The sequence below is a fragment of the Plecotus auritus genome, assembly GCF_963455305.1.
Source record: "Plecotus auritus genome assembly, chromosome: X".
NCBI lineage: Eukaryota > Metazoa > Chordata > Mammalia > Chiroptera > Vespertilionidae > Plecotus > Plecotus auritus.
In genome coordinates this window covers 6,102,373-6,246,551 of record NC_137784.1, presented here as the reverse complement: position 1 = coordinate 6,246,551, position 144,179 = coordinate 6,102,373, and the positions used below count along the sequence as shown (strand labels likewise).

Sequence of the window (144,179 nt, the reverse complement as noted above, 5' to 3'; positions counted from 1 at the left end):
CTCAGGACCCTTCCGTCTACAGGCCGACGCTCAATCCACTGAGCCAAACCAATCAGGGTGAAAGCCTCTTTAAGTGACATTTAACCTCTCCCTATAGCATGAACAGGAGTTAGCTAAGTGACATTTAACCTCTCCCTATAGCATGAACAGGAGTTAGCTAAGTGACATTTAACCTCTCCCTATAGCATGAACAGGAATTAGCTAAGTGACATTTAACCTCTCCCTATAGCATGAACAGGAATTAGCTAAGTGACATTTAACCTCTCCCTATAGCATGAACAGGAGTTAGCTAAGTGACATTTAACCTCTCCCTATAGCATGAACAGGAATTAGCTAAGTGACATTTAACCTCTCCCTATAGCATGAACAGGAATTAGCTAAGTGACATTTAACCTCTCCCTATAGCATGAACAGGAGTTAGCTAAGTGACATTTAACCTCTCCCTATAGCATGAACAGGAACTAGCTAAGTGACATTTAACCTCTCCCTATAGCATGAACAGGAATTAGTGGAGTCTGGAGGAAGAGATGCCCAGGGCAGTACCATGTGTGTAGGCACTGAGGCAAGAGTTTGGTGTGTTCTCAGCATGAACTAAAGGCTACTCATGGAGGCTGGAGGACAGGCAAATGGGAGGTCACAGAGGGCCTTGTGAGCCGAGGTCAAGGGTTTAAACTTAATTCAGAAGTCACATCTGAACTCAGAAGTCACTAAGATTTTAAACTTCATTCAGAAGTCACATCTTTTATAAGAATCACTCCAGCTGCTAGAAATGAATTGGAGGGACCAGAATGGATACCAGGAAGCCAATGAGAGATGCTAGTAGTTTGGACAAGGGAGTTTGATCATGGAAATGGAGAATGGATGTGAGGGAGATTTAGGAGGTCAAGTCAAGAGTGCTTGCTGAACGTTTGGGAAGGAGATGGAAAATCAACAGTAAGTCTAAGGATTCTGGCTCTTCTTGCAAACCCGGGCATTGTTCTCTGTCACCTCTGAGCTTCTGGTGCCATCGTTGCTGAGATAACTGTGGCGTTATCCCTAAAATAGTCCACGTGTAATGTCAGATGGGAGCAAGGCGGGGAAGGTAAGACAGAGGGCTCTTTTCTCTTTACCACTAGAAATGCATAAGGCTCTGATAATAAACAGCTTCCCAACGCCAACATTCTGCTCTCATAAATGGGGGTTTTGTGTTTGTTTTTGTTAATATCTTGTGAACTTTATTATGTTTTAATCCTCACCCAAGGATACTTTTCCGTTGATTTTTAGAGAGAGTGGAGGAGAGAGGGAAAGACAGAGAAACATTGATGTGAGAGAAACACATCGATTGGTTGCCTCCTGCACGCACCCTGACCAGGGCCCAGGCCAGGGAGGACTCTGCAACCGAGGTACGTGCCCTTGACAGGAATCGAACCCGGGACCCTTCGGTCCACAGCCCAATGCTCTATCCACTGAGCCACACCGGCTAGGGCGATGTCTTATGAACTTGAAATCTAGTGCCCTCCCTTTGCACACTGGAGGCACATTTATAAAGATCATTTTCCATGTTGCGTCATTGGCACAGCTATCCCCCGCCTTGTTCCTCCAAGATGCCAACGTGATTGCTGATGAAGACATGGGGCTTTGCCAACGTCCCCATTCCCTGGAAATGCTCAAGGGCAGAAAGGAAGAGAACACAACTGTGTGACCTTTTGTACTCACTGGAAAGAATGGGCACTGTTATGGCTTTAAGCTCAAGGATAATGACAGTGGAACCCTGGCCGTATCACCATAACAGCTTTATTAATAGCTGAGAGGGAAACTGCCTTTATTTGTACAACAATCATAAATGACTTTCCCATTCACAAGGACATTTTCAACTTTCATGGGATTCTGAGTAATTTCTAACGAAGAAAAGCTATGGTTGTTGTTATGGGTTGAACTGCATGCCAGCTCCCCAAATTTTATGTTCAAGTTCTAACCCCCAGTACCTTAGAATGTGATCTCATTTGGAAATAGAGCTGTTGCAGGTGTAATCCTATATAATAAAAGGGTAGTATGGAAATTGTCCCCTCGATAGGGAGTTCATCCGGGAGTTTGACCAGGGGGCGGGGCCAGCCGGGAGAAGGGAGGGAGTACCCGGCCAGCAGCCAACAGCCACTAGGGACCCTACCTGTGCACGAATTTCGTGCACTGGGCCTCTAGTTAGTTAATAGGAAGTCATACTGTAGTAGTAGGATGGACCCTTCATCCAATATGACTGGTGTCCTTATAGGAAGAGAGAGAGAGCCTTAACTGGTTTGGCTCAGTGGATAGAGTATCAGCCTGCAGACTGAAGGGTCCCAGGTTTGATTCCAGTCAAGGGCATGTACCATGGTTGTGGGCTCAATCCCCAGTAGGAGGCATGCAGGAGGCAGCTGATCGATGATTCTCTCTCATGGATGTTTCTAACTCTATCCCTCTCCCTTCCTCTCTCTAAAAAAAATCAATAAAAATACTTTTAAAAAGAGAGAGACATAGAAGGAAGACAACCAGGTGGCAATGGAGGCATAGGTTGGCGTGACACCAAGGGTTGCCAGCAGCCATCAGCAGCTAGAAGAGGTTTTAGAGGGCTCGTAGCCATGTGGACACTGTGATTCCAGACTTCCCCGTCTCCAGAACTGAGACAATGAACTGCTGTTTTTAGCCACCCAGTTTGTGGTACTGTGTTATGGCAGCCCTCGGAAGCTAATACAGTTGCAATATTTGAAAGTACCTTGCAGATCATGTAGTCCATTTTACAATGAGGGATTCTGCTCGGAAAGGTGGAGTGATTGGCCCAGAGCCACCCAGTTCCTTTGCCATGATCAGAACTGGGCATTCTAATACCTGTAGTTCAGGATGTTTTTGTCGTTTGGTTGTTTTTCTACTTGTTTTTACAGAGGCCAACAGACAGAGATCAATGCCAAACAGGGATTTGGCAAATCTTGAGCAGCTCCAAGAAGAAAGCAGAGGACCAGAGCGAGCTGATAGAGAGGACTTCGAGAGTGTAGGCTGAAGCCCTAGCCAGTTTGGGATAGAGCGTGGATAGAGCGTCGGCCTGTGGACCAAAGGGTCCCGGGTTTGATTCCGGTCAAGGACATGTTACTTGGTTGCAGGCTCTTCCCTGGCCTGGGTCCTGGTCAGGGCACATGCAGGAGGCAACCCATTGATGTGTCTCTCTCACATCAATGTTTCTCTCTGTCTTTCCCTCTCTCTTCCACTCTCTCTCTAAAAATCAATGGAAAAATATGCTCAGGTGAGGATGAACAACAACAACAACAAAGTGTAGGGTGGAAATGCCAGGAGCTTCACACATGGAGGAGGGCCCGCTACGAAAGCCACCAACAAGGGGGGCAATGAAGAGAAATAAGGCTGTCAGTAGGTTCAGAGTTGTGTAACGTCCCAACAATCAATTTCAGAACATTTGCAGCATTCCAGTAATAAATCTTATGCCCAGTAGCAGTCACTTCCCATCTTCTTCCAACCCCCAGCCCCGGGCAACCACTCATCCACTCTCTGTCTCTATGGAATCGCCTATTCTGGACATTTCACATAAACGGAATCAGACCACCTGCGGTGTTGGTGTATGGCTTCTTTCACTGATCATATTTTCAAGGTTCATCATGTTGTAGCATGTGTTAGTACTTGATTCATTTTTATGGCTGGGTAATGTTGCATTGTATGAATAGACCACGTTTTATTTACCTTTTGATTAGTTTTGATTTTGGCCATTGTTGAACTCACCTTAGGACTCAGACCTATTAGTTGTGCAACAAGCATTTGTCTATTAAGTATAAATTTTGAATTAAAGTGGAAGATGGATGAGATGATAGATGAAATATCCCAAGCCTAATGGTTTTATATCCTCACCAAAGCTAGTAATAGGGGAGAATGGAGCCTTGAAAAAAAAAAAAAAAGAAGAAGTTTGGAATGTGTGAGACCTATTCTTTCTCAATAGACGGGGTCTGAGGATCTAATTATGGTAAGTGTTCATGACTTAACTCTCGACTCCTTCAGCACATAGAAATGAATGATGCGGATGGTTCCTAGTACTGCGGCAGGACCAGCTGGAGCTCGGAGGCCTGGGAGACCTTCCAGAGAGTCCTTCACACACAGATGCTGACTGCTGTAACACAGACCCCCTCTCCCACAGCCCTCTCTTCCTTCCCCCCTTTCACCCCAAGGAAACATGCTCACCTGCCCCCGCAAGGCCTGGTCTTGGAGAGGGAAGGAAAGATGGGTCATCATTGGTCCAAAGACTCCCCACACATGCACTTTGACACAGTGACAACTAGTGCACATAGTAGGTGCTCAATTAGTTTCTATTGCATGAACAGTGAAGAATATGCGCGGGAGCAAGCTCCATCCAAACAGTGGAGAATTCCTCTGAGAGAGTCTCCACTTGGCAGCAAAAGGTTCTGAGAGGCCCTGACCGGTTTGGTTCAGTGGATAGAGCCTCGGCCTGCGGACTGAAGGGTCCCAGGTTCGATTCCGGCCAAGGGCATGTACCTTGGTTGCGGGCACATCCCCAGTAGGGGGTGTGCAGAAGGCAGCTGATCCATGTTTCTCTCTCATCGATGTTTCTAACTCTCTATCCCTCTCCCTTCCTCTCTGTAAAAATCAATAAAAAATATATATATTTTTTAAAAAGTTCTGAGAGTGCGGAGGAGGATCTGCTGGGCCTGACTCCCCAGGTCTCTGGAAAAACTCCATCCTGGCAGATTCTTCTCCCATGAAAAGACGCGACCTTTCTCCTAACGTCTATGTCCTTTGCTGAGGACAGTGGGAAGCTCTTGGTTCAGCTCAGTGGTCGGCAAACTTATTAGTCAACAGAGCCAAATATCAGCAGTACAACGATTGAAATTTCTTTTGAGAGCCACATTTTTTAAACTTAAACTTCTTCTAATGCCAGTTCTTCAAAATAGACTCGCCCAGGCCGTGGTATTTTGTGGAAGAGCCACACTCAAGAGGCCAAAGAGCCGCATGTGGCTCGCGAGCCGCCGTTTGCCGACCACGGGTTCAGCTGGTTGTTCCAATATCAAGGTTGATTTCAAGGCAAAGAAAACCTAGCATTGCCCTGAAAAGATGTCAGACAGATTCCTAACCGCGTGAGAGAGGCCTGTTTCTCAAGCTGTATGGAACCTGCACCTATTGTTTGCCGGGGCCAGAGGTCACAAGGTAAAAAGTGAATGCACGAAGAAGCTGTGATGTGAACATCAGTCAGGGCCACGAGCCCGCTCTTTGCTGTCGTCTCAGGCTTCTCCCCGCCTGCCTCCATGGAACCATCCCCGTTTCCGTCATCACTCAGCTGAGTAATCACATCAAGCTCAGTAACGCTTATCTCAGTGATTCTCAACCCGTCCTCCCATGGGGCTTCTCCCTCTTCACGCCATGATCACCATCAGTCAATAACATTGTATGGAAATTTGCCTTGTGTAGTTTTTAAAATTTTTTTTATTGATTTGCGAGGGGGCGGGGGAAGGGGAGAGACAGACAGACAAACACATTAATTTCTTGTTCCACTTCTTTATGCATTCATTAGTTGATTCTTGCATGTGCCCTGACTGGGGATAGAACCTGAAACCTTGGTGTATGGACACACTCCAACCAAATGAGCTAAAGCAATACATATGCTAAATATGCTTTTCTAAACCCCTCTCCCCCTTCCCAACAGACCCCACACTGCCAGGAGTGCTCTAGACTTTTATACCACAGCTATGCTAATAGTGTGTTTTGACTGGCTGCCCAAATCCATACCAAATTGATGACTTTTACTGGTTCTTCAACAAGGAATGCTAAGATGGACTCTGAGCACATTCTGTCTTATTTTGGGAAATGACAACCATCAATTCTTTTTGTTTTGTGAATCCTCACCTGAGGATCATTTTCCATTGATTTGTAGGGAGAGTAGAAGAGGGAGGGGAAAGATGACAGAAACATCGATGTGAGAGAAACACATCGATTGGTTACCTCCTGCACTATCCCTGACCAGGGCATGGGCCAGGGAGGGGCCTGCAACCCAGTTACATGCCCTTGACCAGAATCGAACCCAGGACCCTTTGGTCCACAGGCCGATACTCTATCCACTGAGCCAAACTGGCTAGGGCACCATCAACTCTTTTTTGACTCTGTAATTTTTTATATCTTTTTCTTGGTGGAAGTGTACATTTGAGAACCACTCTGCAGGGCAAATTGGGTAGTGTCTATAAACCTTTAAACTTCATAAGCCTCTTGACCCAATAATTCCACTTCTAGACCTGTACTTCTCAAGCCATCTGGGGCAAAAGATCAGATTTGTATTTATCTCATCACAGACCAGTAGCATCCAGTCGCAGATCAGCATCAGTCTGCAGAACACTTTCAGTATTGCTGTACCAAACTTATTTTATTCTCTAGAGATATGCATAGGTGAACACAAAGACAGAGTATTATAGAATTTGATGTAATACCAAAAGATTAGAAGCAATCAAAATGTTCATCAATGAAGGACTGGGAAAATACCTATGGTTCATTCAGATAAGGCAGTTCTATGCAGTCATTAAAAAAAATTAAGTGAAAAAAGCCCCAATGTAGAACACTAGTATAAAGTCTGCTCCTTTATAGTAAACTAGAGGCCCAGTGCATGAAATTCGTGCAAGAGTAGGCCTTCCTTCCCCTGGCTGCCAGCACCGGCTTCCCTCTGGCACCCAGACCCAGGTTTCCCTCCGACCGCTGGCAGGCACCTGGACCCAGGCTTCCCTTGCAGCCCTGGCTTCATTAGGAAGGTTGTCTGGTCTAATTAGCATATTACCCTTTTATTATTATAGATGAGCAATGGAAGGCTCAGATGTACAAACCAAACACTTCCAGAAGTTGTAGCAGAGACTTCTAGCTGTCTACCAAACCTCCTCTCCCTTTCTTCCACAGTTACAGACTTCTCACTGGGCATCTTTGCCAGCATACCTTGCAGTTTTGTGGGGTCAAATAGGTCTTCACTAATGGAAGGTGAGCAGATGTGTGCCACTATTGAGTCTACACCTTAAGACACTGGTCTGAGTACTCTTCCTCCTTTTTCCCCAGCCATAGGGGCGACTCTACCCAGACCATGCAGGTGATGCTAATTCCCCAGAGCACAGCAGAGCAATAAGAGAAAAGAACAGGGGATCTTGAATGGCTGTGGAGAGCAGAGCTGCCCTGCCAACCTAAACGATTCTCCTTGAACTGTTATGGGTGTCTTAGCCCATTCAGGTTGCTATCACAAATACCAGAGACTGCCCGGCCAGCATCGCTCAGTGGCTGAGTGTCAACCTATGAACCAGGAGGTCACGGTTTGATTCCCAGTCAGGGCACATGTCCGGGTTGTGGGCTCGGTCCCCAGTGTGAGGCATGCAGGAGGCAGCTGATCAGTGATTCTCTCTCATCACTGATATTCTATATCTCTCTCTTCTTCTCCCTTCCTCTCTGAAATCAATAAAAATATGTATTTTAAAAATCACACAAAATACCAGAGTGGGTAGCTTATAAACAACAAACATTCCTCTCACAGTTCTGGAGGCTGGAAGTCCAAGATGATGGTGCTGGCAGATTTGGTGTTTGGTGACAGCCCACATCCTGTACTGCCACAAGGCAGAAGAGCAAGGGAAAGTTCTTGGGTCAATTTCATAACTTCCCACCTCCTAACACCACCACCTTCGGGGTTCAACATGTGAACTTGGGGAGGACACAAACACGCAGGCCATAGCATTAGGTAGAGAAATAAACTTCTGTGTTGTTGGGTCTCTTTGTTAAGGCAACTGAGCCTTACACTATCATAGAAAAGAACACACAAGAATCTTCACTAGTGATTGTCTTTAGGAAGCGAACTTGTATTGGGAGGGAGATTAAATTTCACTGTACATTTTGTAAAATTGGACTTTAAAAGACTTAAATGCAGGTCTTTTCAATATACACTGAAAAATAACAGAAAAACAGAACGATGCTGACTTTCTCTTTAACAAATTATAGGTCTGAGAGAACTCATCCTGCAAGATTAATAAGAGACTGCATGTACTTAAGGAAGGATGGTGCATTAGAGATTTTTCTTGTTTTCATTCTAAAGAGACTTTTCTTTCTTTCTTTCTTTCTTTCTCTCTCTCTCTCTCTCTCTCTCTCTCTCTCTCTCTCTCTCTCTCTCTCTCTCATTAATCCTCACCCAAGAATATTTTCCTATTGATTTTAAGGGAGAATGGAAGAGAGAGGGAAAGACAGAGAGAAACATCGATGTGAGAGGAACACATTGATTGGTTGCCTCCTGCACACACCCCGACCAGGGCCTGGGCCAGGGAGGAGACTGCAACCAAGGTACATGTCCTTGACCGGAATTGAACCTGGGACCCTTTGGTCTGCGGGCCAATGCTCTATCCACTGAGCCAAACCGGTTAGGGCTCTACCAACCATTTTTAAAAAGCATTCTCAAAAAACCCAGTGTAGATGCCTATCTCTTTGATATTATAGATCAATTTCCCTATTGTATATTTATCATATGCTCATTATGTGAAATGAAGCATTTTTAATTATTCAAGATTTTCAGCAATGACAATTGACAGGTACTCCAAATGCTTCTAATTTAGCTGAATACTCTAAAAAATGGTTAAGAAGTAGAAAAGTAAACCACTTAAAAACTATATAAGCCTTTAAATGGCATCTACACCTTAGAAGGCAAATATTATAGCCAATTTTTATAAGAGTAATTCTAAGAGAAAGACTAGTGCAAACACAGCATAATATAATCATACAGCCACGGATGTATGATAAATCTAAACAGCCACTTTCCATCAGAACCATTAGTTACAGTTCCCTAAGTTCTTAGATATTGAAAAGAAGGTGGAGCAGGCCACTGCTCGGATGGCTCACAGTGATCCCCCGCCTCCTGATATTCACAATCTCTGATGGAGGCCATTACAGTCACCCATCTTCATCATAGACTAGTTTCCCCGGACTGAGATGACCATTCCCACTGAGCTGGTGGGGCCTGTGATTTCCTTCTAACAAATGGGATATGGCCAAAGAAATGGGATATCACCTCCCTGATTAGATTATAAGAAATGGTGACTTCTGTCTTGCCAGCAAGCTCTCTCTCTTGGCCTGGCCAGTGTGGCTCAGTGGTTGAGTGTCGACCTATGACCCAGGAGGTCACAGTTTGATTCCCGGTCAGGGCACATGCCCAGGTTACGGGCTTGATCCCCTGTGTGGAGCTTGCAGGAGGCAGCCGATCAATGATTCTCTCTCATCACTGATGTTTCTCTCTCTCCCTCTTCCTCTCCCTTCCTCTCTGAAATCAATAAAATATATTTAAAAAAACAAAAATCAAAACAGAAAAACCTCTTTCTCTTGCTGGCTTTGATGAAGCAAACTGCCATGTGAGAGAGGTCCATGAGGCTGTGAACTGAGAGCAGCCTTTGGCCAACAGCCCAGAAGGAAGCGAATCCTGAAAGCAACCACATGAGTGTGAGCTTGGGGTCTCTCAAAGACTGCAGTCTTAACCCCAGGAGATGCCCATGGCCCTGGTAACACATAGATTGCAGCCTTTGAGACACCCCAAGCAGAGGACGTGGCTAAGCCATACTGGACTCTTGACCCACAGAGACTACAAAATAACAAATTCTAAGCCAGTACGTTTTGGGGTAATTTGTTACACAGCAATAGCTGGCTAAGGCAGAAGAGTCATTGCTGTGCCTTTGTCTTATGTTGATAAACCAGGATTTAACATCAGTTAGTATTGCTTAATGGAATCAACATACAAATTGTTATACCGTGAATTGTTTTCCGTTAAGACCACATTTTTCAGACTTTGCCAGAACAAGACTTCCGCCTTGGGGTTGTCAGGCCATTGGAGGATGGAACTCTTGCAAATTCTCTGCCGCAGCCTCAGATACTGAGAGTGTTGCAACACTGGCTCCAGCAGAATAAATACAATCACATCCATATTTTCATCCATCAGCCTCTGCAAGGCCAAGTAGAATGCCGTTTTAAAGCTCCAGCTTCTGGCATACTTTCTGGTTAAAACAAATATTGTTTTCTTGCTTTGGTTGATGCTCTGCATGAGGTTATCAATAATGGCCAATCCTGGGTCCCAATCCCTCTCCTCCAAACACAGGAGCACATTTTTTTCTTCACTCTCTTCCAAGTGGAAGCGCAGCTCATTGATCACCCAGTCCGTAACAGAGGCATCTTTGGTGTCGTAAGAAACATAAGCATCATAGAAAGTTTGGGATGTGGAAAGAGACCTATAGCCTTTGACCTTTGCTAAACACACATGATAAATAAACCAAAAATCCCAGTAAAACCAGTGGTGAGCCAGAGCAGCCAGCATAACCGTGAGAGTGATGAAGGATGTGAAGAAACACAGTATGGCCGCAATGGTGTCTGAAACACACGTGGTTAGTTCTAGAGTCACAATACTCTTCCCTTTTTGATCCCCAGGACTGCTACACATGACATCTGTCAGCCTAGGAATTGTGACATTCGAATTTTCATCCATCCATCTTAGAAAATCTCCCATGTCACAGGTGCAATCAAAGGGGTTTCCATCTAGTCTCAAAAGGGCCAAGTTGCTGTTCTCGTTCGTCTGAAATGTAGATCTATTGATCATCTTTAGCTGGTTGGAACTTAAATCGAGGGTTACCAGACTGCTGTTTTCTGAAACGAAGCCAGAGGGCAGCTGGACAATCTTGTTTTCACTCAGAAGCAGTGTCTTAAGAGAGTGTGTGATTTTAGATAGGCTATATGTTAAATAATACAGCTGGTTTCTACTTAAGTCAAGCAACTGGAGGCAAGGAAAGTACTGGAGTAATGTCCAGTTAAAGAAACTTAACTTATTATCATTTAGATAGAGCTTGGTGAGAGACCTGGGCAGGTTAACGAAGGCTTGATTGGGGATACGCTCAAGGTTATTAAAGGATATATCAAGCTCTTGCAGTACATTGAGATTCCTGAAGATGCACATGTATCTCTTATCTGCAGCCTTCCACAAAATGTCCAGGCGGTTCCCACTGAAAACTAATTGTTTCAGGGACCTGCTGCTCAGGTTGTACTCCGTTAGGGTATAAATGTTGTTGCGACTCACATTTAAAATTTGGAGGTTTGTTAAATTTGTAATAAAGCCTAGCCGGTGTGTGACGCCTGCTATTTGGAAATAGTGTGCATTGTCGCTGAGATCTAGAACTTCTAACTCAGGCAACTCATTAAAAGCACTATTAGCATCAAAGTCCAGTTTATTGTGTGTAAAATCCAAATATTTGAGATGGGGCAGAGCTGAAAACTCACTCCCATTTAATGCTTGACCATTGCCATTGGAAGACAGATTTAAGCAAGAGATGTTAGGGAAAGCTTCAAATTGCTTTTGCCCAATGAAGAAAATATTGTTCAGGCTTAAATCTATGGCTTTGCCATACTTGACACATTCTGGATTTATTAAAGGTTTGGTGCTGTGATAAAAATTCGAATGTGGGTCAAACTCGCTATCGGCTGAGCGTGGTTTGAGGACATGACTGTGGACAGTGGAGAGACGCGTGCCACTTTGCCTGATATCATTGACCACGGGCGATATTCTGTTTGCTGACAAGTAGATGACGCTCAGGTTGGGGAAGTGCTGGAAAATGGTAAAATCAATTTGATTAATAAAGTTAACGCCCAAGTTGATAGTCGTTAAGTTCAAGAGGCCCATCAGGGGTTGGAAATTGTTATAGAAAAGTTTCTGGAACACATAACCTCTTAAATGCAAAGCGCGGAGAGAGGTAAGCTTAGAGAAGTTTTGGGAAAGATTAACATACGCTAAATATTGTGTCTTTATATAGTTATAAGACAAGTCAAGTATTTCTAAGCAGGGCAGTTTTGTTAAAAATTCCCCAGAGGCGATTTCTTGCACCAAGTAGTTGAATTCAAGATGCAGCTCCTTCAGATGAGGCATCTTGTCAAACCAGCTTGAATTAATCTTCCGGAGGGAAGTGCTAGAGAGGTTGAGATATTCAAGTTTGGTCAAGCTATCGAAAGCGTTACCATCTATGGAAATCGAAGCGTCTCCTGCGCACGGTGTACAGGGGAACGGGGCGTTGAAGCACCTTGGACAGTTCCCGCTCAAATCCAGGACTATTAAATTTCCCAGGTCCTGGAAGTCTGCTTTACGGATGGTGTTGATGTTGGTGTTGCTAAGATACAGTTTCGTTAAGGATCTTGGCAGGTTGAGGGGTACCCTGGAAAGGTTATTAAAGGACAACGTGAGCACCTTCAAATTTGTAATCTCTTCGAAGGCCCCATCATCGGTAAAAGTTTTATTACAAATGTTGCCAAAATAGCAGTTCCAGCCCAGATTGAGATGTTCCAAGTTCTTCAGTCCAGAAGTGCTGTTTTTAGTTACAGAAATTATGTTGTTTTGAATTAGACTAAGGTGCCTCAAGGACCCCGGCAAATCAGAGGGTATTTTGTCTAACTGGTTGTTCTCAAGTAGTAACACCCTTAGCTTTTGCACGTTGAGGAATGCCCCATCTGTAATGTTCATGCCTTTTTTGTTTTTGCAGTAATTCTCACAGTAGGGGGGCAGCACCGCGTTGCGGTTCAGGTTGATGGTGGTGAGATTGTGCAGCCTTTCAAAAGATCCGTTCGTGATGTGTGTGATGAAGTTGTCAGACAGGTCGAGCTCCGTGACATCTGGGCCCACGGTTTGGGGGACTTCTTGTAGCCGCCGGTTGTTGCATTCCGCAATAACAGATTTGTCTTGTAGTTTCTCGTCGCAGGGAAAGCTTCTTCTCAAATAACTGGTTTCCGTGGAGAACCCACAGGAAGCCGAGATTAGCAGGACAAGGCAGGTCAGAAGCAAAGACGGAAGGGTCATGTTTTCCTAAGGAAAATCAAACGTCGAGGCATAGCATTAGAGTAGTTACAGCGGCCGGGTGTCTCCTGAGGAAATCAACAGGGGGTCACCATACTTTGCATGGCTTTTGAAGTGGGAGTTCTCTTAACCACAAAAGAAATTGCATTAAATTAGGTTCAGAACAAACATGTTCTCACCCGTATCAATGCTCACAGCAACACGGCGAGACAGGCTCTATTACCGTCCATATTTTGTAAGTGAAGGAACCAGGTCTGAGGCTTAAGCAACTCTCAGAAGGGGGATATATTTCAGAGCTGGGACTCGGGTCAGGAAGATTTCAAAATGAGCCATCACGTGACACAAGCTCATTTTGAAATCTTCCTGCCACAGCAATGCCTCAAACGCACACCAGCCATTTTCAACCGTTTGCATCTCGTGGCCCACAGAAACTAGCTACTAAAGTGCTGTGGTACACCAAAAATTACATCATGGTTTTTTTTTTTTTTTCAGATCTGACAAAAAATAGGTATAACTTTCATTGATTTACATAAAAATTAAATAAATAAGAGTAGTTACCCATCCTTTTTGTTCCAAAGTGACTTTTTAAAAAATGGGTTTTTTTAATTGATTTTTAGAGAGAGAGGAAGGGAGAGGAGTAGGGAGATAGAAAGATTGATGAGAAACATCATCAATCAGCTGCCTCCTGCACACCCGCGCTCCCCCCCACACACACACACACACTGGAGATGGAGCCCAAAACCTGGGCATGTGCCCTGACTGGGAATGGAACAAGTGACCTCTTGGTTCCTGGTTTGGCGCTCAACCACTGAGCCACACCGGCCGGGCCCAAAGTGACTTTTAAAAAAATCAGGTGCCTATACTTGTATATAAGAATTTCTGGTACCAAGAATTTGCCAATCAGACACAACCTTGTATGCGACCTGACCAAGAAGATGCAACTTTATTATATTACCAATATATTTATGGTTCAAGACAGGGCATTCACGCTGGTTTCTCAAAGTCCTCTTTACGTAACGTTTAATGCTTAACTTTTACTAAGAGAAATCCCTGCTTTAGCTGGTGTGGTAGACAGGATTTTAAGATGGCCCCTATGACTTTTGCTCCCTGATGTTTCTCTTGTAATTATGTTACATTGTGTGGCAAAATGGAGAAGATCGAGTTGGACTTACTAGTAACCTAATCATATGCACCTTTAAAAGCAGAGTTTTCTCTGGCTAGTAGCAGAAGGAAGAGTCAGAAAGATTGGAAGCAGGAGAAAAATGGGATGCACTCTTGCTGACTTGAAGATGGACAGGGCCATTGACAAGGAATGCAGGCAGCCTTGAGTGGCTCCCTGCAGACAGCCAACAGGAAATGCCCTCCCAGCCCACCCCATTTTACAGCCACAAAGAACTAAAACTGCCCTAGCTGGTTTGGCTCAGTGGACAGAGGTCGGCCTGCGGACTGAAGGGTCCCTGGTTCGATCCCGGTCAAGGGCACATGCCTGGGTTGTGGGCTCAATACCCAGTAGGGGGCGTGCAGGAGGCAGCTGATCAATGATTCTCTCTGATCATTGATGTTTCTCTCTCTCTCTCTCTCTCTCCCTTCCTCTCTGAAATCAATATATATATATATATATATATATATATATATATATATATATATATTAAAGATGAGAGTAGATTTTGATCTTTATCTGAAGAGCCATACAAGCCGTTGAAGGGTTTAAGCAGGATGGTACCATGCCCATTGATCCTACAGAGGTCCCTGGCAAAGGGCACAGAACTTTGGGAGTGAGGTGATGACAGCTTGAACTAAGCTTGTGGCAATAGAGATAGAGAGAAGTGGATTCAGGAGATACTTAGAAGGTAAAATTGAGGGCCATAGCAACAGATGTATAATGGGGGGATCGTGAGGGAGACTGAAGAATTCCAAGTGACTTCCAGGTCCCTGGTCTGTGCAACTGGATGGATGAGAGTGTCATTCACTGAGAAAGAAGCTAGCTTGGGGCAGGGGGCGGGGGGGGGGGAGTGAATGTTATTCAGTAAATTTGACATGTTCAGTTTCTGCTCTTCCTGTGGAGATGGCCAGGAGGCAGTTGCCTATGTGCGTGGTAGGCTCAGAGGAGAGTTCTGATAAAGGGATGAACTTGGGAGCCCCGGCAAGTACAGCGTTGGGCTGAATGAGATCATCCAGGGCAGTGTGCGCCCCAGAGGAAGAAGTTGGTGGGAGGCGCAGCTCTTGCCGGGCCCTGGGCTCTGCGCGCTCTCTCCTCAGCTGCGGCTGGGTGGGGTGAGGTAGGTTCACTCTGCGCATGAGAAGCCTTTGCGGTCCATTGCCCCTTTGCGAGGCCCTGACATGGATGGAGAGGCTTGCACAGTCAGGGTTATCTCCTCAGCTTCTCCCATAGCTGCCTATTCCTTGGCCCATGCACTTGTTAACTCAAGTTCTTACCTCAGAACTCTTTCCAGAGGCTAGAGTTAGGGACCTCAAGCTCCTCACCCCCAAGTCCCCTCCGGAATGTTGTGATCATTCCCATGGGTCACCATTTACTTTAAATTGCTGCAGACTCTGGGGGGCTGGGGGGAGGGCGGGCATTTTCATCCTGAAAATACAGCCAATTTCTAAAGGCGCCCCTCCGGTCTCCAGCGCCCCTAGAGGCTATTCTCAATTGCTCAGCGTTGACTGAATGAGAGTTGCATTTGAAATTAGATGTTGAGGCCCCACAGCGTGGCTCAGTGCTTGAGCATCGAACTATGAACCTGGAGGTCGCCATTAACCAGGTTCGATTCCTGGTCAGGGCACATCCCCAGTAGGGGGCATGCAGGAGGCAGCCCATCAATGATTTTCATTATTGATGTTTCTCTCTCTCTCTCTCTCTCTCTCTCTCTCTCTCTCTCTCTCTCTCTCTCTCTCTCTCCCCCTCTTGGCCACACCCAGGCCTCTGGCTACCAAGAGCTGTGGCTCCAAAATGACTTCAGAGGAAACCAGGTCCCAGACAGAATGAGAAGGAACCCAGGGAGAATTTGCTCTCATTAAGAGGGAACCATCCAGCCTGGCAGGAGACAAATGGCAAGTCTGCAAATAAATGAGAGAAATAACAACAATGCAAAAAAAGAAAAAAGAGAGAGAGAACTAGCAACTCTACAAATAAAATAGAGGGGAAAGGGCAATTATGCAAATAAAATGGAAAGTGGAACTATGCAAATAAAACAGAAGCTGAGAGGGAGAGAGGAAGGCAGGGAGAACAGGAGGGAGGAAGGGGAGGGGAAAGGAAGAGGGGGAGCGATAGAGAGAGAGGGAGAGGGGGTGGGGGAGAGAGAGAGAGAGAGTTCAGCTGTTGGAGCCTGACAGCTGAAGGTTCCCATTAAAGTGACAGTAAAGGCTAGGACCCTCCAAGATCAGAGAAGGCACAGGAGGAGACCACAGCAGACAAGGGATGCGGAGGAAGGTGAGGAAGATGCCCAGCGCAGGTGGTTGGGCCATAGGTGACGGAGCAGAGAGCCTCAAGGTCAGCCAGAGGGAAGCCCATTCACATCACGGCGGCCTGACTCTGGAGGGCTCTGGACGGGGGCAGCAGCTAGGGCAGGGGACTGGCTAGGGGTCTTCATTAGAGGTTAGACCCCTCCCGGTCCCCTCCCTGAGACTTACTATCTCGAAAGGTCGAATCCAGAGCCGTGGGTTCAGGCCTCCAGGCATGATTGAGGGCCCGGACAACTGCCAAGAAGAAAACACAAGGGTGAAAGAACAGTCAGTGTCTGAAGTGTGGAACCCCGACCTCCTCGCTCCCCGGGTTCTGGGAACTCTGGCCACGGGCTTCTGAGCATCCCACTCCAGCGCCCCAGGCAGCAGACTGGAGGATCTCACTGGGAAGACAGACAGGCAGAGTAGCAGGGTCACAAGTCCACAATTTAAAGGGACACCCAAGCCCTAGCTGGTATGGCTCAGTGGATAGAGTGTGGGCCTGCGGACTGAAAGGTCTCAGGTTCGATTCCGGTCAAGGGCATGTACCTTGGTTGCAGGCACATCCCCAGAAGGAGGTGTGCAGGAGGCAGCTGATCAATATTTCTCTCTCATCCATGTTTCTAACTCTCTATCCCTCTCCCTTCCTCTCTATAAAAAATCAATAAAATATATTTTAAAAAGAATAAAGGGACACCCAAAAACTTAGTCATTGGGATGAACACTATTTAAAAAAAAAATTAAAGAAAAAAAAAAAAAAACCCAAGATGGCGGCATAGGTAAACACCTAAACTGCTGCCTCGCACAACAATTTCAAAACTACAACTAAAAGACAGAATGGACACCATCCAGAACCACAGGAAAGCTGGCTGAGTGAAAATTCTACAACTAGAAGGAAAGAGAAAAGCTCACAGAGAATTGGAGGTACGGCAAAGGGTCTTTGTGCGCGCAGAGAGGAAGGGCGGCTGAGAGCCTGGCTGACTTTCTCTGGCGGAAGGGGGAAGGAAGCCCCCGACCGCACTGAACCCCAGTTCTGACTGCACGGAACCCCAGTTCCGGGCGAGCCCCTGGGGACCCACGCTCTTGTGGGGGGAGTCTGGACTCTCGGGCGGAGACTCGGGAGCCGGGGAAGGCAGAGGACTGAAAGCGCGCGCGTGCCAGTGCGCACAAAGGCTGTGGAGGTTGCCACAGGCTTTCCCTAGTGGAAGTGAGTCAGAGGCTCCTGACTGCATTGAGCCCCAGTTCTGACTGCAGTGAACCCCAGTTCCAGGCGAGCCCCTGGGGACCCACACTCTTGTGGGGGGAATCTGGACTCTCAGGCGGAGACTCGGAGCCAGGGAAGGCAGAGGACTGAAAGCGCGCGCGCACCAGGGCGCACAAAGGCTGCGGAGGTTGCCACAGGCTTTCCCTAGTGGAAGGGAGTCAGAGGCTCCCTGAACCCCAGTTCTGACTGCAGTGAACCCCAGTTCCAGGCGAGCCCCTGGGGACCCACGCTCTTGTGGGGGGAGTCTGGACTCTCGGGCGGAGACTCGGGAGCCGGGAAGGCAGAGGTCTGAAGGCACGCAAGTGCGCGCAAGGGCAAGGCTGACGGGAAGCCAAGACTGAGACTCCACCCCATCCAAGCTGAGCACAGAGGCTATTGCAATTTGGCAAGTCTAATCCTATAAGGCTGTCTCCAGCACCGAACTTCTCCCAGCATAGACACAGCTGATCCTTACAGCCAACTGGCCTGGAGGTCAATTCTTCCCAGTGATACCAACAACAATCAAGACTTAATTACAACAAGGCTGTACACACAGTCCACAAAGGGGTGCACCAAGAGTGTCCACCTCAGGTTAACTGGGGAGGCAGACCCACTGGGCCATATTGGAAACCTAGCACACAAATCTACCTTACCAACTCAGGGAAGCAATGAAAATGCGGCATCAAAGAATCAGATCACAAACGAAAGAAATGGAGGAAAACAAACGACTGGATATAGAATTCAAAACCACGGTTATAAGGCTTTTTAAGAATATCCTAGAAAAGGCCAATAAATATAACGAGACCCTCGAAGATATGAAAAAGGACCAACTAGAAATTAAACATACACTGACTGAAATAAAAAATATTATACAGAGACCCAAAAACAGACAAGAGGAACACAAAAATCAAGTCAAAGAATTGAAATACAAAGAAGCAAAAAACACTCAACTGAAAAAGCAAAAAGCAAAAAAAAAAAAATCCAAAAAGTTGAAGATAATGTAAGAAGACTCTGGGACAACTTCAAGCGTACCAACATCAGAATTATGGGGGTGCCAGAAGAAGAGAGAGAGCAAGATACTGAAAACCTATTTGAAGAAATAATGACCGAAAACTTCCCCCACCTGGTGAAAGAAATAGACTTACAAGTCCAGGAAGCCCACAGAACCCCAAACAAAAGGAATCCAAAGAGGACTACACCAAGACACATCATAATTAAAATGCCAAGAGCAAAAGACAAAGAGAGAATATTAAAAGCAGCAAGAGAAAAACAGTTAGTTACCTGCAAGGGAGCACCCATACGACTGTCAGCTGACTTCTCAACAGAAACTATGCAGGCCAGACGGGAGTGGCAAGAAATTTTCAATGTGATGAATAGCAAGAACCTACAACCAAGATTACTCTACCCAGCAAAGCTACCATTCAGAATTGAAGGGCAGATAAAGAGTTTCACAGACAAGAAAAAGCTAAAGGAGTTCATCACCACCAAACCAGTATTATATGAAATGCTGAAAGGTATTCTTAAAGAAGAGGAAGAAGAAAAAAGTAAAGATAAAAATTATGAACAACAAATACATATCTCTCAACAAGTGAACCTAAAAATCAAGTGAATTAAAAACCTGAGGGACAGAATAATCTGGTGAATATAATAGAATCAGGGGCATAGAAAGGGAGTGGACTGATAATTCTCAGGGGGAAAGGGGTATGGGGGCTTCATGAAGAGACTGGACAAAAATCATACACCTATGGATGAGGACAGTGGGGGGGGGGAGGTAAGGGCAGAAGGTGGGGTGGGAAATGGGTGGAGGGGAGCTATGGGGGGAAAAAGGAGAAATAATTGTAATAATCTGAATAAAGATTTATTTTAAAAAAATAATAAAAATAATAAAAAAATTAAAACCATTGATGGACAAGATAGCAACATTTAATTTAATTTAATTTAATTTAATTTAATTTAATTTAATTTATTGATTGATTGTTAATCTTCACCTGAGGCAATTTTCCCATTGATTCTTTTTAGGGAAAGTGGAAGAGAGAGGGAAAGACAAAGAGAAACATCGACATGAGAGGAAAACATCGATTGGTTGCCTCCTGCACGTGTCCCAACCAGGGCCAGTGATCAAGCCTGCAACCGAGGTACGTGCTCTTGAGTGCAAATTGAACTTGCAAACCCTTGCGTGCAATGGCCAATACTAAGCACTGCTCGGGGCTGGTGCATGGCTTCTTTCATTCACGCAGGTCCGGTCTGGCACAGCTTCTCAATCCCCTTTTTCATTCTAAAATTCCCAAAGGTCTGAGCACCAGAAGATTTTGTAAATGTATTTGGCAGCAAACCCTGATCTGGACAGACTCAAGGCCACGGTCATCTTGATTTAGCCACTTAGCATGAGCACTGGTTTCACAGTGGAAACAGCCGTGGTGTGACCCAGAGCCGCTGGGGGTGACCTGTCATGTAGCATGCAGGTACATGGTATCTTCCTAAAATAAGAATTCTCAAGGTTCACACCACTCTGGCCCACAGGTTTCTGATAAGGGATTGTGGGTCAATACTTAAATCTCTTTTGTCGTGGACACGCAGCAAGTCCTGAATTTTCCTTGGTATATGTCAGTGGTCGGCAAACTCATTAGTCAACAGAGCCAAATATCAACAGTACAATGATTGAAATTTCTTTTGAGAGCCAAATTCTTTAAACTTAAACTTGTTCTAACGCCACTTCTTCAAAATAGACTCCCCCAGGCCGTGGTATTTTGTGGAAGAGCCACACTCAAGGGGCCAAAGAGCCGCATGTGGCTCGCGAGCCGCAGCTTGCCGACCACGGGTATATGTTAAATCAGGAAATAGAATGTGGCTGTCGGTGGGGCTAAGCTATGGCGCTCATGGGCCTGAGGCCCTTTGGCCTCCATGGCCCCCTTCTTCCATTAAAAAAACAGTAACTATTATATTTTATGATCCCTTTGGTAAAAAAAAGATGAATATAGCCCTAGGTGGTTTGGCCCAGTGGATAGACTGTCAGCCTGCGAACTGAAGGGTCCTGGGTTCGATTCCGGTCAAGGGCACATACCTCGGTTGCAGGCTCCTCCCTAGCCTATGCCTTGGTCAGGGCTCGTGTAGGACGTAACCAATCGATGTGTTTCTTTCACATCGATGTTTCTCTCTGTCTCTCCCTCTCCCTTCCACTCTCCCTAAAAATTAATGGAAAAATATCCTCTGGGGAGGAAAATAAAAATGAATATAATTCAGGTTAGGTTATATTCATTATTTTGCTGATTTCTAAAGCAATTATAATCTTTCCTTAAATTACCATGAACCTGCCCTGGTCGGTGTGGTCAGTGGTTAGAGCATCAGTTTGCACACCGAAGAGTCTCGGGTTTGATTCCTGGTCGAGGGCACGTACCTGGGTTGCAGGTTTGATCCTGGCCCCGGTCGGGGCGCATGCGGGAGGCAAGCAATCGATGTGTCTCTCTCACACCAATGTGTTACTTTCTCTCTCCCCCCATCTCTCCCTTCTACTCTCTCTATAAATCAATGGAAAAAATATCCTCAGATGAGGATTAACAACAACAGTAAAAACGTGTCATAAGCCCCAGGCCCTGTGCCTTCTGTGCCTAAGGAGAAGTTGGCCTTGGTTGTCAATGACCGCATAGGGGGCTCAGATCAGACCCCCGAAACAAGCAGGAGATACTTTCTGCAAAGTAGATTCAGTATTAGACTGGGAGCTGGGGACATAAAGGACCAGCATTGCACGGAAGTGGCAGAACAGAGGGTCAGAACAGGGAAGTTTTGCGGGTTGAACTGTGTCCCCCTAAAAAGGCATGTTGAAGTAGTCTGCACCTCTGGACATGTGAATGCGACCTTATGTGGAAGTAGGGTCTTTACAGATGGAATCCAGGTCATATTGGGTTAGTGTGCGCCCCAATCCAATGACTGATATCCTTCTAAGAAAAGGGATATTTGGTCCTAGCCAGTTTGGCTCAGTGGATAGAGTGTGGGCCTGTGAACTGAATGGTCATGGGTTCGATTCTGGTCAAGGGCACATGCCAGGTTGCAGGCTCGATCCCCAGTAGGGGACGTGCACGAGGCAGCCGATCCATGATTCTCTGTCATCATTGATGTTTCTCTCTCTTCCTCTCCCTTCCTCTCTGAAATCAATACAAATCTATTAGAAGAAGAAGAGGGACATTGGACGCAGGCAAACACAGGAAAGAAGGCCACGTGAGGATGGACGCAGAGATCAGAGTGAGGCGGCTACAAGCCAAGAACACCGAGGACTGCCCTCCTCCGCCGGGAGCCAGGAGAAAGGCCTGGGACAGTTTCCCTCTGAGCCCACAAGAAGGAACCGACCCTGTGGACAACACCTAGATGGTGGGCTTCTGGCCTCTGGAATTGGGAGAGGAGACATGTCTATTGTTTCCAGCCACAAAGTTTGGGCGACTCTGTTATGGCAGCCGCGGGATAGAGAGTGAGAGCAGACAGCAGGTGAGTGAGTGTTCAACGGAACCCACTGTCAAGAGAAGTTCAAGCTGCTGGAACAAGGCCCTTGGGCTGGACATGGCCTTGGTGAGCTCACTGTGCAGAACACCCTGTGGGTGACCAAGTCTGTGTGGTCTGGACCTTTCACCGAGTGTGGCCTTGGAACACCCACAAGAAATCCAGACTTGCTTCTTTACACAAAGCCTGTGAATCACACACACCAAGAAATTTGCCTAACTTCCCTCCCTGCCGAAGCCAGCTGTTGCTAGCTACGGAGGAAGCGATTTCACAACTGTTTTCCTATTTTCCGTGCAGAGTCAGGTCTACGGTTGGGTCCATGGCACATGAAAAGCCAAAACTCCCCGGGTTCGGAAGGAGCCAAATAGTATGATAAAAAGGACCTGTCTCACCCGGCCAGTGGGGCTCAGTGGTTGAGCGCCACCCTATGAACCAGGAGGTCGAGGTTCAATTCTAGGTCAGGGCACATGCCAAAGTTGTGGGCTCAATCCCCAGTAGGAGGCGTGCAAGAGGCAGCTGATCAATGATCCTCTCTCATCATTGATGTTTCTCTCTCTCTCTCTCTCCCTCCCCCTTCCTCCCTGAAATCAATAAAAAAATATATATATATTTTCCAAAACAAAAAACAACCTGTCTCAGTCCTTGTCTAAATCTTCCTTCTCAACTTAGACTCCAAAAACACAATTTTAAAAGATCAGCGCGGGTGGAAGAACAGCTCGGAAAAGTCTGCCTTAGCTGAGGAACTCTGGGACTCAGAGTGGGCCAAGGGGCCACCCCCAGGACCCAGCCCAGGAGGGGGGTGAGAGCCGTAGGCAAGGCAGAGACTGGGTTCAAAAAGACTGACCCCACCCGGCGATGTCAAAATAAATCCCGCAGGTTTCCCCACACAATCTAAGGTGAAGGGGGTCTACCAGATGTCTCAGGCTGCCCTTCTGGGCTAAAGTGCTTTTTATCTGTTCACACCCATGTCCTAGGTTGCAAGCAGAGATGTCGAAACGAGGCGTCCTTCCTTCTCTCTTTTAAAGGCTTCCTTTACCAAGATGTGATTTGCCCATCTCCCCAGCTCTACCCCTTTCTCAGCATGAGTCCTGTTGATGCCCCCTAACACTATAGTGTCAAGAGGATCTATTGATTATAAGATGTGATTAATCCCCCAACTGGATTATTTAGCTGCTTGGGCATGATGTGGGATTCAACCAGAATGGAAGTTTTGCCAAGCAAGAAATATATATTTTTTTAATCCTTACCCAAGGATTTTTTTTTAATTGATTTTGAGAGAGAGAGAGAGAGAGAGAGAGAGAGAGAGAGAGAGAGAGAGAGAGGAGAGAGAGAGAGATGGAAGAGAGACACCTCGATTGGCTGCCTCCCACATGTGCCCCAACCGGGACAGGGATGGAACATGCAACCCAGGTATGTGCCCTTGACTGGGCATCAAACCCATGACCCTTTGGTGTGCAGGCTGATGCTCTACCACTGAGCAACACCACCCAGGGCTATTTCTAATTTTTAATGGGTGCTGATTAATTTGTAGTTGCCTATGTTGACCATTGATGATATATTGTGAAAGTAAATTAATAAAGAAATGGTTGTGCAGATAGGATTTGTCACCTCATCTGAAATGTACAATTAATAATAGATACTTTCTTTTATCCCAAAATACCATATTTTGTCCAAATTCGATAGACTCATGAACAGCTTTGGAAGATGAAAAAAACCTCTATTACATTAAATGGACACATCAATGAACAGATGGATCCTGATTTTACATAAATAAAAAATATGAAAGCCCGGCCAGCGTGGCTCAGTGGTTGAGCATTGACCTATGAACCAGGAGGTCGGGGTTCGATTCCCCGTCAGGGCACATGCCTGGGTTGCAGACTTGATCCCCAGTGTGGGGCGTGCAGGAGGCAGCTGATCAGTGACTCTCTCTCATCATTGATGTTTCTTTCTCTTTCTCCCTCTCCCTTCCTCTCTGACATCAATGAAAATATACATATTTTTAAAAAGGATTCTTTCTTTAAAAATATGAAAAACTACGCTATTTGAAATCTGGGAAATATGGCAGGGAACACTGGGTGAGTGCTTTAACATGAGACAAACACTGGGTTGAGTGCGAGTCATGCATTTTCTTGTTTAATTCTCCTACAAATCGGTGAGGTGGGTGCTCTCAGAAGCCCCCATTTCCCAGACTTGGAACGTGAGGCTCAGAGAGTCAACTTTGCCCAACGTCACTTGGACGTAGGTGGCAGAGCTGGAACTGAGCCTACATGTAATTAACGAATTGGTGGGGCTGCAGCCAGGAAGCCAGTTAGCAATGATCTGGCTTCGATGATCAGCAAAGTCCTCATAGCCATCCCTGGAACCTTCAGGATTCAAGTGCCGGCGAACTACCCACAATGCCTTTCTGCACCCATCAGTCTATCAGGGAGCGTGCTGTAGTCCCGTAGAACGACTGGAAATGCACTGATTTTAGACGTCTGCACCCACCAGCAGCTCTCAGTAGCCACCGGAAAAGGCCACACAGCCTGTGCTTGCTAATGCAGACCCAGAACCGTGGGTTGTGCATCTACACTTACTGTGTCCTTATGGCCCGGAATAGTCATAAACTGGGGACAATAGTTCAAAGATAACAAATGCAGCATCTCCATTTATTTATTTACTATTATTTTTAAAATATATTTCCATTGATTTCAGAGAGGAAGGGAGAAGGGAGAGAGAGAGAAACATCAGTGATGAGAGAAGAATGACTGATCCGCTGCCTCTTGCACACCCCACACTGGGGATGGAGCCCACAACCTGGGCATGTGCCCTGACCGGGAATTGAACCCTGACCTCCTGGTTCATAGGTTGATGCTCAACCACTGAGCCATGCCGGGTGGGCATTTTAAAATTTTTATCTATTTATTTATCTCTGAGAGAGAGAAAAAGAAAGAGAGTTGTTGTTCCGCTTATTTATGCATTCATTGGTTAATTTTGGTGCGTGCCCTGCCTGGGGATCGAACCCGAAACCTTGCGTATGGGGATGCTGCTCTAACCAACTGAGCTACCCGGCCAGGGCTCCGGAACTTTTCCTTTGCTTTCTGAAATCAAGCCAAGGGGCTAACGAAGAAGCTTCCGGTCTTCCCGCAGCCTCGTCACCCCTGAAAAACACTGTGTTCTTGAGTGCAAGGACCACAGGGCTGTCACGTGCTGCCCCAGGCAGCGCTTCTCAGCTGGGGCCGCACACTAACATCCTTGCGAAGCCGGGAAGCTACAATGCCCAGCCCCCACCCCAAGATGCTGACTTCATTGGGCCGGGGCTCAGCCTGGTAGCACAGCTTCCTAAAAGCCCCTCTGCGATTCGGATACATCGTCAGGGCACTTGACAAACATCAAGTTGACATTGACTTCAATTGCCATTCCATACACGTCATCAGCCCCGATGGCCCAGTTCTTGGTGGGCCATGGAGGTCATTCTGCAGAGCATTACAACATTTTAGCGCAGGATATTCATTTACATTCAAGCTCCATAATGGCACCAAATGGATGCACAAATGAACTCCAACTTCAGTATACATTAAATGTTGATGAAATGACTCCAAGTTCTTTAATAAGCACTAAATGGGTGTGGGGAAAATAGGGTAAGTTTCCAAAGAGCTTCTCTTACAATCAGACTTTTCCCATTGTTCTTAGGTCTTATTGAGTTTTCCAGAAAAAATATTTTTTAAAATTATAGAGTTTGGCCCTGGCCGATATGCTCAGTGGTTAGAACGTTGGCGCGCGCACCGAAGGGTTGGGGATTGGCTTCCTGGTCAAGGGCACGTACCTGGGTGGCAGGCTCGATCCCCGGGCTTGGTCAAGGTGTGTGCGGGAGGCAACTAATGGATGTGTCTCCCTCATATTGATGTTTCTCTCTCTCTCTCTCTCTCTCTCTCTCTCTCTCTCTCTCTCTCTCTCTCCCCCTCTCACTCTTTCTCCCTCTCTCTCTCCCATTCCCTCCCTTCCACTCTCTAAAACTCAATGGAAAAATATCCTAGGGTGAGGATTAACCAAAAGAAATTATAAAGTTTAATTTTCAATCTGGCAGTTCCTGACAATAACAAAACTGACCACCTGCTACGCCTAAACACTAGAGAATATGATTATAGACCCAGTAACATGTTCCTTAAACCACCCGAACAATAAAAGTAGCAATTCATACTGAAGATTAAGCCCCTCTTACTGCACGGATTTCCGGCTGTGCCTGGACGCCAGCAGGTGGCCCGTGCCTGTGAGGGGACAGCGGGCCTTTCTGTAGAAGCAGCAGGAGAGATACGTCCTACCTGCTTCACTCCAACCCTTCGGTCCTAGAAGAGAGTACTGTTTCTGGCAGGACCAGGAAGGAATGTTCCCGTTCCGTTCCGTTCAAGTTGGCATTTGCTTCTTCTCCTGTCCAAAATAATGAGGCCAGCGCATCTGCCTTTTAAAACCTGCATCCCAGGCCACTGTGCCCACTTTTCAAGCTGTTTCAGCACAAAACCTTCCCACGCTTGTTCGCCCATTCACCGCTGTCCTTGTTCACACCATTGGCCACCAAACCATATTTCAGGGGGGGAACAATCACCTATTTTGTTGGAAAGCTTTGTGAAAGGAATAGAAACAGCTTACCGCTTTTCTGCTGTCGACCCTCCTAATGTCTCATGGCATGGCCCGCATGCAGCGCCGCAGTGGTACCCGCTGGCAGCAGGTGCGCGTGCAGAAGAGAAACTGATAAACTTCCTGAAAGTGGCCGCTTTGCCACCAGTGGCACGGAGCATGCGGTTTGCAGAAGTTTATATGGAAAGAGGGGAACTTGTGATTTCTTAACTATTGCCAAATCATTTATTGACTGTGCTTTACAATTTCAAAACTGAGCTGGGTGGAGGAAAGTTATTTATAAAATGATCTAAATATTCCCCGAGCCAGACATAGGCAGTGTATTTTTGTGAGTTGGTGTGTATGTGTAGGTGGGGGCAGGGCGTCTACAAGGATTCTCACCAAAATGTTAGCAGTAGTTAGCTTCGGAGAGCGGAATTAGGGGGAAGTGAGGGACAGAAATGGGGAAATTTGTCCTTTTACTTAGAAAACTCTAGGGCAGCCGTGGGCAAACTACGGCCCGTGGGTCAGATCCAGCTGTTCTATCCGGCCCGCGGAGCCGAAAGAGCGGAGGGTTCTCTTGCTCTCCCCTCCGCTCCTTTACTTTGAATTTATATTAGTTCACACAAACACTCCATCCATGCTTTTGTTCCGGCCCTCTGGTCCAGTTTAAGAACCCATTGTGGCCCTCGAGTCAAAAAGTTTGCCCACCCCTGCACTAGGGTATTTTTAGTTTGTTTGTTTTTAATCCTTACCCGAGGATATTTTTTCTATTGATTTTTTTTTTTTTTGAGAGAGTGGAGGAGAAGAAAGAGGGGGAAAGAGAGAGAGAAATATCGATGTGAGAGAGGCACATTGATCGGCCGCCTCCCGCATTCGCCCTGACTAGGGCTGGGGATCGAGCCTGCAAATGAGGTCCTTGATAGGGAATCAAACTCGAGACCCTTCAGTCCAGAGGCCAATGCTCCAACCACTGAGCCAAACCGGCCAGGGCTAGGGTGTGGTGTTTTTTTTTTAAGTTTGCAATAAATTTGTACACAATTTAGGATTACCCAAACTCATCTTTTGTTACATAATTTTTAGGCGTAAATAATATTTGTATTGCTTCATCTTTGTTCCACACATTTCTCTTTTTTCATTAAATATATTGTTATTGATTTCAGAGAGGAAGGGAGAGGGAGAGGGAGAGAGAAACATCAATGATGAGAGAGAATCATGGATCAGCTGCCTCCTGCACGCCCCTTAGTGGGGATCGAGCCCAGAACCGGGACATGTGCCCTGACTAGGAATCGAATCATGACCTCGTTCTTAGGTCGATGCTCAACCACTGAGCCACGCCGGCTGGGCTGTTCCACACATTTCCAAGACAGCACATTTCCAAGGTGGGTGTGGGCCCTCCACCAGGCACCTGACACATAGTATAAGCTCCAGAACAGTGCACGGAATGAATGAGGGAGGGAGTGAATGGATGAGCGTGAGCATTCATTCATGAGGCAAGAACATGCAATTTCCGGATTTGGCCTGATAAGTGAATTGGATTGTAAGCTCTCAGGGAGAGGGCCAGCAAACTTTTTCTACCAATCTGATGATGAAGAATACTAACTTTAGCCCTAACCGGTTTGGCTCAGTGGATAGAGTGTCGGCCTGTGGACTGAAGGGTCCCAGGTTCGATTCCGGTCAAGGGCATGTACCTTGGTTGTGGGCACATCCCCAGTAGGGGGTGTGCAGGAGGCAGCTGATCGATGTTTCTTTCCCATCGATGTTTCGAACTCTCTCTCCCTCTTCCTTCCTTTCTGTAAAAAATCAATAAAATATATATAAAAAAAAGCATACTAACTTTAAACTCCAGCTAGGCAAACTATTATCAAAGAATTCCATTCTTGCCCTAGCTGGTTCAGCTCAGTGGATAGAGCATTGGCTCAGTAGATAGAGGGTCCTGCGTTTGGTTCTGGTCAAGGGCATGTACCTAGGTTGCAGGCTCGATCCCCAGCCCTGAGGTGAGGGTGCGTGAAGGAGGCAACCAATTGATGTGTCTCTCTCACATCGATGTTTCTCTCTCTCTGTCTCTCCATTTCCCTTCCACTCTCTCTAGAAATCAATGGAAAAATATGCTCGGGTGAGGAGTAACAACAACAAAAAGAATTCCAGCCCTGGCTGGTTTGGCTCAGTGGATAGAGCGTCAGCCTGCGGACTCAGGGGTCCCGGGTTCGATTCCGGTCAAGGGCATGTACCTTGGTTGCGGGCACATCCCCCGTGGGGGGTGTGCAGGAGGCAGCTGATTGATGTTTCTCTCACATCAATGTTTCTGGCTCTCTATCCCTTTCCCTTCCTCTCTGTAAAAAACCAATAAAATATATTTAAAAAAAAGAATTCCATTCTTCTCCTTATTATTCCTATATTAACCAAAGCTGCACTTGATTATTATATTTTGAATTTTATCATAAAATAATTGTGCAATTTCAATTTGCCTTTTGACCTGCAAAGCCTAAACTATTTCCTTTACAGAAAACGTTTGCTGACCCCTGGCCAAAGGAATCATTTGGAATGGAACAGAATGTGCTTCGTCTTGCCTTACACGCCATTTGGAGGAAACCACATACATTGGGGACAGTGTGGGTAGGGCTGACATTCACACACACACACACACACACACACACACACACACACACACTGTTATCATTACTTTCTTTTTAAAAAAATATATTTTATTGATTTTTTTAACAGAGAGGAAGGGAGAGGGCTAGAGAGTTAGAAACATAGATGAGAGAGAAACATCAATCAGCTGCCTCCCGCACGCCCCCTACTGGGGATGTGCCCGCAACCAAGGTACATGCCCCTGACCAGAATCGAACCTGGGACCCCTCAGTCCGCAGGCTGATGCTCTATCCACTGAGCCAAACTGGTTAGGGCTATCATTACTTTCCCCCAGGCCTTTGGTTCCCCTCCCTGGCATAACCTCTCTCTGTGACAACATACAGATTTGGAAACCCTTGCTATGAAGGCATGCCTTTCAGGAGTCATCGATGCCATGGCGATTTGGCTCAGTGGACAGAGTGTCGGCCTGTGGACCGAAGGGTCCCAGGTTTGATTCCAGTCAAGGGCACGTACCTTGATTGCAGGCTCCTCCCCAGCCTGGGCCCTGGTTGGGGCTCGTGCAGGAGGCAACCAATCGATGTGTTTCTCTCACACTGATGTTTCTCTCTGTCTTTCCCTCTCCCTAAAAATCAATGGAAAAATATCCTCGGGTGAGGATTAATAACAACAAAATGCCAGCAATAGCTTGGGTGGCCATTCCTAAATTGACCCGCAATGACTGGTCCCTCAGGCAATTCAGGGCCTGGTGCATAGTTTGGGAAGGGGTTGCCATGACATCAGGAAACACAGCTTGTGGCTTCATGCTCACCAATACCCTTGGCGACTGTGAGATCGAAGACCTCATCTGGCTGTCACCCAGGCCCTTGGTTTCCCTTGAAACCTTTGCTCAGAAATAAGGTTAATAAGGTAAGTCAAAATGACTGCCAGTCTGGCCCGGCTGGCGTGGCTCAGTGATTGAGCATTGACCCATGAACCAGGAGGTCACGGTTCGATTCCTGGTCAGGGCACATGCCCAGGTTGCAGGCTTGATCCCCGGTGTGGGGCGTGCAGGAGGCAGCCGATCCATGATTCTCTCTCATCATTGATGTTCCTCTCCCTCTCCCTCTCCCTCTCCCTTACTCTTGGAAATCAATAAAAACATATTTTTTAAAATGGCTGCCATCTGTACTGAGGAAGAACTTTTGAGGCTAGAGCATTGGTCCGCCTTTCTAGAAAAGTCAGATGTACATGCTCTGGCTTCCGGGACACAATGTGTCATCCAATTATAGACCAGTTAATTAGGATCTCACAAAGCATGGCACACGCTAGGGGTATACTTACAAACAGTCTAGCACCTGAGGAGCTACTGAGTTAAGGCAGATGAGCCTTCTTAGGTTTTTCCACACAACCAGTACCCATAAAAGAGAAAAATGAAAATGGAATCAAGAGCAGGGCAGGATAGTCACTGCAAACCAGAAGTTTAGTCCCCTAAGGAAAGTGGCCAGAGGACCCAGCCCTCGGAGCCCAGAAACTGACATCTCCTTCCTGGTTCTTCCCCCTTGCCGTCCACGCTGACACAGATCTTTATTTCAAAATGAAGATGATCTGTCGTTAAGCGCCCCTGCCAGGCACCCTGGATGTCCCAGACACACAATCAGCAGCTGGAGCAGATGAGCCTCAGTTTTCCCATCTCTCAAATGGGAGAAGAGTCACACAACCATAATCCCATTTGAGGATTACATGTGTTCATGCGTGTGGAAGCCTTAGAACAGCCCCTGGCACAGAGTGAACACTCAACAAGTAGAGCTAGTGCAACTGCTACTCCTGTTGTGGAATCCATTCATCTACTGGCTGAGCAACAAGTAGAGTTAGTGCTACTGCTCCTCCTGTTGTGGGATCCATTCATCTACTGGCTGATCAACAAGTAGAGCTAGTGCTACTGCTACTCCTGTTGTGGAATCCATTCATCTACTGGCTGATCAACAAGTAGAGTTAGTGCTACTGCTACTCCTCTTGTGGAATCCATTCATCTACTGGCTGATCAACAAGTAGAGTTAGTGCTACTGCTCCTCCTGTTGTGGAATCCATTCATCTACTGGCTGATCAACAAGTAGAGTTAGTGCTACTGTTACTCCTGTTGTGGGATCCATTCATCTACTGGCTGATCAACAAGTAGAGTTAGTGCTACTGCTCCTCCTGTTGTGGAATCCATTCATCTACTGGCTGATCAACAAGTAGAGCTAGTGCTACTGCTCCTCCTGTTGTGGAATCCATTCATCTACTGGCTGATCAACAAGTAGAGTTAGTGCTACTGCTCCTCCTGTTGTGGAATCCATTCATCTACTGGCTGATCAACAAGTAGAGTTAGTGCTACTGTTACTCCTGTTGTGGGAACCATTCATCTACTGGCTGATCAACAAGTAGAGTTAGTGCTACTGCTCCTCCTGTTGTGGGATCCATTCATCTACTGGCTGATCAACAAGTAGAGCTAGTGCTACTGCTACTCCTGTTGTGGAATCCATTCATCTACTGGCTGATCAACAAGTAGAGTTAGTGCTACTGCTACTCCTCTTGTGGAATCCATTCATCTACTGGCTGATCAACAAGTAGAGTTAGTGCTACTGTTACTCCTGTTGTGGAATCCATTCATCTACTGGCTGATCAACAAGTAGAGTTAGTGCTACTGCTCCTCCTGTTGTGGGATCCATTCATCTACTGGCTGATCAACAAGTAGAGTTAGTGCTACTGTTACTCCTGTTGTGGGATCCATTCATCTACTGGCTGATCAACAAGTAGAGTTAGTGCTACTGCTCCTCCTGTTGTGGGATCCATTCATCTACTGGCTGATCAACAAGTAGAGCTAGTGCTACTGCTACTCCTGTTGTGGAATCCATTCATCTACTGGCTGATCAACAAGTAGAGTTAGTGCTACTGCTACTCCTCTTGTGGAATCCATTCATCTACTGGCTGATCAACAAGTAGAGTTAGTGCTACTGCTACTCCTCTTGTGGAATCCATTCATCTACTGGCTGATCAACAAGTAGAGTTAGTGCTACTGTTACTCCTGTTGTGGGAACCATTCATCTACTGGCTGATCAACAAGTAGAGTTAGTGCTACTGCTACTCCTCTTGTGGAATCCATTCATCTACTGGCTGATCAACAAGTAGAGTTAGTGCTACTGCTCCTCCTGTTGTGGAATCCATTCATCTACTGGCTGATCAACAAGTAGAGTTAGTGCTACTGTTACTCCTGTTGTGGGAACCATTCATCTACTGGCTGAGCAACAAGTAGAGTTAGTGCTACTGCTCCTCCTGTTGTGGGATCCATTCATCTACTGGCTGATCAACAAGTAGAGCTAGTGCTACTGCTACTCCTGTTGTGGAATCCATTCATCTACTGGCTGATCAACAAGTAGAGTTAGTGCTACTGCTACTCCTCTTGTGGAATCCATTCATCTACTGGCTGATCAACAAGTAGAGTTAGTGCTACTGCTCCTCCTGTTGTGGAATCCATTCATCTACTGGCTGATCAACAAGTAGAGTTAGTGCTACTGCTCCTCCTGTTGTGGGAACCATTCATCTACTGGCTGATCAACAAGTAGAGTTAGTGGTACTGCTACTCCTCTTGTGGAATCCATTCATCTACTGGCTGATCAACAAGTAGAGCTAGTGCTACTGCTACTCCTGTTGTGGAATCCATTCATCTACTGGCTGATCAACAAGTAGAGTTAGTGCTACTGCTACTCCTCTTGTGGGATCCATTCATCTACTGGCTGATCAACAAGTAGAGCTAGTGCTACTGCTACTCCTGTTGTGGAATCCATTCATCTACTGGCTGATCAACAAGTAGAGTTAGTGCTACTGCTACTCCTCTTGTGGAATCCATTCATCTACTGGCTGATCAACAAGTAGAGTTAGTGCTACTGCTCCTCCTGTTGTGGAATCCATTCATCTACTGGCTGATCAACAAGTAGAGTTAGTGCTACTGTTACTCCTGTTGTGGGAACCATTCATCTACTGGCTGATCAACAAGTAGAGTTAGTGCTACTGCTCCTCCTGTTGTGGGATCCATTCATCTACTGGCTGATCAACAAGTAGAGCTAGTGCTACTGCTACTCCTGTTGTGGAATCCATTCATCTACTGGCTGATCAACAAGTAGAGTTAGTGCTACTGCTACTCCTCTTGTGGAATCCATTCATCTACTGGCTGATCAACAAGTAGAGTTAGTGCTACTGCTCCTCCTGTTGTGGAATCCATTCATCTACTGGCTGATCAACAAGTAGAGTTAGTGCTACTGTTACTCCTGTTGTGGGAACCATTCATCTACTGGCTGATCAACAAGTAGAGCTAGTGCTACTGCTCCTCCTGTTGTGGAATCCATTCATCTACTGGCTGATCAACAAGTAGAGTTAGTGCTACTGTTACTCCTGTTGTGGGATCCATTCATCTACTGGCTGATCAACAAGTAGAGTTAGTGCTACTGTTACTCCTGTTGTGGGATCCATTCATCTACTGGCTGATCAACAAGTAGAGTTAGTGCTACTGCTCCTCCTGTTGTGGGATCCATTCATCTACTGGCTGATCAACAAGTAGAGCTAGTGCTACTGCTACTCCTGTTGTGGAATCCATTCATCTACTGGCTGATCAACAAGTAGAGTTAGTGCTACTGCTACTCCTCTTGTGGAATCCATTCATCTACTGGCTGATCAACAAGTAGAGTTAGTGCTACTGCTCCTCCTGTTGTGGAATCCATTCATCTACTGGCTGATCAACAAGTAGAGTTAGTGCTACTGTTACTCCTGTTGTGGGATCCATTCATCTACTGGCTGATCAACAAGTAGAGTTAGTGCTACTGCTCCTCCTGTTGTGGGATCCATTCATCTACTGGCTGATCAACAAGTAGAGTTAGTGCTACTGCTCCTCCTGTTGTGGGATCCATTCATCTACTGGCTGATCAACAAGTAGAGTTAGTGCTACTGCTCCTCCTGTTGTGGGATCCATTCATCTACTGGCTGATCAACAAGTAGAGCTAGTGCTACTGCTACTCCTGTTGTGGAATCCATTCATCTACTGGCTGATCAACAAGTAGAGTTAGTGCTACTGTTACTCCTGTTGTGGGATCCATTCATCTACTGGCTGATCAACAAGTAGAGCTAGTGCTACTGTTACTCCTGTTGTGGGAACCATTCATCTACTGGCTGAGCAACAAGTAGAGCTAGTGCTACTGTTACTCCTGTTGTGGGAACCATTCATCTACTGGCTGAGCAACAAGTAGAGCTAGTGCTACTGTTACTCCTGTTGTGGGATCCATTCATCTACTGGCTGATCAACAAGTAGAGTTAGTGCTACTGTTACTCCTGTTGTGGGATCCATTCATCTACTGGCTGATCAACAAGTAGAGTTAGTGCTACTGTTACTCCTGTTGTGGGATCCATTCATCTACTGGCTGATCAACAAGTAGAGTTAGTGCTACTGTTACTCCTGTTGTGGGATCCATTCATCTACTGGCTGATCAACAAGTAGAGTTAGTGCTACTGCTCCTCCTGTTGTGGGATCCATTCATCTACTGGCTGAGCAACAAGTAGAGTTAGTGCTACTGTTACTCCTGTTGTGGGAACCATTCATCTACTGGCTGCTGCCCACAGAAGGCCAGGAGAACCACTCTCGGGGCACTGGCCACACCCTCTCTTTTGGTGTTGCTGAGCACCAGAGCGCTCATAGGGCAGCAGATGGATTCTCCACATCCAGGCTGCGGCAAAGTCCTCGGATGGAAATACCATGGAGCCCTGGAGCTGCCTCAAGACCTAGGACAATACCAGGTTCTGGGAATCGGTTAATTAAAAAAACAACATTAAATAAGAAAAGGCTGGCCTAGCTGGTGTGGCTCAGTGGATAGAGCCTCAGCCCACAGACTGAAGGGTCCCCGGTTCGACTCCAGCCAAGGGCACATACCTCAGTTTCAGACTCGATCGCCAGCCCTGGTTGGGGCACATGCAGGAGGCAACCAATTGATGTGTCTCTCTTACATCGATGTTTTCCTCTCTCTGTTTCTCCCCTTCCCTTCCACTCTCTCTAAAAATCAATGGAAAAATATCCTCAGGTGAGGGTTAATGAGAGAGAGAGAGAGAGAGAGAGAGAGAGAGAGAGAGAGAGAGAAATGGCTCAACTGGAAAGAGTCATGTAAAAGAAACACTTTTTAAGCAAAGGATTTCGACGGAGATCGGATGCAGAAATACACAAGAGGATTTTGTTGCACAGGCAGATCTGATATGAGCGCATCTTGGTCTTAAATTGAGGTACAGAGCTCTTGAAGGGACAGCAAGCTGCCCTTGCCCTGTCAGCACAGACCCAGTGAGATGGGCTGTGGGACTCAGCCACGGTAGCAGGCGTTGTCGACCTCATGGTCCTCCTTCCTTCCTCCCTCCCTCCCTCCCTCCCTCCCGCATGCTGTAACCCAGTCTTCCTGAACCCTCTCTGTCTCAGCACGCACCCTGTCTCACACCTACCCCGTTGTGCTCATTCCCCGCACCAGCCGGTTCTTCTCCATTTGTACTATTATTTCTCATTTCAAACCAAAGCTTAAAGTGCTCGTCTATACAACGCCTCGGTGCCCATTGGAAAAATGGGGGCTCGCTGGGTGAACAAGTCAGCCAAAGGCACTCCTCCTAGGGGGCCGAGTAGCCCCAAATCAGAGCACAGAGCTAGGGAAGAGGAGGGAGGGAGGGATTACAGCAGGGGTCCTCAAACTACGGCCCGCAGGCCACATGCGGCCCGCCGAGGGCATTTATCTGGCCCGCCCGGTGCCGCTGCCTGTCCTGCTTAGCAGCCGACTCGTCCTGGGCCCGCAGTGCGCATAGGAATTTGTTCATAGTTTTTTTTAAAAAACTATAGTCCGGCCCTCCCACGGTCTGAGGGACAGGGACCTGGCCCCCTGTTTAAAAAGTTTGAGGACGCCTGGATTACAGCCTCACTTGGCCACGTGGCCAGCTAACCTTCAGCTGTGGCCAACCCGTGCAACTGGCCACCATGGCCCAGCTAACCAAACGGAAGCTCGTTTCACCATGAGGAATGGGACCATTGCCTCCCGACGGCCTGTCTGCATGCATCCCCTGCATTTCCCTTTGTGAGTCCGTTCCAGGTTGCAGAGCAGTTATCGGGGTCTGTCCATCACTTGCAACCCATCCCTGTGTTTCCTGAAGTCAGCGGCTCCCTAATAATTGGCCAAGATACAACACCCTCCCCACCCCCTCCAAAAAAACCCCACAGAACTTAGAGCTGGAAGTACCCCTTATTTCCTGCATGCGGGAACTGAAGCCAAAGGTCAAGGGGGTGAGAGGGGCAGAAAGGAGTACCGGAACTCTCACTGCTGCGCTTCCGCTCTCACGTTCTCTCAACTTCCCCCTTCACAACTGGCCCAAGGGAAGAGGCAGCAGCGCGGAGCATTCAGTCAGCATTTTGAGAAGAGGATGAGGGTGGGCTTTCTGGCTCCCATCAACCCTTTGATCTTACCCGTCCCCCCCCCCACACCTCTGTTTTATTTTATTTTATTTCAGAGATGAAGGGAGAGGGGGAGAGAGATAGAAACATCCATGATGAGAGAGAATCATGGATCCGCTGCCTCCTGCATGCCCCCTACTGGGGATGGAGCCCGCAACCTGGGCCTGGGCCCTGACTGAGAATTGAACCGTGACCTCCTGGTTCATAGGTCGATGCTCAACCACTGAGCCACACCAGGAACCTACATGTTTGTCATGGCTATGGAAAATGACTGGTATGGGAAAACAGAGAGTAGAAAAGATGTTGGGATTAACTTTAACCTTTACAGGGTATATTATGTGGTCTGTTTTCCCTTTATGGGATGGGTAACGAGAAGGTATGGCCAAGGAGCTATTCATCAATCTTTGCAGGACTTTTCTCTGTCCCGAGGCTCCTTGAGGTCTGCTGGCTTCTCCTGGCAGGCGAGTTCCGTGTTGGGCAGGACGGAGCAGGCCCCTGACTTAACTTGGTTGGACCGTAATTTATCTAGTTCCCACGGCCCTCTCCTCTATGAGAACACTGGCAAAGCGGGCCCAAGACAGGGCTTCATCTGAGCCCCAGACTATAATGGAGGGACACGCTGCAGAGGAGAGAGTGAACATTGGCTGGGAGATGGGGAGGGTTTCAAGGTCAGGTTGAGGGGACAGTGGATGGCAGTGTGAACTGACAGCCACAGTTGAATGAGCTGGTTGATAAAGCAAGGCCATCCTGTGTGACTGTTCCATTGCGCCCACAGTCAGATGGAAATGTTTTTATAGCTTGTAAAGCTCTGAGTGTTAGCCATCCTTGTCAGTGGGTGGAGACCGGGGGAGGGGGAGAGAAAATATTTTTAAAGCTGCAATAGGGCTTGGTCAAAAATAGAGCTTAGACAAAGCGGAAGGCTAGAATAAACCACGTGGCTCTGAGCTGGAGCAGGAGATATCAGCATAAACCCATATTTGTCTTAATATAGGTACTGATGGATGAATATAACGACAGTTTTGCTGGTAACAGGCACCTCTGATATGATGTCAGGAGAAGGGGCATCAAAACCTATAACCCAAGTCTCATCATAAGAAAAGCATCAGAAAAACCCAAGCCAAGCAGTACTCAAAACTGCCAAGGCCCTCGCCCAGCCAGTGTGGCTCAGTGGTTGAGCATCGGCCTATGAACCAGGAGGTCATGGTTGGGTTCCCAGTTGCAGGCGTGATCCCAAGTAAGGGGCGTGCAGGAGGCAGCCGATTGATGACTCTCTCTCATCACTGATGTTGCTACCTCTCTATCCCTCTCCCTTCTTCTCTGAAATCAATAAAAATATATCCATCTTAAAAAGCTGTCAAGGTCCTTAAAAACAAGGAAACCCGGAGTAAGTGTCACAGCTCAGAGGAACCTAAGGACACACGACAACTGATGAACACCGAGTGGATATGGAGTTTAGTAACAACGGAGTGATGTTGGTTCCTTGGTCGTGACAAACATGTCACAGGCATGTAAGATGCTAACAAGAGGAGACACCGGGTGAGGGGCATACAGGAGCTCTTGTGTCTTTGCAACTTTCCTGTAAATAAAAAAACGATGACAAAAGACAAGGTTGATTTAAGAAAGTAAATGACTACGTACATGGAGAAAGGTTCGGGTTCTCTGTGCTACGTACGCAAGTGCATGTCAAATGAAATGGGAATGTTCTCGCCCAAAACAAGAAGAAAGCGAGACAAGGCCTTTTCCAGGGAGGAGCCCCGGCAAAGGTGCGGACGCTCCTGAAGTTCAGGTAGCCGAGCCCCTTGTGATTTTATTTCTTTCTTTATATAATTTTTTTGTTAATTCTCACCCGAGGATATTTTTCCATTGATTTTTAGAGAGAGTGGAAGAGAGAGGGAGAGACAGAGAGAAACATCGATGTGAGAGAAACCCATCGATAGGTGGTCTCCTGCACGAGCCCAGACCAGGGCCCAGGCCTGGGAGGAGTCTGCAACCGAGGTACGTGCCCTTGACCGGAATCAAACCTGGGATCCTTTGGTCTGCAGGCCAATGCTCTAACCACTGAGCACCCGGCTAGGGCACCCTTTGTGTTTTTAATGCCCCTCGTATTTCTGGCAGCTGGAATTCAATAATGTAATCCTTAACTGGGACATAGGTACAGGCTTTAACTGAAGGTTCTAGTTGCTATGGTTGTCACGTAGCTTATAGTCAATGATGAGGAAGGTGTATTAGTCATGTTCTGCAGGCCTGCCTGTAAAGCCAGTCCCAGGGGCAATGTTTCAAAGCACACTTTGCCTGAGATAATAGAAAAATATGGCTAGTTGGATACAAACCAATGATAGCTTAAACAACGGCAATAGTCACAAAATGGCTAGTTTCTGCTTTTTGCTTTAAAGATAACATCATTGACGCACAATTATGGCATATTTTGCAGAATCTTGGTTCTTCAACCCAGCACCCCTTGTTCTCACAATAGTTTTGTGTTGCTATGTACTGTTTCTTTATCAAGTAGGAAGAGATAACTCCAGGGCCACGAGGAGTCTGATACAAAAAAGCATTATTTAGGCCCAAAGAAACACAGACTTCTCTCTCAGTTCCCTGGAACTCCTGCTCCCCTACTCCCTAGCTTCCTAAAAAAACACACCAAAACCCTACTTTTGCTTTTTGAGAGAGAAGCATGAGAGATCTCTCTCCCCGTCCAAATCAAATCAACCTTTCTGCTCTCCAAGCACCCGAGTCTCAATGCTTTGGCCTACCAGTGCATCGGGTCCACCTATCTGAATTTTGGAAGGTGACTCCTTGCCCAGGGCATGGCCTACAGTGAGGGCTCCGTGACAATTCATTGTTGAATGAGGGTGAGAGAAATAGGGCTGTCAAAGGAGCCAGAGGAAGAGTGAGCCGAGGAAGGGGCGAATCAGGACTGAACAGTATGGCAAAGATTAGGGGGAAGAAACTGGTTTTTCCAGCATGCAGCTCTCAACACCTCACGCCCCCCCCCCTCCCGCCCTCCCTTTAGAAAAGTTCTTCAGAGGACTTTCCATTGCCTGCAGGATCAAGTCTAATGTTTTATTTTTATTCTTTAAATATGTCTTTATTGATTTCAGAGAGGAAGGGAGAGGGAAAGAGAGACAGAAATATCAATGATGAGAGAGACTCATTGACGGGCTGCCTCTTGCATGCCCCCAACTGGGGATGGATCCCACAACGCGGGCATGTGCCCTTAACTGGACTGGGACCCTTCAGGCCGCAGCTGACGCTCTATGCACTGAGCCAAACCAGCTAGGACAGTGGTCGGCAAACTCATTAGTCAACAGAGCCAAATATCAGCAGTACAACGATTGAAATTTCTTTGGAGAGCCAAATTTTTTAAACCTAAACTTCTTCTAACGCCACTTCTTCAAAATAGACTCACCCAGGCCATGGTATTTTGTGGAAGAGCCACACTCAAGGGGCCAAAGAACCACATGTGGCTCGCGAGCCGCAGTTTGCCAACCACTGAGCTAGGACAAAGTCTAACTTTTAAAAAATATATATTTTTATTTATTTCAGAGAGGAAGGGAGAGGGAGAGGGAGACAGAAACATCAATGTTGAGAGAGACTCATTGATCGGCTGCCTCCTGTACACCCTACCCTGGAGATCGAGCCTGCAACCCGGGCATGTGCCCTGACCGGGAATCGAACCCTGACCTCCTCCTTCCTAGGTCGATGCTCAACCACTGAGCCATGCCGGCTGGGCGAGTCTAACTTTCTTAGGGTTACAAACAAGATACTTTCTGATGAGCTTTGTCTCCCCTCCCAGCTCTTAAAACACCAAGTACTCCTTCTGACCCAACAGTCCTGTCTTTAAAAGCCACTTGGTTCTCCCCCTCCAAGTCCCACTCACACGCACCTCTGGGCACTCACATTGCCCCCATCTCCCCCCTCCACCCAAACGTGGGTGCCTTCTGCAAGCCCTCCAGGACCCAGTTTGGCCTTTATCCACTCTGGGTGCCGGGTCTGAACCAGCCCCACTCCTAGCTTGGTTGGGTTCTGCGCTCCCAAAGGGCCAAGCCATCCTCTCTGGCCCTCTTTTGTTGTGAATCCTCACCCGAGGATAGTTTTCCATTGATTTTTAGAGAGTGGGAGAGAGAGGGAGAGACAGAGAGAAACATCGATGTGATAGAAACATATGGATTGGCTGCCTCCTGCATGCGCCCCAACCAGGGCCTGGGCCGGGGAGGAACCTGAAACCAAGGTACGTGCCCTTGACCTGAATCGAACCCGGGACCCTTTGGTCCGCAGGCTGATGCTCTAACCACTGAGACGAACCGGCTAGGGCTCTGTCCATCTTTCAAAACTCTTATCATTCATTAAGTGACGACCATGTGTCCCACTCTGGCCTGGGTGCCCCCTGAGGGCAGGCACTTCATCATTTTACCCTATGCTTCCAGCCCGGTGGCTGTGGGAGAGAAGCTCGGGACAGGTTTTTAGAATAAAGGGAGGGGGGGATAGAGAGAGAAGGAAGAAGGGTGGGAGAAGACAGGAAGCATCGCCTAGCCCCGTGGTCGGCAAACTGCGGCTCGCGAGCCACATGCGGCTCTTTGCCCCCTTGAGTGTGGCTCTTCCACAAAATACCACGGCCTGGGCGAGTCTATGTTGAAGAAGTGGCGTTAGAAGAAGTTTAAGTTTAAAAAATGTGGCTCTCCAAAGAAATTTCAATCGTTGTACTGTTGCTATTTGGCTCTGGTGACTAATGAGTTTGCAGACCACTGGCCTAGCCACAGATGACCCTTAGAGCAGGGATCCTCAAACTTTTTAAACAGGGGCCAGTTCACTGTCCCTCAGACCGTGGGAGGGCCGGACTATAGTTTAAAAAAAAACTATGAACAAATTCCTATGCGCACTGCGGGCCCGGGACGCGTCGGCTGCTCAGCAGGACAGGCAGCGGCACCCGGCGGGCCGGATACATGTCCTCGGCGGGCCGCATGTGGCCCGCGGGCCGTAGTTTGAGGACGCCTGCAGAGCAGCGCTCACTTCCATGGTCCGGGCGCTTTCCTTCATTCACTCATTTACCTCTCCCAGGAGCCCTGTGACGTAGGGACTGGGGTGAGTCCCATTTTTCCTGGGAGAACTAACCCACAAAGCGGTTAGAACAGTCAGGTCACTCAGCTCCGGAGCTGTCCTCCTGGCCACTAGCCAACCTCCCAACGAGAAAAGGACGGCGGGGACCTGTCCCAAGTCACTTAATTTGGCAAAGAGAAGGTGACTGGTGACATTCAAGCGAGTAGTTTTGTTTGTTTGTTGTTGTGAATCCTCACCCAAGGGTATTTTCCCATTGATTTTTAGGGAGAGTGGAAGGGAGAGGGAAAGACAGACAGAAAGATCGACGTGAGAGAAACACATCGCTTGGGCCTGGGCCAGGGAGGAGCCTGCAACCCAGATACATGCCGTTGATCAGAATCGAACCCAGGTCCTTTCAGTCTAGAGGCTGATACTCTATCCACTGAGCCACACCAGCTAGAGCAAATGAGCAGTGCTGACAGTGGGTAGAACCAAAAGCTAGGTTATAAAGGGTTAGACAGGAGTGGGGGAGGAGATCAGCCATGCTCACTGCCCACTCGGGATTTGCGTTCCTGAATGAGCGCACTGAGCACCATTATCTCGGCTCCAGCCGTCACCCTAAGCATGGACCCCAGGCTGGGATGCAAGCTTTCTGCAATCGAGATCCAATCTTTCTCCAGCCTTTCCTCTCAATATTCCTGGGCCTCGGCCCTGCGCCTCAGTTGGCATGACTGCGCTTTGCTCCTTGGCAATGCCCTGAGCCGCTCCCCGCTCCGCAGCGTTCTCCGTGCCTCCTGCGGAAGTCTCCGTGGGCCGCACTGCACCCCACCTGTGTAAATCATGGCAGCTTGCACTCTGTGATCTTGGGAGCATTTGGGGCGCAGCCGGTACATCTCACCCAGCACCCACTTTGCCAGCACATGTGAGCTCTCTCGGTGCCCAGGCCCCTGCATGCCTCTTTGGTATTTGATCTCCTCTGTGCCAGGCACCCATGGAGGCTGCACCCGCTAACATCGCCCATTCATCTTGCTCAAGCATGTCAAACTTGGCCCACAGGCCGCATGCGGCCCACAATGAATATTGCTGCAGCCCAGCCAATATAACGGTATGTATTAAACGTTTTAATAAAAATTCCGTCACTTAATTTTTACAATATCCTATTATACATCATCTATAATAATAAAAGCGTAATATGCTAATTAGACCGGACAGCCAAATGACCTTCCAGACGTCCTTCCGGACGAAGCCACGGCGACGGGGGCCAAGGCAGAGGCAGTTAGGGGCAATCAGGCAGGCAGGCGAGTGGTTAGGGGTGATCAGGCAGGCAGGCAGGCAGGCAGAGTGGTTAGGAGTGATCAGGCAGGCAGGCAGGCAGAGTGGTTAGGGGCTATCAGGCAGGCAGGCAGGCCAGCGATTAGGAGCTAACAGTCCTGGATTGAGAGAGGGATGTCCCCCGAGGGGTCCCAGATTACAAGAGGGTGCAGGCCGGGCTGAGGGACACCCCCACCCCTGCACAAATTTCGTGCACCGGGCCTCTAGTTATTAATAACAAACTACAACGTTCGCTAATGACTGGTGACTATCATCGTGTTGCATTCATTTCCCTTACATGCCTTACACGCAGGCGCACCATTTCTCCCCACTAATACTAGCAGTGAATATTTTAGCAGCCGATGGCCACGTCATTAGTCTTGGGCTGACTTGTTTAGTGTGAGCAACAGGAAATATTTCGCTTTTGGAGAACAAGAAAAATGGGTTTATTTGTGTTATGTTTATTAATTTGTGCAGTTATTCAGTGTCTGCTAAGTTAATGTTCAAGAAAAAAGATTAATTTTTATTAAAAATTTTTATTATTTGATGTTCATGGTGACTTGTTTATTTCAGCCCTTTGTCTTCGCATGTTTCTATCAAAATAAACCCACATTTCTATAAAAATGGAAGCTTTTGTGTTTTTTTTGCAGTCACAGAAACTTAAACCTTGTTTATTTGGCCCATGTTAGCCTTTGAGTTTGACATGCTTGGTCTTGGTGGTTATTAGAATCTCCACTTTCAGAGGAGGAAGTGGGCTTGCAAAGGTTCAGTAGTTTGCCCACATTGAACCGAAAGCTTTGCTGAATGTGTCACACCCTGCCCTGGGTTATATGTTGGTGGGTCCATCTTACATTTTCTACCAGACCATGAACCTTCTGAGCCCAAGGGCTGTTTTATTCTTTCAGCCCGTCAATAAAAGCTAGTCAATAAATGCTGGTGACAATGAAAGGGAGACACAGAGTATGACGTTGGTAGAATTAAGGGAAGTTTTTCATATGTAAATGTTTCCTGATTATAATATTACTAGAGGCTCAGCACAGAAAATCGTGTGCAGTTAGGGTCCCTCGGCCTAGCTGGCGATCATGGCCATTTTCTGCCCACTCACCAGTCCCTGGCCGCCGCTGCCACCACCAGCCAGCTGGTTCCCCTCACAGGTTCTCATCCCGCCTTGCCGCTGCCCACCAGCCAGCCAGTTCCCCTCGCCAGCCCCCCACCTCATAGCAACTGGTCGAGCGGTCATTCCGGTCATTACGCTTGTGGTCTGGCCTTTTATTATATGGGATTATCTAGTTCTAAATATTCAAATTCAGGAACATAGAAGATGAAAACCATGCAAATCCCACTCTTCGAAGGCAACCATTACTGCTGTGGCCAGTGTGGCTCAGTTGGTTGGGTATTGCCCCCTGCACCAAAAGGTTGCTGGTTCCATTCCTGGTCAGGGCACATGCCCGGGTTATGGGCTCGATCCCTGGTAGGAGGCATGCAGGAGTCAGCTGATTGATGTTTCTCTTTTGATGTTTTAAACATATTTTTATTGACTTCAGAGAGAAAGGGAGAGGGAGAGAGATAGAAACATCAATAAAGAGAGAATCATTGATCGGTGGTCTCCTGCATGCCCCCCACTGGGGATGGAGCCCACAACCCAGGCATGTGCCCTGACCAGGAATGGAACCATGACCTCCTGTTTCATAGGTCAACATTCAACCACTGAGCCACACCAGGCGGGCTCTCTCATTGATGTCTTTATCTCTCTCTCCCCCTCTCTCTTCCTCTCTCTCTTCCTCTCTCTCTAAAAATCAATTCCTTTAAAAAAAAAGTAACCATTAACAGTTTGGCATAAGTTCTTCAAGCTTTTTCCTGTGCATAGACAGATATACCAGTGCAAACAGGATCCTTTGACAAAAATGGGATCCTATTATATATGTTTTTGTGCACTTTTCCCACCTGGCCTTCTGTTAATGGCTATGCTGCTTACATTGTATGGATGTAACATTTTATTTAACGAATCTCCTACTGATTGACAATTGGGTTTGTCTTAATTTTTTGAAATTACAAACAATGCCACAACAAACATCTTTGGAGAGAGAATAGTTGTGAAAGAAGTGTGATCAGGTGAGGAGGAACTCTGACAGAGTGGAAGAGCCAGATTTACAACAGATCAAGTACCTACGTTCCCAAGTTGGCGAAAGGGAGTGGTCCCAGAAGTGGGAGGAGGTGGGGAGGGGAGGAAGAGGGGGGAGAGTTAACTTTCAAAGGGGAAGAAGGGTCACCTAAGTGAGGGCCGCCTCTGCTTTCAGAATAGGATAGGCTTCTTGGTGGATAGTCTTTGGGGTGAGAATCTTTATTTCTTTTAAAAATATTGTTTATTGATTTCAGAGAGGAAGGAAGAGAGAGAAACATCAATGATGAGAGAGTCATTGATCGGCTGCCTCCAGCACGCCCCCCACAGGGGATGGAGCCCGCAACCTGGGCATGTGCCCTGACCGGGAATCAAACCCTGACCACCTGGTTCACAGGTTGAAGCTCAACCACTGAGCCACACCAGCCGGGCTGGGGTAAGAATCTTGTTTCTGTGAGATGGTGCAAGGGATGGTCACATAAAACATATCTTGAGGGGAGGGGATCTGAAGATGTGCCCCTTGGGGCAGGGCGGGGCTCCAGCTTCTTTGTGATGTAGGAGGTGAGGCTGTGTTCTGGGGAGAGATCTGCTGGGGGTGGGGGTGTCAGTACCAGAGGCTGAAAGTGTGCAGGGAGATCTGGGGGGCAGCCACTTAATTCAAATACACAAGGGCACGCTGAAAGCATGAGAACAGTGAGCCAGGTCCGAGGCCCAGGGCTGGACGCCAGAGGGACTCCGTGAGGCCTTCATGTGACTCGTCACCATCCCAAGTGTCCGTCTGTCCTCCCCCCACGCCAACACGCTATTCCTCCCTCCTAAACCCCTTTTCCCCATATCAGCACCTCTCGAAATGGTGCTTTTATTTTTAAATATATATTTGTATTGATTTCAGAGAGGAAGGGAGAAAGAGAAAGAGATAGAAACATCAATGATGAGAGAGAATCATGGATCAGCTGCCTCCTGCACGCCCCCTACTGGGGATGGAGCCCGCAACCCAGGCATATGCCCTTGACCGGAATCGAACCCAGGACCCTTCAGTCCGCAGGCCGACACTCTATCCACTGAGCCAAACAGGCTAGGGCCAAAATGGTGCTTTTGAATTGGAGAAAACCATGTTTGTTTCTTCCTTTCTGCACCCGCACCCGAAGGAACTTCAGAAGCGCCTTCAGGGTCATAAATTACTTCTGGAAGATCCCCCCAAGGGCAAAGGCGTCAGTAATCATCCTGCCAGCAGGTGGCGCTCCCCGCCCAGCAGTTCGGACTTCCTGAATAGGCAGCCGGGTCATTGTGTGATAATGTTCAGGATTAAATGAGCATAAAATTTTAACTTGCTGTAAAAGTTCATAAAATCTACACAGGCATAAAAGCTCTATTCCTGGCTTGGGGGGCAGTTTCATTTAAGGTAACCCAAGTTTCCAAATAAAACCAATTTTAATCATAATTTGCCCCATGGGTCTTAAAGAGTTTAAACATTTAAGAAAAGCAAACACCGTGAAACAATAAGCTTTTGCTCCCCCATTTGGGAACAGATCACTTTAAGTAAGAAAGCTAGAGAAGGGTCAATTTCACAAAACTATAGATGATCTGAATAAAGCTCAGACTCCCCCGTGCAGATTCTATATCCGCTTACCGAGTTACATTGTGAGAAAACCAAACCAAACCAAACCAAACCAAACCAAACCAGCTTACACGAGAAAGGTAGCCCGGTGGGAAATGCCCAAATAGCCGCGCCTGTACGGCAAGTACGTGTGAGACTCAGCCTATCAGCGGCAATGTGCAACAAGACGGCCTTACTTTGTGTGACTCAGTTTCCCTTCCGGCTTTGAGCTTCCCTCTTACCTGACTCTCCGGGAGCTGCACTCCGACCTCCAGGGGACTGGGACCCTGGCCTCCCAGGGCCGGTGCACAGTTTCTGGGTTTGATGTAGTGACACGCCTTGGCGGTGTGCGCGCGCGCATGCATGCACAATCCATTTCTTAATCTTTTCCCACATCAACTTGGCAGGGTCCCTCTTTGCTCAGATCCAAGAGACCCCCGCAGCCCTCGTCTCTTCTCTCTCCACCAGGGGTGCGGAGGAGCAGTCTTCTCCATTCGCCCTTCCTGGAGGCCTCCGTGTCCCTGAGTAGCTTTACCTCCACACCCCGCCCCCTATGATCCCCTTAGGCCTTTAGAAGACAAACCCCAAGGAACTTGCCCCGCACCTGTCCCCCGAGGCTGCGTGCGCAGAGCTTGAGGTCAGTTTGACCGGGAGCAAAGGCAAAGGGAGAGAAGAGGTGACCTGCCTCCCAGGGTCGACTGGGCACCTGGAGTCATAAATACCAAAGGCTGCGTTTCGCAAAGGTTTGTCTTTGCCTCATTTGCACGGGGATCAGCTGGTTCTCGTTTAAAAGGCAGCTGTCAGGACTCACACAGAGAGACCCGGGCGCTCAGGGCAGGGCCAGGGAAACCGGTGGAGTTTGAGACCCAGGCTACATGCTAGTACACCCCAGACCAGTGGTCAGCAAACTCCTTAGTCAACAGAGCCAAATATCAACAGGACAACGATTGAAATTTCTTTGGAGAGCCGAATTTTTTAAACTTAAACTTCCTCTAACGCCACTTCTTCAAAATAGACTCGCCCAGGTCGTGGTATTTTGTGGAAGAGCCACACTCAAGGGGCCAAAGAGCCGCATGTGGCTCGCGAGCCACAGTTTGCCGACCACTGCCCCAGACCATTTACATCAGAATCTGCGTGGGTGGGGCCCAGGCCTGGGGATCTTAAAGCTTCCCAGGTAATTTCAAGGTGCAACCAAGGTCAAGAGCCACTGTGCCAGGCGGGGAGCTAATGTCTGAACCCCCGGGACTGTCTCACAGTGAATATGTTCTCCCTTCTGGGACATCCTGGTGTCATCCACAGCCTGGGAGTCTCTCTCTCTCGGTTGCACCCTTATTATTCACGTTTATATTTTTATTGGTTTCAGAGAGGAAGGGAGGAGAGAGAGAAACATCAGTGATGAGAGAGAATCATGGATCGGCTGCCTTCTGCACGCCCCCCACTGGGGATGGAGCCCGCAACCTGGGCATGCGCCCTGACCGGGAATTGAACTCAGGACCCTTCAGTCCGCAGGCTGATGCTCTACCCACTGAGCCACACCGGCTAGGGTTGCAGCCCTTGTGATCGATGGGACAGGGTTTGCTTCCACCTGTGTGTTTGCATGGATTAAAGACAAATGTAGGACCTGAAACCATAAAACGCCTTGAAGAAAACAGGGGCAATGCCTTGATACTGGTCCTGGTAATGATTCTGGGGGGATATGACACCAGAAGCACAGGCAACAACAGCAAAAGTAAACCAGTGGGGCTCCATCACACTGAGAAGTTTCTGCACAGCAAAGTAAACCACCAACAAAATGTAAAGGCAGCCGGCCGGTGTGGCTCAGTGGTTGAGCATCAACCTATGAACCAGGAGGTCACGGTTTGCTTCCTGGTCAGGGCACATGATGAGGGAGAATCATGGATCGGCTGTCTCCTGCCCGCCCCACACTGGGGATCAAGCCTGCAACCCGGCAATGTGCCCTGACCGCTATGTGCCCTGGTTCATAGGTCAACACACAACCACTGAGCCACCTCAGCTGGGCTTGGCATATATTTTGGTTGTCACAACTTGGGGGGCGGGGTTGCTCCTGGAATCTAGGGGGTAGAGGCCAGGGATGCAGCTAAATACTCCACAATATGCAGGACAGCACTCCCCCCACAATCCCACTCCCAGCCCCAACAAACAATGTTCTGCCCCCAAAAGGCATACCTTGGGCACTGCTCCTCAAACTGTAACATGCCTGAGAAATACCTGGGTCTCTCTCTTTCTAAACAATATATTTTTTATCCATTTCAGAGAGGAAAGGAAGAGGGAGAGAGAGATAGGAACATCAATGATGAGAGAGAACCATTGATCAGCTGCCTCCTGCACACCCCCTACCGGGGATTGAGCCCGAAATCCAGGCATGTGCCCTTGACCAGAATCAAACCCGAGACCCTTCAGTCCACAGGCCGATGCTCTATCCATTGAGCCAAATCAGCTAGGGCACCTGGGTCTCTTGATAAAATTCAGAATTTGATTTAGCAGGTATGAAGCAGGGCCTGAGATCCCACATTTCTCATGAACTTCCAGGAGATGCTGATGTTACTGGTGCAGGGACCACAGTTTGAGTAGCAAAGCCCTAGACTACATCATCTCTGCCCAAGGTGCCCATTATTGTCATGGCCACGGGAGACTTAACTACACATCTCTAGCTTAGCTCTTGTCCTTGAGCTCCATAGACTATGGCCAACTACTGGCTCAGTATCTCCAGTCTGGGTACTGGAAACCTGCCAATGATCTCTCACCCACAAGTATGGTCCTCTTTCAGCGTTGTCTTATTCAGTTAACGCTTTTTTCACATCTCAGCTCCAGCGGTCTTCCTTAGGCAGCCTTCCTCCACCCCTCCTCAATCTCACTCAGAGCCCTGAGTTGTAATGAGAGTGATATAATCTCATAGGACCCTCTTCCTTTCCTTCAAAGATCTCAGCGTGGTTACCTGGTTAACAGGTTTCTGAATAAGCTCTGGGAGAACAGGGAGCATTTCCGTTTCTGCTCACCAGTATCTCCCCAGCCCCCAATACCACACCTGGCCATGGTGGGCACACAATAAATGTTCATTGGCTGACTGAACAAAATGAATGAATGAATGAGTGCAATTGACAGCTTCTCAATACTACATCTACATAATGCAGAAGACACATTTCATATGACATTCTACACTATCTTACAGATTAAATGATGGAAATGATGGAAATCAATCAATAATGATGAGTCTTAGAAATGATAGCTTTAGTGCTCCTAATGGTAAGGACTCTATCTTCTGTAGATGCCACCCCAAAGTGGGGATCTGTAAGGTGCATCCCACACAGGGGTGGGGATCTGTAAGGTACACCCCACACAAGGGTGGGGATCTGTAAGGTACACCCCACACAAGGGTGGGGATCTGTAAGGTACACCCCACACAAGGGTGGAGATCTGTAAGGTACATCCCACACAGGGATGGGGATCTGTAAGGTACACCCCACACAAGGGTGATGATCTGTAAGGTACACCCCACACAAGGGTGGGGATCTGTAAGGTACACCCCACACAAGGGTGGGGATCTGTAAGGTACACCCCACACAAGGGTGGGGATCTGTAAGGTACACCCCACACAAGGGTGGAGATCTGTAAGGTACATCCCACACAGGGATGGGGATCTGTAAGGTACACCCCACACAAGGGTGAGGATCTGTAAGGTACACCCCACACAAGGGTGGGGATCTGTAAGGTACACCCCACACAAGGGTGGGGATCTGTAAGGTACACCCCACACAAGGGTGGGGATCTGTAAGGTACACCCCACACAAGGGTGGAGATCTGTAAGGTACATCCCACACAGGGATGGGGATCTGTAAGGTACACCCCACACAAGGGTGAGGATCTGTAAGGTACACCCCACACAAGGGTGGGGATCTGTAAGGTACACCCCACACAAGGGTGGGGATCTGTAAGGTACACCCCACACAAGGGTGAGGATCTGTAAGGTACACCCCACACAAGGGTGGGGATCTGTAAGGTACACCCCACACAAGGGTGGGGATCTGTAAGTTTTGTTTCTTAGGCTCCAAAAAGAAGAGTCTTCCTCATTTCCAGAATCCAAGCATGGCATGATGTCTTGCAAACTAATTTATTAGTATAGACCAGTGGTTGGCAAACTCATTAGTCAACAGAGCCAAATATCAACAGTACAACGATTGAAATTTCTTTGGAGAGCCACATTTTTTAAACTTAAACTTCTTCTAACGCCACTTCTTCAAAATAGACTCGCCCAGGCCGTGGTATTTTGTGGAAGAGCCACACTCAAGGGGCCAAAGAGCCGCATGTAGCTCGCGAGCCACGGTTTGCCGACCACTGGTATAGACCATTTCATTGACATTGTATCCATTTCTTATTGATTCTGAATGGCAGATTAGAGGGAGTTTTCTCTTCTCCTTACCTTTTTTTTTTTTTTTAAATCTGGATTGATTTCAGAAAGGGAGAGGGAGAGAGAGAAACATCAATGAGAGAGAAACATCAATGAGAGAGAAACATCCATCGGCTGCCTCCTGCACACCCCCTACTGGGGATTGAGTCCGCAATCTCGGGTATGTACCCTGACGGGGAATTGAACCGTGACCTCCTGGCTCATAGGTCGATGCTCATCCACTGAGCCACACCATCCCGGCATCGTCTCCTTACCTTTTGACATCAACTCCTGAAATGGGGAAGAATGGGAACTTGTCCTTTTCTTAGGGAGGAAAAAACCATGCCCAACACGTTCTCAGAAGAAAGCACTTCACATTTGTGTATACAAACCTTGACACGGTCTATCTAAACAGAGCTTTGTAAATGAAGTTTTATGACAACAGGCCATATTGGGAAAATAGAAACTCAGGTGTGACAGTGGAGACCAATGAGAGCCGGAGCAGGGAGAAATAGCAGGAGAAGAGGAGGGGGTAAGCGCCGGAAGAATGCCATCCCGATTCTTCCAGATTAAGAACCATCCCCCGGTCTCATGCAAACCAGCATTTGGCAAGACTTCATGCTTCTGGATTTGCTTCTTCTTGCAGGATCATAGGAAAAAGCAGAACTGGGGATGTATGGGAACTTGGATCAGCAAAAAGGGACTTCCCTCGCAAATTTTAAGCAGGAAGTGGTCAGCGTTCTCATGGTAGCAAAAAGATTGTGGAAAATAAAAGATTATATTTTTTTAAAAGCCTGCAGAAATGAGCTCTGGGTATTTGAGACATTTCTGGAAAGTATGATGGGCTTAAGTCCAAAGAAAACAAAAGTCGGCCAAGCAGTGATTGAGACAGACTATGTAATGAATGGACGAGCTAACACATTGTCACCTTTTGAATAAAAATATTTTAAATATAATATGTAAATATGGCACATGAAATGTTGAGCCAAAACTTTATACAAAGCAGAAATGGTTAGGAGAAGAAAATTCCCAGATACTGTATGCTAAAAGAAAAAGAGTAAAAATATTCACCGTATGTGGAATGTTATATATATATTTACATATTCAAAACAGCAAGTGAGTGTTGCGTCATCTTTGACCTGCTTAACTTTGTCTGTGGGAAGCGGGCAGGAAACACTGAGCATCATGCCCACTCAGCAACAGCTTTCATGGACTCACAGTTAAATAGGGTTAAGCCCTAGCCAGTTTGGCTCAGTGGATAGAGCGTTGGCCTGCAGACCAAAGGGTCCCAGGTTCGATTCCGGTCAAGGGCACGCACCTTGGTTGCAGGCTCCTCCCCGGCCCAGGCCCTGGTCAGAGTTCATGCAAGAGGCAACCAATCAATGTGTTTCTCACATGGATGTTTCTCTCTGTCTCTCCCTCTCTCTTCCACTCTCCCTAAGAATCAATGGAAAAATATCCTCGAGTGAGGATTCACAAAAAATAAAAAGACTGCTAACCCTCAAGCTACCAAGTTACAGTGGGCTTTAAAGATACCATTTGTGGGCTGGAGTGGGAGGGGCTGGCTGGAGAGAATGGTTAGTGGTTAGATTACTGAGAAATATGACAGACAGAGACAGAGATGATAGAGATAAAGAGAAGAGAGAGAGAGAGAGAGAGAGAAGACACACACTCACAGAGGGAGAGACTAAGAGAGATTCCATTGCTACTTAAACCACAGTTTAACATTGAGGGCCATGGTCTATGGAAAAGGAAATGTGCCATTATGTCATGGGGGGAAGGGCTGCTCACTCAGTTAACTTGGGTTTTTCATTTACACCCACATGTGCAAAGGGCAATACACGGCCAGCTCCTCTTGAGATATGAAGCAAAAGCAATGGAAATAAATGGTCCAAACAAAGATTTGATAGTGTATGGTCTTCAACCTTTTTTTATATTGCCCTCCCATCAACAAACAACATTTGACACATATCTGTATTAACACACTTGGATTATGGTAAAATAGCCACAAACACACCTTTCAAAAGATGACTATATTTATATATATAAAAGCCTAAGTGACCGGCTGACCGGCTGGTTGCTATAACGTGCAATGACCACCAGGGGGGCAGACGCTCAACGCACAGGCATGGAAACATAGAACAGACTGATGAATCTCAGAGGGAAGGGGGGAGGTAGGAGGGGGAGTGGGAAGAGATTAACTAAAGATCTATGCATACTCAGCCTGGCCTGTGGGGATTGGGCCAAAACTGGCAGTCTGACATCCCCCGAAGGGTCCCAGATTGCGAGAGGCGCAGGCCAGATCGAGAGACCACACTGGTGCACGAATCCATGCACCAGGCCTCTAGTCTATTATATTTTCTTCCCACACCCCTCTTTGGAGACCCATCCAAGGTAGCTGAACACCAATACCCATAAGGCTCCACTAGGTGGCACTATCCACCACATATATAGAACAACAGTCAGCGTCTAATTCAGACACTAGGAAGATTACACTAAAGACATCCCTTAAACCATAACTGTAAGCAGGACCTATGGGACTGTGAATCAGCTGGCCATGTGCCCCTAAATCTCTACCTAAATCTGTCCAGGGTACTTGTCCAAGCTGTCTTCACATTGCAGCCCTGAACAGAACTGCCAATTCTATATAGTTCATTAGATCCCTCCAAAGCAACAGCCAAGTGGGAAGCAATTTGAGTTGAAGTGCAGCTCCACTCCCTAGCGTGGGGTTAAGGGCACCGAGGGTTACACACAGAAGGAGAAAGAAATGGAGCGCCACTATGGGGAAGGGGGCGGGCTTTCCTTGCTGGTGATCCTTGTATAACAGTCCCTGGTACCCCAAAGGATGACGTGGTGTTTCCCAATGGGGTCTGCAGACCATCTGCTGCAAAAGCACTTGGGCTGTTTCCAGGAATTCAGATCCCTGGGCCCCAGAGACCAGCATCTCTGGGGTGTGGACCTGAAATCTACATGGTTTTAAAGCTCCCTAGGTTATTCCGGTCCCCAGGAAAACTGGAGAAGTAATTGGATTGGTTGGACAGAACAGGGTCATCTTGGGTAGGGCCATTCAGTCCCTCTGTGACCATTTGACTTAACCCCTCTGATCCCACCTTCAACTTTGAGTTGACCAATCATTTTTGAGATGGAGCTTCTAATACCAGCCTCATAGAGGCGATGTGAAGATTTAATGGAATAAATGAATCATTTAATTTGCGTTTGCTGCTTAATAAACATGACTTCCTTTCCTCTCCTTTCTCCACCACGCCCCCTCCCCCCCAATAACATTGTCCAGGTACTAGTGACTTCATCTCACACCCTCCTTTCCTCCTCACTCCCTCCTTGCCCTCTTATTCCCTTTGGGGGCCCACTCTCATGAGTAGGAGCCAAATGTGTGATTCTTTTAAAATCCATCCTCTCCAGTCAGAACACACTGCCTGTGTTCTGTCCACTTAGGCGGCCTGTTCTGGAGAGGTAATCTTCTCACAGACTGACCCATCATGATGCGTTAATGGACAAGAGTAATGCGTTCACTCCCTGGCAGGTTATAAACGAACTGGCTATTTCTAATATGATGCTTCAATCAAAAGGCAAAAAATCATGGGAAATGCAGACCTGGGAGAGAGAGGTGGGCACTGTGAACCGTTTATTTAAGGTCCGTCACTTGGTCACAAGGCCCTGCGTGGTGGGCCTCCATGTGGACCTGGCCCAGGAGTGTTGCACACTGTTCCAGGGGTAACTACAGGACAGCAGACGAGTTCTCACTTCCAGAAGAGCCCATGCACTCTTCTCACCAGGGTGGTCCCCTGGACAATTGGCCTCAGATATGAGTTCATGGAGATCCTATCTTATGAAGAGGGAATATGCTAATTGACCATCATGCCCTCACAGAGATGGCAGTGCCCACAGCCAATAAGGAGGGAACATGCTAATTGACTGCCACGCCCTCAAAGATGGTGGTGCCCACAGCCACAAGATGGCCGTGCCCAGTCCCCTCAGCCCCACTGGGGCAGCAGGTGCGTGGCATGGCTGGGCCCGCCCCCAGGTGGTTCTGGCCACTCTGCGCACCTGCCTCCGGAGTCCCCCAGTCCCCTCAGCCCCCCAGCCACCCAAGGCTAGCCCAAGGTGCAGGCAAGCCTCGGATGTCGGCTGCCCAGCTGCCCAGGGCGGGCCCAAGGTACAGGTAACCAGGGCTAGCTGAGGCTTGCGCTGCCGGCAGTGGCAGCAGCAGAGGTATGATGAGGGTGTCGCCTCCTGCCCCTGAGGGCTCCCAGACTGTGAGAGGGGGCAGGCCGGGCTGAGGGACCCCCCTCCAGTGCATGAATTTTCATGCACCAGGCCTCTAGTGTTACTATAAACTTCCATTGGTCAAGATATCAACTCACGCAATTCACTATTTGGGAAGCCTGTGGACTCCATGAGCCACTGCATCTCCTCGGCCCTTGAGTGAGGCAGTCACGTGTATCATACAAGTGTGGAGTCCTAGTTGGCTGTCTGGCCTTAGGCTCAGGGGTTGCCATGGGCCACAGTAACATTGAGAACCACCTTCTGTGTATGGAAGCAACTGCCCACCTCGCCCTGTCCACTGGCGGGATCTAGGAATGTCTGAAAACTACCACAAGGCCACCAGGACTTCTGTTTCCCCTCTGGGTCCTTCCAGCCATTTCTGAAGGGTGCTCCTTGTGAGACACCGTGACAAACTTCCTCAGTCAGTTTAAGTCGGGGCTCTTCCAAACAATAATATAAAGCACCAAGAGGGAGAAGGGGCATATATATAAAGAAATACCACCACCGAAATGTCATGACAAACATGTTAGAAATGAATTATGCCCTAACTGGTTTGGCTCAGTGGATCGAACATCTGCCCTCATACTGAAGGGTCCCAGGTTCGATTCCGGTCAAGGGCATGTACCTTGGTTTCTGGCTTGATCCCCAGTAGAGACGTGCAGGAGGCAGCTGAACAATGTTTCTCTCTCATCGATGTTTCTCTCTCTCTCTCTCTCTCTCTCTCTCTCTCTCTCTCTCTCTCCCTTCTTCTCTTTAAAAAGTCAATAAAAACATTTTTAAAAAGAAATTAATTACAACATGAAATTAGGGTAATCTTTTTTTAAGTTTTTTAATATATATATATTTTTTTATTGATTTCAGAGAGGAAAGGAGAGGGGGAGATAGAAACATCAATGATGAGAGAGAATCATGGATGGGCTGCCTCCTGCATGTCTCAGACTAGGGATCGAGCCCGCAACCCAGGCATGTGCCCTGACTGGGAATTGAACCATCATCTCCTGGTTCATAGGTCAACATTCAGCCACTGAGCCACACCGGTCAGGAAAATTAGGGTAATCTTAAAGACAGTGCAGCAGGTCTTAACTCACATGCTTAAAAGTTGAGATAAGGAGAGAGAATACGAATGCGAATGCGGTGGAGAGTCAGGCCAGAGGCACCCGGGGAAGGTTTCAAGGAGCCGCTTGTAGAAGGTGGCGCTCACTGAAGCAGCTGGAGCTTTACTGTGAGTGTGGGAAAAAGATCAGTGCTCAACCAAAGTGCATGCAAAACCACTGCTTCCAAACACAAGGCTCCACGCGCAACCACAGCTTTCTCTTCCCCTGGCGCCTCAAGTGAGACTCCCCCCGCCTCGCCCCCACCCCCACCCCCGCCCCCGGGGGGTCTAAAGCCTAAAAGGGAACTGACAGGGAGGGGGTGGCCAACCAAGATGGAAAAGACAGAAAAGCTAAAACAGTGTGAAACAGTCCCATTGTCATGTCATTGTCACCAGCGTGGGTGGCCCCTGTGTCCCCAGGCCTTTTTCCACACAGTCCCATCATGAGTGGGCAAAGGCCTGGGGACACGGGGGTCACCCATGCTTTTTCTCTCTTAAGCCTTTCCTGTCACTATGTTGGTTGCTTGGCTGTTGGTCTCATGTTCTCCTTCATTACATTGACTCAGTGAAATGGACTAAGTTCCGGCCCTCGTGTTCTCCAAACCATGCGTCCTTCCGAGTTCCCGTCCATCGTGTTCTTTGCTCATTTCCCTCCCAGGCTGCTGTTTGTATTCAGAAGATACAGATAATTTCTTACGATCCAGGGCTCAGTCTTCCAGCAGATGCAACTGGTGGCGTGTCCCATGACTGACTACTCCTGAGGCCTGGCACCCCCAAGCTCCAAGGAGGGAGGCGCTCCCACGGCCTGGCTAGGAAATCTGCCCCGTGGCCAGTGTTCTCTGCTCACTTCAGCACGTGCTGAAGAGGTGGAGGACAAATAGAACCTTAGCCCCAGGCCAGTTTAAAAATGGAGTCATGGCCCAGCTGGTGTTACTCAGTGGTTGAGCTTCGGTCCATGAACCAGGAGGTCATGGTTTGATTCCCAGTCAGGGCTGGGTTGCAGGCTCCATCCCCAGTAGCATGTGTGCAGGAGGCAGCTGATAGATGTTTCTCTCTATATATTCCTCTCCCTTCCTCTCTCTCTAAAATATCCATTTAAAAAATTGGGTCATGAATACCTTGCAGGATATGCAGCCTGGTTCTCCTTGGTTAGGATGAGAAGGAAGTAAAGAAAAAGGCTGTCTTATGGATATGGGGGCGGGAGGCCGGCCTTACAAAAAAGTGCATCCTTGCCAACCCCAGGACAGTTTCCTTGGAGACTGGGGAACAAGATGCCCAGGTTCTCAAGTCACGTGTTCTGTGCTCCCTGACTACACTTACTGGTAAGAGACCGTCTAGACCAGTGGTTCTCAACCTTTCTAATGCCGCGACCCTTTAATACAGTTCCTCATGTTGTGGTGACCCCCAACCATAACATTATTTTCGTTGCTACTTCATAGCTGTAATTTTGCTACTGTTATGAATCGTCATGTAAATATCTGTGTTTTCCGATGGTCTTAGGCTCTACAGCAGTGGCTCTCAACCTGTGGGTCATGACCCACAGGTTGAGAACCGCTAGCAGGGTCCCGGGTTTGATTCCGGTCATGGGCACATGCCCGGGTTGCGGGCTTGATCTCCAGTAGGCGGGGGGGGGGGGGGGTGCAGGAGGTAGCCGATCCATGATTCTCTCTCATCATTGATGTTTCTATCTCTCTCTCCCTCTCCCTCCCTCTCTGAAATAAAAATAAAAAAATATATTAAAAAAAGACTTATTGTTTTTTTAAAAAAAGATTACAAAGGAATTAAAACTAAAACCATCTGTTCATGCACTTTGGGTTGTTTCCTACAACAAGCCACTGTACTTGAACCCCGTGCCAAAATGCACGGTGGTTTCTAAGTTGCATTATTTTCTGTTTCCCTTCCTCTTTTTTTAAATATATTTTTATTAATTTCAGGGAGGAAGGGAGAGGGAGATAGAAACATCAATGATGAGAGAGAATCATGGATCAGCTGCCTCCTGCTCACTCTCCACTGGGGATTGAGCCCAGAACCTGGGCATGTGCCCTTGACCAGAATCGAACTTGGGACCCTTGAGTCCGCAGGTCGACGCTCTAGCCACTGAGCCAAACCGGCTAGGGGTGTTTCCCTTCAGAAGATGCCTTCTGAAGATGTCTTGATGCCTTGCAGAAGATGTCTGAGTTGCCTTCAAGTGCTTTATGGTTTATAAATTGGCAAAATAGCTTCAACTTTATGTATTTGAAAGGAAGAAAATTTATAATGGCAAAAAGCCAATGTTCTATGTTATTATCTTTGTTTTCACTGACGAGGGAAGGCATCTATAAGTACAGGCAGCCCTGGCGATGGAACCATCCCTCCATTCTAAAGATTAATTTGGGAATTTGTGAGCCTTAGTAATTGATTGCATGTCCTTTGGGAATAATTCATATATTATGTATTTACAACCATACTTAAAACTTTTAGCATTTCTGTCTATGACAAAATACAAAACTAAATAACTCAGGTGAATTTCAACCCAGTTGAACCGATGTGTGTCTTCAGAATGTCTTGGTCCTTTCTGTTGTATTTGAGCTGTAAAGCTGAAGTTCAAGATTGAAGCTCTCTCAGTGATAAGGTCTTTAAACCTCAGTTTTCCCTCCCCCTTCCTCCCTAATTTAAAGGAAGCCATACCATTGTCACCCTGCCTGGTAACTACAAATAAATACATGCTCTTGGTTCCTCTTTTAGAGTTTACCATCAAAGTCATCAAACGTTGATGGATCAAGGTTGCAGATACTTATAAATATACCGTAATAGTTAACAAAGCAGTTTGAAAGATCATTGGATGGGGCGATTTTAGACACAATACTTGGTAATACAGATAAAAAATATTTGTCTATGGCTGGGCCGGTGTGGCTCAGTGGTTGAGTATCAACCCATGACCCAGGAGGTCAGGGGTCGATTCCTGGTCAGGACACGTGCCAGGGTTGCAGGCTCGACCCCCAGTAGGGGCCGTGCAGGAGGCAGCCGATCCATGATTCTCTCTCATCATTGATATTTCTCTCCCTCCCCCTTCCTCTCTCAGAAATCAATAAAAATATATTTAAAAAAATATTTGTCTACGGCAGCTCAGGCTACTATAATAAAGTACCATAAACTGGGTGGGTGGCTTAAACAACAAACATTTATTTCTCACAGTTCTGGAGGGTGGAAGTCCAAGGTCAGAGTGCCCGGATGGTCTGGTTCCAGGAGGACCCTCTTCTGGGTGCAGGCTGTTGACTTGTCTTTGCATCCGCACATGGTGGAAAGGCAGCAAGCTAGTTCTCTGGCTGCTTCTTATCAAGGCACTAATCGGATCACGAAGACTCTACTTTCAAGGCCTTATCACCTCCCAAAGGCCCCCCCCTCCTAACACCATCCCATTGAGGGTTAGGATTGCAACGTATGAATTGGGGGGCGGGGGTGGGGAGCAAACAAAGAGTCCATACAATATCTAAGCAGGTAAATGATTATCAAAGGTAAAGAGCATCACCCGGAATGAAAACAGATCACTTTGCTTCCATGTGTAAATAGACCGTGCCCATCAATGGGAAAGATGTTTCTCACCATTCCCTCATGGAACCCAAGGGAAAAGAGCTAGTGGTATTTTGACAGGCAGCCAATACTCTGTCTGCACAGAAGGGAGCACTAGATGACACTGAAGTAATTAGTTGAGGAGTTAAGGTTTTTACTTCACTATTTAACTCTGGTACATTCTGATGTCATGTAGATAGATCCCGGTTTTTTTTGTGTGTTGTTGTTTTTTTACCCTCTTTATATACATGCCAGTACTTCCTATGGGTGGAAGTGTAGTTCTTAATTTCATGATTGCGTGTGTACTTAATAACCACAATTACAGGAGAATCAGAGCCCCATCTCCTCTACTTGCCACCCTTCTCCCAATAGGATTTCATCCAGGAGCAGAAGGGAGAGAATCAAATGCCAGCGGAGGCACAGAGAGATGAGAAAGACGACTCATTGCATTACATAAATCCCATTTTCCAATTCCTTTGTCATATATTGGAGGCACCTTTTGGATGTTGGCAATCCCACGTGTTGGAGAATTGAAAGCCGCTCTCGGTGAGACATCTTTGAGAAAGTCCGGGCGGCCAAGCTTCTCCTTCATAAGTTAGGCAGTCACATTTTTGCAGAGAAGAGTTAGACTGTCTCCTTGAACACCCGGCTATAGGTCACATGATTGTCTGTGGCCAGGGCATTCTTCAGACACTGCCAGAAGTACGGGTGAGCCTGTGGATTTGTTGGCCACTCAAGGACAGAACTCCCACAGAGCCTCTTCCGGAGCTGGAGGAACTTGGACTTCTGAAGGGGCTTCTCAAGGAATATCAAGATAATCACATCCACTTTTTCATCTATGAGCCTCTGATGGGACAAGTAGAATGCTATCTTAAAATTCTCAGTCTTTGCATACTTGTCTGTCATCACGAACACCGTCTTTTTGCTAAGCTGTATGCTCTGGGACAGGTTTTCCAGAACTGGCTGCCCTGGTAACCAGTCCCTTTCCTCGAGACATAAATTAAAATGTTTCTCTCTCGGGTCTTCCAATTTGGCTACCAGCTCATCCAAAACCCACTCTGTCACTGCTGGGTCTTTTGTGTCATATACAATAAAAGCATCATAGCAAGAGTCTGGGGATATCAGACGCTGATACCCCTTTATTTTGGCCTTACAGAAATGGTAAATATACCACACATCCCAGAAATAGAGGTGGCTCGCTGTCATAACCACCATGAGAAAGAGAGCGGCCGAAATGGAGAGCGAGAACAGAATCAGGTTGGTCAGATCTAACTCACAGGTATACAGATCCAGAGAGACCACACTTTGGCCCTTGTGTGTTCCTGGCCCCACACAAGTCACATCTGTGGCCAGGTGAGGAATAGTCACCTCTGTATGGTTAACCCACCAGACAAACCACACCGCATCACAGGTGCACAAGAACCGATTATGATGCAAAAGCAACATCTCCAGTTTATTGAGGACGTTTTCTGGAAAGCTAGTCTTTTGGATGATCTGTATTTTATTGGAGCTGAGGTCCAGATATCGCAACTGGAAAGCACCTTGTAGAAAATACTTTGTCAGATATCTGATTAGATTATTGTGAAGAATTAGTTTCCGGATGCTGCTGGAACAGTTGGATAATCTCTGAGGAACAGTCTTCAACAGGTTGTAGCTGAGGTCCAAAGTTTCCAGATTCTTCAGATACTGGAGTCTCCCCCAGTTGAAAGACTTGAGCCCATTTTTGACCAAAAGGAGAGTCTTCAGCTGTGGAGGCATACCATCAAAAACTCCAGGAGGCAAGAAACTCAGGGAATTTTCAGAGATATCCAATTCCTCCAAGTTTACCAGATTCTTGAAGAAACTTAGGTATCTGTCATCACCATCTCTCCATAAAATATCCAAATGATTTCCTCTGAATTCCAGAGTTCTCAGAGATTCGCTCTCCATGGTCCTGCTGGTGGAGGTAGAGATGTCATTGTCATTCATCATCAGTTTCTTGAGAAACTTGAGGTTCTTGGTAAAGTTTAGCATGTGAGTAATTCCTTCTGATTGAAAATAATGGCCGTTACTACTTATATCTAGAACTTCCAGGTTGTGTAGCCCATCAAATGCTGTTGAGTAGAGTAAGTCAAGCCGGTTGTTAGAGAAGTCCAAATATTGCAACTGCACTAAAGGCTGAAATTCAGTCCCATTAAGACTTTGGCTGATGCTATTTCCTGACAAGTTTAGGCATTTGAGGAAAGAAAGATGCTGAAAGTCAGAGGACCTGATGAAAAATATGCTATTTTTACTAAGGTCCAAGGCCTGCCCATACTTGTAACACTCTTCATTAAAACTCAAGAAAGGAGGTTCTTTGTTTTTGTATCTGCAACTCCTTGCATCTTCATCATATTTGAAATAATGTAATTCTTCAAAGAGCCGGGGCCCATGAGGTCCTACAGAAGTTCTGGTGTTTGAGCAGAAGCCAACTTCACTTGCATCTCCTGAAGGTGATATTTTATTCACTGAAAGGTCTATCCTTTTCAATGTTTGAAATTGTTCGAATATGCTGAGGTTAGCAATTTTGATAAAATTGGTGCCCAGATCAAGAACTTCAAGCTTGGTAAGGTTATATAATGGGGAGAGGTCAACGAATTTCAGCTCCTTAAAGACGTAGCCCCTGATCCGCAAAACTTGCAGGTTTTTCAGGGAAGAAAAGGTGTCTGACAGTTTCATATACTCATGATAGACCTGAAGTTCATAATTGAAAGACAGATCCAACTGGACAAGGTTGGGAAGAAAATGCAAAAATTTGGCATCCCCGATTTCTCTGGCCAAGTAGTTTTGGGAAAGATCTAGTTCCTTAAGTTTGTTAAGGGTTTTAAACCACCTTTGGGGCACATTCTGAAGAGAGTTACTGTGTAGACGTAAAACTTGTAATTCTGTCAACGCATCAAAAGCATTTGGATGGATCTGGAGGGGAGAATTGTTTGCACAGGGTGTACAAGGGAATGGGACATTATAACAACGAGGACAGTTTCCACTTAGGTCAAGAAATTGCAGTTGATTGAGGTTCTTAAAATCATCTTCTTGGATTTGTGTAATGATGTTGTTGTGAAGATAGAGTTTTGTTAAAGCAGATGGCAAAACCGTGGGAACGGCTGTCACATTGTTATCTTTTAGGGAGAGCAGTTTTAAATTGAGCAGTTTTCGGAAAGCATCTCTTTCGATGAAAAATGAAACATTACAAGGATTGCGATAATAACAGTTTTGGCCCAGGTAGAGTTCTTCTATGTTGGCCAGTTCTGTTAGATTACTCTTGTTGATGGAAAAGATGTTGTTGGCTTCAAGGCTCAGCAGCTGTAAGCTGGAGGGAAGACCCAGTGGTATTTCTAGAAGCTGGTTTCCATCCAGGTAAAGGGATTTTAGATAAGTGAGTCCACTAAAGCTTCCGGGTTTAACCTGCAATTTCTTGGTGCAAATGTTGTCTTTTGGCCCCAGTCGAATAGGTACACAGTTGCATCTGAAATCGATCTCTATCAGCTGGTCCAGCCGTTGGAAGGAGGCGGGAGAGATGTCTGGTATGTGGTTGATGGTGAGGGTGAGGTTGGTGGTGTTGGCGGGAATGCCTTCAGGAATTCCCGTCAGATGCTTGTCCGTGCAGTCCACAATCACTTGGGCACTGGGATTATCCACACTGACATCGCAGGGCAGAGTTTTAGGAAACCACCTGGCCCCAAGTTTGGAAATTAGGATCATGTTAAAAAGGATAAGAAATTGTCTCTTCCAAGTCCGCATTGGAAACACCTGAAAGTTGAAGAAAGAACAAATCACCGTTCTAAAACAGAACAAGAATCAGAACTGAAAATTCCCCTTTGCTGTCTCTCTTTTTAAAATAAACAACTCAGCCCTGGCCAGTGTTGCTCAGTTGGTTGGGCGTCGCCCCATATACCAAAGGGTTATAGGTTTGATTCCCAGTCAGGGCACATTCCTGGGTTGCAGGCTCCATCTCCAGTCGGGGGCGTGGAGGAGGCAACCAATCAATGTTCCTCTCCCTCTCCCTTCCTCTTTCTCTGAAAATCAATAAACTATTCTTTCAAGACATAATAAAATAAGCAACTCAGGTATTTTCTCAACTGTCTAAACAGCACCCCCACCCATGATTGTATTTATCAATCACGGAGGTTCATAATACTTTTGTTACATATTTAGCTTTTAGCATCTTAGCTTTTCAGTTACCCAGCTTTTAAGGTGCTAGAAGCAGCATTTTCCTGTTCACCGTTATCTAAGTGCTACCATGGAAGATAAATCAATTAGCTGCCAAAGTGTGAAATTTGCGGGTGAAGGAATGTTAAAATGCAAATACATCTAGGAAGAAAAACACATTAAGACTTTAGTGTGGCCCTGGCTAAGTAGCTCAGCTGGTTAGAGCGTCATCCCAATACACCAAGGCCGTGGGTTCAATCCCAGGTCAAGGCACATACAAGAATCAACCAATGAATGTGTAAAAAATAAGTGGAACAACAAATCAATGTTTTCTTCTCATTCTCTCTCTCTCTCTCTCTCTCTCTCTCTCTCTCTCTCTCTCTCTCTCTCTCTCTCTCTCTCTCCCCTCCCTCCCTCCCTCCCTTCCTTCCTCTGTCTCTAAAATCAATAAATTCTTTAAAAAGACTTTAGTACAATTATGTTTGCTTGCTAAGTTTGCTCTGGTACACATTACAAGAATCTTTCACAATATTTGAACCACTTGATATTTTAAGTAGGGAAACAGTTTACAGATTAAGACAGTTCAGCCATATTAGCTGATTTTCCAAGGTCACCCAACTCCTGCTATTTTGGCACTGCCATTCTATACACTGGCTTTCCTCTTGGATTAAAAACAATTTTTTAATCCTCACCTAAGGGTATGTTTTTATTGATTTTTAGAGGTAGAGGTAGAGATATAGAGAGAGAGGGAGTGGGGAGAGAGAAACATTAATGTGAGAGAAACATCGATTGGTTGCTTCCCATACATGCCCCAACTGGGGATCCAACACACAACCTAGGTATGTGCCCTGACTGGGAATCAAACCCACAACCCTTTGGTGGATGGGACGACCCTCCAACTAACTGAGTCACCTGGCCAGGGCTCCTCTTGGATTTTCTTTTGGCAAATCATCTCCAAGGTGATTCTAGGATGAACATTTTCACATTGAGTTTACATTACATAAATTTGGAAAGGAGTAGAGAGTCAGGCATTGCCTAGGTGACCCCTAACGGATGGAACAGGATGGATACTGAGGCGAGTGAAGGCAGGAAAAGTGAGATATCTGGGGACCCACCCTTAATGACATTTCTTGGGCATTCGGGTTTAACACAAGAGACACTTGGACCCTTGGGAGAAAGATCTTAAAGGGGAATATGGAAGCACTGAAGAACTTTACTAGTCACCCTATCACCTTGAAGCTGCCCTGCCTTTGAGGGTGGTTGAACCCAGGACTTGCGCTCAAGTTTTATCATTTCTATCACCACTTCACTCCAGACAACTGGATTCCAGATGGGCCTGTCTCTCTGATTCCCCTTCTCCTCTACAATCCACTCATCCAATGGCATCAGAGCATTATTTTGTAAACATGAATCAGATCAAGTACAATGACTTCCTCCTACACGTTGAATGAAAATCAAAGTCTTTACCATGGCTTCTATCATGAATATCCTGACTCCAGCCTACCGCTCTGACCTTGAACCGTCTTTCCCCTTCTTTGACCACACACCAGACATCTGGCCTGCTTTCTGTTCTGCATTTAAGCCAGTTGTGACACTTGCTGTTCCCTCTTCCTGAAATGATCATTTTCTTCCTCTTCTCACAGCCAAGTCATTGCCATCTTTGAAGTGTCTGCTTCACTGACACATCCTCAACGAGGCTTTCCTTGGCTAAATAATCACACCCCCCATGTAATAATAGTGATAATAACAATGACAGTAACGTTTGTGAACTCAGGTAGCACCTACTGTATGCTGGGCATCATTTTCAGTGCTTTACATACGTTAACTCATTTAATCATCATCATAACCACATGAGGTACTACTAAAGGTCCTCAATCCTTACCCCAAAACTTTGGGGCTCTATGTATTTTGGAATTCAGGCTTTTTCACATTTTAGAAGATAATATGATGCATGTACCCCATATGATGCAATACTCCTAACGTGGCCTGGGGCAGCATTCCCTAATCAAACACAGCCATTTGTTCAGTGAAGCCCAAAACTGCCACTTTAAAGTGGGATTACAAAAAGAAGAGAAAAGGAAGAACTAGCTCATTCAGTTCCGGTCAAGATTCGCCCTCACAGGAGTTCAGATCATGGTGTGTTTGCCATCCATGGAGTTAGGACACAGCTTTCAGCTTGGGGATTTGGGAGTCACAAACCTCTATCATTATCTCCATTTCACAGATGAGTCAACTGAGGCACAGAGATGTATGTGTACTCTGTACTTGACGGCCCTGCTTGATTTCCTTCATAGCCCTTAGCACGATCAGAAATCACCCTGCTGATCATTTATGTGCTTATGATGGATATGCTGATTTGTGTAGTGTCCATTCTGCATGAGAACGTACGCTTCGAGAGAGAGAGCAGCGCTCTGCATGTCCTTGTGTGGAACAATAACTGGCAATTAATGAGTGCTCCATGATGTGTGCTAAATGCATGAATAGATGAATGGTGGAATAAAGCAAAATACTTAAAAGAAAGTTCTCCTTGAAGTAGGTTCCTTCAGGCTCTACCCCCAGACTCCCCAGGGTCATGTTCTGCTTCTTCTATTTGCCCCAGGATTCCTTGGAGGAAAGATTTAAGAATATCTGCTTTTATAATGCTCGGTTCAAGCCTGTCTTCTTTAAGAAGCCTTCTGGGATCAACCCAGACAGAAGTACCCCCCACATCTCCTATTGCAGGATCACATGTGAGCTTGGGAAAAGAGCTCGGGATTGAGGGTTGGAAGAACTGGGGCCACGTCCTGGCTCAGTAGTTCACTACTTTTGTCCCCTTCTGAGGCAGGCCCTGTACTCAGAAGACCACACCCTACAAGAAAATGACAGACACAGAAACAACGATATGGGCTACACCAAGGACCCAGACAACCCTCCTGGACCAAGACAATGGACCAGAACCAGAAAGTTCTGCAACAGTTCCTTAGCTAGGAATTGTACCAAGTATCTGTGAAAAAGAATTTATTTTAAGAAATCAGAATTCCACTGACTCATATTCATTCATTCATTTGATAAATACTTATTGAATACCTACCAGGGGCATCAGACATACTCTCTGCTCTTAAAGAGCTCAAAATCCAGTGGAGGAGAGGAATATATAGATGTAAAATACATTGAAACAGCATGGAGGGACCTGGAGAGTATTATGCTAAGCGAAATAAGCCAGTCAGAGAAAGGTAAATATTACATGATCTCACTTAGAAGTGGAATCTAATGAACAAAATAAACTGACAAAATAGATCCAGAGACATGGAAGCATGGAACAGAGTGAGGATCCTAAGAGGAAATGGGGGGTGGGGGAGGGCAGAGATCAACTAAAGAACCTGTATGCATATATGCATAACCCATGGACACAGACAACAGTGGGGAGAAGGCGAGGAGAGGGGACAGTAGTGGGGAGGAGGGGGCCAATGGGGTGAAAATGGACATTTGTAATACTTGCAATAATAAAGATAAATTTAAAAAATACAGTGTGGAAAGACCATTAGTTCTTTCCAGATAAGATGCCAACACTTATATGCATGTAGCTTAATTATATGTTGTTTTAATTCCATGTGGTATTTTCTGATACTTCCAATTAATTCTTTTTATTATTCTCATAGAGTGCAGAGATTGTTATATATCTCCCAATATCTTTTCCCCCTTTCTCTCATCTCTTAGAGATAGAGTCTCCATTTGTATCTGGGCATATGCCACTCTGAAAAAAAAAAAAAGATTTTATTTTCCAGACTCCTTTGCAGCTAAGGAAGACCAAGAGACTAAGTTACAGCCAATGTGAAATGAAAGGAAGTGAAATGTGCAATTTCTGGGACATGTCCTTTAACAGTGGCTCTGTTCCCTTTCCTCCTATTTCTCTTTTAAAAATATATTTTTATTGATTTCAGAGAGGAAGGGAGAAGGAAAGAGAGATGGAAACATCAATGACGAGAGAGAATCATTGATCAGCTGCCTCCTGAACACTCCACATTGGGGATTGAGTCTGCAACCCAGGCATGTGCCCTGACCAGGAGTTGAATCATGACTTTCTGGCTCATAGGTTGATGCTCAATAATGGCTCTGAACTGCCAACTTCCAGTTTATAAGAAATCATAAAATTGTTATGCTAATCCAGTGTTAATTGGATTTTCTATGGCATTTTCTTTTTCTGTCTCTATTTTTAATTGGAAATTCTATTTCTATTGGATATAAATGCAAACCTAGTTTTAGCCAGTGTAGAATTTAAAACTGGGAAATAAATTGCTGCCATGGGAGAATCTAAAATATGTGATATTGATGTTGTCAGTCTATGAGCAAGAAAGACCCGGATATCAGAGGCTGGAAAGCTGGGCCCCCACGATGCCATCACAATACACTGGACACAACCACCACCCATGTTGTCTTGGAAGGCAGAACATTCCAATTGTGACTGTTGTTTTTTAAGTTTATTTGGATACTAGTGGCCCAGTGCATGCATTCGTGTACATTGAGAGGAAATTAATTAGAAGAAATATTTTAATAATGCTATTCGCCCTTCCTCTATAATAGAAGTGTCAACCAAATTCATGATCAACAATGACAGATCAAAACACTTGCGTGCGATTGGCACCAGCGAGAGCTTTATATGTATCATGCATGCACAAGCCAATTTAGCCTTTTATATATAGAGAATAAACTTGCTTAATTAGACCTGCTTTCTGATTTAGCTAAACTTTTTCCAGCCCAGTGAAGCACCCCAACTTCTCTTTCAGATAATTGTTAGCAACACAGCAGTAAATATCAACATGAAGCAGATTATTATTGTAGATCACGTAAGGAGAACAAAGGGTAAAATATTTAACTGCAGCAGTGTTTGACTATATTCTGTGCAGTGGGAAACCTGAAGTCATTTTCAAGGTCCACCATTTCTTACTTCTTTTCAGTCAGGTCAAGTTTCTAAGCTTTCTAAATTTCCATTTTCTGGCTAATGAAAAGACAATAGGATTCCACTGAGTCTCCTATCTACCTACTCTAGGACTTCTGTGAGGATCAAATTAGATGAGGCACAGGAAAATGCTTCACAGACATTTGATTAAAGTGTGAAATGTTTCCACCTGGTTATAAAGCAAGTTGTGTTCCTGGGCTGAAGACACTCTAAGGAGGCTAGTCGCTAGGGAGAGGAAGCCAGGCGTTCTACGAGACATCATTACCTGGCACCCACAGCCACCGTTTTTGGGCTGGGCTGGGCTGTGGGCTACATTTTGCACCATGGAGTCTCGGCAGCATTGGCTGCAATTTGGTGGGCTGTTGCTCCAGGGTGGTGGCAGGGCCTGTATCCCACTTGGGGGAAGCCGAGTGTTGCTTTGTGGGCACCAGCTCCGCGGTGCTGTTTCTCTGTAAATAGCCAGTGTGCGTCATGGCTGCTCCTGCGTTGAGCATCTGCCCCCTGGTGGTCAGTGCGCATCATAGTGACGAGTCGGATGGTTGGACAGTTACCATATTAACCTTTTATATATATAGATAATTGACATAAATAGCATTATATTAGTTTAAGGTGGACAACATAATGAGTGTGTGTGTGTGTGTGTGTGTGTGTGTGTGTGTGTGTGTTGTGAAATGATTACCACAGTAACTCTATTTAACATCTATCACCTCAAGTAGTTATAATTTTTTTCTGGTGATGAGAACTTTTTAAAATATATATACATATATATATTTACTGTATATGTATATTTATGTTTTTATTGATTTCAGAGAGGAAGGGAGAGGGAGAGAGAAACATCAGTGATGAGAGAGAATCATTGATCAGTGTCCTTCTGCATGCCCCACATTGGGGATCAAGCCCACAACCCAGGCATATGCCTTGACCGGGAATTGAACCAAGACCTCCCGGTTCATAGGTCGACACTCAACCATTGAACCACACTGGCCAGGCAACACTAACTATATTTCAAGTGCTCAAAAGCCACAGGAGACTGGAGTCCAAGTGTGCAGATATGGAACATTTTTTTCATTCCAGAAAGTTCTATTAGAGAACATTGGCCTGGACTGGGGTTGGCAAACTTTTTCTGTAAAGGGCTGTATACTAACCAACTTAGGCAACATTCTGTGTGTACTTAAATATCTTTTAGAATGTAACTAATTAAAGTCACAAAAACCATCTTAGCTCACAAGCCCTACAAAAGCAGGTGGTGGGACAGATTTGGCCCACAGGCTGCAGTGTGCAGACAAAAATCTCAGGCTGCGGTCAACTTATCCATGGAATGAAGTCAAAGCAAAGTCTGTCCGAGACTGCCGAATCTTAGAAGAAATTCCATTACCTGCAAAGCCTGTAAGTCAGTTCACATGCCGCTAACTTCAAGCATTTCATCCACATCCCAGATCTAAGAGATTTGCAGTGAGGAAGCTGACACAGAGGCTATGGAACTGGCTGAACGGGAGACCTGGCGATTCAAGTAGAGCTGTGCTCTCGGCAGCTCCACTACACTCCCTTTCCAGAAGTCTCCACGTCAGCCCTGCCCACCCGCCCCCCCCCACTCCTCCCGCGAGGTGCTGAACACTCCTGGATCCAGAGCCTTGCTTGCCTTTCCATGCGCCCTATCAGTATACTGTCTGCCACGTAGTGAACGCACGGCACATATTTGCTGCATAAACCAAGGCTTTGAACTTCCTTCAAGTCCCATGGAAGAGTCTCACTGAACGATCACAAAGAGTAAACTTTTCCCAAAGATCAGCTTCTTGACAAGGGCACAAGGAGAAACCAGGGGGGCTTGGAGCCTCTAAAAAGAAGGGTTGAGCCCTGGCCAGTTAGGCTCAGTGGATAGAGCATTGGCCTGCAGACCGAAGGATCCCAGGTTCAATTCCAGTCAAGGGCATGTACCTTGGCTGCAGGCTACTCCCCAGCCCAGGCCCTGGACGAGGCACGTGCAGGAGGCAACCAATCCATGTGTTTCTCTCACATTGATGTTTCTCTCTGTCTTTCCCTTTCTCTTCCACTCTCTCTAAAAATCAATGGAAAACTATCCTCGGGTGAGGATTTAAAAATAAAATAAAATAAATAAGTAAATAAAAATTAAAAAAATTTAAAAAGCGTTGAGCCGGGCCAGTGTGACTCAGTTGGTTGAGCATCGTCCCATGCACCAAGAGGTCCCCAGTTCCATTCCTAGTTGGGGTGTGCAGGAGGCAGCCAATCGATGTTTTTCTCTCATCAATGTTTCTCTCTCTCTCTCTCTCACCCTCTCTCTAAAAACCAATAAAAACATTTTTTTTAAGAGAAGAGGGGTTGATGTGGGAAAAGTGCCACAGAAGGAAGGGGTATGTCAGAGGAAGGCCATGGGAAGTGGAGCTGCAGAAAGGCTCCTATAGATTAGCTTTCTCAGAAACACTGTCCCCTTGAACCTGAAACGCCAGCGAGAGTGCGGAGCGTGGTGCTCATTTGCCTCCCCTGGGAATAGACACAGCCAGAATGGGACTGCCCCTGTCCTGTGCTCCATAGATGAGCCCCAGCCCCGTTGGCCCTTGGGATGCTAGATGCCAGATTAGATGTCTCTTGGCTTTCTGCCAGCTGCATGGAAGGCTGGACCGCAGAGAAAAGAGCATTAACTCTAACGAGATGGCTGGGTTCTGATTAAGCAGGTGAGGGGGGAAACTGACTCAATGAATGGAGCCTTTCTAAATGTGTTATTTAAAGAGAAATAATACCTTTGAGGCTTCCTAACTTAAAAGACAATTTCACCTGGCCGGTGTGGCTCAGAGCTTGAGCATTGACCCATGGACCAAGCGGTTACTAGTTCCATTCCCAGTCAGGGCACATGCCTGGGTTTGGGCCTGGAGCCCCAGTAGGGAGCATGCAGGAGGCAGCCGATTGATGTCTCTCTCTCTCTCATCGATGTTTCTATCTCTCTCTCCCTCTCTTTTCCTCTCTCTCTCAAGTCAATAAAAAAAGATAAGTCTTGAGAAGAAGATGGAAAACTGGGAAATATTTTTTGATTCCAATGGAAATTTTCTTAAGTGTGGAAATTTCCCCTTTTAAACCATTGGGAACTACGTGCTTCAGACTGAAGCTGGGACCTTAGCTTCAACCAACATTATTTTTAAATGTAAGAGTTCATTCAGCATTGAGCCGCATCTCTTTTGCCATTTGATACAGATAACCCACATGATTTGGGTTTTGCCTGCTGTTTGGGGCCACGATTGCCTAAAGACATGAGTCTTTCAAGAAAGTGATATGTAAACTAGCATAATACACCATGACACAGGCCCAGCTTCGGTAATGAGTCATAGCTAATTACACATGCAAACACACTGGATAAATTTGGATGCCCAATGAGCAAGCTAATTATGGTAAAAACGAGGATGTTTGATTTTGTATGCACAGGTGCTCTATTCTTTCAGTAAATCATCTCTTTTTGTTAAAATGGAAAATGTAGAATCCACATTGAACAGTCTTCAATCAGTCATGTTTTGGGGTTTTTTAATAGGAGCTGCCTTTTATCACGTACTTACTATGTGACAGGTGCTGAGGTAGACACACAGCTTTTTTTAATATAAAATATAAAATATACTTAAAATATTAAAAAAATATTTTTATTGATTTCAGAGCAGAAGGGAGAGAGAGAGAAACATCAATGATGAGACAGAATCATTGATTAGCTGCCTCCTGCAACCCCCACACTGGGGATCGAGCCCACAACCTGGGCATGTGCCCTACCGGAATTGAACTGTGACCTCCTGGTTCATTGGTTGACGCTCAACCACCGAGCCACACCAGCCAGGCACGACACACTGTTTATATTACAGCACGGAGCCCTGACAATGAAATTAAGAACATATAAATATTTCCATTTTGTTGATGAGGAAGCAGAGATTGGAGGGGCAATTTCAAACCAAGATTCAAGCTCCTTTTCGACCAATCACCTTCAAGTTGTCTCCTATAGTTACAGCCAATGCACCTGGGATAATGTGAGTCTGCCTCTTGGTTAATTTCCTTTGCAGTGAAATGGTTCTTGGCAATGTAATGTTTTGATGTTGTATTCGAGTTTGTATAAGAAAAGTTTCCAAATACTAAAAAAGGTATTTATGATTTTGTAGGGAAGCACGGGAAACTTGGTTGGAAAGTCAGTAAGGAGGAAATTCCAAAAAAGGAGTGGGCTGAAGGCAGCCCGCCCGGTTTATCGGAATTCCGACTTAGGGGAATTTGACCGAAGGTGGCCACTCCTAATTGTTCCTTAACCTTTCCAAACAAGTCTGTGTACATGCGGACCCTCGTGTGTTTACTGGAATCTTTACCCTTAATCTTTAGGTGTCCTTGTTTAGAGGACACTGCAGGCTCATGTGTCCTCCCCAGATTACTTACCCTACTGATTGTATCTAAAAGATAAACTTTATCTCAAAACTTTATTGCTGCTACAATAAAAGCCTATTGAGGCAGGCGATTGAGGCTGTTTGGTTCCTTTAGCCAGGCAGTCCCTTAGCCTCTCTTTCACAGCAAATGTTGTGTTAGACCAGGGGTGGGCAAACTTTTTGACTCGAGGGCCACAATGGGTTCTTAAACTGGACCGGAGGGCCGGAACAAAAGCATGGATGGAGTGTCTGTGTGAACTAATATAAATTCAAAGTAAAGGAGCGGAGGGGAGAGCAAGAGAACCCTCTGCTCTTTCGGCTCCGCGGGCTGGATAGAACAGCCGAACGGGCCAGATCCAGCCCGCAGGCCGTAGTTTGCCCACGGCTGTGTTAGAGTCATCACTCATCCATTGCTCAGGGTCTACTGGTCAGCCCCGGCATGATTTGAGTGGGAAAAAGAGAGACTCTTTGAATGATATTTTTTTCCAGGAGTTCCCCAGATGTCATTCTAAACATACCACAGAAGCTAATATTCAAGACTCCCCACCAGTCTCCTTCCTCATGCCTCCATACTTTCCAAGCTTATAACTTGGAAAGGATACCCACTTTGCTTTTTCCAAATTAATCTGTTTTTACTCACTTTTTGTGAAGACAGTTCTCTCCCTCTAAGCCTTTACCAGCCGTGGGCAAACTACGGCCCGCGGGCCGGATCCGGCTGTTCTATCCAGTTCTCTTGCTCTCCCCTCCGCTCCTTTACTTTGAATTTATATTAGTTTACACAAACACTCCATCCATGCTTTTGTTCCGGCCCTCTGGTCCAGTTTAAGAACCCATTGTGGCCCTTGAGTCAAAAAGTTTGCCCACCCCTGGCCTTTACTAAGCTGCTTGAGCTATCACAAAATGGATGATATATCTCTTATGAATCGCATCTGATGCCAGCAATGCTATGTCAGGATAGTTTATGAAGTTGCATATTTAAAGGCATGCTGAGCTCTACCTTCGTAATCAAAAATTCCATGCTCATGTAGTCACTCAACAAACATTACTGGGAACGTACTGTACGCAAGGCACTGTGCTAGGCAAAGTAGGGAACTGTGATGAGTCAGACACCGTTCCTGAGCAGTTAGGAACCAAACGCCCTGCTGCCACATCTCAGGAGCTATGTGTATCTCCAAGGCACAGGGCTCTCTGCCACCAGGGCAATCCATGGTAAGAACAAGGAGTTGTAGGACAAGGCAAGTCAGGCCTAAAGGTCATGTGCCCGCCCACCTTTCAAACAGCGGCTTGAAGAAACAGCCCTTCAGAGCAGCACAAGGTATCTTGGGTGCATCACTTTTGTGGCAGGACTCCAGCCAGTATTCCGAACTGATTTCTCCTGATCTGACATCCATGTTAGATCGCCACCAGAATGCCTGTGGTCATAGAGCTGTGAGACTGATAGGAAGACACATTCAGCAGGATGTTTCTAACTTTGCAGATAGTATTTTTATCTTCAAGACTTGGCAAGTTCGCCACAGATGCACAGATGCAGTCTGAGGCCTCAGAAGGACAGATGGCAAGAGTGAGGAAGTGAGCTTCAGTGGTTTGCTTGTCACAGTGAGTTAGAGGAAGCCCAGGATTAGTCTGACTTCTCATGTTTATTTTTTCTGGGGGTTAGCACCCTATGAACTGAAAGTCAGAAAGTCATATCAGGAGTCAGCCACTCGGTCTGAGGCAGCGCTACGGACTAAAGCCTCCTAAATCCGTGGTCAGCAAACTGCGGCTCACGAGCTACATGCGGCTCTTTGGCCCTTTGAGTGTGGCTCTTCCACAAAATACCACGGCCTGGGCGAGTCTATTTGGAAGAAGTGGCGTTAGAAGAAGTTTAAGTTTAAAAAATTTGGCTCTCCAAAGAAATTTCAATCGTTGTGCTGTTGGTATTTGGCTCTGTTGACTAATGCGTTTGCCGACCACTGTCCTAAATCTTGACTTTCTCATCCGCAAATGGTGGAGGATGAACTAACTTAGCTCAGTGTTCCTTTTCCTTTCTTTTTTAAAAATATATTTTATTGATCTCAGAGAGGAAGGCAGAGGAAGAGAGAGAGAGAGAGAGAGAGAGAGAGAGAGAGAGAGAGAGAGAGAGAGAGAGATTGAGAGAGAAACATCGATGATGAGAGAGAATCATGGATCGGCTGCCTCCTGCACGCCCCCATATCAGGGATCGAGCCTGCACCCTGGGCATGTGCCCTTGACTGGAATCGAACCCGGGACCATTCAGTCCACAGGCTGATGCTCTGTCCACTGAGCCACGCTGGCTAGGGCAGTGCCCCTTTTCTAGTGTGGTTATTCTATAGTGCCGAGGCCTGCCCTGGATCCCCCTGAAATTTCTCTGCCAGGATGTGGCCTCAGCTGGGTGCTTTCCGAGCCACCCAGAATCTCAGCCTGCCAATGTCAGGCCGCCAATGCTAAGCAAAGCTTCCAATCACCATGAACCTTCTAAGGATTTCACAGAAAGGGGAAACACGGTGAGAAGAACTGGATGGCGGTCCCCCAATTTGGGGAAATGGTTGAAAATGGGAAACCACCAATAGTGGGACATACCTTTAGAAGGATGGTAGAGCTCTAGGTATTGAAATGAAAAGCTATGCAAGATATACTATGAAATTGTAAAAATTTTAAATCAATTTTTAAAGGAGAGTCACAATAACATATAGTGTATGATCCCTTTATGATGAATACACACGCGCGCGCGCGCACACACACACACATTTGCTTTGTGTTGGCAGAGAAAAGTATGGGAGAACACAGAAGAAACTTTAACAGTGATTTCTATATCCTTCTCTACGCTGAGTGTTTTGTTTTTTTTTACAAGGACTATGTATGGTTTTTTAAAAAACATTCTAAAATTTACAGAGGAAGTACTAAAACCTCACCTCATCATAATAATGTGGAAGGAAATTGTGAAAAATGAAAAACTCAACACGTATTTATTAATACTTGCTATGTGCCAGGTACCTGCTTCTGTTTTTGTTGTTGTTGTTAATCCTCACTTGAGGATATTCTTTCCCATTGATTTCTAGACAGAGTGGAAGGGCGAGGGAGAGACAGAGAGAAACATCGATGTGAGAGAAACATATCCATTGGTTGCCTCCCACATGCACAGCAGCCAGGGCCGGCGATGGAGCCTACAACCGAGGTACATGCCTTTGACAGGGAACCAACCCCACGACCCTTCAGTCTGAGGGCCGACACTAACCAATGAGCCAAACCATCTAGGGCCAGGTACCTGCTTCTACGTGTTGAGTCGCATCCCTGGAGCAAACAGACAAGATCCCTGCTCTTCTGGAGCTTATGGTCTCCAAATACTAAACTCAAAACGCTATAACTAATAAACGACGTGGGCTGTTAGGTGATACGTGTTATGGGGATAGAAAACGTAGGGCAGGGTGAGGGGGATCAGGAATGTGAGATGGGGTTGAGACTATCAATAGGGTGGGTTGGGTGGGCATCGTTGAGAAGTTGGCATCTGAGCCAAGATCTCAAGGAGAGGAGGAAGCTGGCCATGCAGATCTATCCAGCGAGGAAGCATTCCAAGCAGAGGGAAGAGACTAATGCAAAGGCCCCAAGGTGGAAACATGCTGGAACATTCATGAACATGGCAACAAGGCCGGCGGGCCTGGTGCAAGGGGAGGAGAACGATAGGAGATGAAGTCAAAGCGGGGGCCGGGGGGAGAGACAGGGGTCAGCACCGCCGCTGAGAATGTAGGGCCTTCTCAGCCATTCCAAGGATGGTGGCTTTTACTCCGAGGGGCATGAGGATCCACTCAGGTTTTGAGCTGAAGAGTGACGTGGTCTGACTTAGATTTTAGAAGGATATGCTGGTTGCTGTGTTGAGAAGAAACAATGAAGGGCAGGGGTGGAAGCCGGGAGACCAGTCAAGAGGCTATTACAGCCCTAACCGGTTTGGCTCAGTGGATAGAGCGTCGGCCTGCGGACTCAAGGGTCCCAGGTTCGATTCCGGTCAAGGGCATGTAACCTGGTTGCGGGCACATCCCCAGTAGGGGGGTGTGCAAGAGGCAGCTGATCGATGTTTCTCTCTCATCGATGTTTCTAGCTCTCTGTCCCTCTCCCTTCCTCTCTGTAAAAAAATCAATAAAATATATATTTTAAAAGAAAAAAGGCTATTACAGCCCTAGCTGGTTTGGCTCAGTGGCTAGAGCGTCGGCCTGGGGACTGAAGGGTCCCGGGTTTAATTCCAGTCAAGGGCACATGCCCACGTTGTGGGCTCAATCCCCAGTAGGGGGCGTGCAGGAGGCAGCCGATCAATGATTCTCATCATTGATGTTTCTATCTCCCTCTCCCTTCCTCTCTGAAATCAACAATATATATATATATATATATATATATATATATATATATATAATAGCATATATATAATAGCATATATATATATATATATATATATATATATATATATATATATATGCTATTATAGTAATTCAAGGAAAAGACCCAGCTGGCAGGGGTGGAGGGAGAACTTGCCAGGTCCTGGATGTGTTTCAATGCGAAGCCAAAAAAAATATGACTTCAAAGTTCTTGGAAGAATGTGAGGAGACGGATTAGAGAGAGCGGACATTTCTGGGAAGTTTCTTACAAGGGGGAACAAAGACGCTGGCAGTCATTCCCAGGGCCAGTAGGGTCAAGTGAGTTTATTTTAGGATGGGAGAAATAAGAGCATGTTGTAATGCTGGTGCGAATGACACCCTTCAGGTCATGAGAGCAAATAATAATAATAAACTAATAATAAAGAGGATGATGCTGTAAGAGAGAAAGGGAAGGAGGCTAAGGTGCTGACCCTACGTAGGCGAGCAGGAAGGAGACCCAGTGCACCAGGGGGTCTCCTCAGCTAGGAGCATAGAAATGTCATCCTTAGTTTAACGGTCCAGCCTGGCCGGTGTGGCTCAGTGGTGGAGCCTCGACCTATGAACCAGGAGGTCAGGGTTTGATTCCCGGTCAGGGCACATGCCCGGGTTGCGGGCTCGATCCCCAGTAGCGGGCGTGCAGGAGGCAGCCGATCCATGACGTTTCTCTCTCATCGATGTTTCTCTCTCTCTCTCTCTCCCTCTCCTTGTCTCTCTCTCAAAATCAATGAAAGCTTATGTTTTAAAAAGCCACGTTGCCCGAGTTGAAAAGGAAGTGTTGGGATATGCATTTTTGGTGGAGGAAGTCCCTTGAGCCAAATTGTGGAAGCAAGGGACTCTGTCACGGCCGGAGCCTGCACGCGGATGGGCTGGGCTGGCCTAGAGGTGATGGCTGGCTGGAGAGTAAGAGGAAAGGGACAGGGAAGAGAGAAGGAGTGGGGGGACAGGGAAGAGAGAAGGAGTGGGGAGCCATTGTTGGAAACCCTTCCATTTGAATTCACTAATGTTTCACCGTAGCGATCTGGCACGGAGCTGCCTGAGAACTAGTTGTGCGTGGCATACATCCCCTTGGGGCGAACGAAGCGCCTCGAATTAGGGGAGTTACTTAAGTGCTATTTGTTTCATAGACCAAACCTCCACTGGAAATTTCCCTAATAGATTTATTACCACATATCCTCTTCTTGCACATTTCGACATATTTCTAATCAGAGGCTAATCGCTGCAATGTGTACTTAACATAAATGTCGAAGTCTCATATGACACAAAATAAAGTACAAGAATATTATCCACTTACTTTGGGGAAAAAAAAAGATTTTTTGTTATTGATTTCCCACCGCTCTAGCCCAACAGACTTCGTTTTCAAAATAAAAGAATAAAATGACATAAAGCAGGCTTACATCAGCTAGGAACTCAACAGCTGTCATGCATCACAACAGGCAGCAAAGACAGTAAGATTTCAAAACTTCCTTGACCTTCCACCTTATCCACTTGTTGTCCATAAATCATGGGCAGCAAGCACACTTCTTCCTGGAAGCCCCGTCAGCAAGCAGTTTACATCTTACAGGCAACGGTCCCCTGTCACAACCACTCCACCCTCCCAGAAGTCTGCCACTGCAGTGCAAACGCAGTTACAGACAATATACAGACAAACAGGACAACTATTTGTGGACACTGACATTTGAGTTGAATCCAACTTTTACACGCGAGAAGGAATAGTCTTCCTTTAGCTTTTTCAATCATTTAAAACATAAACGTTCTGACCTTGTGGGCTGGACAAAGACTGGTGGCAGGCTGGGTACGGCCCACAGTCATAACGTGCCAAGCCCAGCCCTTAACTTTGGGGGGGCTTCTAAGACATAAATGATCTATTCTTGGGGTCCTAACTGTTAAAGAGAAACCCACAGGTCCAGAATGGCGTCACTCGTGCTAAAGGGCCATGGTACCGAAGCTAGATTTCATTCCTGATCTGGTTGCATTTCAGCCTCTCCCAGAAACATCATCCTAATCACCCAGTCTTGAATTTGCTGGTCAAGCACCAGTGAAGTAATCTGTGCTGGTGGGCGCGCTCCATCCCCCACAGGAAGAAGAGGCGATCTGCATGGCAAAAACCCTCTAGTTCTCCTCCCCTAAGAAAAGATGCCTGGACACAGGAATAGTCCCTTCACCCTGGCTGGGTAGTTAGTTGGCGGGAGCACTGTCCCAGTACATCTAGGTTGTGGGTTCAGTCCCCAGTCAGGGTACATACAAGAAGCAACCAATGAATGAATGCATGAATAAATGGAACAACAAATCTCTCTCTCTCTCTCTCTCTCTCTATCTCTATCTCTATCTATCTATCTATCTATCTATCTATCTATCTATCTATCTATCTCTATATCTCTCTCTCTTCTTTCTGTCTGCCTCTCTCTCAAAAGTCAATAAAATAGAATAATCCTTTCTTTTGTTTTGTTAATAGCCCCCTTGCCCCACCCTTCTTCCTAGAAAACTTCCCATTTTAAAAAATATATATATTTTTTATTTCAGAGAGGAAGGGAGAGGGAGAGAGAGATAGAAACATCCATGATGAGAATCATTGATTGTCGGCGTCCTACATGCCCCCTACCGGGGATCGAGCCTGCATCCCGGGCATGTGCCCTGACCGGGATTCCAACTGTGACCTCTTGGTTCATAGGTCGACGCTCCACCATTGAGCCACACCGGCCAGGCAAAACTTCCCATTTTGTACAACCCCTTGGAGCACGCTTCTGCTTGTTAGATGGGATGCTGAGGATTCATGAATTGCTTATTAAGCCAATTAGATCTTTACATTTACTCAGTTGATTTTTTTTAACCAGGTAACACATTTATTCATGTAAACCATCATCACAGACTGACTGACATTGAGCAAGCATCTAGCATGTGTATGAAAAACATCAGGAATATATGATAGTTGCCATCTCTAGCTTGCTTTTTTTCATTTACCTTTATATCATGTGTATTTGCTTATGTCATTCAGTATTATTGTTAAAAATGATTTGACGGCTACATAATATTCCACTCAATGGTGAAGTACAATGAATGAACCCCTCCCCAACATTGGACATGAGAGATTCCCTTTGCCATGCTGCACAGACTATCTTATTATTATTATTTTGTTGTTGTTAACCCATACTCGAGGATGTTTTTCCATTGATTTTTAGGGAGAGTGGAAGGGAGAGGGAAAGACAGAGAGAAACATCGATGTGAGAGAAACACATCGATCGGTTGCCTCCTGCACAAGCCCCGACCAGGGCCCAGGCCAGGGAGAAGCCTGCAACTGAGGTACGTGCCCTTGACCGGAATCGAACCCCGGACCCTTCGGTCCACAGGCCGTCACTCTATCCACTGAGCCAAACCGGCTAGGGCCACAGACTATCTTTGTAAAGAGTTTGCCACATCGCTGATCATTTCTTTCACAAGAGATTTTAGAAGTGGAATTTCCATATCAAAAGATCAGGCCTTGCCAAAACCGGTTTGGCTCAGTGGATAGAGCATTGGCCTGCGGACTGAAAGGTCCCAGGTTCGATTCCGGTAAAGGGCGTGTACCTTGGTTGCGGGCACATCCCCAGTAGGAGGTGTGCAAGAGGCAGCTGATGGATGTTTCTCTCTCATCGATGTTTCTGACTATCTATTCCTCTTCCTTCCTCTCTGTAAAAAAGCAATAAAATATATTTAAAAAAAAAAAAAAAAGATCAGGCCTTTAACTATTAATAAGGTGCCATCATTTCCCTGTGCTTTCTGGCCTATGGTATTGCTTCTCTTGAAAAACTTTCCCACGTCTCTTCCTTAAAGAGACATACCAACTTCTCCTTTTTTTGGTAAGTAGTAAGATATCATAATGGAAGTCCACATTCACTGAGTGTCGGCTAGGTAACTGCTGGGCTTGGTCCCCGGCATGGCTTCCAGAGTCAGGTGCCCAGTCAAGACCAGTCAAGCTGCTCCAGGGCTCGGAGCTTCTCCATCAGTGCCTCAAAGGCTGCTTCCTCAACATGAGCCCTCAGCATGATGCTTGACTTGTAGCAAGTGGTCAACAAATATGAGCTGCCTTTTTAAAAAAATATATTTTTATTGATGTCAGAGAGGAAGGGAGAGGGAGAGGGAAGAGAGAAACATCAATGATGAGAGAGAATCCTGGATCGGCTGCCTCCTGCATGACCCCCACTGGGGATCGAGCCCACAACTCGGGCATGTGCCCGGATCAGGAATCAAACTGTGACCTCCTGGTTCATAGGTCAATGCTCAACCACTGAGTCATGCCGGCTGGACCAAACATGAGCTGTCTATCAATCCTCCATGCCATCCCTCAAGCGGCAAAGGCTGATGTGGGCATGGGTTTGCATAAAAATAGCCACCTGAGTTTCTAGGAAACGAAACTATAAGCAGTTGTCTCCTTTGTAACGTTATAAACCCGAGGTTAACTCTTCATTAGACCTTAGACACACAGTGAGCCCTGGCGCCAACATTCAGAGCTGCCAGTGGGAGAGGGCTCCTGGTGAGTGTATTCTATCACGTCTAACTCGGGTGACAGAATCACTTCAGAAAAACGCCACTGATGTGTTTTTCTGATAATATTCGGTAGCCCTAATGACTCACACTGCTTGCAAAAGACTTGAACCTACACCCTGTTATTTGAGCCTCACAGTGGCCCTAAAAGGCAACCGGAAAGGCGTTACAATCTCATTTGATTATTAGAGAAATTGAGTTTCAGAGGGCTCCGGGGACAGGTCCCCCAACTAGCAACTGAGTCAGCACTGAGAGAGGCTCACTGGGCAAACTTCTGTCAGGCTCCTCTGAACCATCAGACCTTGACTTTGGGGCATCTGAGTCCATCCGCCCAGTTTTCACAAGATTCCTGCTAAATCAGTTTAGTGAGAATTCCTCACCCTTGATATCTGGTCAACCTTGCTGTCTGATCCCAACCGCATCCCTGCCACCTCCCGGCTGATAACTGATCTCCCTGGCCTGCTTCTCAGCGAGGACCCTGGCAACTAAGTTTATCCCACAGGTCCCGAACCCTGATGCTTCCTCCTAGTAATTTTCCATCCACCGAGCCCCACTCTGCTCCTTGCCTGTAAATCCCCACTCATCTGCTGGCTTTGGAAATGAGCCCAATTCTATGCCAAGTTCTCTTTTCCCCTCTCGCCATAGTCCCTGGACAAAGTCTGTGTTCATAGCTTTAACTACAGGCCAGCTCTGGTTTTCTGTTCTTTAATTTTTCAAACCCATTTTTTTAAATCCTAACCTGAGGATGTTTTTTCTGTTGCTTTTCAGAGAGAGCAGAAGGGAGGGAGAGAAGGAGAGAGAGAGACATTGACAGAGACATTGACATGAGAGAGACACATCAATTGGTTGCCTCCTGTACTCACCCCAACCTGGGCTGGGATTGAACCTGCAACCCAGGCACGTGCCCTTGACCCTTGACTGAGAAATGAACCTGCGGCCCTTCGGTGAGCGGGCCAACGCTCTAACCACTGAGCAACTCTGGCCAGAGCTCAAATCCACTTTGATTTTCTTTCTTCCTCTTCACACACAGAACTTCTCCACACACGTTTTTTTGCAGCTACCAACTCACTTCATACTGACCAGGTACCATGTTATCCCTAAAACGCTGCTGGCATCAAAATATGACAGCTAACCCGTGTGACATCTAGAACATGCTTACCTGGCGCAGCACATGAAGCTTTACAGCTTGGCGCTGAAACGGCTCAAAGGAGGACAAGACCCCCCTTCTCCGTGCTCAGAGGCAGGTGCTCCCAGACCAGCCTTGGGCAAACTACGGCCCACGGGCCAGATCCTGCCCGTTCGGCTGTTCTATCCGGCCCGCGGAGCCGAAAGAGCAGAGGGTTCTCTTACTCTCCCCTCCGCTCCTTTACTTTGAATTTATATTAGTTCACACAAACACTCCATCCATGCTTTTGTTCCGGCCCTCCGGTCCAGTTTAAGAACCCATTGTGGCCCTCGAGTCAAAAAGTTTGCCCACCCCTGTCCCAGACCCTGCCTGGCAACTGTACGAAAGGCAGTTACCTCAGACAACAGTGAACGCTGCGATCAGGGAGCCTGCTCTGATGGGACCCCAGTGTCATGTGCACCCCCCCCACACACACACACACACATACACACCTCTCTCAGGTGCTCTCATCATTCTAGAATGTCAGGTCCAGCTGATACAAAATGAAGACACCAGCCTTAGCCGGTTGGGCTCAGTGGAGAGAGTATCAGCCTGCAGACTGAAGGGTCCCGGGTTCCATTCCAGTCAAGGGCACATGCCCGGGTTGCAGGCTCCATCCCTGGTAGGGACCGTGCAGGAGGCAGCCGATCCATGGTTCTCTCTCATCATTGATGTTTCTCTCTCTCCCTCTCCCTTCCTCTCTGAAATCAATAAAAATATTTTTTTAAAAAATATATATATACAAAATGAAGACACACAGCCTTTATTCTGGGGAGAGAGTTGAACCCCTACCACGCATGCACTGTGATTTTGAACGTAACTCCTCTTAAAAGCCTGCCATGGCCATCCCGGTTTTTCGGGTTGGGTGATCCAACAATCTCACATGGGACCGTTCCTTTAGGGATGTGGCTCAGCCGCGGCCCTGCTTTCCTTAGACAGCACGCACGCCCGCTCTCCCAGCCTGGTCCCATGTGGGCCCCGATAATGTGCTCATTCAGGTGACACCAGAGGCCGGGAAAGCACACAGTAACCTCAGCCATCTGTTCAGCTTTAAAGCCAAACCCTAGGGCTTGGCTGGCGTGGCTCAGTGGTTGAGCGTCAACCTATAAACCAGGAGGTCACGGTTCGATTCCCGGTCAGGGCTCATGCCAGGATTGCAGGCGCCTGATCAATGATTCTCTCCCCATCCCTTCCTCTCTGAAATCCATAACAATCTATCCGTAGGATGAAAACAATTGGACCCAGAGAAGCTGTTTCCCCAACGCAAACACCTGCCCCTCCTCGGACAGAGCAAGTGTTGATTAATCTGACATTACGACATGCCCGGTGCTTAATATTGATGATGAAATATCACCGAGAACTTTCCCCCAGCAAATAGCCAAAGTACAGATTCCTCACTGTGGCTCTTGCCAGCTGATTTCAGCTCTTCCCACAGAGATGACAGATAACACTTTTTAGGGATCCCTAAGCTCTTCTTACCATGTTTAGTCTTCTTCCAGAAGGAAGTATAGACATCTGGTTGAAGAGAGCAGGCCACGAGAGGTGTCCAGATCAGCCTGAGACGCGCCCCATAGCATCAACTACGAGAGAGAGAAACACCAAACCGTGCCCTTCAAATGCCAGCCTAGCCCTGCCGCCTGGCACAGGCTGGCAACACTGCTCCACCGTGCGCTGCGGGAGCGCCTCGTAATGGCATTTACTTCCTCCAAGTCATGCAGATCAGAGGCAAACTCCAGAGACACCCCCCCCCATGTCTAACATTATGACACGTCTGCCTTTCTCTTTGAAGAACTGATCTTGGAGACTACCGACATTTCTCTTTAAGTTCTAAAACAAAATGGTTTGGCCTATGCCTTGGGTTCCCTGTCCTCCCCGCACCCTGAGAATGAATGGCTCCTATATCCAGTTACTTAAATGATCCCAACGTTTCCAATACCTTTCTTCGTTGCATGGAGTGGGTCCCTGTCTGGAGTCTTCTGAGCTGAAGAGGAACAGGAGGTGTAAAGTCACAGGCTCCGGGCTGCCAGACCTGAAGTTTCCAAGTGCAAAGACAAGGTTGGTGGGTAGGGGGAGGAGCATGATTATTCAAGCCACCTCAGACATGAGATTTGCAGAAATACCAGGTTCCTCTTATTTCCACCTCCATAACCGGGGTGAGGTCGTCTCTAAATCCGCACATCCTGGGGGACTGATCATTCTTCTTCTTCTTTTTTTTTAAATAATTTCTATTTAATTCCTTTATGCTGCTTCTTTTTTTAAAATACATTTTTATTGTTTCAGAGAGGAAGGGAGAGGGAGAGATAGAAACACCAATGATGAGAGAGAATCATTGATTGGCTGCCTCCTGCATGTCCCCTACTGGGGCATGTGCCCCTGACCAGAATTGAACCCGGGACCCTTCAGTCAGCAGGCCGACACTCTATCCACTGAGCCAAACCGGCCAGGGCTGATCATTCTTCTTTTTACAGTAGAGTTTCTCACCCTCAGTGCTACTGGCATTTTCTGAGAGACCCTCTGTGGCATTGTAAAATGCTTAGCAGCATCCCTGACCGGTCCAATTCAGGGGTGGGCAAACTTTTTGACTCGAGGGCCACAATGGGTTCTTAAACTGGACCGGAGGGCCGGAACAAAAGCATGGATGGAGTGTTTGTGTGAACTAATATAAATTCAAAGTAAAGGAGCGGAGGGGAGAGCAAGAGAACCCTCTGCTCTTTCGGCTCCGCGGGCCGGATAGAACAGCCGAACGGGCCGGATCCGGCCCGCGGGCCGTAGTTTGCCCACAGCTGTATGACCCCCTTCCGGCTGTAATAACCACAGATGTCTCCAGACATTGCACAATAGCCCTTGGGGGGCAAAAGCACCCCAGATTGAAAACCACTGTTCCGTAGCTACCTCAGGGATGTTCCAATTGATCTGGTGGCGTCGCACACCCACCCAAAAGGAACTCTGGGTTCTAAGCAGGGGCAAAGCTTCCAGAGGGTTCCCTCGCCAGTTAAAAGTGGGCAGCTGTGCTTGCAGTCCGCTGTCATCGAAAGCCTTGCTTCTCAAAGTGGGGTCCCCAAGGGCATTGTTCCCTTCCTAACTGCTTACTGGGCCTTTTGTAGGCAGAGTCAAAATACCCAGTTCTGGCCTTGGTCAGCTTGGCTCAGTGGATAGAGCGTCGGCCTGGGGACTGACAGGTCCCGGGTTCGATTCCGGTCAAGGACACAGGCCCAGGTTGCAGGCTCGATCCCCAGTAGGGGGCGTGCAGGAGGCAGCCATCAGTGATTCTCTCTCATCATTGATGTTTCTATCTCTCTCTTCCTCTCTGAAATCAATAAAAATATATTTTTAAAAAAGATCCAGTTCTGTTTGAAATCCTTCACCCAGTCCATCTGGGGAGAATTTGAAAAAAGCATTTGGCGTGGGAAATCAGCTGATAATGATAAAGGGTTAATATGCTGAATGGAAAAGCCCCAAATCAGCTGGAAAGTATTAGATGTGATAATAATGGGTGATCTTTCCTGAGGATTTGTTATGAGGCAGACACTGTTTTAACTGCTTTATATGTATTATCTCCTTAAATACTAAAAAACTATAATGTATTACCCTTTTTTTTTTACACAAATGATGGGATTAATGCAGGAAAGATAATGGACATTCCCCAGGTCCCATACCATATGATATTCACACAGGCAGTGAAAATCAAATGCCTTCTTATCAAAGCACTTGGCTACGCAAACCATTTGTCAAAATCAGTAGCCTTCTCGCATATAAACAGTCATTGATCCAGATTGGTTGTAGAAGGACGGGTCCCATTCCAAGCAGTAACAAAGCTATGAAATACTTGGGAAGAAAACTGACATGAAATGGTGGGAAGGAAGGGCGTGGGAGGAGGGTGGGAGGCTATGATGCTTTACCTAGAGGCTGCGTGCGGGCCATTTCCCGTCCAGATCCACCCTGTAGGCCTTCCCACCCTGCTCTGCGTCCCTGGAGGCTGAGCTGTAAAAACTTCATCAACAGCTTCCTGTTGGATGCGAGTATTTAACTCCTTGGCTCCCTGCCCCCCCCCCCCCCCCGCCCCGGTGCTAGCTGTGGGTTGGCTGCGACCCACTAATGAAACTCTTTTCAGCTGATGCCCTCCGAATGGCTACTCATCCCAAATTCCACTAATCACCCCTTCCCTTTGCCATTTTAGCTTTGGGGTTGTAAGGACTCCCCGGTGAACTGCTGTAGCATCCTTTCTGATTCCCCTAAATCCTGTCCACTGTCACTAACAGTCACTTTGCTAGCCCTGACCGGTTTGGCTCAGTGGATAGAGCGTCAGCCTGCGGACTGAAGGGTCCCAGGTTCAATTCCGGTCAAGGGCATGTACCGTGGTTGCAGGCACATCCCCAGTGGGGGGTGTGCAGGAGGCAGCTGATCGATGTTTCTCTCTCATCGATGTTTCTAACTCTCTGTCCCTCTCCCTTCTTCTCTGTGAAAAATCAATAAAATATATTAAAAAAAAAAACAGTCACTTTGCTAAACTTATCAATTTCTTACTTGATTGTGCTGTCTGTTTCCTGCCAGGACCCTGGAGGATGCAATGAAGACGTAAATAAATGAAGGGAAATACACTGAGTGGCCAGATGATGATGATCTCTGAACGCATAATAATCTGGCCACTCAGTGTATATCCTATAGAATAAAAGGCTAATATGCAAACTGTCCCCTCGACCAGGAGTTCGATCAGCAGGCAGGCTAGCCAAGTGCCCATGTCCCCTCCCCCTGGCCAGGCTGGCCGGACCTCACCCATGCACGAATTCATGCACTGGGCCTCTATTCAGAGATCATAATAATCTGGCCACTCAGTGTATATCGTTACCAGGGCTGAAGGGCACAACACTGTAAAAAATGAAAATTTTGGCCAGGTTGGCGTGGCTCAGTGCTTGAGTGTTGACCTATGAAACAGGAAGTCACGGTTTGATTCCCAATCAGGGCACATGCCTGGGTTTCGGGTCCCATCTCCAGTGGGGGGCATGCAGGAGGCAGCCGATCAATGATTCTCTCTCATCATTGATGTTTCTATCTCTCCCTCTCCCTCTCTGAAATCAATAAAAATACATTTAAAAAAAATTTAAATGCAGACATTCAACATTAAAAGTACTAGAAGAAACCAATCTTTCTTTATATAAAAACTTGTTTAATGTGTGATCCCCCCACCACCACCAAAGGTGACTTTAAGTGCTCTGATGAAAATGTTCTAAATGGCAGGCCTGTATTTCCAGTTATGTGCTGGATTGTTCTATATGTACAAAGAGGGACACATTCTTCTAGAACCAAGCCCTAAGATTTTGAAACATTAATGTGTAAAAGCTGAAAAACGTTTTTTTGGGGGGAAAAAACTAATGCTGCCATTTAAAAGCTACAAGAATTTGGTCTCCTTATAGATTGAGGCAGTGAAATGTGTTGCATTCTTTGTTCCTTTCATTTCTCTCTCTCTCTGTCTCACTCTCTGTTTCTATTTCTCTCTCTGAAAGCATTTCGAATGGGGCTTTTAGTTAGGAAAATAAAAAGTGAAGGACTTTCATTTTTCTTTTCTTTTCGTAGATAATATACATGTGGTGTAGATAGATATAGATAGATAATAGAGCAGGGGTGGGCAAACTTTTTGACTCGAGGGCCACAATGGGTTCTTAAACTGGACCGGAGGGCCGGAACAAAAGCATGGATGGAGTGTTTGTGTGAACTAATATAAATTCAAAGTAAAGGAGCGGAGGGGAGAGCAAGAGAACCGGATAGAACAGCCGGATCCGGCCTGCGGGCCGTAGTTTGCCCACGGCTGTAATAGATGGATAGATGATAGATTAGATGATAGATATAGATAGATGATAGATGATAGATAGATAGATGATATATAGATAGATTGATAGGTAGATAGATAGATAGATGATAGATAGATAGATAGATAGATAGATAGATAGATTGATAGGTAGATAGATAGATAGATTGATAGGTAGATAGATAGATAGATAGATAGATGATAGATAGATGATAGATAATAGTTGGTAGATAGATCAGAGCTGTCAGGGGTACCCGGAAGCATCCCTCGTTCAGTGATTCACCAGGGAGACTCACAGCTGTGATTCATTACAGTGAAAAGATACAAACCAAATGAGTCCCCGGGAGAAGTACCCGGAGCCATGATGGAGGGAGCCAAGCACAAGCTCAGGGCACACTCGATCCCCAGCACCAGCTGGGAAAACACACAGAAAATGCTGCCTTCCGGGGCAGCTCGTTAGAGACTCGGCACCCGGGCTTTTCAGTGGGGCCGGTCACGTGGGCACCCTCTGGCTGACTCGCACCCAGATTCCAGACTCCCAGGAGGAAAGCAGGTGTTCGGTGTCAGTCATACCGTTTGCAAACACTCATATCGTTAGGCACAGCGGGTCCCAGCTCTGGGGACGGGGAGGCCCCACTAGACATGCAAGTTCCCAGCAGCCAGTCAAAGGCCAGCCTTGGATCCAGCCCTTTGTAATGACAGCAGCCTCAGGCCTGCTGTGAACTCTTGAATACTCAGATATAGACACACACGCATGCGTAGATGGACACAGAATGAACACATCGTCATCTCATCACGTGCCATTTTTCCAATTCCACCCCTGCCCCATGCCCACGAGGAACCATTGTTATCAGTTCCTTGCCTTTCCAGAGGTTTTTTAATCCTTACCCCCACCTCCCCCCCTACTTTGTTCCTCGCTTGCCTTTTCTTGTGCATTTCCTTCTATACCTTCCATAGGGGCATCCTCTCTTCCTCACAGCTGGAATGCCTTCGCTGTCTGGATAACCCACAATTTACGGAAGCACCCCTCTATTGATGGGCAGCTGGGCTGTTTCAGATCTCTGGTATTGCCAGCGGTAGTGCAACGACTAACCTTGAACCCGTGGGAGACCTTCTGCTGAAGAGTTAGTTGATGGCCGCAAAGATGGCCACTTCCTGGGCCCAGTCCCCTGCAGGTGAGCTGGCTCAAGAGCAAACGGTGGAGGCAGAGCAGGAGTTCTTCTATGAAAACGGGCCTCTCATTGGCTCGTGCTCGGTTTTCGGAGTCTTATTTGCATTTTGTGTTTTCTTTTTGGTGGATCAGGAACCGCCCTGGGTGGGTAGTTAAGGTTTAGTGCAGGGTTGCTAAATTTGACAAATTGGGACATGTTTATACTAACAACTAATTGGCTGTTTATCTAAAATTCCAATTTAGCCCTGGCCGGTGTGGCTCAGTGGATAGAGCGTTGGCCTGCAGATCAAAGGATCCCAGGTTCGATTCTAATCAAGACTTGTGACAGGTCTCACCAAATCCGCTGTGCTACAGATGGACAGGCCAAGTGACAGGGAAAGATGACATAGAGGTTCAGAGGGCCAATCAGGTGAGGGTGATCAGAAAGGGCACGTACCTTGGTTGCAGGCTCCTCCCCAGCCTGGGCCCTGGTTGGGGCTCATGCAAGAGGCAACCAATCGATGTGTTTCTCTCACATCGATGTTTCTCTCTGTCTCTCCCTCTCTCTTCCCCTCTCCCTAAAAAAACAATGGAAAAATATCCTCGGGTGAGGATTAACAACAACAACCACAGTTCTAATTTAATTGGCTTCCTGTATTTAATCTGGCAGCCCTAGTTTAGTGTCATGTTAATCTAGAGATTTAAACATGGAAGGACTCTTGGGAGTAAGTCTCTGAAATTAAAAAGAAACCAGGCTTGAGCCAGCATCCACAGCGGTGGTTCAAGACTTCCACAGCTGGGGACAGAAGCCCAAATTGGAGTCCCATCTCTGCCATTTGACTCCAGCATAGACATCATACTGGTACATACGGGTACATACTCGCCTGCAGCCGATGGGAACCTAAATAAATCCCTTAAGCAAATTGCGCTGGTTCGCCAATGCCCCGCTTCTGGCTTGGGGAAGAATAATGCGCCTTATCGTTTCTCTCTGCCCGTTGCTTGATTGGGATGAGCCTGAGAAGTAGGTATTAACCCCACCGGTTCCCCAATTCCTGCTGCCTTTTTCCACTCTTAGATCCTCAAAGTCAGGGCCTGCTTGATGAAAAGGAGGGAAGGCTTTAATGGCATTTTTATAACAAGGCCGCAGTTTTAACCCTTTTAGTTGGAACAAACCATATTCTTTGTTAGACATATGCAGGTACCATGAGTCTGCTCTTTGTAAATGACACGTGGACCCAGAACACAGGCTATGTAGTTCCTTGGTATGGAGTATGTTCTTAGCATTGCAAAGCCCCCTGTCACAATGAACCTTGTCTTTTGAGAATTGTTGTTGTTGTTAATCCTCACTCGAGGATATTTCTTTCCTGTTGATTTTTAGAGAGAGTGGGAGGGGAAACGAGACAGAAATATCCATGTGAGACAGACACATGGATTGGTTGCGTCCTGCATGCACCCTAACCCAGGACAGGGATGGAACCTGCAACCCAGGCATGTGCCCTTGACTGGAATTGAACCTGGGACCGCTCAGTCTGTAGGCCAATACTCTTAACCACTGAGAAAACCAGCCAGGGCTAACCTTGTCTTTCGTTTCTCATCCCCCCTTTTAAAGTGAATTGTGAAGCACCTCTCTGCTCAGGGCTGTATGTTTCATTTTACCTTGAAATGAAAGTGTTCTGAAGGTGTCCTTGACAGGATATGCAAATTCATGTGACAAAAATCTTCTTTCCTGTTGAGGACTGGTCCCACGTGAGTATCAGAGTTCGCCAGAAGAGTCCTAAGGGTCAGATGCTTTGGAAAAAAGCCCCCGATGCAAATTATGGAGGAGAGGACTTGCTTAAAAAGAGAAAAGGCTATTTATGGTTGCAATGGGCTCCAACAGTCTGCCTGCTGCCTTGGAAAATCCGAAGCAGTTTGCCAGCTGGGCATGACAGAGAGTCTGTCTGGCCATCTGGCTTGCGTAGACCCATGAAGTAAATTCATTAGGAGTCAGGTAGAGTGGAAAGAACGACCTCTTGTGTTTGAGGGATGTGACTTCCTAGTAAAAATGTTAACTCACACCTGCCCATTCCTTCATTCTATTCATGATTCCATTGCATTAGAAGCACCATCACGCCCAAAGCTGAAGAATAAAACACCTGTGCGGGAGGAGCTGGTGTGCAAGGCGGATTTGCCCACAAGGAAGCTGATATTCTAAGAAGTCACAGATCTAGTAATATGCAAAGCTGGGTTACAGTTCATGTTTGTTTTGACTCCACTGCCCATGTTCTTTCTGCAAGTCATCTAATCTGCCAGGTCCTCGGCCACTGAACTAGAAAATAACAAAAAGTCTTTTTTGAGTTTGTGATTCTAAAGTTATTTTCCATATTTGATGCTACTATTAGTATTAGATGCTGTCATGTTTCAATTATCTATTGCTGAGTACCAAACCACTGCGAAACTTACCGGCTTAAACAGCTACCATCTTATGTGTTCACCGTTCTGAGAGTTGGCAGGGCTCTGCTGGGCTATTCTTCTGTTGGCCTTAGTTGGGGGTCTCATGAGGTTGAAGTCAGATGGCTTTGTTCACACGTCTGGTGCCCCAGTGGGGAAGGTTGGGAGCCTATGACCTTTTTCTTTTTTTTTAATTAATCCTCACCTGAGGATATTTTTCCATTGACTTTTAGAGAGAGGGGAAGAGAGAGGGAAAGACAGAAATATCAATGTGAGAGAAACACATCGATTGGTTGCCTCCTGCATGCGCTCTGACCAGGACCCGGGCCAGGGAGGAGCCTGCAACCAAGGTACGTGCCCTTTCTGATCGCCCTCACCTGATTGGCCCTCTGAACCTCTAAACCAGGGGTCCTCAAACTATGGCCCGCGGGCCACATGCGGCCCACCAAGGACATTTATCTGGCCTGCCAGGTGCCGCTGCCTGTCCTGCTTAGCAGCCGACGCGTCCCAGGCCCGCAGTGTGCATAGGAATTTGTTCATAGTTTTGTTTTTTTTTAAACTATAGTCCAGCCCTCCAATGGTCTGAGGGACAGTGAACTGGCCCCGTTTAAAAAGTTTGAGGACTCCTGCCTATGTCATCTTTCCCTGTCACTTGGCCTGTCCATCTGTAGCACAGCGGATTTGGTGAGACCTGTCACAAGTAATGAAACACTCCCAGAGGTGTGACAGCATTGCTAGGTGGAATTGAAGTGCTTTTGGTGTTTCCAGCATTCCTTCATGTTCTCCCTCCCTTCTAGTACATTGTATCACATTCTCTCTTAAACAGATCTGCCCCGATTGACCTGGTTTTAGTTCTATTTTACTGGGACTTTAAGACAAAAGGTTGCCACGTTTCATTATCCACACTTTAAAGTTGAGCGTTGCTGGGCAAACGTAATTATAAATTTACTTTGTCCCCACGAGGGTAACATAAAGCATCAGTGAACAGTTGTTTTTAGGGGGCAGGACACTTCTGGGCACTTCTGAAATCAAAGCATGTGCAAAACCTCTAGGGGCCTACACATCAGTCTGCTCTGCTCTGCCTTTGGATCCTGAGTGTTACTCCTTTGCTATGTAAACACACTCGTGTGATCTACAATTTTATAGGAAATGTCTAGAATGACCAACTTGGCTGCCTTCCGTGACGCAGCTGTATGCTTTGGGGCAAGGAGACTGCTAATTCATCCTTCAGAAATACCTTCCAAATGGAAAAGAGCTGACTTCAAAACACTTCTGGCTTTTCTGTCCTTTTCTATGGCAGGCGACAGTCAGGAAGTAGCACACACGTTTGCAGAAAACTCATCACTCCGCCCAGACACATCACTCCACAATGAGGACACACACCATGAAGGAAAGGAGTAGTATGACTTTATTGAAATGTTTTAGTACAGCGTTGGAAGGTCTTCAAATCTCATATTCTAAGCCAAGACAAACACGGCAAGTGATATGTGCCCCATCTAGCTGACATCTCACCTAACGAAGGACAGTTATCACGAGTTATCGTATGACTAGAGATTAAGTTGGAGGCTGAGCGGTTCTGGTATGTTCGCATTTCTCTGCCCCCCTTTTTGGCTGGATGTACACCAAGGCAGCCTCCACTTTTGCAGGGCTGGGCAGGATCCACATCCCCAGTGTTTTCACTTCAATGCTTCTGCATCAGCAGCAATAAAAGCGAGTGCTGGGGTGAGCTGAAACCAAATAGCTCATGTCCACACCGCCACTGTGTGTGGCCTAGTCTAGTCTAGCGAGTTAATCAATGTATTAGAAGCACTTCCAAACACACACATGGTGCTAAAGAATGTAACAAACAGTTCCTAATTCAGAGAACTACAAGAGATTTTCTATCATGTTTTAATCTTCAGATCATTATTCGAAAATTAACTCTATGTTACTATCAACGTTAGATAAAACGATTACCTTCAAATCAACTGGTTTTAGCCATGTCAACATGTCCACACTTGTATGCCAAGCTGTCTACGTATGCATGTTTGTAACTACATATTCACTCCTCTATGCATAGAGATTCCAAGAAATGCAGGTATCACTCATTTATCAAAAATTAAAACTACTTAGCATCTAAATAAACTTTTTACATAGCTCAAGTCGGCTCTTTTTAGATACAGTCATCTGTAGTGCATAGCTGGCTTTCCCAGACTATGTCATTGGCCCTCCAAAACCATTTCAAGGGGCAACCAAATGCTAGTTTCTGTGATGACCAAAATGACACTCTTTCACCTCCATTCCACCTCTGCTGCAATGAAGCTCGAGACCTTAAAGACTGCTCTACTGGCTAATAGCTTCAATAGATTTCACTTCTGCACCCGCAGAATTTAAAGAACTGATTCCAATTTCCTTGTTTAAAGATTCAGCAGAGGAAGGGGGAGACCTCCTTATTATTCTATGCGGGCAACTTCTCCTCTTCCGGGGCTGGAGAATTCAGTTGTTTGCACACCAATGGGCATGCAATGAAATTCACAAAGAGGCAAGCATGCCTTCCGCAGAGTCGGGGAGGCACCTCACGTAGGAGGATGTCATGAAGGGCCATCTTGGGGAGCAAGCAATCTTCCCTCCACCACCATTCCTAGGGCCCCCATTTGAATATCATTTCAATGCAGGAACTAATGCCTACTTATTGGTACCTTTTGCGAGGGCCTTTCTTGCCCCCATTTTTCATGTAGTGGCTTTAGTTGAAATAATCAGTTGCCTAGACTTGCTGCTTCTGACTAGGAAAAACAAAAGAACATTCAAAATCAAAACGAATGACGTGGAAATGGGCATTTGGTGTAACTCGCCCAAATCCACCTTTTTATTTATGTCAAAAGCAAAATTATGATCTGATTAGTCCATTTAAGGGGACTTTAAACAGTTTTGTTTTGGGAAAATTATTGGGAAAAAGGCAAAGTAAAAGCTAGAGCTAAAAATGTCACCTAAGACAACAAGACGACAGGACAAGCGATGCCCAAAGAACTGTCCATCTGGGACAGACAGAGGCAAGCGTGGCTGTGACCGTGAGCACAGACACTCAGCAACGGGTTCTAAATCTGATGGATCACTGAACATCCTTTTGGAATTTGAGAACATGACATTTCTAAGATGTGACCGTTACGTGTTTTTCTGAAGTGGTAACAGGACTGGCCATCTTAAACGACATAAAATTTGGTCCCAATTAAGTACAGTAACAAACAAAAAAATCACGGTATTATACATTTTCTAAAGTATTCTTAAAAGGGCTCATTCTATACCCGAATGGCCATAAGCATTACCACTGTATGCCTGCATAGAAGTCTTTATCTTAACATCGCCGCGGGCAACCCTGAAATATATAAATTATGAACTTCCACGCGTTGGAACTATATACTTGAAAGTTGTGGCCTCAAAATATTGACAGGACAAAAGAAAATGTCACCTGTGAGAACAAGTCAAGATGACAAGAATATTTCTGATCTATGACAGTGCACAGATCAAGAACCCCCACCCTCACCCCAAACTGGAAAGAAACGGTCTCGAGGTACAGAGGAGGAAACAGTGGGTCTTGGGGGGGGTACAAAGATCTGATGTCTTGCATTCTAACTGCTGAGTCCTAAAGCTAAGAATCAGGTAAAAACACACTAGTCAGAAGCTGGCAGGCTCGCTCCGTGCTCCCGTCTGGATTTATAGCGGGACGTGGCTGAACAGGTAAGACACGGATTCGCCATTGTGGGTCCTGCGGATCGCCTCGGCCAAGATCATCGAAATGTCAATAACCTAAGTGCCAAAAACAGAGAAGGGGTCAGGAAAGTGAGGCATCAGATTTCGTTAAAAACATAAAAGTCCCAAAACCGACACTATTTCTCTGCCTGCAGGATGAGCTGCCATCAAGACCTCCCACACCCATTTTTGAGGACAGACGGCGTTGGGCCAGTCTCCAAATTTACAGCCTCTTACACCAAACCCTATGGGATCCTGGAAGCAAGACTTTCAATGCAGACACTCAAAAGCTTTGCAGGGCCGAGGCTAAACAGAAACACCCTTTTCTCGGGTGTTTATTTATATATTTTTATTCATTTCAGAGAGGAAGGGAGCAGGAGAGAGAGATAGAAACATCAATGATGAGAGAGAATCATTGATCGGCTGCCTCCTGCATGCCCTTACTGGGGATCGAGCCTGCAACTCAGGCATGTACCCTTGACCGGAATCAAACCCGGGACCCTGCAGTCCGCAGGCCGACGCTCTAGCCTCAGCCGTGGGCAAACTACGGCCCGCGGGCCGGATCCAGATGTTCTATCCGGTTCTCTTGCTCTCCCCTCCGCTCCTTTACTTTGAATTTATATTAGTTCACCCAAACACTCCATCCATGCTTTGGTTCCGGCCCTCCGGTCTAGTTTAAGAACCTATTGTGGCCCTCAAGTCAAAAAGTTTGCCCACCCCTGCTAGCCACTGAGCCAAACCGGCAGGGACTGTGTTGTTGTTTTTAAATATAATGATTTTATTCAATTATATGGAAGGTTTCTCTCTCTTGGTTTCAGAAAATGCAGTGACTGTATAACGTAAGAGCACAGCTATCATGATTCTAACTCAAAGACCAGTCCACAAACTGCTTTTTCTGCAAAGGGCTCGGTAGTATTTCCTACTTTGTAGGCCAGACTCAACTCAGTTGTTGTAAGAACAGCCAGACAATATATAAATGAACGGGTGTGGCTGTGTTCCAATAAAACTTTATTTACAAAAGTGGATGGTGGGCCGGATTGGGCCCGTGGGCCATTGCTTGCAGACTCTCAACTGCGGCTAATCAGGTAGACTTACTGGCCATATGTTAATTCTGTTTAGCTTCAGCACAGCCTGTTTCCTACTGTTTTTCTTTAAATATGTTTTTACTGATTTCAGAGAGGGAGAGGGAGAGAGAGAGAGAAACATCCATGATGAGAGAGAATCATGGATCAGCTGCCTCCTGCACGCCTCACACTGGGGACGGAGCCTGCAACCTGAGCATGTGCCCTGATCAGGAATCAAACCATGACCTCCTGGTTCATAGGTCGACGCTCAACCACTGAGCCACACCGGCCAGGCCCTATGTTTTTCTATTGCGGTTTTATTCACTTACTATGTCTGACTTTGACCTCTGCCAGCCCCAGCCTTTCTCAGAGACCTAACGGGCATTAGGCCCTCCCACGGGAGAAGCTGCAACCTCTGCTGACAGTGGCCTCAGTGAGCAGTCACACCCAGAAGACGCGATGCTGTTTTTTGGGACCTGAGATAGGGGCCTGGCTGCCTGGCTCTGCCGGCAGTGTGGACAGTACCTGGATCTTGGAGCAGTGAATCATTTTGTCCTCTTGAGGGATTGTGTTTGTGACAACAACGGCCTCAAAGGCGGCACTGTTTATTCTGGAAATAGCCGGCCCAGAGAAGATCCCATGGGTAAGGATGGCATAAACTTTGGTGGCTCCTGCCGAGATCAGCCTATAAAACGGAAGACAAGAAAACAACAACAAACAAACCAAAAAACAGCCGCAAAACAGTCTCTTCTTAGTGTGAATTGAAAAGGAGAAACTGTGTTCCATAAAGGAAAGCACGAAACCAATTTCATTCCCATTTATTAGCCGAAGACGATCTTCAAGGTATGTGCTGGCAACGTACTTGGTCTGCCTTGAATCCAGGACTACTGACCTTGGCCTTGGGCCCGGGGAATCCTCTGTTGCGCTGCACCCCTGGATTGCACTGCGGCAATTCCTCCCTCCCCTCAGCTGGGACAACCCAAAATGTCTCTTAGGGAGCAAGACTGCCCTTAGCTGAGAGCCCCTGGTTTAAACCCAAACAGCCAGAATACCATCATTTTGACATATGAATATAAAAAAATCATTGATTTTTGCTTTGTTAAACCTCAGCCGAGGATATTTCTCCATTGATTTTTACCGAGAGTGAAAGAGGAGGGGGAGAGAGAGAGAGACACATCGATGGGTTGCCCGGGGATCAAGGTATGTGCCCCCAACTGGAATCAAACCCGGATCCTTCAGTCCTCAGGCCGACACTCTATCCACTGGGCCACACCAGCCAGGGCCCACTGAGAGACCTTATGTTCTTTGTTTCATACTGCCTTTGAAGGCTGCAGTGAAGGCTGAACAGAAGGCAGTGGGGCCCAAGAAAGCCCGCAAGAGGGTCTCTTTCCTTCTGTGCTGTTTCCGGGGACACGCCTCCTCGGACCCTTTATAAAATCTGCTGACAGCTCAACCTTGAACATGGAAATCTGTATATAATTAAATGCCACTGCTAAGCAAACAGAAATAATTAAGAAAAATAGTGCCCGGCCTGTGTGGCTCAGTGGTTGAGCATCGACCTATGAGCCAGGAGGTCACGGTTCGATTCCCGGTCAGGGCACATCCTGGGTTGTGGGCTTGATCCCCAGTAAGGGGCGTGCAGGAGGCAGGTGATCCATGATTCTCTCTCATCGGTGATGTTTCTCTCTCTCTCTCTCTCTCTCTCTCTCTGAAATCAACCAAGATATATTTAAAAAAAAACAGGCCCGATGCCAAAACCGGTTTGGCTCAGTGGATAGAGCGTCGGCCTACGGACTGAAGGGTCCCGGGTTCGATTCCGGTCAAGGGCATGTACCTTGGTTGCGGGCACATCCCCAGTGGGGGGTGTGCAGGAGGCAGCTGATCGATGTTTCTCGCTCTCTATCCCTCTCCCTTCCTCTCTGTAAAATGTCAATAAAATATATTTAAAAAAATAAAAAATAAAAATAAAAACAGGCCCGATTTTTTAAAGCTGAAATTTTCCCCTTCTTAACGAGATAGCCTAACACTTCCCCAAACTGCCCCTCGTACTTGTCAGCAGCGTGGCAGATGGTGCCACACGTGTCGGCCATGTCATCCACGAGGATGGCCACGCGGTTCTTCACGTCGCCCACCAACACCATCCGGTCCACTTCATTCGCCTTCTTCCTCTCCTTGTGGATCAAGGCAAATTCCACATTCAACCTGTCCGCTATTGACGTGACCCTGTGAAGATGCAAAAGGACTTGTTAACTACGGTCAATCAGAACATCTCATTCTTTCCAGTTGTATGTCAGGAATGTCCTAACCAACCGCATTCAAGATAATGAAGGAATCAGGTCTCCCTTGTAAGGCCACGCCTGGCCTGGGGTATTCCTGAGCCACTCATGGGGGAAATGTGCTAGGGACATGGCCTAGCCTTTGTGGCAGCTGGGGACGAATGTCAGGGTGCCTTGCCCACTGGATAAGAAACTGATATTCAATTTGTTGGTGTTGCATAGTAGTCGCTTTTTTAAAGGGATGTTTATTAAAGCTGGGGACAGTGAAACAAGGAAGAGCCTAGGGCAGGGGTCGGCAAACTCATTAGTCAACAGAGCCAAATATCAACAGGACGACGATTGAAATTTCTTTGGAGAGCCAAATTTTTTAAACTTCAACTTCTTCTAACGCCACTTCTTCAAAATAGACTCGCCCAGGCCGTGGTATTTTGTGGAAGAGCCACACTCAAGGGGCCAAAGAGCCGCATGTGGCTCGCGAGCCGCAGTTTGCCGACCACGGGCCTAGGATAACAGGAGAGGGACTATTTGGGGAAGTGAGCCTAGGCTGGGCTGCTGTGGCTCACTCATAGAGGTCAGAGAAAAGGGAGCCTTGGGGACAGGTTCAGGGGTTAGCCTGGGATGAACTGCCGCTGCCCACTGCTGCCCTGGTTGTAAGCCCTCAGGGTCTCTTAGAGTTCAGGAGATGAGTTCCTGTGGGGGAAGAGCAGAGGCTGGGGGGGGGAGGGCGGGGGGAGGGGAGGCATGGACGTGCTCCTGGGAGGGAAAGTGTTTGCAAGGTAGTTTTTAAAATCACAGGCACAAGCTGAAGCCAGTTAATCGGAAACTGCCATTTGTGCATTGGGTCATTATTTGGCCAGTATTTTATTTTATTTTATTTTAAATGTATTTTATTGCCTTTTTTCAGAGAGGAAGGGAGAGGGAGAGAGAGTTAGAAACATCGATGAGAGAGAAACATCAATCAGCCACCTCCTGCACACCTCCTACTGGGGACATGCCCGCTACCAAGGTACATGCCCTTGTCGACCGGAATCGAACCTGGGACCTTTCAGTCCGCAGGCTGACGCTCTATCCACTGAGCCAAACTGGTTTCGGCTGGCCAGTATTTTACCAGCTTCCAACTTGATCAAGGACTACAGCCACCTTTCTCAGATCTGAATGGTGTTTCTACATTGAAATTAGCAGTGACATCTGTTACCGCAAGCAAAGGACGTAAATGAAAATGAGACCTAAGGCAAGGCCCCCTTTGCTCCATGGTAAATGCATCACGGAGCTGGGAGAGCAGGGGGAATCCCCAGAAGCAGAGACTGGAAAAGCAGGTGATCCTGAGAAGCTGGAATGCAGCTAAGTTCTTGCCCTGAGGGTGTCTATGGAACCTTAAATCATCTTGTTTGCTTTCGATGGCATGGCGGAGATAAGGGGGGTGTGAGACGAGATAAGGGGGGTGTGAGAGAAAGCCTCCGGCTCAGCTGAGACCAAGGTGCAATGGGAGACTCTGTATAACCCAGGGATGATGGAGGTTAGCTCTTCAGAGTAAGGAGTAAAGGTAAGCCTGCTGCCCAGGTGGGGACAGGGAGGATGCGCGTGTCAAACTCCATGCTTAGTGGAGAGAGAGTTGCAAACTACACGTAGGTGCTCCTGAGGGTTATCCGTCCAAACCCCACGCTGTATGTGATGAAAACCCTCAAGTGGAGAATTTAATTCAAAGTGATACTTCGGGGTAGCACTCCAAAAAAAATGGTAACAGATGCATTGAGATGCCGTGGGGCGGGGAGAGGTAAGCAAAGACATCAGTCAATATGTGAACAGCCCTAACTGGTTTGGCTCAGTGGATAGTGTCGGCCTGCGGACTGAAAGGTCCCAGGTTCGATTCCGGTCAAGGGCATGTACCTTGGTTGTGGGCACATCCCCAGTGGGGGGTGTGCAGGAGGCAGCTGATCGATGTTTCTCTCTCATCGATGTTTCTAACTCTCTGTCCTTCTCCCTTCTCTGTAAAAAATCAATAAAATATATTAAAAAGGTATGTGGACAGATCTAAATAAATGTTGATTGTGTAAAACCAGTAAAACCACAATAATAATGTCTAATTTGTGTGTGTGTGTGGGGGGGGAGCTACAGTGGACAACTTTAAAGCACAAAAGATGGTGGTCATGAATCAAAATGCCAGTAATCGGAACAGACAAAGGCCCAAACTTTGCAGTTAAATCTGAAGACCGTTAGATTCGCTAAGAGAAGACACCAACTTCAGATCTCCAAGGTCCACAGAGCAGAGGTCCATGTTCTACCTTCAAAACATGCATCCCCCCGCCTCCAACCCAAACCGAGCTGCACCAGCGCCACCCTTCATTTCTCAATCTGTTTACCACCCGTTTCCGAATTGAAGGATCGAATTGAGCAAAAATATTACTTTTGAGTACTGACAAAGATGCGGCCCCATAATCACCTTAAAACATATACTGCTATCTCTATGCCACTTTCATAAAAGAAGAGCCATTTAAACTCTAATTCAAGAAAGCTAGTTTCTCAAAAAATAAGATTTTCCCAAGAAAAGACTCACGAACTCCTTATACACAATGGGTATATACACTGAGTGGCCAGATTATTAAGACCACCCCGTCAGTACTTCGTTGGGCCACCTTTTGCCTTCAATACTGCGGCGATTCTTCTTGGCATTGACTCCACGAGATGCTGAAAGGTGAGGCGAGGAATCTGGCACCATGCCTGAGGGATAGCACTGTCCAGTTCTGTGAGATTGGATGGTGGTGGAACCAGCTGCCTGATGGTTCTTTTAAGTTCGTCCCACAAATGCTCAATTGGATTGAGATCTGGTGATGGTGGGGGCCACCTAAGCAACGTAAAGTCTCCCTCATGGTCTTGAAACCACTCCTGCACAATACGAGCACCGTGGCATGGCGCGTTGTCTTGTTGGAAGAAGCCATCTCCATTGGGATACGCCATCAACAGGATAGGATGAACTTGATCAGCAACGATACTCAGGTATGTTGTGCTATTCAGACGTTGTTCCACACGAATTAAAGGGCCCAAATCATGCCAGGAAAACATGCCCCAAACCATAACACTGCCCCCACCAGTTTGAAGGGTTGTCCTCATGCATGTGGGGTACATGCTTTCATGCTGTTTCCGCGAAATTCTCACTCTGCCATGTGCATGATGCAACTGGACACGTGATTCATCGGACCACATGACTTTTTTCCAATGCTCGACTGTCCAATCCTTGTGTTCCTGTGCGAATTGGAGACGTTTTATCTTGGTGACTGCAGACAGCAAAGGTGTTCGAACAGGCCTTCGGCTTCCATATCCCATACGATGCAGGGTACGGCTAATTTACTTACAAACGTCAGGTGGTCATAACAATCGGCTACTCAGTGTAGATCACAGTGTTGGTTTATTTGTAAGGACCAGGAAGATCTCAGCAGGGCAGGGCCCTGGGCCACAGCCCACCACGACTATCGTGGCCTAACTCGACGCCCGTGTGGCTGTGAAGTCCAAGTTTAACTTGCATCCACACCTCTGCCAGGTGATCCCGCTCTCCTACCCTGTGAACAAGCAGACCAGCAGGGAGACCCAGAGGCGGGGTGGGGAAGAAGCTGAGCGATGTGGCCTTGTAGGGATGGGGGTGAACATGGGACATGAGTGGGGAACCCCAACCATTTCAGGTGCCCAATGCTAACGCCAGAAGCAGGAAATAAAGGTAACTATCCCTGCAAAAAGCCCGAGTTGCTAGAACATTCCTATTCCTAAATAGCTCACAATTCTTCCTTTGCACGTATGTAACTGAGACTTAATATATAATCCTAACAAATAATGTTGAGAAATGTATCACTCAGAAATCTTAAGCGGAAAAAGCTAGAAGAAAAAGAATGCATAGTTTGATTTCCATTTCTTCTGGACACATTTACAACCTTTCCAAAAGAAAAACAAAAATTAAATCTGGCCCAACCAGCGTGGCTCAGCGGTCACGGTTCGATTCCCAGTCAGGGCACATGCCCGGGTTGCGAGCTTGATCCCCAATAGGAGGCGTGCAGGAGGCAGCCGATCTGGGATTCTCTTTCATTGTTGTTGTTTCTATCTCTCTCTCTCTTCCTCTCCCCTCCTCTCTGAAGTCAATAAAATATTTTTTAATTAAACCTGAACCACTCTGTTTCACCATCTTCACGTACCAGTTTTAGTTAATATTAACTATCTCAACAGTGACAGGTGTGTTTCCTTCTAAGGTTTATTTGTTCTTAGCTGTCAACCCAATCACGCTTGGAAAACTACCCAAGAGCGACCTCTTGTGGCGACATTTAAGTACTTTTTGACTGGGAACAAGTCAAGCCTCGAAGCTTTTTCTAAGGCAGCAAGTTACCGTTTGTGGGATAGACATACACTAAGTGGCTAGATGATGATGATCTCTGAATGCATAATAATCTGGCCACTCAGTGTCTATCCTATAGAATAAAAGGCTAATATGCAAATGGTCCCCTCGACCAGGAGTTCGACCAGCAGGCAGGCTGGCCAACGGCCCATGTCCCCTCCCCCTGGCCAGGCTGGCCGGACCCCACCCATGCACGAATTCAGGCACCGGGCCTCTAATATATATATACTGTATATACACTGAGTGGCCAGGTTATGCGTTCAGAGATCACAATAATCTGGCCACTCTGTGTATATGTTCCTTGGTAAAATATGACTTTTTGCATCAAGTAAAGAAGCCACAGGTAATGTACGCTGCACAGATCATGTGTTACCTGCGAGGCTGTTCTGTCAGTAGGGAAGTAGCTGAATCCAGAATATGAGGATGATAACGTGTAGCAGAAACTGGGGAAAGGGGAAAAGGGAGAGGCAAACACTTCAAAAGGAACAGCCCTGCAAACCTCCGACTCTCCTGGCAGAGGGAGCAGGGGTGGGCCTGCAGGGGCTGTGAGCAAACAGCCTTTCAATGCCGGCCCCTTACTCTGATAGCTCATTCTGCCCTTTGTATTTTCTTCTTCTTTTTTTTTGAGAGAGAGAGCGTGGAAGGGAGAGGTAGAGACAGACAAACATGGATGTGAGAGAGACACATTGATTGGTTGCCTCTTGCATGCGCCCCAACTAGGGCCAGGTATTGCCCTTGACCAGAATCGAACCCGGGACCCTTCAGTCCACAGGCCGACGCTCTACCCACTGAGCCAAACTGGCTAGGGCTGATTCTGCCCTTTTTAAAGCAGGAGTTGACAGGGGGACTTTCCATAAAAGACGGTGTATCATGTCAATAAGGGGGAGTTGGGTTATTTATAATCAGTAGTTTGAGAACAACTAGATGGCTGAGGGGAAAAAAGAGTTGGATTCTTATTTCACTCTTTATTCCAAACACAATTTCCAGGTCAAAGAAAATTGGACCATTACAAAAGAAAAGAATAGCCCTAACCAGTTTGGCTCAGTGGATAGAGCGTCGGCCTGCGGACTGAAGGGTCCCAGGTTCGATTCCGGTCAAGGGCATGTACCTGGGTTGCGGGCACATCCCCAGTAGGGGGTGTGCAGGAGGCAGCTGATCGATGTCTCTCTCTCATCGATGTTTCTAACTCTCTATCCCTCTCTCTTCTTCTCTGTAAAAAATCAATAAAATATATTTTAAAAAAAAAAGGAAAGAATGACTTGGGCTGGTGAACACCCAATACAATACACAGATGATGGATTATAGACCTGTACACCTGAAACCTATATAATTTTATTAACCAACGTCACCCCCAATAAATTCAATAAAAAATAAAAATTTAAAAAAACCCTTAAAAAATAAACAAGATCATGGGAGAAGAAAAATGTTGCTAGAGGGCAAATCCTTCAGAAACCCAGGAGCCATAATTGAAGGATTGATAGGACTACATAAGAATGTTTGAAAAGTCCTGCAGGGAATACAAGTACACAAAGGGGAGAAATGAAAAACTTGGGGAAATATCAGCAACCCCCCCTCCCCTCCCCCCTCCCCCCAACCAAGCACACAAGAAACAAAGGTGTGACCTCTCCCTGGGCGGCACTCCTTACAATCCAAACTAAAAGGCCTCCAGCCAACAGAACAATAGGTAACAAGTAGGAATAGACCTTCATGGAAAATAAACACGCCTGGAAGGGCGCTTGACCTTATCCACAACAGCCCAGCCCAACGTGCAAAGGTTTTCACCGACAGACAGGAAGGCTCATGCACACACAGCGCCTCAGGCAGGTTCCAGAAAAAGGCCTTGTTGTCATAGGAGATGAAGCTCTTCCAGTGGGACAAGAAGTGGAAGTGGTTGCCCTGGCCGGTTTGGCTCAGTGGATAGAGCGTCGGCCTGCAGACTGAAGAGTCCCAGGTTTGATTCTGGTCAGGGAACATGCCTGGGTTGCGGGCTTGATCCAGTAGGGGGCGTGCAGGAGGCAGCTGATCAATGATTCTCTCTCATCATTGATGTTTCTCTCTCTCTATCCCTCTCCCTTCCCCTCTAAAATAAATAAATATATATATATTTTTAAATAAAGGATGGCTTTAGGGCTGTTTAAAAAAAGAAAAAGAAAAAAGATGTGGAGGTGGGCCTGGCCAGTGTGGCTCAGTGGTTGAGCATCGACCTATGAACCAGGAGGTCACGGCACATGCCTGGGTTTCGGGCTCTATCCCCAGGGTGGGGCGTGCAGGAGGCAGCTGATCTGTGATTCTCTCTCATCATGAATGTTTCTCTCTCTATCCCTCTCCCTTCCTCTCTGAAATCAATAAAAATATGTTTAAAAAAAGATGTGGAGTGGAAGACAGTGATATTGATGCTCCTGACCCTGTGCAGGCCTAGGCTAATAATGTGGGTGCGTCTTCGTTTCTAACAAGAAAGTTTAAAGTTAAAAAAAAAATTAATAGTAAAAGCCTTACAGAATAAGGATGTAAAAAAAATACAGGGTGTCCCCCAAAAATGTATACAAACTTTAATAGTGGGTAGCTCAATTTTGACAATGAAATGTATTTTTCATAAACTCTGCCTAAATAATTATTCAAAGTGTGTGTATACATTCTTTGGGACACCCTATATTTTTGTACAATGTGTTTGTTTTAAGCTAAGTTTTATTACAAAAGAGTCAAGAAGTTAAAAAGAATTTTCAAGTTTATAAAAAATTCCAGTAAGCCACGATTAATTTATGATGGAAGACATTTAAAAAATACATTTAAATGTCCAGTGGATGGTGTTATCCTAGGCCTTCTCATGCACCAACCCTCACTCACTGTGTCATCCAGAGCAGCTTCCGGTCCTACAGGCTGCATCACGGTAAGTGCCCCATACAGGAGCACCATTTGTATCTTTCATGCTGTGCTTTTTCTAACCATTGTGTTACAATTGACTACGCAGGGGTCCTCAAACTACGGCCCGCGGGCCACATGCGGCCCGCCAAGGACATGGATCCGGCCCGCCGGGTGCCGCTGCCTGTCCTGCTTAGCAGCCGACTCGTCCCGGGCCCGCAGTGCGCATAGGAATTTGTTCATAGTTTTTTTTTTAAACTATAGTCCGGCCCTCCAACGGTCTGAGGGACAGTGAACTGGCCCCCTGTTTAAAAAGTTTGAGGACCCCTGGATTACAGCATAGTACATTGACATCCTGTACAGGCTTGTAGCCTAGGAGTCACAGGTTACACCATGTAGCCTAGGTGTGTAGCAAGCTATACCATCCAGGCTTGTGCAAGTGCACTCTGACGTTCACACAACAACGGAATCGCCTAATGACGCATTTCTCAGAACATATTCCCGTCATTAAGTGACACGTGACAATGCAAACAATACCTAGGAGTGAAGAACAGAAACTGGTGAAAGGAATCATAACATACACACACAATGGGGTATTACCCAGCGGCAAAAAAACAACAGAGCGAATGAAGTCTTACTAAAAGCACAGTGAGGTAGTATGTACGGCACGTTACCGTTTGTGTAAAATAAAAAGGGAGATTAATGTCATTCTGACATGGGAAAGAATACAGGTCTCTACAGAAGGGAACAGGGAATGCTACTGTTTGAATGCTTGCAAAGACCATTACATTTTTAGACTATGTACTGAAGACTAGGGTTGGGATAGGAAAAGGCCACAAAGGTTTCTGGAATCTATTATTCTTTTGGCTTATTAGCTGCCAATATAAGTTTTTTTGTTAAAAAAAAAAAAAAGAAATATGAGACACAAGAGCCACATATTGTATGATCCCATTTATATGAAACTAGTGGCCCGGTGCATGAAATTTGTGCACGGGGTGGGGGTGGGGGGTGTTCCTCAGCCCGGCCTGCACCCTCTCCAATCTGGGACCCCTCGAAGGATGTCCTCCTGCCGGTTTACAGGGATCGGGCCTAAACCGGCAGTCGGACATCCCTCTCGCAATCCAGGACCGCTGGCTCCTAATCACTCACCTGCCTGCCTGCCTGCCAGATAGACAGGAAGTAGATGAGTGGTTGCCAGGCTGGAGCGAGAGGGAATGGGGAGTGACTGCTAATGGGCATGGCGTTTCCTTTGGGGGTGATGGAAATGTTCTGGAAGTAGATAGTAGTGACGATGCACAAATCTGTGAATATACTGAAAACCACTAAACTCTGCACTTTATTTTTAATTTTTTTAAGAGCGGAAGGGAGAGGGAGAGGAAGAGAGAGAGAGAAACATCGATGAGAGAGGAACATCATTGAGAGGCTGCCTACTGCACAGCCACCACTGGGGATCGAGCCCGCAACACGGGCACACGCCCTGACCCGGAATCGAACCAGTGACCTCTTGGTTCCTGGGTAGATGCTCAACCGCTGAGCCACACAGGTTGGGCTAAACTGTGAACTTTAAATGGGCAAACTGTAGGTATGGGAATTATCTCTCAAGAAAGGCGTTATTATTATTTTTTTAAATATATTTTTATTGATTTCAGGGAGGAAGGGAGAGGGAGAGATAGAAACATCAATGATGAGAGAGAATCATTGATCGGCTGCCTCCCGCACGCCCCCTACTGGGGACAGATCCCGCAACCCAGGCATGTGCCCTTGCCTGGAATTGAACCCGGAACCCTTCAATCTGAAGGTCAACGCTCTATCCACTGAGCCAAACCAGCTAGGGCAAGAAAGGTGTTACTATTAATAACAGTTACATCTCATGCTCATGTGCCCCTTGGCCCACTTACTCCCATCGAACCTTCCATCAGGCCAGTGGACTTGCCATATTGAACACAGATTCCGCTGTGTGCCTTAAGTCCGTTCCAAGTACGCTGCAAACAATTCCACTGGAAATCACTCCACAGTGTTGCTCCCATTCCCCGCTTCTTAACCAGACAACACACACCGGGTCTTGCACCCGGAGGACCTGGCTGGGCTGACCCGGTGCTGCTCCCGCCCTGTCGCTGCCCGGCTGGGGGGTTCTTTGCAAGTTGACTTACTGCTTCTGCCTTTTACGCGTGTGTGATCTCCTTCCATGGCCACTTCCAGCTGCGCCCCCCGTCTCCCGCCTCATCTGTGCTGGGAACCTAAGCAGTAGTGACACGTAGGGCACAAAGGGGCTCTCCCAGGAGTCAGGACCTGCACTTTCTGGGCTCCTCAGAAGCTTGGAGCTTCAATCCTAGGGGCCCAGTTGGGCGGCAGGTGGACGAGAGAGGCAAATGAAGGACAGGCATTTGCATTTTAAACATGCCCAAAGCTTGGTGGTCACGGTCTCCCCCGGCACATTTAGCTCCCCTGCTTTCTCACCGGGCGTGGACAGCGGCCTCTTCTAGTTACTCCTCACCCGAGGATATTTTCCCATTGATTTTTAGACAGAGTGGAGGGGGGGGAGGGGAAAGGGAGAGAGGGAGAGAAACATGGATGTGAGAGAGACATGTCGATTGGTTGCCTCCTGCACGTGCCCCAACCCAGACCTGGGATCGAGCCTGCAACCCATGTGCGTGCCCTTGATCGGAATCGAACCTGGGACCCTTCAGTCCGAGGGCTGACGCTCTATCCATTGAGCCAAACCAGCTAGGGCTAGAGGTCTCTTTTACCTCTCCCTTCCTGACGGAGGCGGCAAAACTCCACTTTTTTTCCCTTCCCAGGAAGCAGCTGCAGTCCTTCAAGGTCACCTTGAGCTCCAGGCCCCGGCAGGCAGGAGCACTCCCTGTACCTACTGCTCCTTCATTCCCGGAGTCTGCAGAGCCTTCCAGATCTTCTGCTCCGCGCCGTCTACGGAGGTCACTCAGGGCGCCTGCACCCTGATGCTATCAGGGCCATGTCAGTTTCTGGCCCATTCCTCGAGTTATACTAGGCAGCTGTCCTGTCACCCTGCGGCCTGGCTGGCTGCTGCCCGGTGTGACCTGGACTGGCAGGCGCGCTGAGGGTGACTTCAGCCGGGAGTGCTGACTAACAAGCAGCGGGGCCTATGGAATTGTCCCCTCTGCGGTGGCTTTGCAGCCTGGGACCCATTTTAATGGGAATTTTCTCAGCATAGGGGTTCCCGCACCATGGGGAGAGTGAGTATCTCATCGTACACCCACCTGTGGCCCAGGCCTCCGGTTTGATGTCTTCCCCCCATTCAAAGGCCCTGGTACATGAAGCCTGGCCTTCCTCCCGGCTACAGGGGAGAGGTCACCCTTTCTGCCCCCTTCTCTCTGGAAGCTTCCATGTGGGTGCCAACACCCGAGCCGCCGCCCTCTTCCTGGATCTGACACGTGACCCCCAGGCCACCAGAGCACAGCTTTCAGCCTTTCTTTCTTGGTCCCACATAGCCCCCCTTCTTTCTTTTTTAAAAAAATATGTTTTTATTGATTGTTGAGAGGGAGAGGGAGAGGGAGAAACATAAATGACAGAGGATCATTGATTGGCTGCCTCCTACACGCCCCCTACTGGGGATTGAGCCTGCAACCTAGCATGTGCCCTGATGGGGAATCGAACCGGCAAACTCTTGGAGCATGGGACAACGCTCAACCACTGAACAACACTGGCCAGGGCATCCCTTTCTTTCTTGGTGTTCCATGAACACCTATTGCTTCTTTAAGGTTTTGTTCTATTTTGGCTACCATTTCCAAGTGTTTGTAGCAGGAAGGATCAGCTAAGTCAATCGTGTTGTTAATTAAAAGTCTTATTTTCCAATTAGGCTATTGCTTTTATTAATATACTAGAAGCCCGGTGCATGGATTCGTGCACTGGTGGGGTCCCTCAGCCTGGCCTGCGGGGATCGGGCCGAAACTGGCTCTCCGACATCCCCCGAGGGTTCCTGGATTGCGAGAGGGCGCAGGCCAGGCCAAGGGACCCCACTGGTGCATGGATGCACCGGGCCTCTAGTATGCATATAAGATCTTTGGTTAATCTCTTCCCGCCCTCCCCCTTCCCTCTCTGTTCCATATTTCCAGGCCAGTGGTTTCCGCTCCCGCGTTGAGCGTCTGCCCCCTGGTGGTCAGTGCGCATCATAGCTACCAGCCGGTCAGCCAGTTGGCTGGTCGCTTAGGCTTTTATATATGTAGATTTTTATTGATTCCAGAGAAGAAGGGAGAGGGAGAGTGAGAGACAGAAACATCCATGATGAGAGAGAATCATTGGCTGCCTCCTGTGCTCCCCACACCGGGGATCAAGCCCGCAACCCAGGCATGTGTCCTTGACCGGAATTAAACCCGGGACCTTTCAGTCCACAGGCCAACGCTCTATCCACTGAGCCACACCAGCTAGGGCTAGGCTACTGCTTTTATAATCAGAAAAAAAACACCTTAGTAAAATCTCAAGACATACTCTTTGCTGAAAACAAATACAAGTGTATGAATTTCTTTTCTCTCACGAGTGATGAAATGTTGACAAAGAGGACAGCGCTCTGCTCTGGAGGCGAAGCCTGCTGCTCCATACTCGCTCATTTGCAAAATAAAGTATTAAGTCATTTTGAATACGCTTCCTTATCGGAGGCACGGGAACGGGGAGAAGCCATCAGCAAATGCAGACACCTGCCTGCCGTGGCGCGTGCCTACCTTTTGGCTCCGCCCGCATCCGGGGACACGATGATACAGTTCCTCCAATCCGCGATGTTCTCCCGAATCCACTGCAGGACCGCGGGCTCCGCGTACAAGTTATCCACAGGAATGTCAAAGAACCCCTGCAGGAGAAGTGAGTGTCAGGGGCGTGCCTTTTGAAAAGATGATCTCCGTTCAATAAAACTTGAATTTTTAAAAATATATTTATTATTGATTTCAGAGAGGAAGGGAGACGGGGGGGAGAGAGAGAGAAACATCCATGATGAGAGAGAATCACGGATCGGCCTGCCTCCTGCACGCCCCACACTGGGGATGGAGCCCGCAACCCTGGCATGTGCCCTTGACCAAAATTGACCCTGGGACCCTTCAGTCCGCAGGCCGATGCTCTATATCCACTGAGCCAAACCGGCTAGGGTTAAAACTTAAATGTTTTATCCAAAGGAAGCCTTATCAACAGACTTCCTTTTCTTCGTTTTAACAGAATTAAATCAAAAGACACTTATGTTCCAGGAGCATATTTCAGTCCCATCTGTTTCCTGTGGGAACACTTCTATCACCTTCTGATCGCCTGTGTTCTCAGGGATACAGAACAGGTGCAGAGCAGTGGGGGAGGTTTGTTGCTTCTTAAGTTCCTTCTGATAAGCTAAACATACTTCACATTCATTCCATCACAGAGCAGGCACAGGACAAGCGGGCCGCTTTGCTAGCTGAAGGAACTAAGTTATGAAGAGGTTAACAAAACACACATTACGACTCTGCCATTCTCACGATTTTCCCCAAGTTGAGATGGAATTAGAGCATTTGCTACCAGGAAGACATCCCCACTCCTCCAGAACAGACTGGAGACACGGAGGTGCTGGACATAGCAATATCAGCATGAAATTACATTTCCAACTCAGTAAAGATGAAACGCCAAGGGAGTCGCCGTAGACACACTCAAACACCAGCCACGTTACCTGCTTCAGAAATTATTTCCCTTAACAGTTAGGATTTAAGCACTTGCATTAAGCCCCCCATCACAACCAAGGGCAAGAAAGAAAAGGCCAGAACCTGGATCTGAGAGGCATGCAGGTCCATGGTGATGATGTGGTCTGCGCCAGCGACCGAGAGCATATTGGCCACAAGTTTCGCAGAAATCGGAGCACGACTCTAAAACATAAAGACACAGATGTTTTAACAGGAAAAGATGGCTACGTTCAGATTCCTCCCACAAGGCTTACGTGAGGAAGCTAACTCACAGCTGACTTATAACATGGTCATAAAGAAAATTAGCAACCATTTTCAACCATTAAATTATTTCGTTAATAATTATGAAGAAAACTACATGTTATAACAACAAAAAACATTCATCCCATTCAAGTTCACCAAATATTTACTATTTACATATACTGTTGCAAAACAATGTGCTTGACACGGGGTATAGAGAGCAAATGTCACCCAGCCGGCGTGGCTCAGTGGTTGAAGGTCGACGTGTGAATGGGGAGGTCATGGTTCAATTCCTGTTCAGGGCACATGCCTGGGCTGTTGGCTCGATCCCCGTTGGGGGGGGGGGGTGTGCAGGAGGCAGCGGATCAATGATTCTCTCTCATCACTGATGTTTCTCTCTCTCTCTCTCTCCCCCTCTCCCTTCCTCTCTGAAATCAATAAAAACATTTTTAAATGTCAAAGCAGCCAATAATTAAACTGTTCAGTGCGGTAGCATAAATGGAACAATTCAAATCGTGACAAGGGTGTAGAATAGGTACGCAGAGAGACACCAGCATGAAGGACATCAAGTTTAGGGAGGCTGGTTCTCAGAGGCCCTCCGAGGAAGCCGCTTTTAAGGCTGGCAGAGGCAGGCAGACCAGTGTTCCAGGAAGAGCAGCCTGTGTGACATCACCCAGGCTCCCAGATCACATCCAGGAACTGAACGAAGTCCAATGTGGTCACAGGCAGTGGCCCAGGGGAGTGCGCCAACGCAGGCCGGTGGGGGAGGCAGGGCTCCCCCCCTCACAGCCTGAAGGCCAAAGCCAGCTCCTAACGGAGAGTTTATGTTCTGCAGCTGGGAGCGAATGTTTAATGTCACAAATGAAACAAAAAACAGGCAGAAGGCAGAACCCGTCAAGGTGATTAATAATGTAACATTTAGAGAAGCAGATGCATTGTGGTTCACGGACTGTGTATCCTTCTTAAAATGACCTGACTTCTCCAGAGCTTCAGTGGCCATGTCATAACCTGTGGACAATCACTCTGTCCACATAAAAAAAAAAAAATCCAAGAGACTAAACAGACGCGATTAGACCTAGAAAAAAAGTGCAGCATTTTGCTGTAAACAACAGTATTCCTGTTACCAGCCACAAAGAAGAAAACATCAGCTTAAAAGATTTCATTCCAACTGACACAGTTATATGGCGTTTATATTTCAATAAAGCTGAAAAAGACTTCATTCACAAGAGTAAAAAAAAAAAAAATCAATGATCCCTGTTAAATACACACACACACACACACACACACACACACACACACACACACGGAATATGTTCATGCAAAAACAGACAGGAATTACATCACAATGTTAACAGATAATTTGTATTTTCTCTAATACACCATTCTTTTTTTAGAAAAAGAAACATTACTTTAAAATAATATAAATATATATACAAATATATATACACACACAATTATTTTTACACACAAATTGGAGAATATGCACCAAAATATTAATAGGAGATGCTTCTAGGCAGTGAGATTATGGGAAAATATTTGTCATTTTTAAAAATGTTTAACGTTTTCAACTAACTACATATTATCATTCAAGTCTTCCCTGTTTACGCCCCTGTTCTGTTCCACGGTCAGTCTGGCTCTTGCTCCTGAGAGCTGGTCCGCCACAGGCGTGCCTCTGCCACTTGGGTGCCCCTGCACTGTGCCCGCGGCCTGCTCTCCCTCTTTGGAGGCCACTTCAGTGCTATCTACACCCACACACCTGCCACCCCTCCACTCCACCCCTTCTCTGCTGAGCCCATGTGTTTGATCTCCAGATCTGGTTCAAATCTCCTGTAAGGCACTCTGAGAAAGAAATGATCTGTTCCTTCTAAAGGGACAGGGCAGCCCTAGCTGGTTTGCCTCAGTAGATAGAGTGCCAGCCTGCGGACCCAAGGGTCCTGGGTTCGATTCCAGTCAAGGGCATGTAACCTTGATTGCAGGCTCAATCTCCGGCCCTGGTCGGGGCGAGTATGGGAGGCAACCAATCCATGTGTCTCTCACATCGATATTTCTCTCTCTCTCTGTCTCTCCCCCGCCCTTCCACTCACTCTAAAAAAAACAAAACAAACAAACAAAAAAAAAAAATGGAAAAATATATTCAGGTGAGGATTAACACACAAAAAAATCAAAAAATAAAATTAATCAATATATCCTTTCTAAAAAATAAACAAATAAAAGGACAGGGCACTAGCTACGCAGGTGGTCCCCAGCATTTAGGACCGCCTGCCGAAAGACTGATATGAGATGTTATGTATACGGATGTCAGAGTTCTCTGTCTGTGTGGTCCCCAAGGACAAAGAATCGGTTTGGGAGATTTTCTCATCAGCTACAGCACATAGCTCTGTACCTTGCATACAATGTGTATCTTTGATAAATACTTCCTAGTAGAAGCTCTATTAACACCACGCTTCCGAGGCTTCATCATTAGCCTCACTGACTGTGAAAATGATTGTTTAACAAAATCTCGGGATATTTAAGAGGGTCAGTTGATCACTGGGACTTCATTATAATAGAATCTGACCCGCAACACTAGTCCATTTGGGGCGCTTCCTGTAATTTGACAAGCGGCAAAAGGACTCCGCCGTTCATCTCGCCCAGTGGCATCGCGCATATGTTGCTTCTGAGATCCAAACCACGCGACCTCGCTGATGAATTTGGCTTTTGCGCTGCTTTTCATAATTTGGCCTAATACCCAACTGAATCTCACAGGAAAAACAACTTACACGTTAACTGACTTTACAGCCAATGAAAAGAAAAATGACTCTGACATTTCAACAGAGGCAGAGTCCAAGTACAGTCATCAAAAATAAAACGCTCGCCTACCCTATGAAAAATGGATACAGGCCAAATGTTTTGTGGGCCAGCCCAACCACAAGAAAAGACTCTCTGGCTATTCGGATCTCATTCAACGTAGCAGATGCCAACCTGCTAAAAGTATAAGTTCGACATCCTTGGAAAATAGACAAGATTGCAGAAATTCATGGCAGGACAACGGTCCTCAATTCTTTCAGTTAAAAAATAAAAAGAGCCCTAACTGGTTTGGCTCAGTGGATAGAGCGTCGGCCTGTGGACTGAAGGGTCCCAGGTTCGATTCCGGTCAAGGGCACGTACCTTGGTTGCGGGCGCATTCCCAGTGGGGGGTGTGCAGGAGGCAGCTGATCGATGATTCTCTCTCATCGATGTTTCTAACTCTCTATCCCTCTCCCTTCCTCTCTGTAAAAAATCAATAAAATATATTTAAAAATAAATAAATAAATAAATAAAAAGATCCCGGCCAGCGTGGCTCAGTGGTTGAGCATCAACCTATGAGCCAGGAGGTCAGGGTTCGATTCCCAGTCAGGGCACATGCCTGGGTTGCGGGCTCCATCCCCAGTGTGGGGTGTGCAGGAGGCAGCCAATCAATGATTCTCTCTCATCACTGATGTTTCTATCTCTCTCTCCCTCTCCCTTCCTCTCTGAAATCAATAAAAATTTATTAAAATAAGTAACAATGCAAAGGCAAACCTCAAATGACAAAATTAAGGATTACCCTTTTGACCACTTTGGTGAAAGAAGGAAACTGTCTCCCAAATTCGTGCAAGGGGCTCTCGGCCCTCGCAGCCCTGGGTGACGCCACCCTCTGCAGGGCGATCGATCGTGGGGTTCCCGCCTCCCCCAATCGATTGCACCGCAGAGGGTGGCAGTCCCGGCTGCCTCCCGGCCCCGCCCCCCACCCACTGGTCGTTCCGCCCTCCGGTCTAATTAGCATATTAGCTCTTTATTATATAGGATGAGTCACACTGACCACACAGACGTGACAGTAACAGTGCCAGAACAATCTGTACGTCTTGGCCAGCTCCAAGGTCAGTCCCAGAGCTAGAGGCCCAAGAAGGGTGGCCGTGTGTCAGAATCCCCCGGGACAGACTGGGTGGACGCTTGTGTCCTGGTACAATGATTCCTAGAGCTCCCTCCAAGCTCTCAAGTGTCCTGGCTAAGATGATAAATGGTGTAATAATGACACTATCTCAAAGCTTCAACTGCCTTAGAATGTCCACTTATTAACACACCAGGGCAGCTGTGGGCAAACTACGGCCCGCGGGCCGGATCCGGCCCGTTCGGCTGTTCTATCCGGCCCGCGGAGCCGAAAGAGCGGAGGGTTCTCTTGCTCTCCCCTCCGCTCCTTTACTTTGAATTTATATTAGTTCACACAAACACTCCATCCATGCTTTTGTTCCGGCCCTCCGGTCCAGTTTAAGAACCCATTGTGGCCCTCGAGTCAAAAAGTTTGCCCACCCCTGCACCAGGGACTTCCTCCAACATGCCCCAAAGACATCAGGCCCCAATCCCCGGAACCTGGGGAGCCGCTGCCTTTTTTGGAAAGAGGGTCTTTGCAGATGGGATGGATGAAGGGTTCCGAGACGGGGCAGTTACCCCGCAGGGCGGGGATGCTATCACACGGGCCCTTAAAGAGGGAGCCGTGATGGAGATAAAGGAGAAGGCCACGTGGCCATGGAAGCAGAGTAGGCAGCGACATGGCCTCCGGCCAGAACCTGGAACAGGCCAAGACCCTGCCCTGGAGCCGCTGGACGGAGCGCTGCCCCACCTTGATTTTTGATTTCTGCCCTCAGGAGTGGGAGAGAACATACTTCTGGGGTTTTTGTATGGTTGTGTGTGGTTTGTTAAAAATATGTTTTTTATTGATATGAGAGGAAGGGAGAGGGAGAAGGAGAGAGAGAAACATTAATGATGAGAATCATGGATCAGCTGCCTCCTGCACACCCCCTACTGGGGATCGAGCTCACAACCCAGGCATGTGCCCTGACTGGGGATCGAACCTTAACCTCCTGGCTCATAGGTCGACGCTCAACCACTGAGCCACACCGGCCGGGCTATACTTGTTGTTTCGGTCCACCCAGTTTGGGGCAATTGATAATGGCAGCAACAGGCAGTTCGTACAGCCCTCCATGATGCCTTCTTTTCTGCCAGTTTCTCCAACAGGAAACACAAGTACAGCACGGCGATGAAGAAAGGGTGAAGGGGAGGGGGAAAAATGGGTAAAATGGCTCCAAATAGCAAACCCATGTACATGCCCCCCAATGGGGGGAAAAGATAAAGCACCAGTCAGACGCAGTCCCATAGAACAAACCCCCAAGGTCTGTAGGATTCTGTGGGGCTCGTTTTTTTTTTTTTTTTTTCTTTTCTTTTTAAAAATACACTGAGTGGCCAGATTATGATGATCTCTGAACGCATAATAATCTGGCCACTCAGTGTATGTCCTATATAATAAAAGGCTAATATGCAAATTGTCCCCTCAACCAGGAGTTCGACCAGCAGGCCGGCCGGCCAACTGCCCACGTCCCCTCCCACTGGCCAAGCTGGCCGGACCCCACCCATGCACGAATTCATGCACCAGGCCTCTAATATATACACTGAGTGGCCAGATTATTATGCGTTCAAAGAACATAATAATCTGGCCACTCAGTGTATATTTGTATTGATTCCAGAGAGGAGGGGAGAGGGAAAGAGATGGAAACGTCAATGATGAGAGAGAATTGGATCGGCTGCCTCCTGTACACCCCCTACGGGGGATTGAGCCTGCAACCCGGGTATGTGCCCTGACCAGGAATCGAACCAGCGACCTCTTGGTTCATAGGTCGATGCTCAACCCCTGAGCCACGACGTTCGGGCTGTGGGGCTCCTTTTGTCAGTATAGCGCAAGGGCCGCAGCTGGCCATGACAAGCCAGCGGCCAGGAGCACATCCCAGCCCCTGAGGCGGGAGACCGGGCGATGCCCGCTTCTCTATGCAACAAAGACTGCATTATGAATGCACATAAGAAACGAGGCTTGAAAATGCGACCTTGGGAACAGTGGCAAACTGGATACATGCAAACAAAGAATGTGGGAGTCTCAATATTTTGATCAGTGAAAGAAGACGTTTGTTCGGTTACCAATCAGTGGGAAAGGGCCCTGCAATGATAAAAAGAATCATTGAAGAAGATACAATTACCAAATATTTTAGCCCCAAATCCAAAAGCTACTAGAAGTGAAAGGAGGACCAGGCTACAAATTACAGAGGAAGTTTACTAAACCTCTTGCCACATGGAAGAGACCAGGAGCAGAACATTAGTTCCATTATGCCACCGGCAAGGATGTGGTGCTAAACCATCCCGTGGAAGCACAGATGGGAGGAGGAGCTAAAACAGCAGACTACACTGATGGGACAGAAATAATAAACTGAAATTTAGCAACTGAAAATGCACATAAAACTTGCAAATCAAGTCTACAACAGCCCTAGCAGGTTTGGCTCAATGGATAGAGCATCAGCCTGCGCACTGAAGGATCCCGAGTTCAATTCCTTGTCAGGGTACATGCCTGGGTTGCAGGCTCGATCCCCAGTAGGGGGCATGCAGGAGGCAGCCAATCATTGACGTTTCTTTCTTTCTTTTTTTTTTTTAATATATCTTTATTGATTTCAGAGAGGAAGGGAGAGGGAAAGAGAGAGAGAAACATCAACGAGAGCCCTAGCCGGTTTGGCTCAGTGGATAGAGCGTCGGCCTGCGGACTGAAAGGTCCCAGGTTCGATTCCGGCCAAGGGCATGTACCTTGGTTGCGGGCACATCCCCAGTAGGAGGTGTGCAGGAGGCAGCTGATTGATGTTTCTCTCTCATCAATGTTTCTAACTCTCTGTCCCTCTTCCTTCATCTCTGTAAAAAACCAATAAAATATATTTAAAAAAAAAAAAAAGAAACATCAATGAGAGAGAATGATTGATTGGCTGCCTCCTGCACGTCCCCCACTGGGGATCAAGCCCGCAACCTAGGTATGTGCCCTTGACCAGAATCAAACCTGGGACCCTTCAGTCCACAGGGTGACGCTCTATTCACTGAGCCAAACCAGCTAGGGCCATCATTGATGTTTCTATCTCTCTCTCCTCCCTTCATCTCTGAAATCAATAAAAACATATTTTTTTTAAAAAAAGTCTAGAATAAAAGAAACTCCATAGCCCAGCCCGCGTGGCTCCATGATTGAGTATCAACCTATGAACCAGAAGGTCACGGTTCGATTCCCAGTCAGGGCACATGCCCGGGTTTCAGGCTCGATCCCCAGTGTGGGGCGTGCAGGAGGCAGCCAATCATGTTGATGCTTTCATCGATGTTTTTATCTCTCTCCCTCTCCCTTCCTCTTGAAATCAATAAAAGTATTTTTTTAAAAAAAAGAAGCTCCATAAATAATAAGTGGGAGGTCATATGCTTCACAGCAGCATATGAAACCTAAGGTTCTTGTTGCCCTGAGCTTGTTGCCCTCATGATGTGACAGGCACACACACAACCAATGGATGCTCTAATCTGGGGGTCCGCAAACTATGGCCCGCGGGCCATATCCGGCCAGCCACTTGTTTTGGTATTGCTTGTGAGCTACTAGTAATCATGGTTTTTACATGACTAAATAGCTGGAAAAAAAGATCAGAAAAACATTTCATGGCATGTGACAGTTACATGAAATTCACATTTCAGTGTCCATAAGTACGTTTTATTGGAATCCAGCCACGCCAATCATTTCTTATTGTCTGTCTCTGTCTGATGTGCAACCAGAGTAAGTAGTTACCACAGAGACCATGCAGCCTTCGCAACAATAGCCATCCGTGGGAATGAATCAAAAGTATGCCTATTTTTTGTCAGATGAGGAAATATATGTTTTCTGGGGGTGGCGCTGCATTTTAGTAATTAGTTTATGCATGCCGTGAGACGAAAAAGGTTGAAAATCACTGCTAGCGGCCTGTAATGGTATCTTAATACCGGCAAAAATATGCCTTATCTCTTTCCCTATCTATAACCAGTAACAGGATGGCTGGATCAAAGACAAATTGTGCCAAAGGCAAGGTGAAAAAGCATGTGCACTCGACCATTAAAACAGAAGGCAAACATTTTCTAGATATTCTAAGGCAACGTGAGAAAAAAGAAAAGGTCAGCGTTAACCCAGAGCGGGTTCGGCCGATGGGGCGCCGCCCTCCTACCCGGTCCTTCTTATCCTGGCGGGCGTAGGGGAAGCACGGGATCACGGCGGTCACCCGGGAGGACGACGCGATCTTGCAGGCGTTGATCATGATGAGGAGCTCCATCAGGTTGTCGTTGATCTCCCCGCAGCCGCTCTGGATGATGTACACATCTTCCCCTCTCACGCTTTCACCGATCTCCACGCTAGGAGAAAAATGCCGTCTGTTAGTACTCAAGCGTATCTGCCCTGGCCGGTGTGGCTCAGTGGATAGAGCGTCAGCCTGCAGACAGAAGGGTCCCAGGTTCGAATCCAGCCCAGGGCACATACCTGGGTTGCGGGCTCCATGCCCAGCAGGGGGCATGCAGGAGGCAGCCGATCAGTGATTCTCTCTCATCATTGATGTTTCTGTCGTTTTCTCCCTCTCCCTTGCTCTGTGAAATCAACAGAAATATACACTGAGTGGCCAGATTATTATGATCTCTGAACGCATAATAATCTGGCCACTCAGAGTGTGTGTGTGTGTGTGTGTGTGTGCGTGCGTGCGTGCGTGCGTGTGTGTGTATTAGAGGCCCGGTGCATGAATTCGTGTATAGGTGGGGTCCAGCCAGCCAGGCTAGGAGGAGGGGACATGGGCGGTTGGCTGGCCTGCCTGTTGGTCGAACTCCTGGTCGAGGGGACAATTTGCATATTAGCCTTTTATTATATAGGATATACACTGAGTGGCCAGATTATTATGCGTTCAGAGATCATAACAATCTGGCCACTCAGTGTATATATATATAAATTCTAAAGCATATTTGATGACTGGCCAGGACTACAGACAGCTGTTCTCAGGGCTAAGACTTATCACAGCGAGAGGGCCCAGAGCACAGTGAGCCAAGGGGAAAGGCGCCCGGGCGGATCCAGGTGCAAGCTTCCAAGAGTTGTCCCCAGGGGATCACACAGGTCGCGCTCAATTCCCCCAGCAATGAGCTGTGACAAGGCGTGTGAGGTGCTGGCTGTCTACCAAGGAAGCTCATTAGAGACTCAGTGCCTGGGAGGTTTATGAGGGGGGGGGGGGCTGGTGACGTAGTTACCTTCTGCCTGGCACATACCAGACTCGCAGGCACGGAGCATCAAGCATGCTGTTCGCCCAGTGAGCCCCTCCCGTGAGCGAGTGGAGGGAACCCTGGCTAAAGCTAAGTTCCCAGCTGCCAGCCTAGGGCCACCTTGCAAGCAGGCGGTTTTCCTATATGAGGGGAATCTTATATGCTCCTTAGACATTGGTCTCAATCTTGCTATTGCTATGCTAACTCTTTTCTGCTAAATATTATATTTAATTATTTATGTTTATTGAAGTTACATGTGAACGTTGCTTTAAAAATTCAGATCACTTTGTAAGCCTTACAACAAATAGCCCAGAGGCAACCAATTTCCATTCTTTTTTAAAATACATTTTTATTGATTTCAGAGAGGAAGGGGGGGAAAAGAGAGAGAGAGAGAGAGAGAGAGAGAGAGAGAGAGAGAAACATCAATGATGAGAGAGAATCATGGATCACTGCCTCCTACTGGGGATCGAGCCCGCAACCCGGGCATGTGCCCTGACCGGAATCGAACCCAGGACACTTCAGTCTGCAGGCTGACACTCTATCCACTGAGCCCAACCCGCTAGGGCCAATTTCAACTCTTAAACATGATTTTTTGATATTTATCTTCGAGCCTCTAGCTAATGTTTGCAGGGCTTCATCTTGATTTCTTATCTAGGCATCACGTGTTGACTCTTCCCTGGGAAGATGAGGATTTAACTCTACTTCCTTCCTGTCCCATCACCCGCTTCGTAGCTTCGTATGCAACCTCCCGACCCGACCTCCTCCGGCCTTCATCCCAATATAGCTCAACATTCTAACCAAACATGAGCGCTCCATGCAACCGTGTAAATGCCGCTCAGAGCTGAGCCCGCCTAGTTAACTTAAAGCGAAGTTTATAGTATTTCCTTTTTATGCAGCATTTTTCGGGGTTTGTTTGCCCTGGAGGAAATGATCCTATCTTTTCATCTGCTAAGTGTTCTAAGCACTCACTACAAATTCCAGTCTCAACACTTGACTAACAGCAGTATCCACTTCATTTGCCTGCTCGCCTCTCCCAGGTTGTCTGACCTGGGCCCTTCAGGCCAGTGCGCCCAGCTGCCCCCCGGGGATTCCCTCCACTCCCGGCCACCCCGTTTCCCACTTTCTGTACTCTTTCTTGGTGTACTTCCTTGTTTTGCTGACCGGCACCCTCCAGCAGCTTCTTTTTAAAAATATATATATTTTATTGATTTCAGAGATGAAGGGAGAGGGAAAGACAGAAACATCAATGGTGAGAATCACTGATCGGCTGCCTCCTGCACACCCCACACTGGGGATGAAGCCTGCAGCCCGCAACCCGGGCATGTGCCCTGGCTGGCAATCGAACCGTGACCTCCTGGTTCATAGCTTGATGCTCAACCACGGAGCCACGCCAGCTGCGCTCCTCCGGTAGCTCCCTGAGTAAACAGAAGCTTTGCAAGTCTCTAAGAATTGCATGTTGGAATATGTCTGTGTTTCGGCTACAGAATTCTGAGTGTTCAACCTGAGAGGCAGCCTGCCCGTCGCTGGCACGTGCCTTCCATGGGAAGGAAAGCAAACCGTGCCGTGCGCTCAGGCGGGTCCCTCGCAGAAGGCTGCCGAGAGCCTGGGAGAGAGCCTGGGACCACGTCAGCGCTGCTCCAATGTTGGTTTTCCAAAGGCAAATCTGTTCCGGTGACTGATGTATCAGAAACAATTGGAGCGAAACATGAATGCTGCATTTGCTTTCCCACCACCTCTCATCCTGAGCTGAGAAAGCAGAAGACCGCACCCAGCACACAGAGACACGGAGAAATACTCCCAGTACACCCCCCTCGCAACAACAGCCACCCACACCAACACCTGCTGTGGCAACTTCCCACACCCCCCCCCCAATTCAGATCGCCCTCCTTCCGACTCCTCACAACTCAAGCTGCAACCCTTCTGAGATCCACTTCGTCAAGCAGGCTGCAGGTCTTCTTCAATAGAAAGTGTCATATTTACTGTAGTATTTATGCTTTTAAAATATATATATATATATATATATATATATATATATATATATATTAATTGATTTCAGAGAGGAAGGGAGAGGGAGAGAATGATAGAAACATCAGTGATGGGAGAGAATCATGGATCGGCTGCCCCCTACACACCCCCTACTGGAGATCAAGCCTGCAACCTGGGCATGTGCCCTGACCGGGAATCCAACTGAGACCTCCTGGTTCATGGGTCAATGCTCAACCACTGAGCCATGCCGGCCAGGCTATTTATGCATTTTTTTTAAACAAGTGATTTTGGGGAGACTATCTAGTTTAGACTACCTGAATCAACAGAAGCTTCTACCCAACCTCAAGTAGGTCAGAAGGCAAAAAAATGAAGTTTTCCGAGGTGACATGATCTGCAAATGAGTTTTGGAACTAGTGGGTCATATCCTCGCATGTGCTCAGCTACGGATGGAGACGGCGCAATGCCAACCTCAGGGTGAGAGGGACAGCAGAATTCTAAGTGCTCCCTCCGATCTTGGGTACAAAGGAGCTCAATGGAATTCCTTGGGGACCTCACATCAACTGTGGGACGAAGTCAACTTGGAAGTCACATTATTACATAGCTCATGGGCTGAGAATGATGAGGTAGGCAGGACAACGGCCCGCTAAAGACATCTTTCTCCTACTACCATCTTTCTCCTACTATCCGTAAGTTTACAAGGGGAAACACGGTGGCAGATGGAATTAAGGTACTAATCAGCTGACCTAAAATAGGGAGCCTGTTCTGGATTGTTCTAGTTGATCGATATAATCACGAGGGCCCATGTAAGTTGTGAAACCATAAACATCCTGGAAGAAACCAGAGGCAGCAAAATCTCAGACGTCTCTCGTAGCAACGTGTTCACAGATCCATCTCCCAGGGCAGAGGAAACGAAGGAGAAAAGGAATAAATGGGACTATGGCGAAATAAAAAGCTTCTGCTCAGCAAAAGAGACCATCAACACAACGAAAAGGGAGCCCGCTGTATGGGAGAACACGTTTGGCGATGGGACATCTGATGAGGGGCTAATTTCAAAGAACAATGTGAAGACTGAAGTGGGGTCAGAAAGGTATTTCGTTGCTGCCTTTGAAGATGGAAGAAGTGGCCGGCCGAGAGCAAGGAACGCGGGCGATGTCTAAAATAGTCACTATCTGAGCCCTGACAGAAAGAGTTTGCCAACTCCTGGTGTGATACCCGTTTATCCCCCAATTTCCGCCTCTTTGGCCTATTTCTCCTCAGGAACTTCAATACCCATTAGTTCAGGGGAAGACAGAAAATACTATTACCATGGCAACTTTTTCCCCCAAGCTATTCCTGCTTCTACTCATAAAGATGATCACGACTGATCTTTATTCTAGGACTTTTTTTAAAAAAAAAAATTCTTTTATTGATTTATTTAGAGAGAAAGGGAGAGAAAGAGAGAAACATCGTTGTGAGAGCAAAACATCTATCGGCTGCCTCCTGCACCCGGGGACGTGCCCTGACCGGGAATCGAACCGGCAACCTTTCAGTGCAAGGGACGATGCCCAACCAATTGAGCAACACTGGCCAGGGCTATTCTAGGACTTTTTTTTTTTTAATATATCTTACTGATTTTTACAGACAGGAAGGGAGAGGGATAGAAAGTTAGAAACGTCGATGAGAGAGAAACATCGATCAGCTGCCTCCTGCACACCTCCTACTGGGGATGTGCCCGCAACCAAGGTACATGCCCTTGACTGGAATCGAACCTGGGACCCTTCAGTCCGCAGGCCGACGCTCTATCCACTGAGCCAAACCAGCTAGAGCTATTCTAGGACTTTTAAGAACTGTGGGCAGAAGGCAGCATCCATTTGCTCTTCAGATAAAGAATCTTTACTGACCCTGTAATAAGAAGGCTGATGTGTTTATCTGAGTCAACAATGCATGGATGTGGACGTTAACAGATGGCCTCAGACCCTTTAACACTTTTCCCATCAAGACTCCCCTTGGATGTGGGAGGACTCTGCTTGACAAGAGAATGTGACAGAAGTGATGATGCCCAAGCCTTGAGCGACTGGCAGCTCCCGTATCCTGGAATACTCACGCTGGGCACCGGCCTCCCTGCCAGGAGGAGGAAGCTGAAGCAGCCCCGTGGAGAGGTACCGAGGTTCCCAGCCGAGCTCCCAGGCAAAAGCGAGTGCTAACTCACCAGCCCCGGGAGTGAGCCATCTTAGCGGGGGATCTCCAGCCCCAGGTGACTGTCCCAGATACCACCACCTGGGGCAGAAACAAGCCTTCCTTGCTGCACCCTGCCCGAATTGCAGATGTGAGTCAAGTAGATAATTATTGTTTTAAGCCATGAAGTCCTGGGGTGATATGCTACAGGACAAGAGACAACCAGAACTTTGGGTCATACAACACGGCTAACGACTCTGTGGGCAGGTCAATTTCCAGGATAAAATGCTACAACAGCCGTTCAGACACATCATCAGTGCTGTCCTAGGACGTCATCGTGACCTCTGGTAAAGCTGGGACAGAATCTCCCTCTATGTGAGTGACTTGGAGATGACAAGGTAAAATCAGGAGGCGCTGTGTCCGATTCGGTGGTGTTTGAAAAATGGGGAATGGGCCCTAGCTGGTTTAGCTCAGTGGATAGAGCGTCGGCCTGCAGACTGAAGGGTCCTGGGTTCGATTCCAGTCAAGGGCACATGCCCGGGTGGCGGGCTCGATCCCCAGTGGAGGGGCGTGCAGGAGGCAGCCGATCCATGATTCTCTCTCATCATTGATGTTTCTCTGTCTCTCTCCCTCTCCCTTCCTCTCGAAGTCAATAAAAGTATAAGAAAAGAAGAGAAAAATGGGGAATGGGAACAGTGATGACCAAGAGACAGCGAGCAGGCTTTCTGGTCCTGGCTCAGTGAGAGATTGAGGAAGGGGCCCCTTAGAGGAAATGAATCAGTTCTCTCTTCCTCTTGCCCTTGCATCTGGTCTTAGGGGCACAGCGCCTGGTAGGAGAGGACTTTGGGGGACATCAACCTCTGGACCTCCACAGTTCTTGGAGAGAAAAGTCAAGAAGTTAACCTTTCGAGTCCAGATATTAAAAACAAAATGCAACTATATAAGCAATTCCAAGACTTCACGTAGAGTGGTTTTTGAGACCTCATGACTTCTAACGATCAAGGGGTAGTTATAAAATACTCAAAAGCAAATAACATCGAGTCCGCTTGAATACATCAATGTCTGAGGAAGTTCCACCAACAGAAATCCAACCCTGACTTCACCATGGACTTCAGATCTAGATTAACCACGCTCTTTACAGCAAAGGAGTCGACTGCACTGAGCTAACATGTAAGGAGGACACATTCCCTTTGGTTGATCTCTTACCCCCCCCCCCCCCCCGCCTTCCCTCAGAGGTTTGACTATCTGTTGGGTGTTTCTCTGTCTCTGGCTCTATTTTTGTTCATCAGTTTATGTTGTTCATGATATTCCCCAAATGAGTGAGATCATGTGATATTTGTTTTTCTCCGACTGGCTTATTTTGCTTAGCATAATGCTCTCCAGGTCCCTCCATGCTGTTGCAAATGATAAGAGTTCTTTTTTTTTTTTTTTTCCAGCAGTGCAGTTTCAAAGTGCACCTCACCCAGAAATTTCTCCTTTATTATATGACATCACCTCCTGAACAAAAACCATGATCCCATTCTGCTCCTGCTCTAAGGCTACTGAAACTTAAATAGGACTGGCAAAGCATTGCCACATTCAAACCTAGCTTTGCTATCTTTCCCCGAGTTCCCGACATCCTCCTGGTCCTCTTTATTAAATCTGCAAAGACACGCCCAGCCAGTGTGGCTAAGTGGTTGAGCGTTCAATTCCACATCAGGGCACATACCCGGGTTGCCCGATCCCCAGTGTGGGGTGTGCAGGAGGCAGCGGATCAATGATTCTCTCTCATCATGGATGTTTCTCTTTCTCTGAAATCCATAATATATTTTTTTTTTAAATCTGCAAAGACAAATTCTTTAGCCAAAGGACTCCCAGCATTAATACCACCTGCTCCTCAGTCACAAATGTTTCTTCACTTATCACCAGGGCCCTGTGATTACAATTGCCCACCAGGAAGAAGACTCATCTCTCCTAAAAAGCAGCCACCACCACCTTCCCCATATGCACTCAACACCTCAGTATCTAAAAAATGTTTTGCCTAACCCAAGATCATCAAGATCGCCCCATCGCCCCCCATGTTCTCATCTAGAAATGTTTAGTTCTAGGTTTTACGTTTAGGTCTATGATCTATTTCAAGTTAATTTTTGAAACAGCGGGAAGTACGGAGAGAGGTTGTTTTGTTTTGTTTTGCGGCTGGCACCAACTGTTCCAGCGCTGGTTGAAAATGTTGAGGTGGGTCTTGGCCAAAGATAAGAAATGGTCAGTAACCGTGTGCAGCGCTAGACATTTAAAGGGAGAGCCGGGAAATGAGACCAACTTGAAATTGTTCAGAGAGCTTTGAGGACTCAGGCCGCTGGGAAAAGGAGCCCCTGGCCCGGCCCCTGAGGTAGGGGCTCCCGCCTGCCCGCGGGGCGCAGAGGCGAGCGCGTCTGGTGGACCTGAAACACTCCAGCCGCGGCCTGGTTGCTGGACACAGCAGAGTCTCAGAACCGCGAAGGAGCTGCAAGTCCATCATCTCGGAGGCAGAAAAATTAGAGGGAGCGCAGGGCAACCCAGCACGTGCGCCCCCAGAGTTCCCACGCTTTTTAAAACCTTTGCACAACCGCACCTGCTGGCTAACCTAAAGGTTTGCGCCCTGGCTGCTCCGCAGAGTCATCTGGTAGCTTTCACCATGCTGCTCGCGGCCCGTGGGCTCCGACCTTCCGGGGCAGGGCGGGGAAGTGGCGTTTGAAACCGCCGCAGGTGAATCCAGCGCGCAGCCCCGGCGGGGGCGTGGGCGGACCCTTCCCGAGCACGCGGGGTTCGGGATCAGCCCGGCAGGGGACACGCAACCCGGGCGATCACAGCCAGGGAGGCCCTCCCCGCGTGCCCTGCACCTGGGCGGTTACTGCCGGCGGTGCCCACCGCGCCCCGAGACGCTGTGACCGCCCCCCATGTCGCCCTTCCGGGCTGGGGCCGCCCTCGGCTTTCCGGGGCGCCGCGGCGGTGGCGCGGAGGCCGCGTCGTGACCGGCCCGCCCCGGAAGGGGGAGCGCCCGGCCCGGCCCCGCAGCCGTGCGCCCGGCGCCCTCCCCGGCCCCACGCGTCCCCACCTGGTCTCCTGGTTGCTGAACTTCTTGGTGACCACCTTGCCCAGCTCCAGGCCCAGCCGGTCGGCCACCCGCTGGGACAGGTCCTGGTGAGAGCTGCCGCTGAACAGCACGATGTTGGTCATCTTGGGGCTCGACGGGTGCGCGGCGGAGACGGAGGCAGCGGTGGCACCAGAGCCTGCAGCGGGAGCGGGAAAGCGCGCAGCCGGCAGACGGACGAACCGGCCGGGTAGCCGCGGGGGGCGGAGCTACGGGAGGCGGAGTTGTAGGGGCGGGGCATGGTGGGCGGGGAAAGCTCAGGGGCTGGACCCGGTTGGTGCAGCGGGGGTGGTGGGGAGGAGCAACGTGGGAAGGGGAGGAGCAAGGGAGTTGGAGAGGGTGGGGGAGCGGGGGTGGAGGGGAAGCAGGAGGGTGCTGGGAGGCAGGGGCTGACCCCTGGCCGAGGGCGTCAGCTCCGAAGCTCTGGCTGGTCCTGAAGCATTGAGGAGAGCTCCAGAACACAACAATATTTTTTTAAAACATATTTTTATTGATTTCAGAGAGGGAAAGAGAGAGAAACATCAGTGATGAGAGAGAATCATTGATCGGCTGCCTCCTGCAGGCCCCCTCCTGGGGATCCAGCCTGCAACCCGGGCATGGGCCCTTGACCAGAATCGAATCTGGGACCCTTCAGTCCACGGGCCAACGCTCTATCCACTAAGCCAAACCAATCAGGGAACAGACCACAAATCTTGACTACTGGGCCCTGCCTCCTGGGGGAAAGGAAATGAACCAGATTAACTCGGCACTGAGGAAGGTGCTGGAAGAGGCGATGGACTGCCTCGCAACCAGGAGTGGAATTCCCCCAAACTCATTGCCTACCACGGGGTCCAACTACAGAGGTCTGCAAACTATGGGCCAGGGCCAGAGACTCTGAGGGCCAAGCATGCTTTGCACATGGGAACTTTTGCAGTCTATGTGATAACAGTACTCTACCTGTGAACTCCCCTGAAGAGAAATGCCCCCCTCAAGAGAGAACTCCTTTCCTCTCCTGGGCGTGTACTGCAAAAAATGTACTCAGTGACCACTATCTGTGGCATTCGTCCCGATTCAAATTTGCCAGGCTGTGCCTTATACCTGCAGCCCATCTTGGGTTGGACTCTTTCAAGCGCTCAACAGCCACATGTGGCTAGAAGCTGCCATATGAAAGTGAGAAGCTCTAAGAGCAGTGCCAAGACACCCTGATTCATTCATTCTATTGTGTTTTTATTAGCAGCGTGACAAATAACTGACAACTAATTATAAAATGCTAGAGTTTATAATTTACTTTAAAAACAAGTTTAAATAAATGCAAGTTTATTCTGTTATATTTTCACTGATAGAGCAAGTAGTTTTTCTGATTTTTGTTTCTACATCTTTTCCATTTACTTTCTATTTAAAGAATTTAAAAAAATAGAGCCATGGCCAGTGTGGCTCAGTGGGTTGGAACATCGTCCAGTGCACTAAAAGGTTGCGGGTTTGATCCCTGTTCAGGCGCAGTCAGATGGTGTACAGGAAGCAACCACATCGATGTTTCTCACATCCATGTTTCTCTCCCCCCCTCCCCCTTCCTCTCTGAAATCAATGAGAAACATGTCCACAGGTGAGGATTAAAAAAAAATAGCCCTAACCGGTTTGGCTCAGTGGATAGAACATTGGCCTGTGGACTGAAAGGTCCCAGTTTCGATTCAGGTCAAGGGCATGTACCTTGGTTGCGGGCACATCCCCAGTAGAAGGTGTGCAGGAGGCAGCTGATCGATGTTTCTCTCTCATCGATGTTTCTAACTCTCTATCCCTCTTCCTTCCTCTCTGTAAAAAATCAATAAATATATAAAAAAATAAAGAGTATAATGAGCACCCATAAACCCATCACCTTAAACATAGCATCTTTCAGAATTTTACCATATTTGCTTCATCTATTTTTCTAAAGTATTTTTTATTACAGTCAACAGATATTCACACCTACATTCTTTAGTCTGTATCTTTGAAAAGATAAGGATAACACATCATATGCAAAAATTCAAAATGGATAAAAGACCTTCATGTAAGAGCTAAAATTCTCAGAAGAAAACACACTATAAACCGTCATGACCTTGGATTAGACAATGGTTCCTTTACTGTGACACCAAAGGCGCAAGCAACAACAAAAATAGATGAACTGGACTTCAAAATGAAAAGCTTGTCTGTTTCAAAAGATGCCAGGGAGAAAGTGGAAAGACAACGCAAAGCATGGGAGCAAATGTTTGCAATTCACATCGCTGATGAGGGACTCGTATTTCGAATGTATAAAAGCAACCACAACTTAAAAAAAAAAAAAGGCAATTTTAAAATGGGCAAAGGAAGCCGCATGTGGGTGTTTAGAGCAGCTTTATTCATAAATGTCGAATTCTGGAAACAACCAAGATGTCTTTCAATAGGTGAGTGGATAAATAAATGTGGTCCATCCGGACAATGGAGTATTTTGCAGAGCTAAAAAGAAATGAGCTATGGAGTCCTGACAACACACACAGCGACCTTAAATGCATATTGCCAAGTGAAAGAAGCCCAGCAGAAAAGGCTACATAGTATATGATTCCAACTCCATGACATTCCGGAAAAGGCCAAACTACGGAGATAGTTACAAAATGAAGGTTGCCTGGGTTTGTGGGGGAGGGAGAGATGAATAGGGGAACACAGAGGATTTTAGGGCAATAAAGCTATCCTGTGTGATACTATAATGGTGGATACATGTCATTAAACATTGGGCCAAACCCAGAGAATATACAGCACCAAGAGGGAGCCCTAATGTAAGCTAGGAACTTTGGTCAATGTGATGTGGATCTTGGTTCAATAGTAAGAAATGTACCACTCTGGTCAGGGATGTTGGTAGTCGGGGAGGCTGTATGTGTGTGGAGGCAGGGGGGATGTGAGAACGCACTGTGCGTTCCATTTTGCTGAAAACCCAAGACAGCTCTAAAAAATAAAATAAAATCCATTAAAAAAAAGAAGAGAGTAGGCAAAAGATTTCTCCAAAGAAGATACACAAATGACTAATAAATACGTGAAGAGATGATCAGCATCATTAGCCATTGGGAAAGGCAATGAAAACCATAGTGAGGCCCCAACCGGTTTGGCTCAGTGGATAGAGCGTCAGCCTGTAGACTGAAGGGTCCCAGGTTCGATTCCGGTCAAGGGCATGTACCTTGGTTGTGGGCACATCCTTAGTAGGGGGTGTGCAGGAGGCAGCTGATCGATGTTTCTAACTCTCTATCCCTCACCCTTCCTCTCTGTAAAAAATCAATAAAAAATATTTTTTTTAAAAAAAAGAAAACCATAGTGAGATTCCACTTCATACCCACTTGATGGCTTTCGTTAAAAAGACGTAATGAGCACTAGCCAGTATGGCTCAGTGGATAGAGTGTCGGCCATGTGGAATAAAGGGTTCTGGGTTTGATTCCGGTCAAGGGCACATGCCCAGGTTGCGGGCTCCATCCCCAGTAAGGGGCATGCAAAAGGCAGCCAATCAATGATTCTCTGTCATCAATGATGTTTCTATCTCTCTCTCCCTCTCTTACCTCTCTGAAATCAATAAAAATATATATATTTTTTAAAAAGACGTAATGACAAATGTTGGTGAGCATGTGGTGCAGCTGCTTTGGAAACAGTCTGGCAGTTCCTCAAACAGTTACACATAGAATTTAGCACATGACCCAGCAATTCCACGCCTGGGTGTGCAGACAGAAAAACTGAAGACAGATAGATACATAGTTTACATGAACGTTCATAGGGGCCCTATTCGCAACAGCCAAAAGATGTCAACAACCCAGGTGGCCATCAACTGGTGGATGGATAAGCAATGTGGTCTATCCATACAATGGACTATTATTCAGCCATAAAAAGAAATGAAGTTCTGATACATACCATGACATGGATTGCCGGAAACTGATCATTGTCCCACTAATAGAAAGATGTGGACAGGAAACCGGGAAGGCTGGTCAACAACCTTAATTGCTCTAATCACTCACTGTTCAGTTGAAACATTGTTAGCTGAAGCAGCCTCCACCTCTGTTTGTTTCATGTAAATTTCTGTTATTGGAATTTCCTGCCTAAAGGTTATGGGCGTATCCCATAGTCCCAGTAAAAGGGATAGCAAGGCCAGAGTGGGGTGTAGTCCTCCCCCTAGAGGTGGACTCCCGCCTGGCCCCCAATATTCCCAAATTAATGCTTTTCTAGTCTTTTTCATTTGTGTGCGGCCTTCTCCAGAACCCGAACCCTGAACCGGAACCCTGAACCACGCGGGACGTGAAAGGGGTTCCCACAGTGGATGAACCTTGAAAACAGTATGCTAAGTCAGTGGTCGGCAAACTCATTAGTCAACAGAGCCAAATATCAACAGTACGATTGAAATTTCTTTTGCGAGCCAAATTTTTTAAACTTAAACTTCTTCTAACGCCACTTCTTCAAAATAGACTCGCCCAGGCTGTGGTATTTTGTGGAAGAGCCACACTCAAGGGGCCAAAGAGCTGCATGTGGCTCACGAGCCGCAGTTTGCCGACCACTCAGTGATTGAACATCTACCTATGAACCAGGAGGTCAGGGTTTGATTGCCGGTCAGGGCACATGCCCAGGTTGCAGGTTCGATCCCCAGTGGGGAGGCATGCAGGAGGCAGCCGATCCATGATTCTCTCTCATCATTGATGTTTTGATCTTCCTCTCCCTTCCTCTCTGAAATCAATAAAATATATTTTTTTAAAAGAAAGAAACCAGTCATGAAAGACCACATATAGCATGATTCCATGTTCAGAATCGGCAGCTCTAGAGACAGAAAGTAAATTAGGGGTTGCCTGGGGTTGGGGGTGGGGTGTGGATGGAGGGACTAGGTGCGGGGGGGCAAACTTTTTGACTCGAGGGCCACAATGGGCTCTTAAACTGGACCGGACCAAAGCATGGATGGAGTGTTTGTGTGAAATAATATAAATTCAAAGTAAAGGAGCGGAGGGGAGAGCAAGAGAACCCTCTGCTCTTTCGGCTCCGCGGGCTGGATAGAACAGCCGAACGGGCCAGATCCGGCCCGCGGGCCGCAGTTTGCCCACAGCTGGTAGAGCATGATGGCTAAGGGATTTCTTGGGGGGAGGGGGTAATGAAATTGTTCTCCAATGGATTGTGGAGGCAAAGGCACAACTCCGAATATACTAAAAGCCATTGAATTGACACTTAAATGGGTGGGTTGAATGGTATGTGAATTCTCCCTCAGTAAGAGCTATTTTAACAAAAGATAAAGACATTTTTCTTTATGAATCCGATACTATGACCACATCTAAGATATTAACATGCCAGGGCCTCCTGCTATTAGGGATGTAGAGATCAATCATTGGCTTAAGGTGGCCATGGTCTGAGTCCTTCATTGTAAGACTGTTTCCTACACTTGCAAATGCTAATTTTCCAGTTCTAGCTCCTCTCCTCCCTACAAATATGAGCCGAGTTGTCCAGTGAAGAAGAGCAAACCTTTATCTTCTGGAACTACTTGGTTACACAAACAGTTTGGACTGAGAATCAGGACAAAGGTTTCCTTTTCTTTCTTTTTATCACTGGGTCTGCAGAGTAAGTCTGTTGTGTCAATGCTGCCTCCTGTACCCAAGTACCCAGGGCGCCTAGGAGACGGGGCAGATTCAAGGTCTGGAGCAGGAGCAATGACCTGGGCCAGGACTTAATTTATTTATTTATTTATTTGCCCCTGGTGTAGCAAAGGGGAGAAGGAGCCTGGCTCGTGTGGCTCAGTGGTTGAGGTTGACCTATGAACCAGGAGGTCACGGTTGGATTCCCAGTCAGGGCACATGCCCGAGTTGCGGGCTCGATCCCCAGTGTGGGGTATGCAGGAGGCAGCCGATGGATGATTGATTCTCATCATTGGTGTTTCTCTCTCTCTCCCTCTCCCTTCCTCTCTGAAATCAATAAAAAAATATATTTTTTTTTTCAAAAGGGGAGGAGGAAGATGTCTGGAGGATAAAGCAGGCAGCTTACAGCGGCCACTACTTATCAAACATAGGAGAGTGTGAACATTAAAAGTTCATGGAGCTACAGTTGCATGAAAGGTACAAAAGTCAGTGAGTCCGTAATGATGCTAAGATGAAAGCCGGAACAAAACAGGAGCAAAGGCCAGCTTCACTTGCCTCCAGTGAAGATGGAAAAGAAAGGAACGCTTTTGTGAAACTCGGTCATTAAAGCGTACATTTGCTTGAGAGGCAAGGGGAAGGTGGAAGGAACCCATTTCTTGGGCAAGTCCATCTAATCTGATATTGCCCACGGAAACGTCCCTTTTCTACGGGCCACATTAGTCAGTTCTGGAAATTAGATCAAAGGTAGTCTCTGAGCTCTCGGGGAGCTTAGGAGAGACTGATAGGGCATGCATAATTCAAGGTGAGATAAGTGTCCTGGAATTCCCAGCCAGGGTGTAGATGGAGCCTGAGGAAGTTCTAGAATGGTGAACCTAGTCGGGTGGGCAAACTCTTTGACTCGAGGGCCACAATGGGTTCTTAAACTGGACCGGAGGGCCGGAACAAAAGCATGGATGGAGTGTTTGTGTGAACTAATATAAATTCAAAGTAAAGGAGCGAATCCGGCCCGCGGGCCGTAGTTTGCCCACCGCTTAAGAAGGTTCTTAAAGGGACAGAGGAGCTGCATAGTTATGAGGGGGAGCGGCGATGTTCAGATGAGAGGAGTCAGTTAAGTCGAAGTGAGTTTCATTCTAGTGTGAGCCAAGCTTGGTAAGGGAACCCTTCTAGAATGAGGTAGCAATGGAGAGAAGAAGTAATCGCCTTGTGCCTGCATATAGCGCTTACTACATGGCAGACCTTCACAACAATGCTATGAGGTCAGTCTTATGGCTCTCACTCCCATTTCCCAGGCAGAGAAACTGAAGATCAGAGAGGGTGGGTGGCTTTCCCAAGGTCACACAGCTGAACGGCGGGACCAGGCAGATTTTACGACTGCACCTACTGCCTCTTACTTCACTCCGCCACGCAAGCGGGAGCAGTTGGAGAAAATATCTTGGAATGTTGTTGGGATGTCTCCAAACATGACCCTGGGCTTTCCTGGCTTCTGTGTTGTTTTTAGAAGCCCTTCCCGCTGTCAGCCAGGCCCAAGACCGAATCCTGATGCTTTACATGTTTGTATCTCCAGCTCAGTCCTCTCTGCTGAGGGCTAGACGTGAACATCAACTCCACAGCAGGGGCTGGCCAACTAAACGAAGGCCAAATTCTGTTCACAGCCTGCTTTGTAAATAAAGTTTTTTCGTTTTGCTGTTAATCCTCACCTGAGGATATTTTTTCCATTGATTTTTAGAGAGAGTGCAAGACGGGGGGGAGACAGAGAGAGAGAGAGAGAGAAACATTAATGTGAGAGAGACACATGGATTGGTTGCCTCCTACACACGCCCTGACCAGGGCTGAGGATCGAACCTGCAACCGAGGTGCGTTCCCTTGACTGGAATCGAACCCGGGACCCTTCAGTCTACAGGCCGATCGATGCTCTATCCACTGAGCCAAACTGGCTAGGGCTGTAAATAAAGTTTTACACATTCACACACCCATTATTTACACACTGTCTGAGGCTGCTCTGTGTCAGAGTTGAGAAGTTATGGCAGAGAGCATGTGGCTTTGAACCCTAAATATTTACTCTTTGGCCCTTTACAGAAAAAGTGGGCTTCTCCGTTAGGAAGTCTTGCCTTCCCCCCTTTTATTGAGATATAACTGACATAAAACGGTGTGGAAGTTTAAGGTAGACAAAGTGCTGAGTTGATACACACATATTACAAAATGGTTACTGCCACAGGGTTACCTAACGCTCCATCACTTCACATAATGCCGTGTCTTTTTTGCCGTGAGAGCATTTCAGATCCCCTCTCTTAGCAACTTGCAAGTATACAAGAGCGTGTTGTTAGCCATACTCGCCACGCTGTATGTTAGATCCCAGAGCTTGTTAATCTTATAACTGGGACTTTGTACCCTTTGACCAATATCTCCCCATTCACCACTCCCCTCCTGCACCCCTGGCAACCACCACTTTACCTCTGTTTGTACGAGTTCAGCTTCTTTAGGTTCCATATATATGTCTCTCTGTCTGACTTATTTCACTCAGCATAATGCCCCCAAAGTTCATTCAAGTTGTTGCAAACAGCAGGATTGCTTTCTTTCTCACACTGAGTAATATCTTTGTGTGTGTGTGTGTGTGTGCGCGCGTGTGTGTGTGTGTGTGTGTCTTCTTTTCCCAGAAACAGGGAGGCAGGCGAGATTTGGCCTGTAGGCCATCAGTAGTTTGCCAATCCCTCATCTAGCACATTGCCTGACAGATTCGCACAACGTTTTCTTTCCTCCTGGCCTTTTAAAAGAATAAAGAACAAAGGAGACATGCCGGGAAGATCTTAAAAGCAAGAAATGTTCTGTAACCAATACTCTTGAAATTTCATTCAGAGAGGGCGCAGTTCGTGGTTCAATGAAAACACCATTATTTTGCAATTGACATGATCAATGTAGACAGCAGCCAAAAGTACCTTCATCTTTCTAAAGAAACACTTCTCTTGATGCTGTGCAGCCGCTCTGATAAACACTCCAGTGACAAACCCGGAATCAGTATCATGTGACCCCTAGAAACTTCTTAGAGCCAGGAGGAATAACTAATAAAGCCCCTCTTTCTGATCATTGTATAATAAGGGACACACACACACACACACACACACACACACGCACACACACACACACACACACGCACACACGCACGCACCCCCAATCCTTCCAGTTCTCCCATTGGCTTTTTGTCCCTCGGATTCTGAATTGTACCATCCTTTTCTTCTCTTTGCCCAGAATATGGAGACACTTTTCCTTGGAGGAACTGGTAATGAACCTGAGAATAGCACCTAACATAGCAGAGCCTGTGCTGTTAGCTGTGGTCGTTTTATTCTTGACTCTGTTCCTTAGTCCACGGCGCTCTTTTCCCATGCTATTCGGGTCATTAGGGCTGGGATGGTAACATAATTTCTATTTATTCTCCCCTGTAAAAGTCCTTCAGTTCCTCTGGCCCAGAGGTGCCAGTTAAAAAGATGCAAACTGTTCGTGCCGACTAACTAATTAGCAAAGGTAGTGGGAAATGACGAAATCGGCGTTTTCTGAGTAGTTTTCTAAAAGCTTTATTTTTAAAAAACAATGCTTTTTAAAAGGAGAAAATGAATAACTTTTGAAAACTTTTTCTCCTATGAAGGCGGTAAAAAGAATGCAGCATGTACCTTCAGAAGGGTTATTGTGTATAAGAATTTGATTGACAAGCACAACTTTTTAACCAAAAAATGTTCATTTACTCGAATGCCAACTTACGATAACAACTATGTACATATCAGTTCGCAAAGCATGCTGTGATTTTCTTGATCGTTATAATAAGAGTGTGACCTTATTCAGACTTGAAAAAGCCTCACTCAAGTATCTTTGGGTGGGGGGGGGGGAGCCGCACTTTATAAATGATTAACCCCACTGGCACTCATTCAAGGTTATACTATCACAGGTAATAGAAGAGCTGTAACAAGCCACACACAGGAATTTTAGCTCAAACACAGTCCTCTGGAGTATTTAGACCCTTCTATTCCCGGTGCTTTAAATCAAGTCAACAAGCTACGTTTAATAAACATCCGCATTATGTGAAATACACAGCATTAAACTTATCAGTTTCATATAGAAAAAGGTTGCTCGTCAATTCATTCATTAGTGGGAAGCACGGAAGGGAATTGAATCCTTCCTCTGGGCCACAATCTGTCTCATGAATCACATGTAATTTTCAAAGCCACAGTGGTGGCCCTGGCTCCCATAGCACAGATGAGAACACTGAGGCTCAGAGAGAGTTCGTCAGGCATTCAGGTTAGTGGAAGGCAAGGATTTAAACTCTCTTCTCTGTCCTGTTTATACCTTTCATATTTTTTATGTTGAAACACAGAAGAAAATTGCTCATGCTTCAATGCTAGATAGGGTGAGCTGTCCTTTGGGGACCAGGAGGATTCTAGACATCTGATGATAGACCACCAGTGAAATGAGTATATTTACGACTGCAATGAGAACATATAAACATCCTATATAATAAAAGGCTAATATGCAAATCGACTGAACGGCGGAATGACTGGTTGCTATGACGCGCACTGACCAATAGGGGGCAGGTGCTCAACACAGGGCAGCGGCGGTGGCAGTGCTAAGAACCCCTTGGGGTGCCGAAACCAGTTTGGCTCAGTGGATAGAGCGTCGGCCTGCAGACTGAAGGGTCCCGGGTTCGATTCCGGTCAAGGGCATGTGCCTTGGTTGTGAGCACATCCCCAGTGGGGGGTGTGCAGGAGGCAGCTGATCGATGTTTCTCTCTCATCGATGTTTCTAACTCTCTATCCCTCTCCCTTTCTCTCTGTAAAAAATCAATAAAATATATTTTAAAAAAAAAAGAACCCCTTGGGGGATGTCTGACTGCCGGGAGCAGGCCTAAGCCAGCAGTCTGACATCCCCCGAGGGGTCCCGGACTGCAAGAGGGCACAGCTCAGGCTGAGGGACACCCCCCCACACCCGAGTGCACAGATTTTGTGCACCGGGCCTCTAGTATATACATAAGATCATAAATGTGATCCCTTTTATTCTCTAATGAAACTAAGCTACATCAATCCCAAACTTCTTACCAAGTTATCTAAGTGGTAGCTTATTGCTTATTGAGTATTCTTATAATTTCCAAATCATTATTTATTTTTGTAAATATGTTTTTATTGATTTTAGAGGGAGAGGCAGTGGGAGACAGACACACACACAGAGAGAGAGAAATATCAGTGTGAGAAAGAAAAACATTGATTGGTTGCCTCTTGTACCCCAACCATGGTCCGAACCCGCAACCCCAACCGGGAATCAAACCAGCAACCCTTCAGTGCATGGGACGATGCCCAAACAACTGAGCTACAATGGCCAGGGCTGGACATGTATTGTTAAGTGAACGATTTCAGATCTACAGGAAAGTTGCCCATCTCCTATCGAGAGTTCCTACCCACCCTTCACTCAATCTCCCCTCACCTTCAGATCTTGCAGAACCACCGTCCAGCTGTCAAAACTAAGAAACGAACACTGGCCCAATGCTACTAACTAAACGCCAGACCTGCTGTGATCTTATTAGTTTACCACCATGGTTTGGGGGCTTTGTTTGTTTCTGTTCCAGGATCCAAGCCAGAATACCATATTGCATTTAGTGTGTTCTTAAAAATATATATTTTCATTGATTTCAGAGAGGAAGAGAGAGGGAGAGAGAGATAGATACATCAATGATGAGAGAGAATCTTGGATCAGCTGCTTCCTGCACGCCCCCTACTGGGGATCGAGCAGGTAACCCAGGCATGTGCCCTGACCAGGAATCGAACCATGACCTCCTGGTTCATAGGTTGATGCTCAACCACTGAACCAGAAAGGCCGGGCAAGTGTGGTTGTTTCTCTTTAACATCTCTCCTAGGCAGAAGAGCAGAATAGCATTTGTCTCGATTTCTATTTCAAGGGGGAAGGCGGCCCAGAAGAAAACCTCACACTCTCGGCCCAAACGAGGAAACCAGTATCTTGCAGTTGTTTTGCTGGGTCGTCCTAGTGAGGTTGCTGGGTTGTCACCTTTCACTTGAATGAGTTGCTAACTTTTAAAATATAGAAGGTTTCGTCCACCTGGTGTGGTTCAGTGGCTGAGCATCAACCTATGAACCAGGAGGTCACGGTTCAATTCCAGGTCAGGGCATTTGCCCGGGTTTTAGGCTCGATCCCCAGTGGGGGGTGTGCAGGAGGCAGCCGATCCATGATCCTCTCTCATCATTGACGTTTCTCTCTCTCTCCTCTCCCTTCCTCTCTGAAACCAATAAAAACATATAAAAAGATCTCATTAAAATATAGGAGATTTTTGCCCAGACTGGTTTGGCTCAGTGGATAGAGCGTCAGCCTGCGGACTCAAGAGTCCCAGGTTCGATTCCGGTCAAGGGCATGTGCCTTGGTTGTGGGCACATCCCCAGTGGGGGGTGTGCAGGAGGCAGCTGATCAATGTTTCTCTCTCATCAATGTTTCTTACTCTCTCTCCCTCTCCCTTCCTCTCTGTAAAAAAATCAATAAAAATATATTTTAAAAATAAATAAATAAAATATAGATTTCATTCTATATCTAGATAGATAGATAGATATAGATATAAATAGATGATAGATAGATAGAGATAGATAGATAGAGATAGATGGTGATAGATAGATGATTAGATAGATAGATAGATAGATAGATAGATGATAGAGGTAGATAGATATAGATAGATGATAGAGATAGATAGATATAGATAGATGGTGATAGATGATAGATTAGATAGGTAGGTAGATAGATAGGGATATAGATAGATGATAGATAGAGGTAGATATAGATGATAGATAGATAGACAGAAGTAGACAGATATAGATAGATAGAGGTAGATAGATGATAGATAGATAGATGATAGATAGATAGATAGATAGATAGATAGATAGATAGATAGATAGATGATAGATAGATAAGATCTAGTAGCACTGGTCCTGCTTCTGCATCAAGACACAACTGTTTGTCCCCAAGTTGAGGTGTCCCCTTTTGTGGGGCAGGGATCTCCCCTCTGCCATCGGCCCCAGCAGTCTCTGTTTTATTCCCAGGGAGGCCAAATGTCAACTGTCATTTTTCATCAAGACTGTGCTTCTGATTGTCCCGACACCAGGCCCCACTCACACATCCCCGCTGCTGCCTCGGCCCTTGCTAGTCTACCTCTAGGCCTTTGCACCTATTAGAATTAGAGGGCAACTAGCTGCCCGGCTCCCGTCATGCTGGGCCTGCGCCTCAGGACACGCGTGCACCGAGAGAAATGTAATTACCCTCCCGGAGAGGAAGTGCGTTTTGACTGTTGAAGAAAAAAACCACAGCAAAGAGCCTACCGAATAGTAAATGCTGCCTTGATCTGGAGTCTGTCCTGAAGCTGGTGAGTCTACACTCACCTCCCAAGCCTTACAGTCAGAGGGTGAGGTGGGGGGATTGGGGCCCCAAGGATCAGAGGTCACGTGCTTCTCTGGCAAAGGATCTGCACCCTGCCTTGTACTTGTAGAGATATAAATAAAGAGCCCGTTTCACAATGACCAATGCCTCCCTAAGACACCAGGTACAGTGGACTTCTATTTTTATTGTTTTTATTTATGTTTTTTGTTGTTGTTAATCCTCACCCAAGGATATTTTTCCATTGATCTTTTATTTAGGGAGAGTGGAAGAGAGAGGGAGAGACAGACAGAAACAATGATGTGAGAGAGACACATGGGTTGGTTGCCTCCTGCACATGCCTGACCAGGGCCCAGACCAGGAGGAGCCTGCAACCGGGGTCATGCCCTCGATCAGAATCAAACCCGGACCCTTTGGTCCACAGGCTGACGCTCTATCCACTGAGCAACACCGGCTAGGGTTAGATTTCAATTTAGATTTTTGTTTCAGAAACTATTGCTGGGCAATTATCCTTTTCATTTGAATTGTACGCATATGTAGCATGAGATTTGCAAGTTTAGCTTGATTCCCCAATTAGTACTTAATTTAGAAACGTGTCTGCTTTAATTTTCTTCCAGAGAAAGGCTTTTATTGTATCATCATTGTTTTGGAAGTATTTTCAGTGTTATTGTGCATTTTATATGCAATTTGAAAAAATTAAAATATGGCAATTATCTAGGTCTCATGGTGAAGCAGGTAGAAAGGAAGGCACTATTTTCATTTCTGAAATAGAGCCACTTCCAGCGAACTTGTTTTTCTAACATTGGAGGACATTGAAGGCTGTCTTACTGACGTCCATGCAAAGGCTCACACAGGGCTGTTTGGTTTGGATACAGAGCATGAAGGGGACATGGTTGGATTTGCATCTTAGGAAACATGATCGGATTTGCATCTCGTGATGTGGCGGAAGGGAGATCAGAGTCAGGGAGGCCAGCAGGAAGGTGATGAGGATAATATTCAGCTGATTTGGCTCAGTGGAGAGAGCGTCGGCCTGCAGACTGAAGGGTCCTGGGTTCAATTCCTAATCAGGGCATGTGTAGGGAGCGGATAGGGTTAAGCCTGGGACTGACCTGTTGGCAAAGCCACAAACAAGTCCCAGTTTAGAGGGTCCCAGCTTAGCATAAATAAGCTTGACCTTATGACCTCCCTAGATCCTTCCTGGGTAGCTAATGGGCTGTGGGAGGTGCAGCAAGTGCTGCCAAAACAAGTGAAACTCACAAGAACACTGTAACTATGTTGACCACCACCTTGTTTACCTCTGGCTTTAAAATAAAGGCTCAGCTTGCCGTCTGGATCTTTTCTCTGTGGCCTTAGCCAGGCACAGGAGATCCACCTAGACCCAGCTTATTCTCTTTGTCATTTCTTCAATCCTTCACCGCCCCCCCTCAGGCTCACTGAACCCTTGCCTGTGCTGGCACTGCCCAAGTTGCAGGCTCAATCCCCAGTAGGGGGCGTGCAGGAGGCAGCCAATTTATGATTATCTCTCATCATTGATGTTTCTCTCTCTCTCTCCTTCCTTCCTCTCTGAAATCAATAAAAATATATTTAAAAAATAATAATATTCAGA

The 144,179-nt window shown here is 47.0% G+C and overlaps 3 protein-coding genes across 3 annotated transcripts; all 3 read right to left on the bottom strand.

The window, feature by feature from the left end:
- Window positions 1–5,459: 5,459 nt before the first annotated feature.
- On the bottom strand, window positions 5,460–12,841 carry TLR8 (toll like receptor 8; the record flags this gene model as incomplete). The annotated part of the gene is made up of 1 exon (XM_080652903.1): window positions 5,460–12,841. The coding sequence occupies one exon, from the start codon at window positions 12,839–12,841 to the stop codon at window positions 9,725–9,727; it is 3,117 nt and encodes a 1,038-aa protein (XP_080509029.1). The 3' UTR covers window positions 5,460–9,724.
- Window positions 12,842–60,697: 47,856 nt separating this feature from the next.
- Window positions 60,698–85,174, bottom strand: TLR7 (toll like receptor 7; the record flags this gene model as incomplete). The annotated part of the gene is made up of 2 exons (XM_080652863.1): window positions 60,698–63,841; window positions 85,139–85,174. 2 exons carry the CDS (start codon window positions 85,172–85,174, stop codon window positions 60,698–60,700), a joined length of 3,180 nt encoding a protein of 1,059 aa, XP_080508989.1.
- Window positions 85,175–94,428: 9,254 nt separating this feature from the next.
- On the bottom strand, window positions 94,429–129,783 carry PRPS2 (phosphoribosyl pyrophosphate synthetase 2). Its single transcript, XM_080653644.1, has 7 exons — window positions 129,558–129,783; window positions 121,276–121,459; window positions 113,090–113,188; window positions 112,037–112,161; window positions 99,882–100,055; window positions 98,358–98,517; window positions 94,429–96,825 (listed from the first exon to the last, which is right to left on the bottom strand). The coding sequence occupies exons 1-7, from the start codon at window positions 129,677–129,679 to the stop codon at window positions 96,733–96,735; spliced, it is 957 nt and encodes a 318-aa protein (XP_080509770.1). The 5' UTR covers window positions 129,680–129,783; the 3' UTR covers window positions 94,429–96,732.
- Between the last annotated feature and the right edge of the window lie 14,396 nt (window positions 129,784–144,179).

What these genes read in the sequence shown, in the direction of transcription:
- PRPS2 (XM_080653644.1), bottom strand. Translation starts at nt 129,679, where the DNA reads ATGACCAACATCGTGCTGTTCAGCGGCAGCTCTCACCAGGACCTGTCC. An exon ending in GATGCGGGCGGAGCCAAAAG is followed by an intron (nt 100,056 to 112,036) that starts GTAGGCACGCGC and finishes GCATCTTCACAG; the next exon opens with GGTCACGTCAATAGCGGACA. An exon ending in TTCACTGCTCCAAGATCCAG is followed by an intron (nt 96,826 to 98,357) that starts GTACTGTCCACA and finishes TTTGGCACTTAG; the next exon opens with GTTATTGACATTTCGATGAT.